We start from the raw sequence: 138,949 nt of genomic DNA, 5'->3' as shown, positions 1-138,949 counted from the left end.
GGTTAATTAGACTCACACCTTGCACTCAAGAAACTCATTCTTGGGTGAGGATTGAGACATCAGCCATCCTCACACATCTATTCAATCACTCAGTCATTTAATCACTCAACAAATGTTTATTAGAACTTAATTTCTGGCAAGCAGGCATTGTGGGTAGGGCTAGAGGTAGTTTGATTTTGCCCTTAAGAAAATCCTGGGCTGGGAATAGTGGCTCACGCATGTAAGCCCAGCATTTGGAAAGCCGAAGCAGGTGGATTGCCTGAGCTCAGGGGCTCGAGACCAGCCTGAGCCAGAGCGATACGGCGTCTCTAAAAATAGCTGGGCGTTGTGGTGGGTGCCTGTAGTCCCAGCTACTTGGGAGGCTGAGGCAAGAGAATTGCTTAAGCCCAAGGTTGCTGTTAGCTGTGACACCACAACACTCTACCAATGGCTACAAAGTAAGACTCTGTCTCAAAAAAAAAAAAAAGAGAAAAAGAAAGAAAGAAAGATAGAAGGAAAAGAAAATCCTAGTCCAGACCGGGCACTGTGGCTCATGCCTGTAATCCTAGCACTCTGGTGGCCAAGGCAGGTGGGTTGCTTGAACTCAGGAGTTCAAGACCAGCCTGAGCAAGACTGAGGCCCTATCTCTACTAAAATTAAGAAACACTAGATTGGCGTTGTGGCAGGCGCCTGTCATCCTAGCTACTTGGGACAATAAGGCAGGAAAATTGCTTGAATCCAGGAGTTTGAGGTTGCTGTGAGCTATGATGCCATAGGACTCTACCCAGGGTGACAGAGTGAGACTCCATCTCAAAAAAAAATAATAATGAAAAAGAAAAAGAAAAAGAAAACCCTAGGCCAATTGGAAGGCCTGTGGTTAGTCATCCTTACTTATTCATTCATTCATTGGTTCACTGAAGAGTCACCAACATGCAGCCTGTGCCAGGGTCTGCGAGAGAACCCGGAACACCTGTTGGATGACCCAACAGTGGGCTCTGGTGAGTGTCTCCAAGCAGCAAGTTCTCCCTCAGCAGGCCTGGCCTCCCCATTAGGATTCCATCTGCTGCTCTCACCATGTGAGCAAGTTGCCAAAGTTCATTGTACCATTTCCCCACAGCATGCTAGGGACTAACTCTGATTTTATCTTCCTACAGAAAACCATGAGCCCATGTATTCGAGTGACCACCATCACAGACATCTGCCCAGGCCCCATCTGATCTTTCTTGACACCTGCAGGTCCCAGACCCCAAGATGTGCCCACTCTGGAGGCTCCTCATCCTCCTTGGATTACTGGCCTTGCCCTCAACACTGAACAAGCAGCCACAGCCTGGCCTGGCCAAAGCCCACATAGACAGCAAACCTACCCTGGCCAGAAGTAAGCTAAGCCCCAAGCTCTGCCTGATGTCCACAGGGTGGGTGGGAAAGCATCATCTGGACCCTACCACTCACCTGCTGAGTGACTTCAGGCCAGTCATTTAGACTCTTCCTTTTTTTCTTAGACCTTAAGTACAGAAAATTGAGTTTGGATTGATTATATGCTAATTATATTAGATTATCATTAGGTGACCCCTCTTGTATTTGATTTTATGTTATTTTCCTCCTTTATCCCTTATCTTCATTTCCATGTCCTTGCTGCCTGGGCAGGCACAGCCGTGCATTTAATGTATGTATTTAAATATGCCTAGATCCTTGTGCATATGGTGTTGTGATTTATGTAATTGTATTGCCATATATATCTCACTCTGTTTTTTACTGTTTTCACTGGACACTATGCTGTGGACATCCATGTTGTTTCAGCTGGTGTAGAGAGGTCAACAGGATTCATCCACCTCAGTTTATTTGGCTTTTCCCCTAGGGAAAGACACTTAGGTTGTCACTAACTCCACTATTATATCAGCTACACTGAGATGAGCATCCTTGTATGTGTTCCTGTTAGAACCTGTGGGAGAATATATCTAGCATATACCCAGGAGGATATAAACTCAATTTAACTAAGGTTGCCAGAATTCTCTTTCAGAATGGCTGTGCTGGTTTATACTTACTCTAATAATAAATGAGTCTCCCCATGTTCCCCAACACTGGAAAATATTCATCTGTATCAGTCTGCCAGGGCTGTCATCACAAGATACCACAGATTGGGTGGCTTAAGTAACAGACACTTATTTCTCACAGTTGTGGAGGCTGGAAGTCCAAGATCAAGGCGCCAATAGGGTTGCTTTCTGGTGAGGTCTCTCTCGCTGGCTTGCAGATGGCCACCTTCTTGATTTATCTTCACATGGCCTTTTCTCTGTCCAGAGAAAGAGATCTCTGGTGTCTCTTCTTCTTATAAGGACATTAGTTCTATAAGAAGTCTCAGTTTAGGGCCCCACCCTCATTCAACCTTAATTACCTTCTAAAGGCCCTATCTCCAAATATGGGGAGGGAAGAACACACCTCTGTCTACAACACCATCTTTATGATTTTTTGCCAGTTTCATGTGTAGTTGAGTGATCTCTAATTGTTTTAACTTGTCTTTATCTGATTAGTGGGATGGTCGAACACCATAAATTTGTTAACCATTCTGACTTCTTTGAATTTCCTGATCTTTTGCCATTTTTCTATTTGCTTGCTTACCTGTTTTATCAATCCTCTTTGATTTGAGGAGCTATTGATGTATTCTTGTTAGATTTAAACATTGCTAATATTTCTCCCAAACTGTCTTCTATTAATTGTACATTCTTCATTGAATAGGAGTATTTTCAAAGTCATCAATATTTTATCTTATGCTTTGTGTTTGGAAAGTCTTAAGACATTGTCCCTATCCCAAATACATTATATATTGTTTTTATTCTAATAGTTTTATAGTTTTACCTTTCACGTAGAGAATTTTAACCCATCTGGAGGCCACATTTGTGTATGTCTATATGTGTAAGGAAGAGATTCAACTTCGCTTTTCTCCATATAATGAATCAGTTTCCCCAACACATCTACTAAATTGTCAAATTCCTAAACATGGTCAAATTCACTTCAGGGCTCTCTAGGATGTCTCTGTATATCTGTTTCTACATTGATAACATAATATTTTATTTTTTTTATTTAAATTTTTTTTTGAGACAGAGTTTCACTCTGTCACCCTGGGTAGAGTACCCTGGCATCATAGCTCACAGCAACCTCAAACTTTTGTGCTGAAGCAATCCTCTTGTCTCAGCCTCCCAAGTAGCTGAGACTATAGGCACCTATCACAACACCTGGCTAGTTTTTCTATTTTCAGAACAGACACGGTCTCACTTTGCTCAGGCTGGTCTTGAACTACTGAGCTTAGGTGATCCACCCATCTTGGCCTCCCAGAGTGCTAGGATTACAGCCGTGAACCACCTCGCCCAGCCAACATAGTATTTTAAATACTACATCTTTGCAGAATGGTATTTTATCTGACAGACCTTTATTCTTCTAAATGAATTTTAGAGTGTGCTGAGTTCCTTAAAAGTATTACCTGGAAATTTGATTTGAGTTACACTGAATTTGTTTAATTTAGAGAAAGATGATATTTTTGCAATGTTAGACTACCCAATTATAAACTTTTCTTTCAATTTATTCAGATTTTACTATATATCCCATAATAGAATTTTAAAGTCTTACCAGTAACCTGACCATAATTTGTTACGTTGATTCCTAGAGAATCTATAGTTTTGCAACAGTAAATGCTATCTAATTTTCTATTATTCTTTTCTTTCTTTTTTGTGACAGAGTCTCACTTTGTCACCCTTGGTAGAGTGCCATGGTGTCATAGTTCACAGCAACCTCTTACTCTTGGGCTCAAGCCATCCTCTTGCCTCAGCCTCCCAAGTAGTTGGGACTATAGGCGCCTGCCACAACACCTGGCTATTTTTAGAGACGAGGTCTCACTCTGGCTCAGGCTGGTCTCCAACCCATGAGCTCAGGCAATCTACCCGCCTTGGCCTCCCAAGTGCTGGAATTACAGGTGTGAGCCACCATGCCTGGCCTATTATTATTTTCTGTAAGATATTTTTTTAGTATAACCACACTTGGGAAAATTAATTTAACAGTCAAAAGTCTTTCAGACCTCTTACAGTTCTAATAGTTTGATTTATTCTGTAAGATTTTCCATCTAGAGGATTATATCATATGTAAATAGCAACAGCATTATTTTTTTCTCTTCTGAGCTTTATCCTTTCTGTGCCTTTTTCTTATGTTACATCATAGACAGGACCTTCTCCAGGAAGGGAATGTATCTAGAATTCTCCATTATGTATGATATTTTCTGTAGGTTTTGGGAATATAGCTTTTATCAGATTAAGGCAGATCCTTATGTTCCTAATTTCATGAATTTTTCTTTTTTTTTTTTTTTTGTAGAGATAGAGTCTCATTGTACCACCCTCGGTAGAGTGCCGTGGCGTCACACGGCTCACAGCAACCTCCAGCTCTTGGGCGTGATTCTCTTGCCTCAGCCTCCAGAGCAGCTGGGACTACAGGCGCCCGCCACAACGCCCGGCTATTTTTTTGTTGCAGTTTGGCCGGGGCTGGGTTTGAACCCGCCACCCTCGGTATATGGGGCCGGCGCCCTACTCACTGAGCCACAGGCGCCGCCCTCATGAATTTTTCTTAATTGCAACTTAGTATTGGCATCTAAGGGCTAATCCTTAGGTTTGTCCTCTAATCTATTAAATGATAAATTATAGTAATAGATTTTCTGCCGTTGAACCATCCTAGCACTTCTCAAACATATTTTATAATATACTATTATATTTTATTGGATAATTTATTTAGGATTTTTTTTTTTTTTTTTTTTTGCAGTTTTCACCGGGGCTGGGTTTGAATTCACCATCTCTGATATATGGGGCCGGCGCCCTACTCCTTTGAGCCACAGGCGCCGCCCTATTTAGGATTTTTATATTTAAAGAAAATGCTTAACTTTCTTTTCTTGTACTGTCCTTGAGACTGAGACAAGTTATACTAGCCTCATAGAATGAATTTGACATCTTTCTCTTTTTCTATTTTTGTTAACAGTTTCTTTTTTATATTAATAAAAGTTTAGTAAATTTTTTCCATAAAACAATCTAGGTCAGAAGCTTTTAGGAAATGAGATCTTCAATCAAAAAATTTCTTGGGCGGAGCCTATGGCTCAGTCGGTAAGGCGCCGGCCCCATATACCGAGGGTGGCGGATTCAAACCCAGCCCCGGCCAAACTGCAACCAAAAAGTAGCCGGGTGTTGTGGCGGGTGCCTGTAGTCCCAGCTACTCGGGAGGCTGAGGCAGGAAGATCGCTTAAGCCCAGGAGTTGGAGGTTGCTGTGAGCTGTGTGAGGCCACAGCACTCTACCGAGGGCCATAAAGTGAGACTCTGTCTCTACAAAAAAAAAAAAAAAAAGAAATTTCTTAGAATTTTAAAATTTCTTTGATTATGGAGGTTTTCCATTTTCTTTCATCAAAACTTGGCATTTTATGTGGTTTGCCATAAATATATCCATTTCGTTTAGGTCATCAAATATATTGGTGCATAGTTGTGGGCCAAGGTAGCCTTACCTGTACAGTGTGCGAGTTAGACTGTTAGTTCATGAAGCTGCTTTTGGGATTAACCGAGGAAGTATGTGCAAAGTGCTTCTTCCACGATGAATATGTTTAATGCTATGATCAGTAACCGCTCCTCTAGAGTAAGTAACCCAGAGTTCTCAGTGCGGGACCTGATCTCAGGGGAGGCCAAGTCATTGAAATTTAAGTATCAGAGTGCTTAGCTACAAGTAACAGAAAGCTCAACTCAACTTAACTTACACAATAAAAATGTTATTTCATGTAACTAAAAGTCATATAGGACAAACTCCAGGTTTAGCCATTCAAGTACATTGCTCATTTCTGATAGGAGAAAGGAGCCTTCCCCTCGAATGTGGAACATAAGATCTGTTTAGTCTGATAGAACCAACTTGCCGTCAAATGCCATCACATGCCAACTTTGAACCTTAAAGAGTCACTGAGGGTGAGCCATACAATGATGGTTCAGATTATCAACAGCCTCTTCTGGACCAGGAATTGGAGAGAGTGTCTAAATCCAATCAGGATTCAGAAGGGGTGGGGGAGGATAGGATGGATGAATGGATGGATGCATGGGTGGATGGACAGACAGATGGGAAGTTGAGTAGATGGATGGGTGGATGGATGAATGGGAGGACGGACGGGAGGATGAATAATTTACATTTATTTTTTCCATATTTCTGCCTATATTTCTCTGCAACCAACATTTACTGTGATCTACATTCTGGTTGTTAGCTCTTTACTCCAGACTCAGAGATACGGTGCTAAGTGAACTTGCAACCAGAATATCCCCCTTTGAGCAGCTATTACCCGCAAGACCCTTTTCAGGTGTTTTTCTTTATTTCTCACATCAATCTTACAAAGCATAATTTCACAGGTGAAGAATGTGGATCTCAGCAAGGGAAGTGGTTACATGTACCAATCACTCAGCAGGTAGAGTTGTACTACCTTGCAATCCAGGTTTCCTAACTCTAACCCCCCACCTTTTTTTTCCAAGACACTATGTAATGTCACTGATCCTTTATCCATTTCCAGTTATTGCCCAGGGCCTCATAAAGTACAATGTAGAAAGCCGAATCCAGAACATCCACCTTTTGGACAGTCTAAATGCCCCAGGGCCACCTGCCCCAGTGGTGGGTTGGCTAATTGGTAGCAGGAAACTCCAGCAGAAGCAAGACATCAGGTGAGACCCCAAACCCCATCCCTGGCACTGGGACTCTTTATAGAGCTCTGGGTCAGAGGACAGAGCTGGGAGGATGGAGGTGTGAGGCCTGTAAATAGGGAAGGAAGGAAGATTGAAAGAGAGATGGTGAAAGGCCCAGTATAAGGATGTGTGAGGGCCCAACTATATGAATCATAATTGTGTGCAACTTTAGGGGCACTTTGGGACAGCTCACAGCCCAGGGCTCCTGCACCTGACTCTTGCCCTCAGTGCATCTGAAAAAGGATCCCATTCTATATCCCATTACCAGGATTTCCTTATAGCTGGGCCAGTCTTGTTTGTTAGCATGAGGCCTTACCTGTTCTGAGGTCCCCTTGTCTTTGTGGGGCTCTGGTCTTTTCCTCATATAGCATCAACATCACCAACTTTCAGCTGGACTATGGTGGGATCCAGATGTCTTTCCATAAGGAACGGATCTCTGCAAACATCTCGCTTGAATTTGACATTGACTTGAGACCGTGAGTTATACAGAAGCAGCATTTGGGAGGTACTGGTCCTCCTCTCCCAGAGCCTGAGAGCTGGGGGGAAATTTGGCAGCCTCGGAAACCCAGATCTTTCTGATCCCAACCTGAATTCAAATCCTGGCTTCCATACTCACTCTCTGTGTGACCTTGGGCAAGTCACTTCACTTCTTTGAGCCTAGGTTTCTTCAGCTGAAATATGGATGATAATCATTAGTCAGTGGAAGCAAGATATTTGCTCATTTAAACCTATGTGAGTTCACTACATTTGGCTTGATTAAAGAAAGAAAAGGAGAATCAGTGTAACCTTCTCATCAGCCTCTGCTCACCAGACTCCTGTTCAAACTATCTTTTCCCATCCACTGTTCCTAAGAAAAGGGAGGTTGCCCTGCAGCTCAATTCGAAAGATTTTTCTCTTTTCTTTTTATGAGACAGAGTCTTGCTCTGTCACCTGGGCTAGAGTGCTGAATCACAGTTCACTGCAACCTCAAACCCCTGGGCTTGAGCAATCCTCCTGTCTCAGCCTCTCAAACAGTTGTGACTACAGGCATGTGCCACCACACCTGGATAATTTTTCTATTTCTGGTAGAGACAGGGTCTCTCACTCTTGCTTAGGCTGGTCTTGAACTCCTGAGCTCAACTGATTCTCCTGCCTTAGCCTCCCAGAGTGCTAGGATTATAGGCGAGAGCCACTGTGCTGGCAGACATTTTTAAAATAAGAGATTAATTCTCAACGTTTGAATATCCAAAGCCTCCTAATCTGGTCTATTTGAGGGATTTTCTAAAATCACTCTTGGTAACAGTAGTTTTTCCCTTAATCACTGACTTCAGGGTTCAACTGGGCTAGGTTTGTTGAAATGACTCAGAGTGCCAGAGGAAACTCTGATGGGGACAGAGCCCATCTTTGCCCACACGGACAGCCACTCTTTGTGTTGGTTGCTTCCATCTCCTTCTATTCTTTCTTTACATCCTCACTCTCATCTTCAGGGCTTTAAATAACATCATAAACATGCACGTACACATGTACCTCATCGTGGTGTTCTGGCTGGAGAAAGACGAGTTTGGCCGAGGAGATCTGGTGATAGGCAAATGCCACACAGAGCCCAGCAGTGTCTTCGTGACCATCGTCACTGAGTAAGACCTCAGCTGCCCCCTCCTGTCCCAGGGCTGGGGCCCCTTCCTGGCCATTCTAAATGTAGAATGTAAATGTCTTAGTTGCCTTACTTTCCCACCATTTCCTAGATGAATTCAAATCAGTTCTCATCCTTCACCCAGGATCTGCTCCTTCTCCCGTGCTCCTATCTAGAGATGGCCCTGCCACCTTTCCAGAAGCCATATTCCTCATCCTCACTTCCCATGGCCCGTCATCACCAGTTCCCATCAACAAACTCCTCGCCACCCTCAGTTGCTCCCTTTTGCTCATCCCTATGACCACAGTCTCAGCTCCTATTCCACTATCTAGACCATTTCAGGGCCTCCCTACCAGCTTTCCCTGGCTCTGACCTCACCTCCTGCCCTCTATTCCCCACCCTGCAGCAGGAGTAACTTTCTAACACAGAAAGTTAAACCCCTGATCCAAAACCTCCAGTGGTTTCCAATGCCCCCTAGATAAATAGCAAACTCTCAAATGTCACCCCTGGCCCTACTTGTCCTCATTTCCGCCCAACTCTGCATCCCTCTTCCCTCCAGCCTCTCTGAAGGACCCACCCCTGCAGAGAGTTATATATTTGCACACCATTGTGCTTTTGCACATGCTGATCCCTTTGCCTGAAATGCCCTTCTTGCCTTCTCTGAAGCTCCTCCTCCTCATCAGTCATTCATTCATGTATTTCCCAATAATCTATTATATACATTACAAGACATAAAATTGAACTTTCATGAAGCTCCATAGAGCGGCTGACTAAAAGTCCTTTTCTAACCGTTGAGTCCCTTGAAGGCAAGATTTGTGCCTGATTTATCTCTGTGATTCCAGAATGCTGAAAGCAATTAAGATCTCAATGGAAGTCTGTTCATTTATTCTTCACATAAACCTCTTGTATAGGGCTGGGTGAGGATTTAAAAGTTGTGTAAGGTGTATTCATCCCATACTACCTGGTATTAATAGTTCCTGGATTTATCTGTTTTGTTCTATCACATCCATCTCTCTTTCTAGCATTCCACCAAAGATGAGGCATATGCTCTTCAGCCTCAAAGAGAAACTGAGAAAAATTATCCCACACCTGGTAGAAGGTCAGGTAAGGCTCAGAAAAATATTTGCTCCTTGAGCATCCTTGAGTCTGAGGTTCAGGGCATACATATTGGGAATTTAGCAAAGTATTTCAAACCTTTGTCTTTAGATCCTAAAAAAATCTCAATTAAAAATTTTAGTTTTCTGGCTTGATGCCTGTAGCTCAAGTGGCTAAGGCACCAGCCATATACACCAGAGCTGGTGGGTTCAAATCCAGCCCGGGCCTGCCAAAGAACAATGACAACTACAACCAAATAATAGCTGGGCATTCTGGTGGGCATCTGTGGTCCTAGCTACTTGGGAGGCTGAGGCAAGAGAATCACTTAAGCCCAGGAATTGGAAGTTGCTGTGAGCTGTGATGCCACGGCACTCTACCCAGGGTGAAAGCTTGAGGCTCTGTCTCAAAAAAAAAAATTAGTTTTCCATCAGTTTTGTGAGTGTATCCCTTGGGTAAGAGACTTAGCCTCTGTGAGCCTCTGTTCCACATCTGTAGAGTGGGAACCATTACAGTCCCTATTTCATGGAGTTACCATGAAGATTCAGGATAAAAGTGCTATGGATGGCATTTAGCAGGAAATTGACACTCAGTACAAGGGAGTTAAAGCTTCTAGCCACAGGGTCTCCAGTTTTCTTCTTCCAGTTCCTGGCCTTACTCTTCTTTCTGTGCTTGTGGCTCAGGTATGTCCTCTGATTTGTGAAATCCTTGGGCAGTTGGATGTGAAACTGTTGAAAAGCCTCATGAGTGAGTGTCTGGTCCATTCAAGGAAGACTCTTCAGAATTGGAAAGTGGCTAAAAGAGGCCACCCTTGGATCCCCTGGTGAGGCCTGCTGGTGTCTGCACATGCCGTGAAAATGCTTAAAGGTGATGAAATAGTGATGATCATTACTGCCCCCCCAAGAGAGCTGGGACAGCAGAAGGGGCCACCTACCAAGCAGGCTGTGCCTACCAAATCACCCAAACCTTCATGTTACCAGAAATTCTAGCTTCTTCCAAGATCACCACCCAATCCAGTACCCGAGACCTGAGACCACCTTCACTCCATTTGCAAATAAAATGTTACAGTCGCTTCATGGGGCTCACAGTCTAGCAAATGGAAGCCAATAAGAAGTGAATAATTAAATACCATTTGGAGGGCAGCGCCTTTGGCTCAGTGAGTAGGGCGCCGGCCCCATATGCCGAGGGTGGCGGGTTCAAATCCAGCCCCGGCCAAACTGCAACAACAACAACAAAAAAATACCATTTGGAAAGAGTTTTCATGTGAATGCTCCCAGCACTAGCCCTTGGTGGGCATGGGTCAATGAGAGTTTCCCTTCCCTGTGGACCTGGAGTTGGAACGGGGGACACATTGGTGACTGATGCTGTCTCTTCTCCTTACAGAACATGTTGCTTCCCATTAATCTGCTAACCATAAATTCAGCCAGGCTTCTGTATACCAGGCTTGAGGGTCTTCCATCTGCCTGCTGTTGATCGAAAGGAGATTGATGATCTTGGGACCATCTTATGATCTTGGGACCATAAGCCTCCTTCAGAGTGGAGCTTCAGCTGCCCTAAAAACCTTTTCTCCTAGGCCCTGTGGACATTCTATCCTCACTCACAATAAACTCTAGATCTGAAAGGTACACAGATCTCCCCCGTCTGGGCCCTCAGGTTTAGGTCCAGAAGTTAGACTTTACCTAATGATAAATATCATCCTGAGAATGAATATCCCTAGGTTTGCTCCTCAGCACAGAAATACTAGAGAAACTTCTCTTGGCCTGTGTTTTGCAGGCAGAGACCCAGCCCCGGCTTTGCTCTCAGCACAGGGAGGGTCCTGGTAGGAAGCCCCTTCCCTCCACTGTGGGAAGCAAAGGGCACTGCCTGTTTTTTGAGATTCATATGGAAACAACATTGACATTCCTAGTGTGGGAAAACAATCTTAAAATGATGGCAGTGTGTCCTTCCACTTGTTTCCTGATGCCTTCTTTACATGCCCCTATCAGGGCATGGAGCATGCAGCCTATGGTCTCAAAGAAGGACAATTCAGCAGAAGCAAAAAAAAAAAAAAGGCTTCCTGGGTTTTGGATAAAATTGTAGTGACAGGGAAAAAATGGGTGGTTGTCAGTGGCTAGGGTGAGGGCATGACTATAAAGGGGCTGCCTGAGGGTGCTTTGGGGGAGGATGGACCTGTTTTGTGTCACATTATGGCAGCTATGAAAAACTGTATGTCTTAAAATTCATAGAACCAAAAGAAAAAGTTGATTTACTGTGGGTTTTTTTTCCTATTTTTAAAGTTGGCGTTGTTAAATTTTAAAACTCAGGGAATAGGCCAGGCACAGTGGCTCAGCTTGTAATCCTAACACTCTGGGAGGCTGAGGCACATGGATTGCTTGAGGTCAGAAGTTCAAGAGAAGCTTGATCAAGAGAAAGACCCTTTCTCCACCAAGAATAGAAAAACTGGTCAGGCATGGTGGCACGTGCCTGTAGTCCCAGCTACTCAGGAGGCTGAGGCAAGAGGATTGCTTGAACCCAGGAGTTTGAGGTTGCTGTGAGCTATGATGCCATAGCACTCTATCCAGGGTGACAGAGAGAGACTCTATCTCAAAAACAACAACAACAAAAAAAAACTTGGAATAGGAGACTTTGAGAACAGCACATATATAATGAGGCTTTCTGCTCCCAAGATTTGAAAATTCCCCATGTTGGTTTGGTGGAGTGTGAGAGTCCAAGAGAAATTGAAAAGAGCAGAGTTCTGCTGGGTTGTGATAGTGTCTAGGGCCTTGGCTACTCCCCAGACAAAACTGGGCATGGGAGAAAAAGCAACAGCAGCCCCAAGCAGGTGTGTGGGTTTCAAGAAAAGAGGGCAGCTGGCCAAGTGTGATGGCTCACGCCTGTAATCCTAGCACTCTGGGAAGCTGAGGTGGGGGCCTGAGCTCAGGAGTTGGAGACTAGCCTGAGCAAGAGCTAGAATTTGTGTCTACTAAAAATAGAAAAAATATTAAAAAAATATATATATATAGTAATTGTTAGCTGGGGCTGGGTTTGAACCCACCACCTCCAGTATATAGGGCCGGTGCCCTACTCCTTTGAGCCACAGGCACTGCCCTAACAAGGTGTTTTGATGATTGCTTCTTGGCCTTTTGGCTAAGATCAAGTGTTTTGATGGGTGCCTGTTGTTCCAGTTACTCATGAGGCTGAGGCAGGAGGATCACTGAGCCCAGGAGTTTGAGGTTGCTGTAAGCTAGAGTGATACCACTGTACTCTAGCCTGGGCAACAGAGTGAGGCCCTGTCTCAAAAATAATAATAATAATAATAATAAAAGTGGGGAGAACGAAAACTGAAAATATACAGTGACCAGTGAGCATGGGGATGGCATCATTTTCCTCTCTCACTTCAAGGACTAAGGGAAAGGACTGGTGTGTAGATGTCCTGCCCAAGCCAACAGGGCATCCCTGGACATGTCACCTCACATTCTTAGCCTCCGTTACCCCTTGTAAAATAGGAGGACCCATTCCCACTTCACATAGGGCTGAAAAGATTTGTGTGATATTGTATGTGAAAAGTAATGCTGGGCTTGGCACACAGCAGGGGCTGTACCAGCCATTGACACTGTTTCCTTTGTTATCATACCCACTGACTTGTGTTCTAACTCTGCTGCATCCTCACTGAGTCTTTGGGCACTTGTCCCAACTTGGCCTTAGTTTCATCCTCTGTAAAGGATGATCAGTAGCCTCTTATACCAGTAACTGCCTTAGTCCTGAGCATGTCCTGGGGCACCAGCATCATCTGCAATTCTGCCCACAGCCCTCTGAGGTCAATTTAATAATCTCCAGTTTACAAATGGGAAAACTGAGGCACAGAGAGGCGCCTATGCTCACACACAGCCAGAGTGATACAGAGTGAAGAATCTAACTTAAACTCATCTAAATCCAAAGCCAAGGCTTTTCCAACCGCACCACTGTCCTTTTGTTCTACCTACTTGTGGGATCCCTTATAACACGGATGGCCTTTTATGTAAGCAAAAGAGCATAAGCTGCCGTTCTCAGTTATATCATTAATGTCACCAAGAACAATGTGATGTGATGGAAAGATCTAGCATGAAGTTTCCCATGAGACACTGAGAGAAAGAAGCTATAATGGAAAACTTGATCCTTATTTGTTGGTAAAGCCTGGGTCCTTGATAGGGTTGGATCAAAGTCATTTTCTAAAATTCCTACCCATCTAGGCACTTGCTCCCTGACTTGGAGACAGACAAACACACTCCTTGAATTTGATTCCCAAATGTACTATGTACTTTCCAGATAACTTGGGACAAGAGACTGTCTCCTTGTGATGGTTTCTCCATCTATAAAATGGAGGTTATAGTACCCACAGAGAAAGACTATTGGGAGGATTGGAAAAGATGTAAATTCTCTTGGCACTGTGGCTGGCTCAGAGAAGAAACTGACTCCCACCCTTTCTGTCTTCTCCCTAACTCTTGCTCCTCCATCCCCATGATAAACATTGGTGATTGACCTGCCATGGCAGGTCATGGCAGGATGAGTGATTACTAACCACCAATGTTTGTGCAAGACTTTCTTCAGTTGCCCATACATAGTCCATCCATCCACTGACCAATCTATCCATTCATTTGCTCACACTTTCTTCCATCTAACCACTTACTCTTCTATTCATCCACCCACATATCCATCTACCCACCCTTCCATCAATCCACAAAGTTAACCAATACAGAATAGCCACTTTCTTTGTAAGGCAGTGAGTTGGCATACAGGATGCAAATATGATGCAGACATTGGTCTCCATTCCTCCCCTCACAGACTGGAGGGGAGGGAAGGGCCATGGGTGTGTGTCAGATTTGGTCCAGGGTGGAAGTTAGGAGAAACTGGAGTGTTATTCAGAATCCATGTGGCTTTGACTGCAAGACTCCACTCCTATCTTTCCCATCTCAGGTGAGGGGCTCTACCTCTGGGATGAGTAAGGTTAGGTTAAAGATGGTTTCTGTTTGGGGCTAGAGGAGCTAATGTTTCTCCCTCAGTGTTGCTCCTTGGGCAGTATAAAGATCACTGATCCTCAGCTGCTGAAATATGTCTTTGTGCAGAACCGTGATGGCCATCGTCTTCATATCACCATCCCTCTCAGCATGAACCTCCATGTGAGTACCTGAATGGGTCTTAAGGGGGGATTGGAGAATGACTCACCAGGGGAGACTTTGATGACCATGGGCAGCCAAACTGGGCCTCCAACTTTGGCTTATTTGCTGCTATGCTGAGTGATCTTGAGTAACTTGGGAAACTCACTTAACCTCCGCAAGACTTGGTTTCTGCTACTGAAAAATGAAATTAGTACAACTGTGGGAAAGATGGAGTGAGGTGAGGCTGGCATTCCTGGCAAGAGGGAAAATTGCATTTGCTTTGTAATGTTGTGGGGCCAGCCATCTCTTCTCCAGGCCTCTGGTTGGAAGTCTGTTGGAGCTAGCTGTGAAATTAAACATCACTGCAGAAATCTCAGCTGTGAAAGATAAGCAGGAACAGATCCACCTGGTTCTTGGTGACTGCACCCACACCCCTAGCAGCTTGCAAATCTTCCTGCTTGATGGGTGAGGCCAGAGGGGTGGATTCTTCCTGCCCAGAGAAAATAGCGTGTGATGATGGATGGATGATTGGAAATATGAGATAATGGGAGAATGGATGAATGAGAGGATGGAAGGGTGATAAGATGGATAGGAGGGAGGAAGGGGGTTGAATTGATGGATGGATGGACAGATGAATAAATGGATGGTTAGTTAGATGGTTAGGTGGATGGAGGGAAGGATGAACACATAGATGTATGGACAGATACGGATAGATAAATACATGGGTAAATAGTCACTTACCCCTTCTTAGGCCAGGATGACCAATTTTATACTGGATTTGGCAACAAGAAATCAAAGTTGAAGCCTCACCTGTTACAGGCGGATGGGGAGAGATGGAGGGCTTCCTGTGTGAACTTGGGTAGTGGTGCTCCAATTTGATTCTCAGCTTATTTATCTAGAATATGGAATTACATTGGGGTTATTAGTAGAATCCACCATGATAACAGGTAAGAAAGGGCTTTGTCTCAGTAAGGGACAAATAGATATGGAGCCTAATTAGGTTACTTATTTCAGTTACCTGTCACATGGGGATACCACATCGTGCCTATTATGCAAGACTTGTCCACATTATGGCTCACGTTCATTGAACACATACATTGTACTTCACATGAGTCATTTCATTGAACCCTCATGACAACTATCTTCTAAGCATTGTTCATTCATTTATAGACTGTAATGAGTCTGACACTTACTGTCTCTTGGAGCTGTTCTACACATCCCTGTGTGTGTGCTGCTGTGTAGGGAGTAAACTCCCTTTGGATAGGCCCTTCATTGTTTGCCTCCACACAAGTGTGGATGGCCATGGGGTGCACAGTTGCTCCTCTGAGGCCTTCTTCGCATCAACCCCCGGGATCTGCATCACCCCATGGCTTTTCTCTTTTATACTTGCCTCCCCCGCACGTTCAATGCCTTATTGACAGCCTCACAGGAATCTTGAATAAAGTCCTTCTAACAAAGGGCAAGGTGAGTGGGCAAAAGTGAGGGTCCACTGATCCTTAGGTCTTAGAGCTTCTTAGACTAAAACAGAGCCCTGGGTGAGCAGGTCTGAGCTTCTCAGTTAGATAAGTAAATTCCATTCATCAATCTATCTATCCATCAATCCGTCCATCCATATTCCTTCCTTCCCGCCTTCTAAATGCATTGATTGGTCTCTGCTGTGGCCAGGCCCTGTGCCTGTCCATCCTGGAGCGGAAGTGGCTTGGGTGCTGTCTTAAGAGGTTCCCCACCCAGCCTTTTATGGCCATAGTCTTCTAGCCTGTGCTTGGGTACCTCTTAGAACCAGAGCATGCCACGTTATTTAGAATCCGATGTGATGGCACACTGGGCTCTTCACGCCCCCTCATGCCTTTATATTTTCCTTCTGCCTAGCGTGCATGTGTATGTAGCCATTCAGGTGTGGGATTGCTTAAAATCTAACACTTACAGATACAGAAAAATAATAGAAAATCATCCTAGAAAATCTATCCTGGAGCTGCTGCTTTTCCCAAGGTCTCCTTATAGGTGCTACTTTGCCTGACTCCCCCTCTCTCTCTGGGTTGAGTGTTCTCTTTGGTCACTGGGTTCTCAGTCACTTGGGCATTACCCTGATGCATGACAGTGTCACTAAGTACTGACTTCCAAGCTCTCTTTCCCTCCCTGTGCAGGAGCAGTGGTTTCCCCCAAAGAGTCCTGTCCCTGTACACCATAGTACAGCTAGGTCCCTCTGGCCTCAACCCTCCCCATTTTGGGTTTCTTTCCCCTGCTCCAAATTATCTAGGTAATTTTGATATACTGGCCCTGTCTCCCCCTTTATCCCTGACACTGAAAATAGCTGGGCTGGTTGGTAGAAGGAGGCCTGGCCCCCTTGAAGGCCCCCCTAAGTATGGTTGGAACTCTGGAGCTCCCATTCCTCCATCCCCCACCTCTGGAAACATGGCATCTTTCTTCTTCTTCTTCTTCTTCTTTTTTTTTTTTTTGTAGAGAAAGTCTCACTTTATGGCCCTTGGTAGAGTGCCGTGGCGTCACAGCCCACAGCAACCTCCACCTCCTGGGCTTAGGCGATTCTCTTGCCTCAGCGTCCCAAGTAGCTGAGACTACAGGTGCCCACCACAATGTCTGGCTATTTTTTTATTGCAGTTTGGCCGGAGCCAGGTTTGAACCCGCCACCCTTGGTATACGGGGCTGGTGCCCTACCCACTGAGCCACAGGTGACGCCCATAAACATGGAATCTTTCTGAACTCCTTCACATTGAGATCGTGATTCCAGTCCTTAAAAAAACAAACAAACAAAAAAAAAACTTGATATGCTGATCCACGGACTAGAATTTGTCGTCAAGGTCTAAGCCTTCCAGGAAAGCACTCTGTTAGCTAGTGAGGGCTGCTCCTTGCTGTCCAGGATGTGGGGGGACTAGATGTTCTTCCCTTGGTAGGGGGCAGCAGGGGACTTAGAGCAATGACATCCAAAAGATAGATACAAACATCCACAGATACATACACAGGGACATACACAGGGATGTTGGGCCACACATGACAATTCCATGCCCAGTCACAGGGATTGTTGAAGGCTGTCGTCTCCCCACACGTTTGTGAGATCCAAGAGATCAAGAACCCTGCTGACCACTCTCCATGGGGTCCCCAGAGCCCACAATGCCTGGTACTTAGTGCACAGTGATTTCAGTGGCTCTATTTGTTGAATGAATGACAGCAAAGCCTATCAACTGGGCAGCCATATGCAAACTCCCTCCGGGATCATCACACCTCTGCTGCCATCTCAACTTCCCTGTTGAATAATAATTCCTGCCTGCAGGAGCTGCTGTTCTCATTTGTGAAAGAGCTCAATAGAGGTGGCTCCTTTATTCATCGTGCACCTCCTGTGTCCCAGGCACCATCTGGGGACTCTCATACTTTGTGTCACTTATTCCCTAGCTTTTTTGGTTTTGGATGTAGAAGCTGAGGCTCAGAGAGATGAAGATAAGGATGAGGGCCCTGGTAATATTATAATATGGGTCGTGAGCACTGGCTCAAGCATGGTTCCCTCTAGTCTTCACTATAGCTCTAAGGTCTGCACTATGCTCCTTTTATAGACCTGGGCAATGAGTCTGCAAGAAGCAGAGTCAGGAGTTTAACCCTGGTCTGTGTGACCCTGAAGCACATGCTCTTAACTGCGTAAGAATCTGCAGCAAGCTCCCTCCAAATCCAGTAACCACACCCTGAGCAGGGTGTACTTGTGCTGGTTCCTCTAGATCTGTGCCCCTTTGTCATGTATTAAACTCTGAAATTTGATATTCTCCACTGTCATTTTATTTGACTCTGTGACCCTGAGAACCATAGCCTGTGATGAGACATATTCCTATTAATGGGAATGTGGCTCAGTTTTTTGAATGAGGATCTAAAGCTGCCAATATTGCCATTAGGACTTTTATTTTCACCGATCACTCCTGGTCTGTACAGCCGGGCGAGGTCAGGAGATATGCAGCGTTGTGGGGTACCCAGTGCTGCACCAAGTGGCTTGGGCGGGGGCAGACCACATGGAGAAGGGATCCAGGACTTGCCTGAGAGCCGTTGGTCCTGTAAGACATGAAGATTATGGGAACTGGTGCCAAACCCCTTAGCTGGCATGTGGGAAACACTCACCCAGATTTCTCCCTGACTTTTCTAGGTTTTCAGAGACCTGACTGGTCCAAGTGCAGTGGTGTTTGTAAGTAATTGATCACAACCAGTTACAGATTCCTTTGTTTCTTCTCCACTCCCACTGTCTCACTTGATTAGCCTAAAAAAAAAAAAAAAAAAAAGTTTTCAGAAAACCCAGTTGGCAGGGGAAGGTGAAGAAAGAGGTAGAGATGGAGTCAGGGGTGGTAGCCCTGGCATATCTCAAACTTAGATGGCTGGAGGGCTTGGCCTTCTTAAATGAAGCTGACTGGCAGTGAGCACAGGTAGCATTAAGGACCCCATGACCTACCCAAGGGGGGGAGCCATACCAGCTCCATGCTACAATCGCTGCACAGATGGTCAGATCTTTCAATGTCTCAACAAAAGCCAGATACTGTAATTTAGTAGAAAATCTTTTACTTTTTAAAGGTTGACCACTAATTAAATACAGTATTTTAAAAAATCCTGTGTTGCCAATAGATGCATGGGCAAAAGATTTGAACAGGCACAGTACAGAATAGGCTTTCCAAATGTCCAATAAACATGCAAAAGATGTTCAACCTCATTACTCATCAAAGAAGGGAAAAGTAAAATCATATGGGAACATTGCATAATGTCAGATTGGTAAGTTTTAAAAAATGTGATTGTTTATACACCATTGATAGGAGGAGAGTAAAAGGATGCAACCACTTTGGAGAACCATTTGGAATTATTTAAGAAAGCTTAAAGATATGTATCCCCAGGCAGCACCTGTAGCTCAGTGGGTAGGGTGCTGGCCACAAACACTGAGGCTGGCAGGTTCAAACCTGGCCCAGGCCAGCTAAAACAACGACAACTGCAACAAAAAAAATAGCCAGGCTTTGTGGCAGGTGCCTGTAGTCCCAGAAACTTGGGAGACTGAGGTAAGAGAAGCTTAAGCCCAAGGGATTGAGGTTGCTGTGAGCTGTGACACCACAGCACTCTACCCAGGGAGACAGCTTGAGACTCTGTCTCAAAAAAAAAAAAAAAAGGAAAGAAAGAAATAAAAAAAGACATGTATTCCCAGTGACCCAGAAATTCCACTCTACAGATAAATTGTGGAATATCTATCCAATGGAATACTATGTTCTGATGAGTGCACAGATCACAGCTATACACAACAGCATGTATACATCTCATTGACATAATGTTGAGGCAAAATATGAAAAATACATCACATATGAATTCATTTATATACTGTTGAAAACAGGCAAAACTAAACTCTGTTGTACAGGTTCACAGATGTAGGAGGCAAGGCAAAGAAAAAGGAGAATGAGGAAATCATGACCAAAAAAGTCAGAAAGGTAGTTCTCTCTGGGGGCAGAGAGGGCGATATGCTTGAGAATGGGTCCACTCAGGGTTCTTTTGTCCTGGCAATATTGCTGTCTTTCAGGGACCAGCAAACTCCACAATGGGCCAAATCTAGTCTATTGCATGTTTCTGTATGGCCATGGTGCTAAGAATGGTTTTTACTTTCTTAAGTGAATAAAAAATAAAAATAGTATTTTGTGACATAAAAATGATAAAAATTTCAAAAAAAATGATAAAAAATTCAAATTTCAGTGTCCATGAATAAAGTTTTATTGGAACACAGTCACCCTCATTCATTTACCTATGGTCTATGGCTACTTTCACCACAATGATGGAGTTGACTAGTCATGATAGGGACCACACAATGACTTGCAAAGCCTAAAATATTTACTATCTGGCCTTTTGCTGACATTACCCTGTTCTAGTTCTTGACCTGGCAGGCAGGTTTTTTGGTGTTTGCTTTATATTGTAGTACATCAATTCTATGAGACACTTTTTATGCATGGTGTTTGGGTCCAAGGTAAGGTTACCAGGTATACTGTGTTGACTTTCAGGATGCCTCCAAAATCCTGTATATAACTTTTTAAAAAATAAATCACAAAAATTCAGCAGTTGGAGCTATTTTCCAATCACAGTGATTGGCTCTTAAATCACTTAAATGGCAACATTACTGAAAATCCTACTTCAGTGAATAAAGGTCTGGACAATTCCTCATGGCTTCTCTAACATATTTGGTTGAGGGAAGATAAAAGGATTGACTGTGGAGTAAAATTACTTATTTTTCATGTTGAAGAAAGGAAAAAAACTGTTTGTGGCCAAAGTCACAAGTCATTAACAAGTAGCCACTGTTAATTACAGGTAGTTTTGGGTCCACACACATGCTTTGAAAATCAGCCAATAAGTGATAGCTTCACTTCAGTGACTGTACTTCTTAGAGTTAGCAAATCAATGACAGCTTCAAGCTTCCAAAAGTCAATAATCATATGAGCAAAGATTTAAATATGCACATTAGAGAAGAAGATATCCAAATGTCCAATAAATGTGAAAGATGTTCAACCTCATTATTTATAGGGAAAAGCAAATTCAAACCATATATCTCAATAATGGTTAATTTTATGTATCATCTAGGCTGGGCTAAGGGATACCTAGACAGCAGGTATTGTTTCTAGAAAGGTCTATAAGGGTGTTTCCAGAAGAGATTATTAGCATTTGGATAAATAAAGTGAGTAAAGAAGAACCTCCTTCACCAATGTGGGCAGATATCATCCTATCCACTAGGGGCCCACTCAAAAAGAACAAAAAGGCTAAGAAGGGCATTTTTTTCTCTTTCTTCTGGAGCTGAGCCATCCATCTTCTATGGCTCTGGACATAGAAGCTCCTGGATCTTGGGCCTTGAGACTCCGAGACTTAGCATGAACCCTCCTCCCCCCCACTCTGGTTTTCAGGGCTTTGGCCTCTGACTACAAGTCACAACATTTGCTCCTTGGTTCTTAGGCCTTCAAACTGGGACTGAATCACACCATCAGTTCTCCTACCTGGTTTTCCAGTTTGCAGAAGGCAGGCATGGAGTTTCTCAGTTTCATGGGAAATTGGTGAGCCAATTTCCATAATAAATCTCCTTTAATCTGTCTATATCTCTATCTATCTTTTTGGTTTTGTTTCTCTTGAGAACTCTGATTAATGCAATGACAGAATATCAAATTGGTATTTAAAATATATAATTACTTATATATTGCTGATGGGAATGTGAAATGATGCAATCACTTTGGAAAACCATTTAGAATTATTAAGGAAAGTTTAAAGATATTCATCTTCTGTGATCCAGAAATTCTAGCCCTTTAGGCATACTAAGAGAAAAGATAAGTAAATTGGGGAATATGCTTAGTTATCACTGAATAATAAATGCCTAGTCTTGAAACTCAGCAAATCAACAACGGCCATCCCCTAAAACTCAAAGTCAGGCATGCCCACCAGTAGCTGTTGCCAATAATCCTAGCACTTTTAGAGGCCGAGCTGGGATAGTTGCTTGAAGTCAGGAGTTTGACATCAGCCTGAGGACCATAGCATGACCACAGTCTCTACAAAAAATACGCAAAGGAGAATTAACCGTGAGTGGTGCACCTGTAGTCCCAGCTACTCAGGAGGCTAAGACAGGAGATTCGCTGCAGCCGGGAGTTTGAGGTTGGTTGAGCTACGATGACGCCACTACGCTGTAGCTCCGGCAACACAGCAAAACGGGGGTGGGGTTAGGGGAAGTCAGCCAATCAGTGACAGCCCCATCCTTCTAGACAACGGCCAATCAGCGAGCATTCCCTCCAGCCAGTACAGTTTGAAAGTCGTGCCTTAGGCCAGAGCGCCCAGGAGTGTGCTGAAAGTTTGCCCTTTGACACTCCCGCTTTTTAATGCCTGCCAATCCTTGAAGGCCAGGCTTCCCCAAACCTTCAACCTTACTGGCTTTGTTCTGGAAGATCGTGTCTTACAAGTACGGATCTCTCTCACAAGTAAACATGAAGTTTGCCTTATTTACAGCGGATGTCCAGTACAATTATCGTTAGTTCACGAGCTCCTACTGTTAGATGATGCATTCCGGTAAGTAACTTACTGCTACCAGAAGTATCTTCTTTTAAAAAAATTAATCATTTATTTTTGAGACAGTCTCACTTTGTCACCCTCGGTAGAGTGCAGTGGCGTCACTGCTCACAGCAGTGGGCATAAGTGACCTCAAACACTTGGGCTTAAGTGATTCTCTTGCCTTAGCCTCCCAAGTAGCTGGGACTACAAGCGCCCGCCACAGTGCTGGCTATTTATTTATTTATTTTTATTTCCTTGCTTATTTTTTAATTAATTTTTTTTAGAGACTGAGTTTCACTTTATCGCCTTCGGTAGAGTGCGTGGCGTCACAGCTCACAGCAACTTTCAGCTCTTGGGCTTAGGCAATTCTCCTGCCTCAGCCTCCCGAGTAGCTGGGACTACACCCGCCACATCGCCCGACTATTTTTTGTTGCAGTTTGGCCAAGGCAGGGTTTGAACCCGCCACTCTCGTTTTATGGGGCCGGCACCCTACCCGCTGAGCCACAGGCACCGCCCCTCTTGCTTATTTTTTTATGTTTATTTCTTTCCTTTTTGTTGTTGTTGTTGTTGAGGCAGAGTCCCACCCTACGCCCTGAGCAGAGTGCAATGGCATCACAGGTCACATCTCACTGCAACCTCAGACTCGGGCTGTGGGCATCCCGCTGCCTCAGCCTCCAGAAGCTGCTGGGATTACAGGTCCTTGCCACTGGGCCCGGCTGGGTATTTCCATTTTTTTAGGAGTTAGGGGTCTCACTTTCGCTCAGGCAAGTCTCGAACTCCTGAACTCAAGCAGTTCTCCCTCCTCAGTCTCCCACAGTGTTGGGATTACAGGCGTGAGCCACCGCGCCTGGCACGGCTATTATTTTAGAGACGAGGTCTCGCTCTGGCTCAGGCTGGTCTTGAACTCCTGAGCTCAGGCAATCCATCCGCCTCGGCCTCCCAGAGTGCTAGGATTACAGGTGTGAGTCATTGCGCCCGGCCCAAAAGTATTTTCTTTTTCTTTTTCTTTTTTGTAGAGACAGAGTCTCACTTAACCACCCTCGGTAGAGTGCCATGATGTCACAGGACTCACAGCAACCTCCAGCTCTTGGGCTTTCGCGATTCTCCTGCCTCAGCCTCCCGAGCAGCTGGGACTACAGTCGCCTGTCACAACGCCCGGCTATTTTTTGGTTGCAGTTCAGCGGGGGCTGGGTTTGAACTCGCCGCCCTCGGTATATGGGGCCGGCGCCCTACTCACTGAGCCACAGGTGCCACCCCCAAAAGTATTTTCTGATTCCAAAACTGCAAGCTAATTTTCAGTGCCAGGATGAAATCTACTGCAATAATAAAAATGTAATACCTCCTGGGTGGCGCTTGTGGCTCAAGGAGTAGAGCGCCGGCCCCATGTACCCGAGGTGGTGGGTTCAAACCTGGCCCCAGCCAAAAACTGCAAAAAAGAATAAATAAATGAAAAAAGTTAAAAAAAAAAAGTAATACCTCCATTTACTATTATGGACATTATCAAAGATCTAAATGCCTCACTTTTTTTTTGAGACAGAGTTTCACTTTGTCGCCCTCGGTAGAGTGCTATGGCTTCATAGCTCACAGCAACCTGAAACTCTTGGGTTCTAGCGATTCTCTTGCCTCAGTCTCGCATGTATAGGACTACAGGTGCCCGCCACAACACCCGGCTATTTTTAGAGTCGGGGAGTCTCACTCTGGCTCAGGCTGGTCTCGAACCTGTAAGATCAGGCAGTCCACCCACCTTGGCCTCCCAGAGTGCCAGGATTACAGGTGTGAGCCACCGTGCCCGGTTGTCTCACTTTTTTTTGAGACAGAGCCTCCGTCAGTTGTCCCAGCTAAAGTGTAGGGGTATCATCATCAACCTCAGGCCTAGCCTTTAGAAATCCTCTTACCTCAGCCTCCCGAGTAGGCGGGACTACAGAGTAGCTGGGACTATAGGCGCCCTCTGTTGCCCCACGTAGAGCGCACTGGCGACGTCGTAGCTCTGCGGCAGCTAGTAACTTCTAGGCTCAAGCGATCTTCCTGCCTCAGCCTCCCGAGTAGCCCGGACTACCGGTGCATGGCACCACACTCCTTGAGACGTCTCGCTCTTATTAAAGCTGGCCTCAAATTCCTGATCTCAAACTATTCTCCGGCTCGGCTTCCTGAAGTATTGGATTACAAGGGGCAAGCCAGCGTGCCTGGCCTAAATGCCTCGCTTTTTAGATACAACCACACATGTAAGTAATAATGCAGAGGGGAAAAGTTCCCTTTGCTTGTGCAATATTTTTCTCGTGAAAGCGATTTTCTAATTAGGCTATTCGAGTAAAGTCCTTTTCAGTAGAGATTTCAGAAACAATAGAAAATTTTTTCAGAGACTGTGTTACTGAGAGAACTAATGAGTTTTTTGTGTTAGAGAGTTTGAATTTTATTGTTGTTTTCCAAGAACTGGCATTTGGTTCCACTGATTTACTCTGTTGTTTTTCTCTTTTCAATTTCATTGACTTCTGCTGTTATCTTTTTTTTTTTGAGACAGAGTCTTGTTATGTTGCCCTCGGTAGAGTACTTTAACATCACAGCTCACAGCAACCTCAAACTCGTGGGCTTAAGCTATTCTCTTGCCTCCTGAGTAGCTGGGACTACAGGCGCCCACCACAACGCCGGCTACTTTTGTTGTGGTGGTTGTCGTTGTGTAGCAGGCCCGGCCGGGTTTGAACCCGCCAACCCTGGTGTATGTGGCCAGCACCCTAATCACTGAGCTACGAGCGCAGAGTCTGTTATCTTTATTTTTCCTTTCTTCAGGAGTAATTTTTCTACTTTCCTAATATTTTTTTCATGTAAGCATTTTAATGCTATCGATTTTCTTCTCATCACTACTTTAAGTGCATCTCATACATTTTGACTTGTTGTCTTTGCATTTTTATTCAATTCATAATAGTTTGTAATTTCTTCTTTGGTTTGTGGGTTAGTTAGTGTGTTGGGCTTTTGTTTGGTTTTTTTTTTTTTTGAGATAGAGTTTGAATTTTATTGTTGCCCTGGCTGCAGTGCGGTGGCGTCATCACAGTTTATAGCAACCCCAAACTCCTGGGCTCAAGCGATCCTCCTGCCTCAGCCTCCATGTAGCTGGGACTACAGGCACACACTACCACTCCTGGTTAATATTTTCTATTTTTGGTAGAGATGGGGTCTCACTCTTGCTTAGTTTGTAGTCTGTAATTTCCTCTTTGGCTTGGGGATTAGTTAGAAGTGTGTTGAGCTTTTGTTTGTTTGTTTGTTTTTGAGACAGTCTCACTATGTCACCCTTGGTAGAGTGCTGTGACATCACAGCTCACAGCAACCTCCAACTCTTGGGCTTAAGAGATTCTCTTGCCTCAGCCTCTCAAGTAGCTGGGACTACAGGTGCCCACCACAACACCTGGCTATTTTTTGTTGCAGTTGTCATTATTCGTTTAGCTGGCCCAAGGCTGGGTTCGAACCTGCTATCCTCTGTGTATGTGGCTGGAGCCATAACTACTGTGCTATGAGACAGAGTTTGAATTCTCTGTTGCCCTGGCTAGAGTGTAGTGGTGTCATTACAGCTCACAGCAACTTCAAACTCCTGGGCTCAAGTGATTCTCCTGCCTCCATGTAGCTGGGACTACAGACACACACTACCACTCCTGGTTAATATTTTTGGTAGAGGTGAGGTCTCACTCTTGCTCAGGCTGGTCTCAAACTCCTCACCTTGAGTGATCCTCTGGTCTTCACCTCCCAGAGTGCTAGTATTACAGGTGTGAGCCACTGCTCCAGCCAGAAATGTGTTGTTTAATTTCCAAAATATTTGGGATTTTTCAGATATATTTCTGTTATTGATTTATAGTTTAATTCTATAATGTCAGAGAACATATTTCTGTGATTTAAATTATTTTCAAGTTGTCAAGGTTTCATGGCTTAGAGTATGGTCTATTTTGGTCAATGTTTAAGAGAAATTTGTATTCTGCTGTTGTTGGTTTGGGTACTCTTCTTGAGCCTGTTAATTTGTATCACCCAAGTTTGGGAGTTTTGGTCCATTATTTCTTCACTTTTTATTCTACACCAATTTCATTCTTCTCTCTTTCTGAGACTTTAATGGCATGAATATTAGACCTTTTGATATTTTCCCATAAGTCCCTGAGGTTTCTGCTCATATTTTTCTATATTTTTCTGCTTGTTCTTCAAATTAGATAATTTCTACTGATCTATCTTCAAGTTCATTGATCCCTTCCTCTGTCATTGTCTATTCATTTTGCTATTAATCCCAGTCAGATAAATTTTTAATTTCAAATGTTATATTTTTTAATTATAAAATGTATAATTTTTCCTTTTTATAGGTTTTATGTTCTCTATAGAGTATTTAAAACTCTATGTATTTTTATACAGTGGCCACAGAGTTTGTGTGCAATTTAATTTACATATGAACTTTATGGCCACTCTGTATATATCTCTGCTGAGAATGTCTCTCTTACCATTCATTTCAAGCATGTTTAGCTTTATTTCATGGTACATGGTTGGCATAGCTTTTTTAAAAGTCTCTGAAAATTCTAGCATTCGAGTTATTTCATATTGGTATCTGTTGTCTTTTCTCTTGAAAGTTGGTTGCATTTTCATGGTTCTTTGAATGTATAATAATAACTTTAGGTGAGATCTTGGACATTCTGAATATGTATTGTTTAGACTGTAGGTCTTGTTAAATCCTCTGAAAATAATGATTTCTTTGTTTTTATAAGCAATAACTTGCATAGGTTCAAAATCACAAGTTTTGTCTCAGCTTCTGTAGTTCCAGTGCCAGTTCTGTTTCTAAGCTGATGTTATGCTTTTTTGCATCTGTCCGTGCATGTGCAGCTCATGAGTGAGTTTGAGACTGTGTCAGTTCATGCGCAAAATTGGGATATCCCTTTCACCAGCTCTCCTATAGAATTCCCTTCTACATCCTACAGCCTTCAGGGTCCTGTTTTCCTGGTTCTCTGGCCGGAATGATGTTATTTCCCTTGGAAATTTAGCTAGCCATACTGCTGCCATACAGTTATGAACTGGGGCCACCATTATGTCAAATCCCGGAAAGAAAAAAGAATAAAATCCCTAAAGATCCTATCCCACACTGCCATTGCATGGCTTCACAACTGAGGCCCATCTTATTTAAGCCATGAGAGAAAAGAGAAAACAAAACAGGGAGACTCACCCCCATACAGGTTGCTTCCTTGAGTTTTAATACCTCTTCCTAAATCACCTATTTTTGTTAAATTTTCAGATTCCTCTGGTATTGCTTTTCTTAAAAAAAAAAATTAACTGTTTATTTTGCAACAACTTTTAGATCAACAGAAAAGTTACAGAGATAATACGGTGAGTTCCCAGAAGTAGTTGCTTTTATAATTTTTTCCCAGAGTTTTTAGTTGTAATGAGGATAGACAGGCTCAAGTGGGAGTACTCCACCTTGTCTGGCACTAGGGGGTATTTTGGTATTCTTTCCTTTGGTATTTTGGGCAGAGCATGGTGTGAATTCTTTACAATTTAGGGGCTTGTGCTCTTTGGAGTGAGTTCTCTGAGCTGATTTGGGAAGGATGCTGTGTATCTCATATTGTCATGTCTCCTGTTGTGTTGAGTATTATGGTTCTGGGTGGGAGATCCTTATGTTGTTTGAAGATCATTCCCAGAAAATGTGGTCTCTCAGTTTTGGGGGAGCTTTTTATCTGAATTAGGACTTCTTTTAGATATTTGGGTACGTGTGATAAAGAGTTTGAGAACTCTGAAATACAGAGGGTACCAAAAATGTAAAATTGTAATACTCAGTATGAATAGGAGTCACATTTGAGCACTTCTTGTAATTGCAGAAGTCAAATGTGACTTGAGTATTACAATTCTAATACATTTATTTTCTTTTCTTAAAATGTGTATAGACTTTTTGGCACTGTGTGCATGTATATGTTCAATGGGTGAAGTTTCTAAGAACCTTGTGTTTCTGTGTTGTCCTATGACATGAGGACCCTGGGTTGCTTGGGATGTATTTCCAGTGACGTCTCTGTTCCTTTTAGGGGGTCTCATCACCAGGGTGTGATGTCTCTAACTTACTAAAGCCCCAGTGACTGAAGTCTGTATGTAAAAGGAATGCAATCTCTAAGGCATTTGTTGTATGTGTACTTGGGTGTGAGGTCCCTGAGATGATTTTTGGTGTCTGAATCTTAGGATATAAATTCCCAGAACTCTTTTGGCATCTGTCTTGCAAAATGTGAGGTCCCTGAAGCATTTGGGGTATGTTTGCAGACATGATGTAGCTATTCTTTTTTCTTTCTTTTCCCTTTCCCTTTCTTTTTTTTTTGTAGAGACAGAGTCTCACTTTATCGCCCTCAGTAGAGTGCTATGGCATCACAGCTCACAGCAACCTCCAACTCCTGGGCTTAGGCGATTCTCTTGCCTCAGCCTCCTGAGTAGCTGGGACTACAGGTGCCTGCCCCAATGCCCAGCTGGCCAGGGCTGGGTTTGAACCTGCCACCTTTGGGGCTAGTGCCCTACCCACTGAGTCACAGGCGCCGCCCCCCCTTTTTTTGAGACAGATTCTCACTTTGTGGCTCTGGGTAGAATGCTGTGGCCTCATAGCTCATAGCAACCTCAAACTCTTGGCCTCAGACAATCCTCATGCCTCAGCCTCCGGAGTAGCTGGGACTACAGGTGCCTGCCACAACATCCAGATAGTTTTTCTATTTTTAGTAGAGATGAGGTCTTGCTCTTGCTTAGGCTGGTCTCGAACTTGTGAGCTCAGGAAATCCATCTGTCTTGGCCTCCCAGAGTTCTGAGTTCTAGGATTACAGGCGTGAGCCACTGAGACCAGCTGATGTCTCGGTTCTTTCTGGAAGATCTTAATTCCAGGGCTTATGTGTCTGTTTAATTAGGAGCTGTGTCCAGTGTATGAGTTACCTTGACTGTGTCATAGGATTTGAGGCCTCTGGACTATCTGGGGGTCCGTATCACGGTGTGAGGTCCCTGGGATATTAGTGGATCTGTGTGCCAGAGTGTAAGGTTTCTGAGCTCTTTGGGGATCTGTCTGTGGGGTGTGAAGTCTCTCAACGGTGGAAGTTGGGGACGAGGGCATGAAGTCTCTGAGATGCCTTATGGTTTCTGTCTCAATGAATGAGATCACAGAAGTGTTTGGATTCTGTTTCCCAGGGTTGGAGTCTCCAACATTTGAAGGAATGTGTGTACCAGGCTGTGAGGCCATAGAATTATTGGGTCTGCGCCTTAGTGGGTCTGTACTGGGTGTGTGGTGTCTGAGCTCTTTGGGGATGTATGTCCAGGGCATGTAATCTCTGGAATGTTTTGCATTGTTTTTCAAGAATTTGAGGTTTTTTTTCTGGGCTTGGTTGATGTCACGGCACTCTAGCCTGGGCAACAGAATGAGACTCTGTCTCACAAAAAGAGTTTGAGGGCTCAGTGCCCATAATTTAGTGGGTAGGGCACTGGCCACATACACTGGAGCTGGTGGGTTTGAACCCAGGCTGGGCCAGCTAAACAACAATGACAACTGCAACAAAAAAATAGCCTGGTGTTGTGGCAGGTGCTTGTCGTGCCAGCTACTTGGGAGGCTGAGGCAAGAGAATTGCTTAAGCCCAGAAGTTTGAGGTTGCTGTGAGCTGTGACGCTACGGCACTCTACTGAGGGCAACATAGTGAGACTCTGTCTCAAAAAAAGAGTTTGAAGTTTTTGAACCATATATGAGATTTTTGTCCCAGACAGTGAGGTCTCTGTTCAGTTTGGGGTATGCTTCAGAGTGTGATATTTCTGAGGTATCTGGAGGGGGAGGTGTCTCTGTGGCTAGGTGCAAGTTTTGTGAGCTGTTTGAATTATTATCCCTTGGGTGAAAGAACTCACAACACTCCTGGGGTCTGTGTTTTTCAGTGCAAATCTCTGAGGTGGTTCTGCACCTGTGTCCTAACATGTGCATCTCTGAGTTTTTCTGGGTTATGTTTGTTTCTGGTATGATGATTATTGTTTTTGAGTCTGTGTGCAGGCAATGAGGTTTCTTAGCTGTTTGGGAATCTGAGCTGTCTAAAGGGTATTAATTGTCTGAGTTCTCTCAGGATCTGTGTTCCATGCCATGAAATCCTTGTGTCATCTGTGTTCCAAGGTGTGAGGTCTATTTCTTCAATAGACCTCTTAGTGGTCTATTCCTAGGGTATCAGGTCTCAGAGTTTGTTTGGGTTTGTGTCTGAAATTGGAGTTTTCTTTGCTAATTTGTTTCTGTGAAATTTTTGAGCTATTTAGAAACCTTTTAGGAATCTGTTACCATGGTAGGAAGTTTCTGAATGGTTCTGTAGTCTGTGTCTAAGGTATGAGGTGTCTGAACTCTTTGGTTAACTGGCGACTGTCCAGGTTATGAGGACTCTGAGATTTTTGAGTAATTCTGGTACTGCTTCTAGGCATGAGGTTTCTTATTTTTTTAATCATCTCAGTTCCAGAGAGTGAAGTATCTCTATGAGGGATACATTTCCAGGCAGCAAGGTCAAGGAGCTGTATCAGTATCTCTTTACCAAGGTGTGAGGTGTCTACATTTTTGAATGTCTGTGTTCCTGAGTATGGAGTCTCATGGGCTATTTGGGGTTCATTTCTAGGGTCTGAAGTCTTTGATCTATTTATGGGTCTTTGTGCCAGCTTGTGAGGTCTCTGAAATGTTTTGAGGTCTCTGCCCAAGATATGTGGTCTCTATGTTGTCAAGAACACTGTCACAGGTTTTGGGGTGTCTGAGATGTTTGGGAGCCTTTGTTAACAGAGTGTTAAGTCTCTGAGCTGTTTTGAAACCTTTCTTCCAGGATGTAAGGTCTCTGAGTTTTCGAATGGCTGTGTTCCTGAGGGTGTTGTAGAAGTGTTTATGACTTGTGTCACAAAGTCTGGCCGCTCGGAGCTATCTGAGTGCAAGATCTCAATACTTCGCAGGGCTGGTCTGTTCTAATGCTATGAGTATTTTGAGCATTTTTTCCCCACTTGCTTTTCCTCCATTAACAGCATGTTCTTTACGTGGCCCTTCTAGCCAATATGGGTGTGTCACCTTCATTTTGTTTGTGTTTAGGCCTATTAACTGTTTTGTGGTCTCTGTCAAGTATATATGGTTTTTGCCCATACTATTTATCCACATCAGTGGTTCTCAATTTTTCTAATGCTGCGACCCTTTAATATGGTTCCTGTGGATCGCAACCCACGGGTTGAGAACCGCTGATCTACATGCTAGGTGGCAAGGTTTCTGAGCTGTTTTGGAGTCTGTGTCTAGGATGTGAGTTACATGAGCTGTTTGGGATTTGTATCTCAGTGTGGGAGGTCACTGAGGTGCACTGGACTCTTTGTCCCAGACTATAAGAGATCTCTGAAGATGTTAGTAGGAGTTTGTGACCAGAGGATGAGGTCTATGAAATGACTGGGAATCTATGTTCCATTATATGAATTCTCTGAGATTTTTGCCAGTCTTTAGCCAGAGTGTGAGGTATCTGGGATGTTTTGTGGTCTGTATTCACAGTGTGAGATTTCTGAACTATTTGGAGCTCTGTGTCCCGTGGTGTGAGATCTCTGAACTCTTTTTGCTATGTCCAATGATGTAAAGTCTCTGAGCCATCTGGGGTTTGTTTCCAGTAATGAGGTCTCACTCTGTTTTATAGCTAACTGGTACTCCATGGTATATCTTTATTCATTTGCCTTCCCTCCAGTTATTTGCTTCTCCCATTTTTGTGCACACAGACCCGCGGGTGCGCACGTGTGTGTGTATTTCCTTAGACAAATACTTAGAAGTGGAATTGTCAGACCTAAGGAGTCGTATTCAGCAAACCCCCTTTGAGCACCTACTGCCTGCCGGGCAGTTTTAGGCACTGAGGAGGCCCCAGGGAACCAGAAATCCACATATTGCTACCCTAGTGGTGCTGACATTCCAGTGTGTGTGTGTGTGTCTCTCCGTTCTTTATTTTGATAATTGTTGCAGGACAAATGCATACTTCCATCAGTGGCCTCAGGGCAATAAATGCCCGTTTATGGGCTGGGGCTCCACAGTAAGGGGTTACATGCTTGGGTCTTTGCTCTCAGCGAGATCATTTGGGTAAGGGCTGGGACGGTCCATTGCCAGACGTGTGGAGGATGGAAAAAGTGCTGGAACGTGGGGGGAAGGAAGACAATAAGAGTTTATCCAGTTGTGTTGGGATGAACGGAAGTTGATTTACGCGACGTTGTCCTGAAAGAGTCCTTCCTAGGTAGCACACAAAAGAAGAACATGAGGGGCAGGAATAAAGAGTTAAAGATGAGACAGTGTAGCTCCAGATAATTGCGTGACAAATATATGGAACAGTTCACTCGGTGAGGTACCACAGGGGAGGATCATGTGTTTTGGAGGATACCACTGTGTCTGTAGTGACAGGAAAGGTCTCATCCCGCGAGTGCATCGGCCTGTACCCTAGACAGAGAACAGAATGGCCCTGGTTTGACTAACTCCAGGCCCGGGCGGACCCCACTATCAGTCTAGAGTTCTCCACTTGTCTGAAAGCCGCCGCCGCCGCGGCCATTGCCATGAATTTATATCTGGTCCCGCCTGCTTTGACGCTATAGATTCGAATCAACTGCGGAGATAGGGTGGGGTGGAAAGCCGCGAAACGGTGATTGGGTCTAAGGATGAGTTGAGTAGGGCGGGATCAGGTCCCGATCTGAGCTATGATTAGTCACTGCAAGATTTCCTACACAAGCTCTTCCAGGGTATCGTTCTTTTCCGGAATTACTTTGTGGCGGCGAGCTGGGTCCTCCGGCTCTGTGCTCCCATTGGTTGCCCGTTCTGCGCAGGCGTTATAGCTCCTGGGTTGGCGTTCAGGGTTGCCGAGGCAGGGCTTCGGCTTCTGGAGACTGTAGGTTCGAATCCCCTTTAGGAACTTCAACTTGAGCACCTGTAAAAGAAGCTGGCATTATTGGCTTGTACTCAAGGGCTAGCACAGAGTGTGTCGGGTAATCATTTCCATTCTCTTCTACTTACTCTTTTTTTTCTTTAAGCAATGCTTATTGCATCCCATTATTTTGATTTCAGGACCCACTCACTGTTCACAACAGCACTAAGAAAAACTCTCCAGGGTCCCTGGCAACTGGCTTTAAGCTACCAGTAGGTCTGTGTATAGCAGATAAGGTTCAAGGCAATCTCTTGATCCTCCTCCTGCCCCCCCCGCCCCCCCCGCCCCCCCCCCTCCGCCCATGACTTGGAGGCTTCCTGCCCCTTCTGGACCAGGCCTGACCAGGAGGTAGGGAGGGAGAGAGAGAGAAGTAGGGCGAGGGAGAGGGCCATAAAGGACTAACAAGAAGCATGGTTTCATGCTCTGGGATGGTGAGGGGCCTGTGGAAATTAAAAGAATTTTGGAGAAGGGCAAGACAATTCAAAAGAGTACACTTTTAATGGTGGGATTTTAAGCATCAGGCAGGGGAGCTGTTTACCTGAGTGAAGGTAAATAGAAAGTGGTTCTCAAGTCAGATCATTTCATCATAATGTAGTTGTTACACTCTGTGTGCAATTTGAAGGACTGTGTTCAGCTTGTGAAATCTCTGACTTGTTTAGAATCTCAGTTCAGATTATAACATCTCTAAACAGGGTGCGAAGTCTCTCTGCCATTTGGAAATCTGTCTTAGGAGTTTGGATCTTAAAGATGTTTGTAGGTCTTTGTCCCAGGATATGAAGTTGGGTATTTGTCTTTGGATGTGCAGGGTTTTTCTTCTCTTAAAATCAAATTCCATTTTTTTTCCACTGGCATTTCTCTGACTGCTGGGGGGCTTAACATTGTTTATGTATTTGGTGGCAGGATGTATTTAAGTTTTATAAACTCTCTTTTATGTTACTTGGTCATTTTTCTTTTTAAAAAATTTTAAAATCATTTTAGACTTACAAAAAGATAACATAAAAGGCACAGAGAGTTATTATCTACCCTTCACCCAGCTTCCCCTAATGAGAACAACTTACATGACCATAGCATAGTTTTTAAAACCAGGAAACGAATGATGCTGTTGTTCATGAGCTGCTGTCCAAGTACTAGGTATCTTTGTTCAAGGTGCGAAATATCTGAGCTCTTCAGACTCAGAACTCTCTTGGGTTTTGTGTCCCATGATGTGATGTCTCTGATTGTTTGGTCTATGTTTTTAGATTCTAGATTTTCTTGGTGATCTTTGTCTCCCAGAATATGATGTCTTTGCTCTACTATTTTAGAGGTCTTTTCAAGGCTTATCTTTTCTGGCCTATGTGGGCTTCTGTGTTGAGGGTGTGAGGTCTCTGAGCACTTTGAGAGGATTGTGTTTAAATCTGGGTGCACTTTCAGCTGGTGTTTATTGGCCTCTATTAGAGATTTTGAGGTCAGTAAATACATTAATGTTCTGTATCTAGGGCAGAGTTACTAAACCTCAAGATTATTAACATTTTGGACTGGAAAATTCTTTGTCATCGTGGGCTGTTACATGCATTGCAGGGTATTGCATTAGTTTACTAGAGTTGCTGTCATAACAAGTACCACAATCTGGGTAAACAACAGAAATGTATTGTCTCATAGTTCTGGAGGTTGGAAGTCTGACAGGTGTTGACTTGGTTGGTTCCTTCAGGTTGAAATCTCTGCCTTCATCTTTATCTGGCATTTCCTTGTGTGTGTTTCCATCCAAATTGGATTAGGGGCCCACCCTACTACAGCAAGACCTCATTCTAACTTAATTAATTACATCTTCAACAACCCTATTTCCAAGTATGGTCATATTCTGAGGTACTGGAGGTTAGAACTTCAACATATGAATTTGGGGGGAGGACACAATTATACCTATAAGATATGTTTAGCATGAGAGGAAAAAGAAGGTGGAGGTCAGGGGAGAAGAGAGTAGCTCCTGACATCCAGAAGTGGGCCTGGCACCCACAGATAGGCTGTGTTTTTCTCCTGTCAGACAAAATCTCACAGAATACCAGCCACAGATAAGGTTGGTCTGAGGCCATGATAAAATGAGATAAAGCAAAGCTACTTTATTTTTTAAATTTTAAAACATTTTTATGTCATACGGATAATGTGCCAATGTTGTAACCAGATTTGAATGAAGCACATCTCGCACATGAACATGAAAATTGTGCTTGTGAGCTACAGAAGGATCCCAATAATTGTGCTTGTGAACTACAGAAGGATCTCAAAGTTACTTTATAATGTTGTTTAAACATAGCCAAAAGTAAGGGTGCTGTGTCATCCATAAGATACCAAACATCCCCCTCTCTTGGTTAAAATGAGTGACTGCTGCTTTTTTACCAATTACAGTGTCAGACTCACTTTAGTCAGCCCTCCCTATAGATTAAGATTTATTGAGATACCCAGTCATAAAATTTCCCTCATTTTCTGATAGCATCCAATCTAGAATGAGCCCCCACTTCCTTAGATCCTCCCCCAAACTACTCAACTAAAGCCCTGATACTGTAATTGGTTATTTCTAGACTCTTACTGAGATGTCTCATGGCGAACCATGGAGTATATTCTCCTGCAATGAGTAATGATCCCAACTTGTTTAACCACAGGTATGTTCCTGGTAGGGGGGTCTGTGGCCAAAGGGCACGCACAAATAGCATCCCTGGCTTTGACCCACTGGGTGCCAGGGATGCTGTTTGTCAGTCGTGACAGCCAGAATGTCCGCAAATATTGCCAGATGTTCCTTGGAGGGCAAAATTGCCTCTGATTCAGAACTACTGGAAGCATATGATATGTTTAGCAACGTGGGGAGTTTCTGCCTGAGATTTGTGTTCTCTGAGAGGTGTTTGTTTCTCAGAGTCTCTGGGCTATCTTAGGGTTTCTGCTTTAAGCTCTGAGCCCTTTGGGGGTTCTGTGTTAGGAAGGAGTAGCCTCATCATGAACCAAAATATAGATTGAGGTACATGTGGACATATCCCCTGCCGTGCCTCACACTACCTGGGACATAGGCCAGTTCAGAAAGACAGTGAGAAGCAGGAGTCACAAGATTGGTTGTGAATGCCTCCTCCATAGGGTTGGAGTTCATAGCATTCCTGGAATCTTTGTCTAGATCATGAAGTACAAGTGACCTGCTTCCTTCAGAACCTCTGTCTTACCCTCTGTTCTGAAGGTCAGAGTCTCCTTTGACAATGTTTCTGCAGCTTGTGTTGTAGAGAGATGTTTATTTTGTGTCTTCTGATACTAGCCATGGCATGGGGACTCCTGTCTCTCAGGATGGACATTGCTCAGATGGATGTTGGAGTCTGTCTTCTCTCACTCAGGTTTACAATAACCCAGTACAAATGAGTTTTGGAGCCTGGAACCCCGGAGTCTTGGTTGGATGGCAGGAGAGTTTAGCTTTTTGGATTTTCTTTTTGAACCTTAATTTGGTATGCTAGGGTTTTTATAAGACTGGTCGGAGTCAGGACAGTACACAGTCTACTCATCTATGATCCCCTGATTTCGACTTCTTCCCCCTAGGCACACATTTTTTCTAAAAGCAGAATGAAGGGCTGGGGAAGGTGAAGAAAGCAAACTAAGTAAATGGGGCCAGTGATTGTCTCATTGGAATGTAGTATTAGGATCTGCACCTGAAGAGTGGTTACGGTGCCAGCCACATACACCAAGGCTGGCAGGTTCCCTGGCAGGTTCGAAACCGGCCTGGATCAGCTGAACAACAATGACAACTGCAACAAAAAAATAGTCGGGTGTTGTGGCAGGCGACTGTAGTCTCAGTTACTCAGGAGGCGAGACAAGAGAATCACTTAAGCCAAGGAGTCTGAGGTTGCTGTGAGCTGTAACGCCACGGCACTCTACCGAGGGCGACATAGTGAGACTCTGTCTCAAGAAAAAAAAAAAAAAAGAATATAGTAGTAATCTACAAGCGTTGTTTAATATAAATGAATATTGTGTTCAAGAAATAGAAAATACTCCACAGAATTATGTATCCATCTCTAGGAAACCCAATTTTCCTTTGGCTGTTCTCTTGAGAACACACGTAACATGAGGCAAGGCTGCACAGTGAGGAAAAAAAAAAACGTGTTCCTCTTCTGAAAATGATAAACCTTGTTAAAGAGAGACAGGTTTATACATTTATGTGAAAGGCATGGTATGAGCTCCAGAGGAAAGATTTGGTGGAGGGTGCAAGGCCTCAGTGGCTTGACCAAGAAGTCTCCAGAGAAATAAAAAAAATTGGACTAAATAAAAATGAAAATAAACCTTAAAAATCTGTGGAATGCAGCAAAGCAGTGCTTATTTATATAAATTTAAAAGGCACTCTGGCTTCTGTTGTGCTCATTCTTCGATCATTTACTCTAGTGGAAGCCAGCCACCATGTTTTGAAGATACTCAGGCAGTCTCATGGAGAGATCCACATACTACAGAACTGAGGCACTCAGCCAAAAGCCAGCACTACCTTAGCAATCACAGGAGTGGTCCAACTTGGAAGTGGAGCATCTGGCCCCAGTCAAGCCTTCAGATGACAGCAGCCTAAGAAACCAAAGCCAGAACCACTCAAGTTGCTCTTGGATTTCTGATTCCCAGAAACTGTGCGAGATAATTATGTTTACTATTGTTTTAAGCCAATAAATTTGGTAGATAATTTGTCATGCAGCAATAGTTAATTCATAAATGGTTATTCTGAGCTCTTGGAGGGCCTGTCCAGGGTTCGAGACTTCTGAGCTTTGTCATGGCTTGTCCATGCTATGATTTCTGGATTTGGGGGACATTCTGTGTTTCACATTTTTAGGTCTCTGATCTTTCTGGTTTCTCTCTTTGGGTGTTTAGATCTCTGAACTATTTGGAAATCTATGTTCCAAGATATGGGGATTCTGGGCCGTCTTTCTGTGTATGTCCAGAATGTGATTGTAACTATTTGGGATCCTTAATCCCAGGGTGTGATGTCTCTAACATGCTTTCTACTTGGCTCCAGGATTAGAATTCTCTGAGCTCTCTGGCAGTCTGTGTTCTAGATGTGAGGTCATTGGGGTGTTTGGGAGCCTGTATCTCAGGTTTCATATCCATGAACTCTTTGGAGGATTGTATACTGGTTTTGTTTATTTTTTGAGATGTATAGATTTTTTTTTTTTTTTTGGTAGAGACAGAGTCTCACTTTATGGCCCTTGGTAGAGTGCCATGGCATCACACAGCTCACAGCAACCTCCAACTCCTGGGCTTAAGCTATTCTCTTGCCTCAGCCTCCCAAGTAGCTGGGACTACAGGCGCCCGCCACAACGCCCAGCTATTAGATGTATAGATTTTTAAATCCCAAGAGAAGACATTACCAAGGTGACTGGGGTCTGCATCCAAGACAGTAGGTGTCAGAGCTGTTTGAGTCATTAAATCCCTGGATATGAAGTCTCTAATCTGTTTGAGAGTCTGTGTCCAGACATTGATATTTCTGAACTTAAGGACAGAGGGAATTAGTTCTCTGAACTGTTTATGAGTATATGTCTCAGGGTGTAAGTCTCCTGAGCTATTTCTCGGTATGCCTTGCATGTTTGTAGTTGTATGTCACAGTGTATGAGGTCTCTGTTCATTGTATATGTGCCAAGGTGTAAGGTATCTGAGCTCTTTGCATGTGTATGCCCAAGAATGTGAGGTCTCTTATCTATTTGCATCTGTAATTCCCAGAATAAAAGCTTTCTTATTTCTTTGTAGGTATATATTCCAAGATGTGAGTTCTATGATCTATTTGGATATGTATGTGAGGTTTCTGTTGTGCTTTGGGGCATGCATCCAATGTTGTAAGTTTTCTGATCTGCTTGCAAAAAATATGTATGAGGTCTCTGATCTGTTTTTGGTTTTACATCCCTGGATGTTATTAGATCTCTGATCTTTTTGTGGGTATAGTGCCAAGATAAGAAAGAGGTTTCTGAACTCTTTGAGGGTATATTTCCCTGGCTGTTGTATTTCTTTTTTAGTTGTACTGACTAAGGATGTGAGTACTCTGATGTGTTTGTTGCAGAATACAAGGACTATTCTTTTGGAGGGCTCGTGTCCCAAGGTGTGAGGTCTCTGCCATGGCTGTGGGTGTATGTCCCAGAATATGGAATCTATGTGAGTATATGTCCCAGAATACGAGGTCTCAGATCTGCCCTATTCCTATGTATGTTCCAATATGTGAGATGTCTCTTCATGGGCATATCTCAAGGGTATGAGTTTCTGATATTTTTGTGGTTATATGTCCCAGGATATGAGGTCTCTGATCTCTTTGGGGTGAATATCTCAGAGTGAGTTCTCAAGCCTGTTTGTGGCTACATGAGCTAGGATGTAGGTCTTCGATCTCTTTGGGGGTGTGTGTCCCATGGTATGAAGCCTCTGAGCTCTTTGTTGGTATGTATCCAGAAGTGTGAGGTGTCTGATCTGTTTGGTAGTATTGGTATATTTCCCATGATGTGAAGTACTGGTACGTTTGTTGCTATATATTAGTATGAGTCTATCTTCACGGGTGTATGTCAAAGTCAATTTGTGGGTGTATTTCCTAGGGTGTGAGGTCTTTGATCCCTTTCTAGGTATATGTCCCCATGTAAGAAGTCTCTGATCTGTTTGTCCACATATGTCTCTGTATGTAAGATCTCTAATCTGTTCATGAATATACTGAGAGTTTGAGGTCTTTCCTTTCTTTATGGTTATAATCCCCAAATGTGATGACTGTGTTGTGTTTGTGGTTGTATGTCCTAGAATTTTAGGTATCCGTGTGTTTCTGCAAGTTCGTCCCAGGATGTGAGATCTCTGATCTGTTTATGGGTATATGTCCCAGGATTTAAGTGAGGTTGAGGTCTCTGACATGTTTGTGGATGTGTGTCCTGCAGTGTGAGGTCACTGATATGTCTGTGTAGGGCTGGGCATGGTGGCTCATGCCTGCAATCCCAGCACTCTGGAAGGCCGAGGCTGGTGGCTCGCTTGAGCTCAGGAGTTCAAGACCAGCCTGAGCAAAAGTGAGACCCCATGTCTAAAAAATAGCTGGACATTGTGGCAGGTGCCTATAATCCCAGCTACTTGGGAGGCTGAGGATCACTTGTGTCTAAGAGTTTGAGGTTGCTGTGAACTATGATACCATGGCACTCTACCGAGGATGACCAAGTGAGACTCTGTCTCCAAACAAAACAAAACAAACCTGATATGTCTGTGCATATGTGTCCCAGGATTTGAGGTTTATAATGTGCTTGTCATTTTGTAATTACCACCATGTAAGGTGTCTTTCATGGGTATATGCCAAGAGTAGAAGTCCTCTGATAGGTTTGTGATTGTATGAACCTGGGTGTGAAGTCTCTTATCTGTTTTGGGGTGTATGTCTCCATGTGTGAGATCTATGAGGTCTTTTTGGGCACGTGTCCCACAGTGTGAGGTCCCTGATCTATTTGGGGGTCTGTTTACCAGGATATGAGGTTTATGATCTTTTTCTCATTGTGTGCCCGAGGATGTGAGGTCTGTGGCTGTCATTGTGTGTCCTGTTATGTGAGGTCTTTTTCATGGGCACATGTGAAATATGTAAGGTCTCTGAGCTATCTGTGGTTATATGTCTCTGGGTATGAGGTCTCTGATCAGTTTGTGGATTTAATCCTAGAGTTTGACATCATCAATCTGTTTGCAGGTTTATGTCCTATGATATGATGTCTCTAATCTTTCTTTTCAAGGGTATATGCCCCATGACATGGGACATCTCATCTATTCCTCTGTGTTTCCAATTGTGATGGCTGTCATCTGTGCGAGGGTGTGTATTCCATGATGTGAGGCCCCTATGTTTTTGCAGTTGTATTCCAAAGGATATGAGCTCTCTCATCTCTTTTGGATGTATCACAATTTGAGAGGACTCTGCTTCACTTCTGAGTTTATTTCTCAGTATGTAAGGTCTCTGATCAGTTTGTGGTATGTACTTCAGGATTTGAGGGTTTTATTTTATTTTTTTTTAATATTTTTATTTTTTTGAGACAGAGTCTCAAGCTGTCACCCTGGGAAGAGTGCCGTGACATCACAGCTCATAGCAACCTCCAACTCCTGGGATTAAGTGATTCTCTTGCCTCAGCCTCCCAAGCAGCTGGGACCACAGGCACCCGCCACAACGCCCGGCCATTTTTTGGCCACAGTTGTCATTATCGTTTGGCAGGCCCGGGCCAAATTCGAACCTCTGGTGTATGTGGCTGGCACCTTAGCCGCTTGAGCTGCAGGTGCTGAGCCTAGGATTTGAGTTCTTTCTGAATATACATACTAGGCTCTGAGGGCTCTCACATGTTTAGATATATGCACCACGGGTATATAACCTAATCTGTTTAGTTATGAATGTCCAGGGTCTGTGGTTTCAAAGAGTTTGTTGTGAGTGTATATCCCTTGGTCTAAATCCTCTAATCTCTTTGTGGGTACATGTCCCTAGATATGAGCTCTATTATCTCTTTGTGGGTGTATGTCACAAGATATTAGTTCTATGATCTGTTTATGGTTCCTTTTCTTCACATGTCTGGTTTCTCATGTGCTTGTGCATGTATGTTACAGCAAACATATGAGATCTCTGATTGTAGATGGTTTCTGATGTGTTCTGGAGTACGTCCTATGATGGGAACTCTCTGACCTGTTTGTTGGTGTGTGTCTTAGAGTATAAGGTCTCTAATCTCTTTGTGGGTAGATATTGCAGGTTTTGAGGTCAGTGGTCTCTTTGTGGCTACATGTCTAGATTGCGAGGTCTCTAATCTGTTGAGTTGTATCCCAACATGAGAACTCCCTGATCTTTTTTGTGGGTATATGCCTAATGATGTGAAGATTTTGATCAGTTTTCTAGTGAATGAACCAGGTTGTGAGGACACTGACGTGTTGGAGGGGATTTTTTCAGGATGTGAGTTCTATGGTCTGTTTCTGAATATGCATCCTAGGATGTGATGTCTCAGAGCTATTTGTGGATGTACATCCTAGGCATGAGTTTTCTCAGCAGTTTTCCCAGCTGTTTATGGGTATATGTCCCAGGTTGTTAGATCTATGATGCTTTTGTTATTACTTGCAAGAATATAAGATTTCCTATTTGTATGCATGCATATATATATATATATCAGGTTGCAGGGTTTATTATTATTTTTTAAAGTCATTGATATAGTTTTTGTTGGGTTTTGCTTTTTTTTTTTGAGACAATCTCACTTTGTCACCCTCTGTAGGGTGCTGTGGCGTCAGAGCTCACAGCAACCTCAAACTCTTGGGCTCAAGAGAGCCTCTTGCCTCAGCCTCCTGAGTAGCTGGGACTACAGGCACCCACCACAATGACCAGCTATTTTTAGAGATGTGGGTTTCCCTCTGGCTCAAGCCTGTCTTGAACTCGTGAACCCAGGCAGTCCACCTGCCTCGGCCTCCCAGAGTGCTAGGATTATAGGTGTGAGCTACCACACCTGGCCAGGGTTTTGCTTTTTTGTTGAGTGAAGAGATAAACCAGCGGAGAAAGAGGTTGAGGGTAGGTAAGGCTTGTGGAATACAACCTTGTTTAGCCATTCCATAAAGTAAACCACCATTTCCAAGGTGTGTAGAGTGATAAGAAACATTCGATTTATAATTCCCTCTTCAAGGAGCTACCAGCTTAGGGAACAAAGACCACAACTCATGCTGTCTCTGTTCCTGTAACAATATGCAGGTGGGTCTCCTGCAAGTCCGAGGGATGGTTCAGGTCTCTCAGAACATCTATCTATCCGGTTCACCTACAGGTGATCTCCCCTGATTCAGAAATACCAGGCAGTATCACTTCTTTCCCTGGTTCTCCCTTTTTTTTTTTTTCCTTGAGACAGAGTCTCACTATGTCATCCTGGGTAGAGTACTATAGCGTCATAGTTCACAGCAACCTCAAACTCTTGGGCTTAAATGATTCTCTTGCCTCAGCCTCTCAAGTAGCTGGGACTAAAGGTGCCCGCCACAACGCCCGGCTATTTTTTTTGTTGCAGTTGTCATTGTTGTTTAGCAGGCCTGGACCAGGTTTGAACCTTCCAGCCCCAGCGTATGTGGCTGGCGCTCTAACCACTGAGTTATGGGCACTGAGCCTTTTTTTTGAGACAAGAGTCTCAAGCTGTTGCCCTGGGTACAATGCCATGGCATCATAGCTCACAGCAACCTCCAATTCTTGGGTTCAAGTGATCCTCTTGCCTCAATTTTTCTATTTTTTTAGTAGAGACGGGGGTCTTGCTTTTGCTCAGGCTGGTCTTAAACTTGTGAGCTCAGGCAATCCACCAGCCTTGGCCTCCCAAAGTGAGCCACCACGCCCGGCCTGGTTCTCCTTTTTCAAGTCAGAACTGCTCTTGAATGGGGGAGAAGTCCACAAACCTAAAATGATGTGAAACTTTAAAGACATGATTTCTGCAATACTACTTGAGATGGTTGAAGTTAAAATGTCTGTTAGAACCTTATACAATATTTAAAATCAGATCACACCAATGATTTCAACCTTCAATGGCATTTTATTTTAGATATTTCTATGTATTACATAGGTATTAATTTCCTTCCTTTTACCCCTGCTCCTCTCCTGAGAATCCAAAAAAAAAAAAAAAAAATTAAAAAACTGAATGTACAAAAATCTGTTATCTAATTTCTCTAAAGTCTTAGGTTAAAAAAACTTATGTGGTGTTTCTCCTTAATGAGAATACTGCTTTTCTTGTCTTTCTTTTCTTTCTTTTTTTTTTTTTTTTTTAGACAGAGTCTCACTTTATTGCCCTCGGTAGAGTGCTGTGGTGTCACAGCCCACAGCATCCTCACTCCTGGGCTCAGGCAATTATCTTGCCTCAGCTTCCTGAGTAGCTGGGACTATAAGCACCTGCCACAAAACCCGGCTATTTTTTGTTGCAGTTTGGCCAGGGCTGGGTTCGAACCTGCCACTTTCAGTATATGGAGCCCGTGCCCTATCCACTGACCCACAGATGCTGCCCATCCTTTCTTTGCCTTTTCCTTTCCTTTTTTTCTTTTTCCTTTCCTTTCCTTTCCTTTTTTTGAGATAGAGTCTAACTCTGTCACCCAAGCTAGAGTGCTATGGCATCACAGCTCACAGCAACCTCAAACTCTTGGGCTGAAGAGCCCTTAGCCTCCCATGTAGCTGGGACCACAGATGTGTACCATAACACCTGGCTAGTTTTTCTATTTTAATAGAGACAGAGTCTGACTCTTGCTTAGGCTGGTCTTGAACCCCTAAGCTCAAAAAGTCCCCTGCCTGGGCCTCCCAGATTGCTAGGATTACCCGACTGAGCCACCACATCTGGCCAATACAATGAGTGCTGCACAGTTTTAAAATTGATAACTAACATAGATTCCTAATCCATGTTTCCTGGAGAAATGGATTTCCTTTTTGTGTATGTGGCTTAGGGGTTTCTTTCTTTCCTTTTTGTGTATGTGGCTTAGGGGTTTCTTTCTTTCCTTCTTTTAATTTTAGATTAATATGAGGGTAAAAATGATGAGGAGCACAATGGAATGATATACAGAACAATCTCCAACCCTCTGGGGGAAGGGCTCAGCTACAGATTGAACTTTGGCTCTTATTTTAGTTAGTTCATTCATTCATTCATTCATTTGACGGACTCTCAGTCTGTCACCCTGGGTAGAGTACTGTGACATCATAGTTTACAGCAAGCTCAAGCTTTTGGGCTCAAGAGATCCTCTTGCCTCAGCTTCCCAAGTTGCTGGGACTGTTCGTGCCTGCCGCAACCCCTGGCTATTTTTTTAGAGACAGGGGTCTCACTCACTCTTGCTGGTCTCAAACTCCTGAGTTCAAGCAATCCACCGACCTTGGCCTCCCTGAGCTCTAGGATTACAGGTGTGAGCCCCCACGCCCGCCACCGCTTTTTAAGGACAATGCATAGTCTATCCTTGCGTTCATGACATATTTCTACTTTTCCCTGAGAAAAAGATAGTTAGTGCTTCTGCTTCCTTTTAATAGACTCATTTTGTGATTATTACACATTATCATTCCCTGCTTGACACTTTTGTAGAGACTGATTTTTGGATGTGTTTTTCATTTGGCAAAAATTCAATGTGGCTTTACGTGGGATGTCTAAGTGTCATACACAGCAGTATTGATGTTCTGGTTTTGAGTGGGAAGTATATAGGGATATGCATACATTCCCTAGAACAGTGGTTCTCAAACTGTGGGTCGTGATCCCCAGGAACTGTCTTAAAGAGTCACAGCATTAGGAAGGTTGAGAACCACTGCTCTAGAAGAACAAAAGTAGGAGACTGAAAAGGGGTGTGCACAGGGTTAAAAGAGCCGATAGACACTATCTGGTTTTGAATTCTGTGCTGTCAGCTACCAAAGACTGCAGTGTAGGCCGGAATATAGATGTCTTCAGGAAGAAGTTTGGTTAGGTACCGTGAAATGACAGAGTCTGCTTCATTTTGTTCCAGACACAGGAGGCACATTATGGGTCATTTGCAGTCAACAATAACTTGTGGACAAACATGTATGGGCATTTCTGCAAATGCTCTGTCAATCTAGGTGCTGGAGAAAGAGAAAAGAAGTATTCTATTAAAAAATATACTTCCGGGCCAAGCGCAGTGGCTCATACCTGTAATCCCAACGCTTGGGGAGGCCCAGGCGGGTGGATTGCCTGAGCTCACAGGTTCGAGACCAGCCCTAGCCAAGTGAGACCTGGTCTCTAAACATGGCCGGGCATTGTGGCAGGTGGCTTTAGTCCCAGCTACTTGGGAGGCTGAGGTAAGAGAATTGCTTCAGCCAAGAAGTTTGAGGTTGCTGTGAGCTATGACGCCATGGCACTCTACCAAGGGTGAGAAAGTAAGACTCTGTCTCAAAACAAACAAACAAACAAAAAATATATGTATATATACACACACACACCCATACATACACACATACTTCCATTTCTAACTCACCCAAGACCCCAGGCTTCATTACCTCTATTTTGCAAGGCCAAAATTAAGTTTAGTATTACATATCATTCTAAGTCATCTGGAAGCTGGTTCACTGGGGCCATCTCAGAAGGCCTGGATGTGCCCAAGAGGGGTGGCAAATCTACCCAGAAAGATATGCCTTAATGATCTTCACATCGTCCACAGGGCAGTCCTGGAAGTTTGTTTCCAACATTCCCATTCAATTCACTATTCCTACACCCTGGCACACCAAAAACAGTGTGTTTGCCATTAAACCACTGGGTGGGGGTGAAGGTCACAAAGAACTGGCTGCTGCTGGTATCTGGCCTTGTGTTGGCCATTGTGAGAATTCCAGCTCCCATGAATTTCTTTTTTTTTTAATTTAATTTAAATTTTTTTTTATTGTTGGGGATTCATTGAGGGTACAATAAGCCAGGTTATACTGATTGCAATTGTTAGGTAAAGTCCCTCTTGCAATCATGTCTTGCCCCCATAAAGTGTGACACACACCAAGGCCCCACCTCCCTCCCTCCATCCCTCTTTCTCTTTCCCCCCCATAACCTTAATTGTCATTAATTGTCCTCATATCAACATTGAGTACATAGGATTCATGCTTCTCCATTCTTGTGATGCTTTACTAAGAATAATGTCTTCCACTTCCATCCAGGTTAATACGAAGGATGCAAAGTCTCCATTTTTTTTAATAGCTGAATAGTATTCCATAGTGTACATATACCACAGCTTGTTAATCCATTCCTGGGTTGGTGGGCATTTAGGCTGTTTCTTTTTTTTGGCTTTTGGCCAGGGCTAGGTTTGAACCTGCCACCTCTGGCATATGGGACCAGCGCCCTACTCCTTGAGCCACAGGCGCCGCCGCATTTAGGCTGTTTCCACACTTTGGCGATTGTAAATTGAGCTACGATAAATAGTCTAGTATAAGTGTTCTTATGATAAAAGGATTTTCTTCCTTCTGGGTAGATGCCCAGTAATGGGATTGCAGGATCAAATGGGAGGTCTAGCTTGAGTGCTTTGAGGTTTCTCCATATTTCCTTCCAGAAAGGTTGTACTAGTTTGCAGTCCCACCAGCAGTGTAAAAGTGTTCCCTTCTCTCCACATCCACGCCAGCATCTGCAGTTTTGAGATTTTGTGATGTGGGCCATTCTCACTGGGGTTAGATGATACCTCAGGGTTGTTTTGATTTGCATTTCTCTAATATTTAGAGATGATGAACATTTTTTCATGTGTTTGTTAGCCATTCGACTGTCATCTTTAGAGAAAGTTCTATTCATGTCTCTTGCCCATTGATATATGGGATTGTTGGCTTTTTTTCATGTGGATTAATTTGAGATCTCTATAGATCCTAGTTATCAAGCTTTTGTCTGATTGAAAATATGCAAATATCCTTTCCCATTGTGTAGGTTGTCTCTTTGCTTTGGTTATTGTCTCCTTAGCTGTACAGAAGCTTTTCAGTTTAATGAAGTCCCATTTGTTTATTTTTGTTGTTGCAATTGCCATGGCAGTCTTCTTCATGAAGTCTTTCCCCAGGCCAATATTTTCCAGTGTTTTTCCTATGCTTTCTTTGAGGATTTTTATTGTTTCATGCCTTAAATTTAAGTCCTTTATCCATCTTGAATCAATTTTTGTGAGTGGGGAAAGGTGTGGGTCCAGTTTCAGTCTTTTACATGTAGACATCCAGTTCTCCCAACACCATTTATTGAATATGGAGTCTTTCCCCCAAGGTATGTTCTTGTTTGGTTTATCGAAGATTAGGTGGTTGTAAGATGTTAGTTTCATTTCTTGGTTTTCAATTCGATTCCAAGTGTCTATGTCTCTGTTTTTGTGCCAGTACCATGCTGTCTTGACCACTATGGCTTTGTAGTACAAACTAAAATCTGGTATGCTGATGCCCCCAGCTTTATTTTTATTACTAAGAACTGCCTTAGCTATGTCTCTTCAGTGGGGAATTCAAGCCATTAACATTTATGGAGATAATTGATAAGTGTGGTAGTATTCTATTTGTCTTATTTTGTGAGAGTCCATTGCTTAGTTTTATCTTTTGCATCAGTGTGGAGGTTAGGTTCTGTCCTTTAATTTCTGAGTGTCCTTTAATTACTTTGCTGCTGATCCATTGTGGTGGTCATTGTGCAGAACAGGTTGAAGTATTTCCTGTAGAGCTGGCCTTGTTGTGGCGAATTTCCTCAATGTTTGTATATCCATAAATGATTTGATTTCTCCATCAATTTTTAAGCTTAGCTTAGCAGGGTACAGCATTCTGGGCTGGAAATTGTTCTGTTTAAGTAGATTAAAGGTAGATGACCATTGTCTTCTTGCTTGGAAAGTTTCATTAGAGAAGTCTGCGGTCACTCTGATGGATTTGCCCCTGTAGGTCAACTGGCGCTTACTCCTGGCAGCTTGCAGAATCTTTTCTTTTGTCTTGACTTTGGACAGATTCATCACAATGTGTCTTGGAGAAGCTCGGTTAGAGTTGAGGCGACCTGGGGTCCGATATCCCTCTGAAAGCAGTGTGTCAGAATCTTTGGTGATATTTGGGAAATTTTCTTTTATAATATTCTCTAGTATGGCTTCCATTCCTCTGGGGCATTCTTCTTCCCCTTCTGGGATTCCTATAACTCGTATGTTTGAATGCTTCATAAAGTCCCATAATTCTGACAGTGAATGTTCTTTCTCTCTCTTCTTTTCTGCCTCTTTCACTATGTGAGTTATCTCAAGAACTTTGTCTTCTACCTCTGAAATTCTTTCTTCTGTATGGTCTAACCTGTTGCTGATACTGTCCATTGCATCTTTAAGTTCCCTGATTGACTGTTTCATTTCCTTCAGCTCTGCTATATCCTTTCTATATTCTTCATATCGTTCATCTCTTATTTGATTCTGTTTTTGGATTTCCTTTTGGTTATTTTCCACTTTATTAGCAGTTTCCTTCATTGTTTCCATCATTTCTTTCATTGTTTTCATCATGTGTATTCTAAATTCCCTTTCTGTCATTCCTAACATTTCTTTATAGGTGGAATCCTCTGCAGTAGCTACCTCATGGTCCCTTGGCGGGGTTCTTCTGGACTGGTTCTTCACGTTGCCTGGAGTTTTCTTCTGATTCTTCCTCATGAGTGATTTCTTTTATCTGTTTCCTTGCCCTAATTTTCCTTTCACTTCCTCTTCCTCTTTAAGTTCTCATGCCTGTGGACTAAGGGTTAGATTAGTCCTTTTGGTACAGGACCAGAAGGGTGAGAAGGTTGAAGAGCAAGAAAGGGATGAAAGAAAGGAGGACCGAGTGAAAAGAAAAAAAAAAAAATAGAGAAAGGAGAGGGGGTGGGTAAAAGGAATATTGACAAAAAGAAGAGAGGCACAGAAAGAGGGAGACAGAGCAATATAGGTGTACAGTAGGGTACTTTGACACAACCTTTAAAAAAAACACCTTCTGGGGGTGCCCAGTTGGGTGGTTCCCTTGAGGTCAGCAGCTCTTTGCTAACCTGATCAGACACAGTACCCCACCTCCACCAAGTAGAGAGGAAAGACAAAAGTGCTATAAATCAAACCAAAACAAGCAAACAGAACAATTTATGGGATAAAATTGGGTGAAAAACCAAATAATAGTGGTAGAAACACTAGCAAAAATGAAGTTCTAGTTATTAAAAAATGCAGCAATGGGAAATTATAATTAAACTAGAAAAATTGAGAAAGAAAAAAGATCTGTACGCAAAAGGTTGAAATTCAAAAACAAAACAACAGGGAGGCGGAGCAAGATGGCGGCCGAGTAACAGCTTCCTTGCATCTGGGCACTGTGAGTCCGCGTAGATAGGACTCCAGGTATCTCTGGCTGGTGGGATCTGCCTATCATCGTCCCTGTGAGGATACAGGGAGTCAGCAAGAGAATTCTGGACCCCAAGGGAGGACTAAAACAGTGGAAAAACGGCAAGTGGTCGCGTGTGTTCAATCGGTCTAAACCCACCCGCAACTGTAAGTTCAGTAGCAGCGAGACTGCAAACCAGAAAGGCCTTACCTGTGAACTGTTTTGTTGTCTTTGGACTTGGCACTCAGTTGAACTGCCTTGGGGAGAGCCTGAGCGGGAGTGTGGAGAACTTTGGCCATTGTCTACAGCCCCAGTCTGAGCCGCTGAGCCAGATGGAGCTAATAGTGTTTGGCTGTGGGTCACAGGGAGCCATTGTGAGCGATCTGCCCCGGCAAGCTTCGCCCTCAGGGTCCCAGAGCTTGAATCGGGTGGGAGCTGGTAACCCAGCGACCAAGTAGCCTAAGGGTGGGGTCTGAGCCGCCTTGAAGCCCTACCCCTCAGGGGCAGAGTGAGACCAGTTTTCGCACATTGGGTAAGTGGATAGCAACTTCAGCAGTGATTCCAGTGACAAGCACTTTCCTGAGAAAGCTTCTGCTCAGCAAGTTTACAAGTTCAAAGTGCCTTTTAAGTGGGCTGAAGAGAGATTTAGGGTGTCTACCTGCTGGGGTTTGAGAAACTAGCAGCCTCCAGTCGTATCAGAACTGTGATTAACATCTCATACCCCAGAAGACCACGTGTTGCCCAGACAATATTCAACAACATATACATACTGCTTGGTTTTTGGTTGTGTTTTTTTTTTGTTTGTTTTCTTTTTGTTTCGTTGCTTTTTATGTTTATTTTGATGTTGTTGATGTTTTGTTTTTAATTTCAACCTTTTCCATACAGATCTTTTTCTTTCTCAATTTTTCTAGTTTAATTATAATTACCCATTGCTGCCTTTTTCAATAACTAGAACTTCATTTTTGCTAGTGTTTCTACCGCTATTTGGTTTTTCACACAATTTTATCCCTTAAAGTTTTCTGTTTGCTTGTTTTGGATTAATTTATAGCATTTTTATCTTTCCTCTCTACTTGGTGGAGGTGGGGTACTGTGTCTGATCAGGTTAGCAAAAGAACTGCTGACCTCAAGGGACCCACCCAACTGGGCACCCCAAGAAGGTAGTTTTTTTTTAAGCTTGTGTCAAAGTACCCTACTGTACACCTATATTGCTCTGTCTCCCTCTTTCTGTGCCTCTCTTCTTTTTGTCAACATTCGTTTTCCCCACCCCCTCTCCTTACTCTATTTTTCTTTTCACTCGGTCCTACTTTCTTTCATCCCTTTCTTGCTCTTCAACCTTCTCACCCTTCTGGCCCTGTAACCCTTAGTCCACAGGCACGAGAACTTAAAGAGCAAGAGGAAGTGAAAGGAAAATTAGGGCAAGGAAACAGATAAAAGAAATCACTCATGAGGAAGAATCAGCAGAAAACTCCAGGCAACATGAAGAACCAGTCCAGAAGAACCCCGCCAAGGGACCGTTAGATAGCTACTGCAGAGGATTCCACCTATAAAGAAACGTTAGGAATGATAGAAAGGGAATTTAGAATACACATGATGAAAACAATGAAAGAAATGATGGAAACAATGAAGGAAACTGCTAATAAAGTGGAAAATAACCAAAGGAATCCAAAAACAGAATCAAATAAGAGATGAACGATATGAAGAATATAGAAAGGGTATAGCAGAGCTGAAGGAACTGAAACAGTCAATTAGGGAACTTAAAGATGCAATGGACAGTATCAGCAACAGGTTAGACCATGCAGAGGAAAGAATTTCAGAGGTAGAAGACAAAGTTCTTGAGATAACTCACATAGTAAAAGAGGCAGAAAAGAAGAGAGAGAAAGCAGAACGTTCACTGTCAGAATTATGGGACTTTCTGAAGCGTTCCAACATACGAGTTACAGGAATTCCAGAAGGGGAAGAAGAATGCCCCAGAGGAATGGAAACCGTACTAGAGAATATTATAAAAGAAAATTTCCCAAATATCACCAAAGATTCTGACACACTGCTTTCAGAGGGATATCGGACCCCAGGTCGCCTCAACTCTAACCGAGCTTCTTCAAGACACATTGTGATGAACCTGTCCAAAGTCAAGACAAAAGAAAAGATTCTGCAAGCTGCCAGGAGTAAGCACCAGTTGACCTACAGGGGCAAATCCATCAGAGCGACCGCAGACTTCTCTAATGAAACTTTCCAAGCAAGAAGACAATGGTCATCTACCTTTAATCTACTTAAACAGAACAATTTCCAGCCCAGAATTCTGTACCCTGCTAAGCTAAGCTTAAAAATTGATGGAGAAATCAAATCATTTATGGATATACAAACATTGAGGAAATTCGCCACAACAAGGCCAGCTCTACAGGAAATACTTCAACCTGTTCTGCACAATGACCACCGCAATGGATCAGCAGGAAAGTAAGAACTCAGAAATTAAAGGACAGAACCTAACCTCCACACTGATGCAAAAGATAAAACTAAGCAATGGACTCTCACAAAATAAGACAAATAGAATACTACCACACTTATCAATTATCTCAATACATGTTAATGGCTTGAATTCCCCACTGAGGAGACATAGACTGGCTGACTGGATTAAAAAACACAACCCATCCATTTGCTGTCTGCAAGAAACACACCTGGCTTCAAAAGACAAATTAAAGCTCCGAGTCAAGGGTTGGAAGACAAATTTTCAGGCAAATGGAATTCAGAAGAAAAGAGGAGTTGCAATCTTATTTTCAGAAACATGTGGATTTAAAGCAACTGAAGTCAAAAAAGACAAAGATGGTCACTTTATATTGGTCGAGGGAAAAATACAACAAGAAGATGTTTCAATTCTAAATATTTATGCACCCAATTTAAATGCTCCCAGATTCTTGAAACAGACCTTACTCAGTCTGAGCAATATGATATCTGATAATGCCATAATAACAGGGGACTTTAACACTCCTCTTACAGAGCTGGACAGATCCTCTAAACAGAAATTAAACAAAGATACAAGAGATTTAAATGAGACCCTAGAACAACTGTGCTTGATAGACACATATAGAACACTCCACCCCAAAGATAAAGAATATACATTCCTCTCATCACCCCATGGAACATTCTCCAAAATTGATCATATCCTGGGACACAAAACAAATATCAACAGAATCAAAAGAATTGAAATTTTACCTTGTATCTTCTCAGACCATAAGGCACTAAAGGTGGAACTCAACTCTAACAAAAACACTCCACCCCACACAAAGGCATGGAAATTAATCTTCTGTTGAATAACAGATGGGTGCAGAACGAAATAAAACAGGAAATCATTAACTTCCTTGAGCATAACAACAGTGAAGACACAAGCTACCAAAACCTGTGGGATACTGCAAAAGCAGTTTTGAGAGGAAAATTCATCGCTTTAGATGCCTACATGGGAAAAACAGAAAGAGAGTGCATCAACAATCTCACAAGAGATCTTATGGAATTGGAAAAAGAAGAACAGTCTAAGCCTAAACTCAGTAGAAGAAAAGAAATATCCAAAATCAAATGAGAGATCAATGAAATTGAAAACAAAAGAATCATTCAGAAAATTAATGAAACAAGGAGTTGGTTTTTTGAAAAAATAAATAAAATAGATAAACCATTGGCCAGACTAATAGAAAAGTAAAATCTCTAGTAACCTCAATCAGAAATGATAAAGGGGAAATAACAACTGATCCCACAGAGATACAAGAGATCATCTCTGAATACTACCAGAAACTCTATGCCCAGATATTTGACAATGTGAAGGAAATGGATCAATATTTGCAATCACACCCTCTCCCTAGACTCAGCCAGGAGGAAATAGAGCTTCTGAACAGACCAATTTCAAGCACTGAGATCAAAGAAACAATAAAAAAATCTTCCAACCAAAAAATGCCCTGGTCCAGATGGCTTCACTCCAGAATTCTATCAAACCTTCAAGGAAGAGCTTATTCCTGTACTGCAGAAATTATTCCAAAAAACTGAGGAAGAAGGAATCTTCCCCAACACATTCTATGAAGCAAACATCACCCTGATACCAAAACCTGGAAAAGACCCAAACAAAAAGGAGAATTTCAGACCAATCTCACTCATGAATATAGATGGAAAAATTCTCAACAAAATCCTAGCCAATAGATTACAGCTTATCATCAAAAAAGTCATTCATCATGATCAAGTAGGCTTCATCCCAGGGATGCAAGGCTGGTTTAACATATGCAAGTCCATAAACGTTATCCACCATATTAACAGAGGCAAAAATAAAGATCACATGATCCTCTCAATAGATGCAGAAAAAGCATTTGGTAAAATCCAGCATCCTTTTCTAATTAGAACACCGAAGAGTATAGGCATAGGTGGCACATTTTTTTTTTTTTTTTTTTTTTTTTAATTTTGGCCAGGGCTAGGTTTGAACCCGCCACCTCCGGCATATGGGACCGGCGCCCTACTCCTTGAGCCACAGGCGCCGCCAGGTGGCACATTTCTAAAACTGATTGAAGCTATCTATGACAAACCCACAGCCAATATTTTACTGAATGGAGTAAAACTGAAAGCTTTTCCTCTTAGAACTGGAACCAGACATGTTGTCCTTTGTCACCTTTACTATTCAACATAGTGCTGGAAGTTCTAGCCAATACAATTAGGCAAGACAAGGAAATAAAGGGAATCCAAATGGGAGCAGAGGAGGTCAAACTCTCCCTCTTTGCTGACGATATGATCTTATACTTAGAGAACCCCAAAGACTCAACCACAAGACTCCTAGAAGTCATCAAAAAATACAGTAATGTTCCAGGATATAAAATCAATGTCCACAAGTCAGTAGCCTTTGTATACACCAATAACAGTCAAGATGAGAAGGTAATTAAGGACACAACTCCCTTCACCATAGTTTCAAAGAAAATGAAATACCTAGGAATATACCTAACGAAGGAGGTGAAGGACCTCTATAAAGAAAACTATGAAATCCTCAGAAAGGAAATAGCAGAGGATATTAACAAATGGAAGAACATACCATGCTCATGGATGGGAAGAATCAACATTGTTAAAATGTCTATACTTCCCAAAGCAATCTACGTATTCAATGCCATTCCTATCAAAATACCAACATCGTACTTTCAAGATTTGGAGAAAGTGATTCTGCGTTTTGTATGGAACCGGAAAAAGCCCCATATAGCTAAGGCAGTTCTTAGTAATAAAAATAAAGCTGGGGGCATCAGCATACCAGATTTTAGTTTGTACTACAAAGCCATAGTGGTCAAGACAGCATGGTACTGGCACAAAAACAGAGACATAGACACTTGGGATCGAATTGAAAACCAAGAAATGAAACTAACATCTTACAACCACCTAATCTTCGATAAACCAAACAAGAACATACCTTGGGGGAAAGACTCCATATTCAATAAATGGTGTTGGGAGAACTGGATGTCTACATGTAAAAGACTGAAACTGGACCCACACCTTTCCCCACTCACAAAAATTGATTCAAGATGGATAAAGGACTTAAATTTAAGGCATGAAACAATAAAAATCCTCAAAGCATAGGAAAAACACTGGAAGATATTGGCCTGGGGAAAGACTTCATGAAGAAGACTGCCGTGGCAATTGCAACAACAAAAATAAACAAATGGGACTTCATTAAACTGAAAAGCTTCTCTACAGCTAAGGAGACAATAACCAAAGCAAAGAGACAACCTACACAATGGGAAAGGATATTTGCATATTTTCAATCAGACAAAAGCTTGATAACTAGGATCTATAGAGAACTCAAATTAATCCACATGAAAAAAGCCAACAATCCCATATATCAATGGGCAAGACACATGAATAGAACTTTCTCTAAAGATGACAGACGAATGGCTAACAAACACATGAAAAAATGTTCATCATCTCTAAATATTAGAGAAATGCAAATCAAAACAACCCTGAGATATCACCTAACCCCAGTGAGAATGGCCCACATCACAAAATCTCAAAACTGCAGATGCTGGCGTGGATGTGGAGAGAAGGGAACACTTTTACACTGCTGGTGGGACTGCAAACTAGTACAACCTTTCTGGAAGGAAATATGGAGAAACCTCAAAGCACTCAAGCTAGACCTCCCATTTGATCCTGCAATCCCATTACTGGGCATCTACCCAGAAGGCAAAAAATCCTTTTATCATAAGGACACTTGTACTAGACTGTTTTTTGCAGCTCAATTTACAATCGCCAGAATGTGGAAACAGCCTAAATGCCCACCAACCCAGGAATGGATTAACAAGCTGTGGTATATGTATACCATGGAATACTATTCAGCCATTAAAAAAATTGGAAACTTTACATCCTTCATATTAACCTGGATGGAAGTGGAAGACATTATTCTTAGTAAAGTATCACAAGAATGGAGAAGCATGAATCCTATGTACTCAATTTTGATATGAGGACAATTAATGACAATTAAGGTTATGGGGGGGAGGAATAGCAGAAAGAGGGATGGAGGGAGGTGGGTGGGGCCTTGGTGTGTGTCACACTTAATGGGGGCAAGACATGATTGCAAGAGGGACTTTGCCTAACAATTGCAATCAGTGTAACCTGGCTTATTGTACCCTCAGTGAATCCCCAACAATAAAAAAATAAGTAAATAAAATAAAACAAAAAACAAAAAACATCAACAACATCAAAATAAACAAAAAAACAACCAAACCAAAACCAAAACGAAAACAAAAAACTGAAAAAACAAAACACAACCAAAAACAAAGCAGTATGTATATGTTGTTGAATATTGTGTGGGCAACACGTGGTCTTCTGGGGTATGAGATGTTAATCACAGTTCTGATACAACTGGAGGCTGCTGATTTCTCAAACCCCAGCAGGTAGACACCCTAAATCTCTCTTCAGCCCACTTAAAAGGCACTTTGAACTTGTAAAGTTGCCGAGCAGAAGCTTTCCCAGGAAAGTGCTCGTGGCTGGAATCACTGCTGAAGTGGCTATCTACTTACGCAGTGTGCCAAAACCCGTCTCACTCTGCCCCTGAGGGTTAGGGGTGCAAGGTGGCTCAGACCCCACCCTTAGGCTACTCGGTTGGTGGGTTGCCAGTTCCTACCAGATTGTAGCTCTGCGACCCTGAGGGCCGAGCTTGCCGGGGCGATCGCTCACAATGGCTCCCTGTGGCGCACAGCCAAACACTATTAGCTCCGTCTGGCTCAGCGGCTCAGACTGGGGCCCTAGACAACGGCCAAAGTTCTCCGCATTCCCTCTCAAGCTCTCCCCAAGGCAGTTCAACTGAGTGCCAGGTGCAAAGACACCAAAACAGTTCACAGGTAAGGCCTTTCTGGTTTGCAGTCTCGCTGCTACTGAACTTACAGTTGCGGGCGGGTTTAGACCGATTGAACACACGCAACCACTTGCCGGTTTTCCACTGTTTTAGTCCTCCTCTTGGGGTCCAGAAGTCTCTCGCTGACTCTCTGTATCCTCACAGGGGTGATGATAGGCAGATCCCACCAGCCAGAGATGCCTGGAGTCCTATCTGCGCGGACTCACAGTGCCCAGATGCAAGGAAGCTGTTACTCAGCCGCCATCTTGCTCTCCTCAGTTGCCTTGATTTCTTTCTGGCTTTATCACCCCGTACCACTTGCGTATAATGCTAATTCTGGTTACCTTCCCATCAGCTTTTTCTCGCTCCCATGAATTTCAAGTCTGGATGAAGTACATCTTCGAACTGTTTGTCATAGATAGACGCACCACCTTGACTTGTCCCTGTTGGGTCACCTCCTTGGATCACAAAATCTTTGATGATTCTGTGGAATTTAGTACCATTGTGGTAACTTCACTGAGCCAACTCAGCAAAGTTCTTATAGGTCTTTGGAGCATGCTTCCAGTATAGCTCCAGCACAATGATTCCCATGCTGGCCTCCAAACGAACATTAGGAAGCTGCCAGGAGTCTGCGGGAATTGGCACTATAATGAAACCAGTCAGTGTACTATTTGTTAAGGTATATATATCCAGGGTATGAAGGCTCCTGAACTCTGTGTATCACATTTCAGGGTTGAGACCTTTTATCTGTTTGCAGGTATATGTCCCACAATCTCTCTCAATTCGTTATGGGTGTGTACCCTAAGATGTCAAGTATCTTTAATTATTCTGAGTGTACTCCCCAGGATGTAACATTGCTAATATGTTGTGGGTTCTTGTTGCAGGGTTGAAAGTTCCTGATCCATTTTGGTCATATTTTTCAGATGATGTCTCCGATCCGCTTGTGTACGTATATCACAGTAGGTTTTAAGAACATTTCTTTTGCTTTTTTGTCAAGGGTGTGAGGTCTGTTCTGTCTGTGGGATCTCCTAATATGTGAGATCCCAGACCTATTTGTGGGTGTATGTTCCTGGGAAGTCTCTGATCACTTTCTAGATGCATAACTCAGAATGAGGTATGTGAGCTAGTATGTGTTATGTTAGGACTTTAGGTCTCCAAGCTTTCTGGAGGTGTGTGTTGTGTGATATGAAGTCTCTGATTGTTTGTGCATGTACAATGTCTCTGTTTTGCTGACTTAAGGCTCCTTAATATTCCCATGTCCTAATCTTTGGATATGGACTTTATGATATGACCTTATATGTTAAAAGATTCTTTACATATGTGATCTTGAGATGGGTAGATTTTCCTGGATTTTCTAGGTAGGTCTAAGGTAATCACAATTAAATGAGAAGGACAGGATGGTTATTGCCACTGACTATGATGTAATGACACAGGCTGAGTCAGAGACAGCAGTATGATGCTAGAAGTGTTTGTGGGTGTGTATCTCAGATTTTGAAGTCCTGGCACTGTTCCTAGAAGTATATTCCAAGGTGTGAAATCTCTAATTGTGCACATTTATCTGTGGCCAGCTGAATAAAACATCCCCCAGAGATGTCCATCCAAAGAGATGTGACAAGGGAGCACTGACTGAGGGCAGGAGATCTGATGATGGAAGCAGAGTCAGAGAAGGAGATGTGATGACAGAGGCAAAACTCAGAGATTTGAAGATGAAACAGTATCTGCTGCGAAGATAGAGGAAGGGGTAAGGGATGAAGGGGTGCAGGCAGCTCTAGAACCTGGCAAAGGCAAGGAAACACATTCTTTCCCTAGGGTCTCCAGAAGGAAGTAGCTCCCTTTTGAAGCCTGACTTTAGTACTGTAAGACCTTCATTTTCAAGTTTCCACCCTACACAAACATAATATGATAAATAAATGCGTGTTTATCACAGCACTAAGATTGTGCTGATTTGTTACAACAATGATAAGAAATGAACCTGGTGTCCCAGGTGATGACTTCCCTATCTGGTTAGTGGTGAACATACCAGTATGTGAACTCCTGATATGTTTGTGAATGTGTGTCTAATGTGAGAAGTCTCTGATCTGTATGTGGGTGTATGAACTAGGGTGGGAGGTCTCTGACCTGTTTGAGAGTGTGTGTCCCTAAATTTGTGATCTCTCAGTTCTTTTTGGGTGTACATCTCAGGATATGATCTGTTTGTGTGTGCATATCCTAGGATGTGAGGTCTCTTGGCTTATTTGTGGTATGTGAAGTCTCTGAGGTATTTGTGGGTTATGTGTAGGTTGTTCGGTCTCTGATGTTTCACGGGTATTTCTGAAATATGACATCTATGATTCATCTGGGAATTCATCTATACGTTGAACATCCAATATCTGAAATGCTTCAAAATCCAAAACTTTTTGAGCACCAACACAATGCTCAAAGGAAATGTTCATTGGAGCATTTCAGATTCAGATTTGGGGTGCTCAACCAGAATGCAAATATTTAAAACCCCCCTCAAATTCAAAGCACTTCTGATGCCAACCATTTTAGAGAAGGGGTACCTAACCTTATACCAGGAGAAGATGCCTCTGATCTGTTTAGGTGTGTATATCCAAGTGTGAGGTTTGTGGCTCATTGTGGATATATTATGCATAGTGTGGGGTCTCTGACATATATATTATATATATATATATTTTTTTATTAAATCATAGCTGTGTACATTAATGCAATCATGGGGTACAATGTGCTGGGGGGTCTCTGATATTTTTGCGGGTCTGTATCCCAGGATATGAACTCTCTGAACTCTTTGAGGGTATATTCCAAATATATCATTCTCTAACTGTGTTTCCTGGAATGTGAGATCTCTTATTTCAGCGGTTCTCAACCTGTGGGTTGCGACCCACAGGAACTGTATTAAAGGGCTGCAGCATTAGGAAGGTTGAGAACCACCATCTTATTTGGTTGTGGGTGTAGGTTGCAGCACTTGAGATGTCTCATCTGTTTGTGAGTGTCTCAGTGTGAGGTCTCTGATCTGTTTGTATGTGTTGCAGGAATTGCAGTCTCTCATCTATTTGTGGGGGAATTTCTTAGGTGAGTTCTCCATTCTGCTTTTGTCTTTATTTTTCATAGTATTTAAGTTTTAATCTCTTCATATGTGTTTGTCAAGAATGTGAGTTATATGTTGCAGTGCATGAGGTCTGTGCCGTATTTGTGAGTATTTGACACAGAATGTGTGCCTCATTCCTGTTTTGAATGTATGAGTATGTCAGAGGGTGGGAAGCCTTTGATCTGTCTAGAATTGTATGACACAGGATGTGGAGTCTTCGAGCTTCTTATATATGGATACCTCAAGAAGTGATGTTTTTAATTACTTAGTGGATGTATAACTTGGGTTGGTAGAATGAAGGTCTCTAAAAGACACATGTGTCCTAATCCCTGGAACATGTGAATATGTGACCTTACATGTTAAAAAGTCCTTTGCATATGTGATTAAACAATCTTCTCTCTCTCTTTTTTTTTTTTTTTTTGCCTGCCTCAGCCAAGCTGGGGCTCCTTTATTCTCAGGTGTGGGAACCACAGAACAGGGTTTATTTACAAACAATCCTCTTTTTTTAATGATGATTAGGGGAGATGCTTCTGGATTCCCCGGGCAAGCTGATGTAATCACAGGGGTCCTTAGAGGAGAGAGGCAGGACAGTCCAAGTCAGAGAAGTAGATGTGAGCCAGAAGCAGACATCGAAGAGATGGGGATTTGAAGATGAAATGCTCTTAGGTTTGAAGATGGAGGAAGGGACCACAAGCCAAGGAATACAAGCAACTCTAGAATCTGGAAAAAGCAAGGGAATGAATTCTCCCTTACAGCCTCCAGGAGCAATGTAGCTCTGCAGATACCTTGATTTTAGCCTTTTAAAACCCATTTTTTGGTTTCTGAACTGAAGAGAGGTAAGCTATTGCATTTCTGCTGTCTATGACACTAAGATTATAATTTGTTACAGCAGCAATCTTTGTTTGTTGGTGCACATTCAAGGATGTGAACTCCATATCTATGAGTGTACATCCAGTGGTGGAAGTCTTTGATCTGTGTGCAGGTATGTGAACCATATTGAGAGGTCACTGAATGTTTGAGGGTGTGTGTCCCAGAATCTGTGGTCCCTGAGCTGTTTGTGTGTGCATGTCTTAGGATGTGACATCTCTGAGTTGACTTGGGGAGTACATTCCAGTATGTGAGGTCCTTTTTTTTTTTTTTTTTTTTTGAGACAGAGTCTCAAGCTGTGGCCCTGGGTAGAGTGCGATGGCATCACAGCTCACGGAAACCTCTAACTCTTGGGCTTAAGTGATTCTCTTGCTTCAGCCTCCCAAGTAGCTGGGACTACAGGCACCCATCACAACACCTGGCTATTTTTGTTGTTGTTGTTGTTGTTGTACTTGTCCTTGTTGTTTGGCAGGCCCGGGCTGGATTCGAACCCGCCAGCTCTGGTGTATGTGGCCAGTGTCCTAGCCACTAGAGCTACAGGCACCGAGCCATATGTGAGATCTTTGAAATATTCCTAGATATGTTCCAGATTGTTAGGTCTCTCATCTGTTTGGGGGTTATTTCCTATGATATGAGGCTTCTGATTTGTTTGGTTACAAATGTACTGGGATGTTAGATGTCTATTTAGGTTTGTGTCTCCAGGGTGTAAGGTTTCTGAGCTGTTTGTGGGGGGTTTTCTCAGGGTTGAAGCCTCTAGTCTGTTTGCTGGTAAACATCCCACTATATGAGCTCTCTGCTCTGTTTGTGTGCTTGTGCTTGTATGTCAAGTCTCTTATCTGTTTCTGGTGTTTTCCTAGCCTGTGAGGTCTCTAACTTGACTGTGGCTGTACATTGTGGGATTTGAGATCTCTGATCTGTTTAGGGGTATATGTCTCAGGTATTTGTGGTCTCTGCAGTGTTTGTGGAATATATCCCAGGATATGAACTTTCTGATCAGTTTCTTATGTATAACTCAGGGCTTGAGGTTTCTGATCTGTTTGTGGATGTGTGTTGCAGAGTCTGAAGTCTGTGGTCTCTTTATGTATTCATGTGCAGGTTGTGAGGCCTCTAATCTGTTTGTGGGTACATACCCCCCTGATTTCAGCTCCCTCATCTGTTTAATGTTTCATGGCACATAGTACTTCATATGAAGTATCTGATCTCTTTGTGGCTACACGTCCAGGTTGTGAAGTCTGTTATCTTTTTCTTGGTATATAGCTCAGGATCTGAACTCTCTGATAAACTTGTTGGAGTATGTCTGATGTTGTGAATTCTCTGATCTGTTTCTGGGTTCATGCCCTAGAATATGTGGTCTCTGATCTAGATGGGTATGTACGTCCAGGGTGGGAAGTTCATGATCTCTTTGTGGTTTTAGGTCCCATGGCCTAAAGCCTCTGATGTTAGTGAGTACATGTCCAGGTTGTAATGGATACGCAAGTCCTTTATATAAAATGGTGTAGTATTTACATATAACCTACACACATCCTCCTGTATGCTTGAAATCACCTCTGAGTTACTTATAATCCCTGCTACAATATAAATGTTATGTAAATAGTTATTATTCTGTACTGTTTTTATTTGTATTTGTATTTTTTCTTTTTGAGACACAGTCTCACTTTTTTGCTCTCGGTAGAATGCTGTGGTGGCATAGCTCACAGCAACCTCAAACTCTTGGGCTTAAGTGATTCTCTTGCCTCAGCCTCCCAAAGTAGCTGGGACTACAGGCACCTGCCCCGGCCCGCGGGGAATTCAACGGGGACCTGGGAAACAAAGGGGTCAGTCGAATGAGGGTACAAGAGACACGAAAGAATGAGAGCAAGTCAAGAGTCTGATCAAGCTCCGTCGAGTTTATTTTTCAGCTGGACTTATAAGCACACAAACGAGGAAGTAACTAAGGGCTATTCCTAACAGGGTGGGGAGGGGGCTAGTTTCTGGAAAATTACTAGAAGAACCCTAAGGCGGGGGGTGCATTTTTGAGGAGATATGCAAGGGGAAAGTACCGTTGTTGTTTATGGTTGAATTCCTGAGAATAGTTTGCTCGTAAAATCAAGATAGCAAGGGGCATTTTTGTGATATGTTTTGGCTCCCGGCAGGCACCTGCCACAAAGCCTGGCTATTTTTTTGGTTGTAATTGTCGTTGTTTAGCAGGCCCGGGCTGGGTTCGAACCTGCCAGCTCCGGTGTATGTGGCTGGCGCCCTAGCCGCTGAGCTACAGGCGCTGAGTCAGTTTGTCTTTTTATTGACCTTTTTTGTGGTTTTTTTTTTTTTTTTTTTTGGCTGGGGCTAGGTTTGAACCCGCCGCCTCTGGCATATGGAACCGGCACCCTACTCCTTGAGCCACAGGCGCCGCCCTATTGACCTTTTTTGAATGTTTTTTGATCCATGGTTGGTTGAATCCAAAGACTGAATGTATTTGTTTATGTGTGTGTGTATAACAGATAGATAATATGTGCATGTGTTCAGCCTGTAGTTATTGAGTTCTTTGTGGGTTATTTCCCATGGTTTGAAAATCTCTGACCTGTTTGGGAGTATGTCTCAGAATACATACAAGCTCTCTGAATCTCTTTATGGGAGTATGTTGCAAGATCTCAGGTCTATCATCTGTTTCTTTTTCCTAGCATGGGAGGTCTCTAGCTTGATTGTGGGTATATTCTGCATGATTTGAAATCTATAATTTGTTTGTGGGTAGTTATTTTAGGTTGTGAGGTCTCTGGTCTCCTTGTGAGTGTATGTCTCAAAATATCAGGTCTCTGTACTTATTGTGGGTGTATATCTTTGCACATAAGGTTGCTAGCCTGCTTGTAGTTTCATGTTGCAGGAGTCAAGGTTTCTGATCTCTTTTTAGTTGTATTTCTTACATAAGGTCTGTGATCTCTTTGCTAGTGTATAACACATTATGTGAGTATGTGATCTCTTTGTGTGTAAAGGGTGTGAGGTCTGTTCTGTTTGTTGTCCATGTCCCAGTTTGTAAGGTACCCAACCTGTTTGTGGGCTTATGTCTAAGAATGCATTTCTCTCTGCAGTTTGTTTTGTTTATATCCTAGGTTTGGAGGTTTGATGTGTTTGGGGGCAGATTTCATGGGATGTAGGGCTCCTGTTCTCTTCGTGGGTATATGTCCTATCATGTCAGGTCCCTGTTCTCTTTGAGTGTGTGTGTCCCAGATGTTGAGTTTGCTTATGTGTTTGTGAGTTTAATTGCAAGTGATTGAGGACTCTGAGAATTTTCTTTTTTTTTGAGACAGAGTCTCACTTTGTCACCCTGGGTAGAGTGCTGTGGCATCATACCTTGCAGCAACCTCAAGCTCTTGGGCTCAAGTGATCCTCTTGCCTCAGCCTCCTGAGTATTTGGGACTATAGGCGCCTGCCACAATGCCTGGCTAATTTTTTCTATTTGTTTTTAGTAGAGATGGGATCTTGCTCTTGCTTAGACTGGTCTCAAACTCATGATCTCAAGTAATACACACTTGCTTTAGCCTCCCAGAGTTGCTAGGATTACAGGCATGAGCCACTGCGCCCAGCCTGACTCTGAGAATTTTTTGGTAAATGTCCCAGTATGTGTATCTTATCTCTCTGCTCTTTTTTGATGTATGTTATAGAGATCTGAGCTGTTCGGAAGTGTGTGACTCAGGATGCAATGTCTGAGTTGTTTGTGTGTGCATGTCTCTCATGGCTGGATAATGGCATTCCAGAGATGTTCACTTCCTAATCCCTGGAACCTATGACTATGTTGGTTTACATGGAAAGGGGGATTTTGCAGATATGATTAAGTATCCTGAGATGGGAAAATTATCCTAGATTATCTGGGTAGGCCATTGTATACAAGCATCTTTCTAAGAGAGGCATGAAAGCAAGGGTTAGAAAAGGTGGCATAGGCCAGGCGTGGCGGCCTATAATCCCGGCATGCATATAATCCTAGCACTCTGGGAGGCTGAGGCGCGTGGATTGCTTGAGCTCACGAGTTCAAGACCAGCCTGAGCAAGAGCAAGATCCCACCTCTAAAACTAGCAGGCATTGTGGTGGGTGCCTGTAGTCCCAGCTACTTGGGATCACTTGAGCCCAAGAGTTTGAGGTTGCTGTGAGCTTTGATGCCACAGCACTCTACTGAGGGCAACAAAGTGAGACTGTGTCTCAAAAAAAGAAAAAAAAAGAAAGAAAAGAAAAGGTGGTATAGTGATGGAAGCAGATTGACAAAAAGAGATGCAAAAACATAAGCAGGGATAGAGAAAAATAGAGAGATAGAGATAGCAGAGATAGAGAAGGATATATGTAGAGAGATGGATCCAAAGACGGAGACAGAGAGGGAGGAGGAAGAAAAGCAGAGAGAGAAAGAGATTTGAAGATGAAATGCTGCTGGCCTGCAAGACAGAGGAGGGAGCAGTGAGCTCAGGAATGCAGGCAGCCTACAGGAATTGGATTCTCCCCCAAGGAGGTCCAGAAGGAAGTCAGCTAGGCCAACACCTTCACTTTTTCCCTGTAAGACTCCTTGTCAGTCTTCTCATCTGCAGAAATGGAAGATCATAAATTTACGTTGTTTTACAGCAAAAAGCTTGTAGTGATTGGTTTCAGCAGCAATAGAAAACCAGTAGAGTCCTGTGTTGTGGTGTCTCTATCTGGTTGTCGGTGCATATCCCAGGATGTGAATTCCGTGACTTGGTGTGAGTGTGTATCTGATAGCAGAGGTCTCTGATCTCTGTTCGGATGTATGAACTAGGGTACTATGTCTCTGATCTGTTGATCTATTTAGTGGTGTGATTCCCAGGATTTGTCTTCTCAGCTGTTTGGGTGTGTGTGTCTGTCCTAGGATGGGTGGTCTCCAGTCTGATTTGTGTAAATGTCCCAACATGTGGGTTCTTCTAGTCTGTTGAGGTGAGTAAGTGTAAGGATTCTGAGTTCTTGTTGGTGGGTATATTTCCTTTGCTTGAAACCCCTGATCTATTTCTGTTTCTGTCCAGGATGGGAGACTCCCTGATCAATTTGTTCATCTCTGTCTCATGGTTATGAAGCTTCTGGTGTGTTTGCTGCTGAATGAAGTTGAGAGTGGGGTCTCTCACCTCTTTGAGGGGGTTCTCTGACGAAGTGTGTTCTCTGATCTGATTCTGAGTGTGTGTCCAGAGTCTGAGATCTGTGGATATACATCCCTGGAGTGAGTTTTCTCAGCTATGTGCAGGTATAAGTTTTAAGTTGTCAGATCTCTGATATTTTGGGGGTAATTATAAGCATATGAGATTTCTGATTTGTATGCTTTTATTTCTAGGAGATGTCAGATTTCTTTTCCATTGTGGCATATATATCTACAGTGTGAGGTTGCTGAACATTCTGTGTATTTATGCATGAGAGCCCTGCTCTCCTTGGAGGTGTATTCCCAAAGACAGTAGGTCCCTGAGCTTTTTCACGAAGTATTTTCTGCATGAGAGGTCTGTGACCTGTTTGGTGGTTCATGTTGCTGGATCCAGGGTCTCTGGTGTGTTTTATAGGTGTGTTTTTCAAGTTAGGTCTCTGATCTGTTTGTGTGTGTGTGTGTGTCATAGTGTGTGAGTATATCATCTCCTCAGCGTATTTACAAAGGGTGTGAGGCCAATGGGTTATATGTCTAGTTGTGAGGTCCCTAACCTGTTTGTGGGCATGTGTCAGTGAACATGGCTTTTTCTGTGTGTGTGTGTGTGTGTGTGTGTGTGTGTGTGTATGTGTGTGTGTGTCCCAGAGTCAGAAGTCTGATGTGTTTGGGGGCGTTTGTCCCAGAATGTGGGGTACCTGACCTCTCTGCTGGTGTAATCCTAGAATGTCAAGTCTCTCTTCTCTTTGAATTTATACCTTCCAGAGAAAGTGATTTCTCTTATATATCTGTGAGTTTAATTTCCAGGGTGTGAAAAAGGTAAGCTTTGTTTGATGTATATCCATAGTGTATAACTGTCTGATACTATTGCATATGTTTCTCAGAGTGGGAGTTCTCTGATCCCTTCAGAAGTAAATATAGAATTCCAGATGTGAATTAGCAGTTCATAGGTAAAAGTCCCAGGATGTGATATTTCTCTTTGTGCATATATGTTCTGTTTGGTCAAATAATGGATTCCCAAATATGTCCTCATCTTGTTCCTGGAACATGTTAATATGTTGTCTTATCTGCAAAAGGGACTTAGCAGATGTATTATTAAGTAAGCATCCTGAGATTGGGGTGGTTATTCTGGACAATCTAGTAGACCCACTCTAATCATAAGACTCTTTATAGGAGGAAGGTAGGACCTTCAGGGTCAGAGAAGACTAAGTGACTATGTATGTTGGTCAGAGAGGGCCTTGTGATGATGAAAATAGAGTCACAAAAAGTGAAATAATGGGGCGGCACCTGTGGCTCAAAGGAGTAGGACCCCGGCCCCATATACTGGAGGTGGCGGGCTCAAACTCAGCCCTGGCCAAAACTGCAAAAACAAAAACAAAAACAAAAAAAAAACCCAAAAAAGTGAAGTAATAATGGAAGCAGAGGTCAGAGAAATAGATTTTTTTGTTTGTTTGTTTGTAGAGACAGAGTCTCACTTTATGGCCCTCGGTCGAGTGCCGTGGCCTCACACAGCTCACAGCAACCTCCAACTCCTGGGCTTAAGCGATTCTCTTGCCTCAGCCTCCCGAGTAGCTGGGACTATAGGCGCCCGCCACAACGCCCAGTTATTTTTTGGTTGCAGTTCGGCCGGGGCTGGGTTTGAACCCATCACCCTCGGTATGTGGGGCCAGTGCCTTACCGACTGAGCCACAGGTGCCGCCCAGAAATAGAGAGATTTGAAGCCACAATGTTTGAATCATTTGGTCTCTTTGGCAGTTATGCTGCAAGGTGTCATGTCTACCAAATGTTTCTGGGTGTTATTTTTCAGTGCGACTTGATTATGGCTGCATACTGCAGGTTTTGAAGTCTCTGATCTGTTTGTTTTTGTGTGCTCCAGAATGTGAGGTTTCTGAGCTGTTTGCCTGCAGGTTGCTGGAGGTCTCTGAATTGTGCGTAGGTGCACGTCCAGGTTATGAGGTCTTTAATCTTTTTTTTTTTTTGGAAAACAAATCTCACTTTGTCGCCCTGGCATCATAGCTCACAGCAACTTCAAACTCTTGGGCTCAAGCGATTCTCTTGCCTCAGCTTCCCAAGAAGCTGGGACTACAGCCACAACACCTGGCTATTTTTTGTTTTTTTTTTTTTAGAGATAAGTTCTTGCTTTTGTTCGGGCTGGTCTCAAACTCCTGAGTTCAGGTGATCCACTCACCTGGGCCTCTCAGAATGCTGGGATTACAGACGTGAGCCAGCGTGCTTGGCCTCTTTAATCTTTTTGTTGGTTTATATCCCAGGATGTTCACAGCTGTATTCCTAGGATTTCAGTCACTGATATGTTTCTGGCCGTGTGTCTCAGGCTCTGTTACCTGTATTCTCTTTGTAGGTATAGTCCTCGGATGGAGGTCTCTGTGATCTGTTTATCATTGTACACATATGTTCCAAGATGGAAGGTTTGTGAATGTTTTTTGGGCATGTTTTTTAGGATTTTAGGTCTATGATCTATTTGAGGTTGTGTGTCCTAGGATGTGAGGTTTCTGATCTATTTCTGGGCATATTTCCTAGCACGTGAAGTCTGTGAGCATTTTGTCAGTGTCCCAGGCTACGGTATTATGGATCTCTTCATGTGTACTGTCAAGCATTTAAGGTCTCTGATTTTTTTCTTGCTGTTTGTTCCAGGATGTGAGATCTCAAACTATTTGTGGGTATATGTCTTAATGTGTATGTCTTTGCTCTGCTTGTGGGATCATATATTCCAGTGTCTGATTGTCTTTATTCTCTTTGTGGATTTATTTCCCAAAATTATTAAGTGTATTTTGTAGGATGTGCATTTCCCTGGTCTTTGTCTATGTATGTCCCAGGATGGACAGTATCTAATCTCTTTATTGGTATATGTCACTAGTGTATGATGTCTGATCCACTGTGGGTCACATCTTAGGATGTGTCAGGATGTTCTTTTTGGGTGTGCTTCCTAGAATTTGAATTTTCTGAGGTATTTGTTTGTGTGTGAGAGTGACAGAATGTGATGACCTGATCTGTTGTGACTTGAGTGTGAATTCATTGTAAAACATGAGTTGTCTGGTTTCTTTTTGGGTTTATGTCCCAGGATGAAAGGTCTTTCGTCTAGTTCTGTATTTCTAGCTTGCAAAGTCTGTCACCTATTTGTGGGTATATGTCCAAGGGTGTGAAGTCTGGGGTCTCTTTGAGGGTCTGTGTCCCAGGATGTCAGTTCTCTGAGCTTGTTGTGGTTTTGTGTGTCAAGATGTGCAGGTTCTTGTCAGTTCTCGTGTGATTGTTAGCATTGAGTGGTCTCTGATCTATTTGTGGCTCTGTGACCCAGTTTGTGAGGTTTTGACCTGTCTTTGTCCCTGCATGTGAGATCTCTAATGTGTTTGTGGTTTATGCCCCAGGATTTGAGTCTCTGGTCTCTTTGTTGTTTTATTTTTATTTTTATTTATTTATTTTTTATTAAATCATAGCTGTGTACATTAATGTGATCATGGGGCACCATACACTGGTTTCATAGACCGTTTGACACATTTTCATCACACTGGTTAACATAGCCTTCCTGGCATTTTCTTAGTTATTGTGCTAAGACATTTACATTCCACATTTACTAAGTTTCACATGGTCTCTTTGTTGATGTGTATCCTGATATGTGAGTTCTCTGATCTAGTCTTTGGTTTATTTCCCAGGATGTGAGTGCTCTGATGTTTGTGGGTATTTGTCCTGGTATGTGAAGTATCTGGAATTTTTATGAGCATATGTTTCAGGGATTGAGGTCTATGATCTGTTTGTGGGCATATGGCCATGATGTTATTTCTCTGAAATATTTCTTTTTCTTTTCTTTCTTTCTTTTTTTTTTTTTTTTTTGAGACAGAGTCTCACTTTGTTGCCATTGGTAGAGTGCCGTGGTATCATAGCTTACAGCAACCACAAACTCTTGAGTTCAAGTGATTCTCTTGCCTCAGCCTCCTGAGTAACTGGGACTACAAGCATGCACTACCACTCCTGGCTAATATTTTCTATTTTTGGTAGAGATGGGTCTCACTCTTGCTCAGGCTGGTCTCAAACCTGTGAGCTCAGGCAATCCACCTGCCTCAGCCTCCCAGAGTGCTAGGATTACAAGTGTGAGCCATCTTGATATTTTTGTGTGTATATCTCAGTTTGTGTGGTTTTTAATCTTTTTGAGAGTTTGTCACAGGATGTGAAGTCTCTGTTATTTTTTGGGTGTATTTCCTAGAATTTGGATTTTCTGAGCTCTGTGTGTGTGTGTGTGTGTCAGTGACAGAGTGTGGTCCCTGATCTGTGCATTTCCATGGTGGACATACATGGCCTGTATGTACAGGATGTGAAGTCTCTGATTGGTTTGAGTGTGTATGTCTCACCTGAGGATTTGATGTTCTGCATCCAGCATGTTAATTCTCTGAATTGTATTTTGGGGTATGTACCCTAAATTTCAGAAGGATTTCTGAATCCTGAATTTGAGGGTTCCGCACATTTTCTGGTCTGCATTCCAGGGGATTGAGTTCCCTGGGCTGTTTGGGTAACTGTGTTTATACTGTGAGGTCACTGAGCTGTTTAGCTGCTTGTGTCCTGGGATATGTGATCCCTGAGCTCTTTTGGTTTCAAAGTTCCTTGACCTGTTTAGGATATATTTTCAGGTGTAAAGTCTCTGTTCTTTTTCGAGGTCTCAGCTTTAGAGTGTGATATACCTGACTCATTAGGGGTTTGTTCCAGGGTCAAGGCCTCAGCTTTTAATGGGTGTATGTGAACCAGTGAGTGATTTTTCCAAGCTATATTGAGGTCTCTGTGTGTGAAATCTATTAACTCTATGGTGGTCTCTGAGCAGAATATTATGTCTCAGAGCTACTTAGAAGTCTGTCTTTTCAGGTGTGAGGTGTCTGTGACCCTTGTGTGAGAATTATGATGTTTTTGTGTGTCACCCCTCCAAACTGTTTTGAGCTAATATCCCCAAAAATGAGTTCACTATGATGTTGTGCAGTTTGTCTTAGGGTTGTTTTTCTGAGTGATTTCGTAATCTATGTCCAGAGTCTGATATCTTTCTACTTATTTCTTGTGACTGTTTCAAGCCTTGGAGGTGCATCACCTCCTATGTCCCAAAGTGTGAATCTCTGATCTGTGTATTCCTTGGTGGTGAGGTCCCTCAACTACTGGGTTATGTTCCCAAGGGCAAGGTAGTTCCTGTTGCAGAAGTCTCAGTTCCAATATATCGGGTCTCTGACTTATTAGGGAATCTATTTCCTGTGTTTGAGGTCTCTGAGCAGTTTGAGGTTCTGTTCAGTTTCTGATGTTTCTCAGGTGTTTAGGGGTTTGTGCCCAGGTTGTATGTCATTGAGCTGTTTGGGGGTCTGTGTCCTATAGGGTAAAGTTTGTTAACTCTGAGCATGTTGGCATTTCATGTCTGCTATGTGAGGTCTCTGGCCTGTTTGGGGGTCTTTTTTCCAGGTTGTGAGGTTAACTCTCTGAGGGTTTATGTCCCATAATTGGAGGTGCTTGTGCCGTGTGGGCCTATGTAACCAGGATGTGATACCTCTCAACTGTCTCCCAGGTTAGATGTTCTCTGAGCTGTTTGGGAGCCTGTGTAAACAATGTGAATTCCCTAAGCTGTTTTGGGTCTGAGTCACAGTTGTGAGGTCTCTCCACTATTCATGGTCAACTTTGCACAGAAAGTAGAGTTGTTTGGTGATCTGTGTCCATGACTTCCAGGTATCTGAAATCTTTCTAGTTATAAGTTCAAAGTATGAGTTCTAAGAATGATTTTGAGGTCTGAGTCCAGGGTGTGATATTTCTGACATGTTTATAGGTCTGCGTTTATTTTTATTTATTTATTTATATAGTTATTTGAGACAGAGTCGCACTTTGTTACCCTTGGTAGAGTGCTGTAGCATCATAGCTCACAGCAACCTCAAACCTCAAACTCCTGGGCTTTAGCAACTCTCTTGCCTCAGCCTCCTGAGCGGGCACCTGACTACAGGCGCTCACCACAATGCCTGGGTATTTTTAGAGAAGAGGTCTTGCTCTGGTTCAGGCTGGTCTTGAACCTGTGAGCTCAGGCAATTCATCCACCTCAGCCTCCCAAGTACTGGGATTACAGACATGAGCCACCGCGCCCGGCTTATTTATTTTTTTGAGACAGGGTCTCACTCTGTCACCCTGGGTCTCACTCTTGCTTGGGTTAGTCTTGAACTCCTGAGCTCAAGTTGGCCTCCCAGAGTGCCAGGATTATAGGCCTGAGCCACCATGCCAGGCCTAGAGGTCTGTGTTTAGAGTGTGAAGTTTCTGAACTGTTCGGGGTTTGAGCCTAAGATATGAGGTTGCTAAGCTATTTGAGGTCTATGTCCAGGATATATGTCAGGGTCTGTATCCCAGAGTGAGGTCTCTTAAGCTATGTAGAGGGTTTGTGTCCAGATTTTCAGGTCTGTGAGGCCTCTGAGCTATTTGAGGACCTGTCTCAGTATATAATAGCTGTGAGCTATTTTGGGGAAATCTGTGTACAGTGACATCTCCAAGCAGGAATTGTGTGAGCTCTCTGTTTTAAGGACTGTGTTACAGCATATGTGATTTTGGAGCTCTCTTGTGTTGTGTTCAGGGTGTGATGTCTCTCAACTGTTTGTCCATTTTTGTTCTAGTTTGTGAATTCTGATAAATTGGTCCGTCTTATTCCTCACTTGTGAATGAAATCTCTGAGCTTTAGGGAGTGTGGGTTACAAAGTGTGAGGTCTCTGAAGTGTTTGGTAGTCTATTGTAGGGTGTCCTGACTCTGAACGGTTTAGGGGTCTGTGTCAGAGGTGTGAGGTCCCTACGCTATCTATATATAGATTTGTTTCCCAGGTCTGAATTCTCTTGAGTGTAGCTTGTTTCCAGCCTGTGAGATCGCTAAGCTCTTGGGTTCTGTGTCTGAGACTTGAGTCTCAGAGTTATTTGTGGCACTATGTTCACATGGAAGTGAGGTCTCTGAATATTTAATGGTCTGCTTTTTACGGTATCTTTGAGCGATTTGGGGGGTCTGTGCCCAAGGGTAAGTTTCAGAACCACTTAAGGATCTGTGGTTGGGTGTGGTGGTTCACAGCACATTTGGAGGCTGAAGCAGAAGGATCACTTGAGGCCAGGAGTCCAGAGTGTGAGGTCTCTCAGGTGTTTGGGAGGTCTGTATCCAGGGTGTGGTATCTCAGTTGTTTAGTGGTTCTAGGATATGAAATCTCTGAGCAGTGGAAGTCAGTGATCAGGATGTAAAGGCTCCAGATAGTTTGGGTTGGTCTTTGAGATGTTTGTGCAGGTCCATCACAGAAGGAAAGTTCTCTGTGTGTTTGGAACCTGAATCCCAGTGTATGCGGCAGCATATAGTCTCAGAGCTGTTTAGGAGTCTGTGCCCTATAGTTTTGATGAAGCCTGTAGTTATGTGGTGTCCAAGTATGTGAGCTCTGAGCTTTTGTAGATAATTCCAGGGTGTGAGGTTCCTGAGGTTTGGGGGTCAGTATTCAGCGTATAAGGTCTATGAGCTATTTGGAAGCCTGTGTCCTAGGTGTCCTGGGCTTGGGAATCTTTGACACAGGGTATTAGTAGGCTGTTTGGGATCCTGTCCACCTGTGTGTAAGGTTTTTGAAATATGTGGGTATCTGTGCCATAGCATATGAGATCTCAGAGCAAGAACAAAGAACACTAGCTCACATCCAGACGTAGGGATGACAAAAACAAGTATATTTGAAACATTGTTTTTGTTCTCTGCTTTATACCCTGGTGCAAACAGGTAATCAATGAATATTTGCAGAAAAAGCTTCCCCAGCACACACAAACTTTTCCTTTTGAGTGCAGGAGGCAGGCTTTGCAAGGAGGTTCCTGCTAGAATTTTATTACATTTTATTACATATCTGTATTTATTTCTATGGTTATTTTGTTTGACAGATGTTAATGGTTTGTCCATTTAGACAGCAATGGATTTAGTTTGCTTTTCAAGTGCATTTTAAAATTTAAGTATAAAGCAAGCTTATTTTAGGTCAAGATGTTACATAGATGATGGTGCAAGTGGTATGCTCTAGGGGCTGAAATTGAAAAGATTAATCAGATGGCTGAGGTTTGAGGAACACGCTTCTGGACAGCCCCACCCCCAAAACAACACAAGGTCTTCAATCCCCCACACCTTGGTTTGTTCAGTCAATAATTCATTTATTGATGCCCACTCCAGGCTGGGTGGTGCTGAGGGGTGTACAAGAGAACCAGATTCAGTCCATGCCTGAAGGTGAGTTTGGGGAAGAGGGCAGGATAGACACATAGACAGACATATAGATCTGGCATCTGGTAGCAGAACACACAGTCTTCACATAGGGGTACTCTGGGCACAGGTAGTCAGGAAAGGCTTCCTAGAGAAGGCCTCATAGGAGGAGGGAGCAAGGGGTGAGGCAGCCATCAGAACCTTTGCCTTTTGTATGTACATTTGCAGATAGGTAACTTTTGAGACCAGTAGACCCAGGGTAAGCACAAAGGGCTGGGGCTGGCAGGCAGCAGAGGCTTTGCTGCCATTTCCCCCATCCTCTAATGGGGAACTCCTCCCCCATTCTTGGCCTGTACTTCACCTTTTGCCATATGGGCCCTTTCTTGGTACCCACTTCCATGGATTTCAAGGCTTCCCTGAGACAATCCAAGTGTACCAGGTGCTTCATCCAGTGCCTGGCACCTCATCAATGCACATTTTTGTATTAAGTGCTATCTATGGACTATCTAGATCTTGGTTCCAGCTCGGAGTAGTCCCAGCAGTCATCACATCCCAGGTTAGGGCTCCCAGCATCCCCAGAGCTCCCAAGAGCCCTAGGTATCTTCTCTGTATTCCTTGAAAGCAGAGCTTTGGGCTCAGCCCACATCCAGGTCCAGCCAAGTCTAACTGTCTTCCTTTCACTGGCCAGTATGCCATAGGCATCTACTCCCCTTCCAGTGGTATGTGGGTGTGCAGCCAACACTAGCCAGCACTCTAAGCATGAGCAGAAACCAGCCTTAGCCCCCAGCCCTGGAGACCCCATTTCCTTCACTAGTACAAAGTCCCTGTGGTCAGGGAACTGGGTTGAGGTCCCACTGGGAACTCTTGGCTCTGATGTCTGCCTTCCCTGGGGTTGCTTCCCCATACCTTTGGGGGCAGTAGTGAGCAGGCCTGCAGCAGACCCCTCAAGCTCCAGACAGAAGCAGGTGCAAAACCAAACATCTTTCTGTTCTGAGGGTGGGCTAGGGCTCACCCCCTGGACCTCCTTGATGGGCCAAGAATCCCAACTGCATGTTGGATGTTGAAAAATCACTTCTGAAGGTTGGTGAGGGTTTGTAAGTGCAACCCACAGATGGGCTGGGACAGGGAAAGGTGACTCCTGGAGTCGGTCCTGGCCACAGCCCTGAGCATGGAGCAGGTGGGGTAGGTGGAAGCAGGCAAGGCCCTGGCTGTCATTCCTTGACAGGAGGGCAGCAGTTGGGGGAGGGGTGGGCAGCTTCAGGCCCCCTCAGTCAGTCTGGCCACACACTTCTAAAGGCTAGAAGAGGTATTTGCGGCAGGATTCAGTCCCACACTTGCATTCAATACGGACCCGCTTCTTGGGGGAGCCGGGGAGCCCAGCCAGGCCAAAGTTGGAGTCCATGCGGGTGCTCTCCATGTCCACGGGGTCCACTGTGGAGTCACAGCCAGGGAGGGTGAGAGGGAGGTGGGGAGGGAAGGAGGAAGGGAGGGAGGGGACTTGTTAGAAGGCCTGGATGCAGCATCCTGCTACCCTGTTTACCATGAGAGGGGGATCTTGGCGGCAGGGTGCAGCTCTGGGATTTGAGTTAGGAGGGGATCTTAGGGTTGCTGGTTTGGGGCTAGGGCCAGGGGTCAGAAGATGGGGTGTTTAGGCCAGGCATTGAAAGGTATTAGGTGAAGCAGGGGGTGATGAGGGAACCAGGAGGATCGTTCAGGCAGGGGTCAGGAAAGGAGAGCCACCTGGGTGTCCAGAGGGGTGTCTGAATTCTCCTTCCAAAGATCTGCCCTTAAGTGTCTCAGAGGTGGTTATTTTGTCAAGGAGGGGACTGGCTGAACCACAGCGTTGTCCAGAGGCTTGGAATGAGGAAGGCCAAGGGAGATTAGAAGTGGGTAGGAGTTCAGTCATTCAGTCAAGACTGGAATCAGGAGTGTCTTAATTCTCCAGCCAAACATCTCCCCCTAGAAGTCTTGGGAGAAGCTGGTATGAATTTCTCAGGGTTGGGGTTCAGGGGTTGGGCATGAGGGGACCCAAAGTTGGGCAGGGGTCTAGGAGTCCAGATAGGAGACTGAGAATCAGGAATAGCATTGTAAAACTCCAGCTAAAGAATTTCCTTTGCTTCTCTGAGTGATGGGTGTGCCTTGGGGAGGGGTCCTCATGTCCCACATCACTATGTGCCCCTGCCCCCCAGTCCCTTGCCACCCCCACCTTGCATGTTGTAATCAAAGGTGAGCTCCTCGCCTGCCCGGATGGTTCTTGTGGCAAAGAAAGCGATGCGGGGCAGCCGCTCATCAAGGTTGTCTATGAAGACATTGTACACCTGCAGGTTGGGGTCACACTGGGCGAGAAAGAACAGTGGGAGAGTGAGGAGAGCCCCAGCCTGCCCCTCCTCACCCCCTCCCGCCTGCCGGGGTTACCCACACTGTGGTTGACGAAGTGGGAGATGTTGCCATAGTAGGCGGCATCCACGGTATACACATCCTCCACGTAGTCCAAGTCAAAAAGGTAGGTGGCACCCTGGCGGTCATAGATCTGGCCCCGCCGCTCTGCCTCCTCTGAGGTAATGATCTGGGAAAAGGGCAGTGGGCAAGGGGAGACTGGCCTGAAGGGTCAGTAAAGGCAGCACAGCTCCTGAGCCCTGGAGGACAGTGAGCAGGTCCCTCCTGCTTACTGTCCTTCAGTGAAGGGACTTCTTAGGGGGCTGGGCTACAACTGCCCACTGCCTACCCCTCCTCAGGCCTCTGGATGGCCTGGTGAGTCTCAGGGAAGAGGGAAGGCTGGCCACAAAGTCCAGTTAGAGTAAAAGAAAGCATCTAGTGGTTTGGTGCCCATAGCACAGTGGTTGCGGTGCCAGCCACATACACCGAAGTTGGTGGGTTCAAACCCATCCTGGGCCAGCTAAAACAACAATGACAACTGCAACAAAAAATAGGGCATTATGGTGGGTGCCTGTAGTCCTAGCTAGTTGGGAGGCTGGGGCAAGAGAATCGCTTAAGCCCAAGAGTTTGAGGTTGCGATGAGCTGTGACGCCACGGCACTCTACTAAGGGTGACATACTGGGATTCTATCTCAAAAAAAAAAAAAAAAAGAAAGCATCTAGTAAACTTCTGCCACTGCTCAGCAATAACTGCCAGAGAATTCCCGAGTCTCCTGTGACCTGGGGACAGAGAAAGAAGGGGCTTGTGCAGTGGCTCATACCTGTAATCCCAGCACAAGGCTGGAGGACTACTACTACTAGTCAGGAGTTCAAGACAAGCCTGGGTCACATAGGGAGACCCTGTCTCTACAAAGAATTAATTAAAAAAAAAAAAAGGCAGGACATGGTGGCACAAGCCTGTAGTCCAAGCTACTCAGGAGGCTGATGTAGCAGGATCACTTGAACCCAGGAGTTCAAGACCAGCTTGGGCAATAGCAGACTTCGTCTCTACAGAAATATAGAGAAAAATTAGCCAGGCGTGGTGGTGGGTGCCTGTAGTCCCAGCTACTCAGGAGGCTGAGGCAGGAGGATTGCTTGAGATCAGGAGTTTGAGGCAGCAGTCACTCCAGCCCCAGCAACAGAAAATAATTACAATAACAGTAATAAATTATATATACATATATAGAGATAGAGACAGAGAAAAAGAGAAGATTCCCCCCTCCCCCCCACAAGACCCAAAGCAATGGCAAGGAAGAATGAGACCCAGGTCACCACTGAGAGACACTGACCCAGGGCAAGGGAACCTGAGACAGCATAGGACCCAGCACAAGAGAGCGAGATCTGGCTTGGGCTTTGCAAGACCTTAGAGGCCACAGAGAGCAGGGAGAAGGGACCTATAGAGACAGAGTTAGAAACACAGACATTGTATGAAAGACTCGGGTCCAGAAAGAAGACCAAGACCCCTGAGAGTCTGAGATGGTAAGAAAGAGGCTTGAGGTCCAAATCTTCAGAGACAGAATGACTGAGGTAAGGAAAAATGAAAAGAGACAGGAATAGGGACAGCAGTATCCCTCAGCCTGATACTGCTTCCCAGTGGGACAACTGGTACTCAAGACTACAACAGGTATCTCCTCCCAAGTCTTCTCCTCTACAGCTGGATCCTCATGTGTCCTAGTAAACCTGAGGCTGCACTACCCTAGCCCCAGCCTGTCCTTACTTCCCAAATAGTATCACTAGATCTTCTAACCCTACTCGACCCCAACAAGATTCCCCTCTCTGGTCCCACCCATGTCTCCTCTTCCTTCACAGGCCAGTAACTACAGCCTTCTAGCAATCCCCAAGTATAGTTGTCATGCCCTTCCTTGGGGGAGGGACTCCCTATACCCATAACTGCCCCCTCCTCAGCTAAGGGGGACCCTAGACCAGGGATGGCCTTGCTCTCCATGCCTGGGTTTCTTTCCACCTCTCTGCCCTGCCCTCAGAGGCCAGTGCCAGAACAGTGCACAGCATACAAGAGACACACAGGAACTGCTATTTATTTTTTATTTCCCTTTCTGGCTCAGCGACCTGTCCTCTGTCCAAGTGGTGGTCCTCCAGGAAGCTCAAACACTCCCATCCCCCATACCTCTTCTTCCTACCTTCTGTCTCCTTTTGCTAGAGACCTGCCCAGACCTCCTTCCTAGCTTCTCCTCATGTGGGCCAATGACCATGGTCTTCTGACTTGAAAATCTGTCCCCTTAGCAGGATGACCACGCTGGTATCCTCACTGTTTCCTCCCTGCCTCTTACACCATCACTTCCAGCCTGTGCTCTGTGCCAACGATGCCTTGAGCAAACCAAGATTTAGTGCTCTCAGCCACACTCATTGTCAATGCCCCAGCTCCACTCCTTGAGGAACCTGGCTCCCCATACCCAGTTTTTGTTTGTTGACTTGTTTATTCAGTTTATTTTTTATTTTTTATTTTTTTTTATTGATGCCTGCCCTATGCCTAGACTCAGCTCTCAGGCTCACAGTCTAATGGGAGAGACACGGGGACCAGGCTTGGTCCACACCCTCAGCAGTCACTGGTGACAGAGACAGATTAAGACACCCACTATGCAAGATGCTGATCAGGAAATACAGTGTTTAAGGTTCGAGGTGGAAAAGAAAAGAGATACATCCTTTAAAGCAAGTGCAGATCATAAAAAGGGCTTTGACACCAGGTTGAAGAACAGGGACTCTTTCTTGAGGGATACAGCAGGAGCCACAGAAGCATTTTGAGGTGGAATATGTGAAAAGTCAGTCTCCCTCTACCTCCAGGAGAATTCCTTTTGGCAGCCTTCCAAGCCTCCTAGTTCCCATCCCACCTCAGAAGCTAGCTGCCTCTCTAATTAATCCCTGGGATCAAAGGACAGTATCTCCTAGGTTCACAGGCTTTCTGGGTGGTGTCAGCCATCTTTTTGTAGCTTCTCCGTCCTCCCTGGTCTCTGTCTTCCCGCCTGTCCTGCTCTTCCAGTCTTACCAGGAGTGAGTCATACTACAAGCCCTCCAGGGCACAAACGGTTTCTGGTTCCTTTGTCTTCTTTTTAGTCTCACTGTATAATGGCTGGTTTTCTTGGAAAATTCAGGAAAAGATCAGGCCATCTCCCTTTTCCCTAGCCATTTTCCAGAATGATTGAGAAGGAAGACATAGGCTGTAAGCTGGCAGCTTGCAAAGGATGCTGACATGAACAGCAACTAGAACACTTGCAGTCAGCTATTGCTCTGCCCCCTCCTGGATATGCAATCCTGAATGTTCTCTCTCTGCACCTATTTTCTCAGCCAAATAAAAATAAATAAATAAAAGCTACCAGGTCTGGCAGAACACCAGTTTCAGGCACTTGGGCCTTTTTAACCCACTTTACTACCTTTGTAACTTAGAGCAAATTACTACACCTCTCTGGGCAGGCCTCAGTTTTCTTATCTATAGAATGGGAATGACAGTGACAAAATCTTGTAAAGATCCAACAAGATCATGGTTGTGAAAGGTGTCTTTGTTTTTGATAGGACACTAAGCATATGTTAGGAGTGGTTATGAGGACTGGATCTTGTTGAAGTCTACAATGCACCCTTATTTTATGTGCCCTTTATTAAGACAGGGGAAATTACCATAAAGATGATATACCATCATTTAATTAAGACTCATCTGCATTTCAGAGATGTTAAAATAGGAATAAAATGCATGTTTTGAATGTGCAAAGTAGACTGACACAGTCTGCTAGGTAAGGGTGGGAATACTCCGCAGGAATGTGAAAGTTCTGACCAGATGTGGAAGGGTGCAAAGGAGTGGAGGGCAGATTGTTGGTGTCTTGACTGTCTCAAGTGGCATACAGGCAGGGATGTATGCCTTTGATTACATAACACCCTGTTCTAGTGGATGGGACACCACCACATAATCAAGGAAATTAGTATTTCTCTAATAAAATTTATGAATATTCACCCCAAGTAGGATAAATAAAGACTGTAAATAGGCCAAATTGGGTCTCAGAGCTAGATGGGTTATAAAAAACCTTTGGTTTTCTGAGCATTTTGGATTTTCTGAATTTTAGATGGTACTGGCTAACATTTATATAAAACTTAGTATATACTGAACACTGCTCAAATGCTTTTTCCAAGTGCTTCACACATAAAAACTCATTTAATTCTTACTATAGCCAGAAATTGCTTTAGTACAGCAGCAAAAAAAATAAATTCTTATAACAAGTGTAGGAGGTAGATGCTATTATGGTTTCCATTTTACAGATTAGGAAACTGAGACACAGAGGTTAAATAATTGATAAGTGTAGCAGTTGGGATTCACTCAGGCAAGCTCCCTCTGGACCACTTTGTGGTCCTGCCTCTTGGGGAGGGGTGTGGAAAGATGAATTGGCTCCGGCAATGTTCAGGGGCCTATGGCACCATCAGGAGGACCCATGAGTATAAGGGTAGTGAAGGGGCCTGAAGTCACTGAACATGGCAAGAGGAAGGCCAAGAATAGTACAGAGAGAATGTGTGGAGAGTGGGAATGGTGGGACAGGGGTTAGAAGTCCCTGAAATGTTTCCAGCATGGAAGAGTAAGGACACTGAGGAAGAGCAGCCAAAAAAGTATCAGGCCCAAGGGACTCTTTGAGACTGCCTGTGGGGTATACGTTGACGGCCTTTCCTCTAGATGTCAGAACTGTGAGGCTGAGCCACTTCCTGCTGTGTGTGGTCTCTAGAACTGTCGGGGGCTCTCCTCTAGACCATCAGGGGTCTCCAGGGTAAGGAAACGTCCTCCTCTAGAGGTTAGGGTCCCTCTGAGGTCTGGACACCTCCAGAATGTGAGGACACCGAGGATATGGACATTTCCTTGAGTCTGTCAGGGTGATCTTAGATGTGGACCCACTCTCCTCCAGACTGTCCAGATCCCTCTGGGATAAGGACTTTTTCCTTACTGTAAGGACAGAGTGGGTGTGGACACTTTCCAAGTCAGACTGCCAGGCTCTTCCTCCAAGTCATCAGGGTTATTCTGGGGCATGGACACCTCCTTCTTCCTTCAGACTGTTAGGTCCTCTGGCATGTGGCCACTTCCTCCAGCAGATCATCAGGGTTATCTGGGGTGTGGTTATCCCCTCCATACTGTCAGAGTCCTCTGTGATGTAGATTGCTCTGCCTCAGGGATATCTCTGTCCCTCTGTAGTCTGACCCTCTCTACTTTACAGCTCCTCAGAGCAGGAACCTCTCCTTGTAACAAATATGACACCTTCTATTTCAGACATTTATTATTCATCCAGACTCCTGTGTCTTCCACCTGGGCACATGGCTAAAGCACACCTCCCACCCGCCTTGCACTGAGGTAAGGCCAATTGAGCGTGGGTACAGTGATGTACATTGTGTCCATGCCTGGCCTGTTAGAAATCTCCCCTTCTACCTTCCACTCAGGCCCCCCAACTCTGCTCAGCCCACCTGCCAGGCAATGTTGAGAATCTAGTGGCAACTCCAAACTCCAAGCAAGGCTCTAAGGTACAGCAAAAGCACAACAGTGAAGGAGCCTAGGTGTCCCAGTTGCCGTGTGAAAGGATACCCACCCAAACACCCACAGTGGACTGTTCTATGAACAAAAAACCTTCCCATATGTTTACTATGGTTGCTGGCCTGCCCAATACATTCAGCCTTTCCCCCGTGTCCTGAACGTCTACAGGAGGGGTAAACCAACCTCTGCCCAAGGCATGTCTGCATCCTATTCTAAACTGATCATCAAAACTTATGTGCAAACTGGTAGAAGATTCCTTCCGGGCAGACATTGCTTGCTGGTTAAGACCCTTGTGAAAGGAGAAGAGGAAGTACCTTTTCAGGTGATGCAACACTGTGCCACACCACATAGCCTCTAAGAGGAATGCTGCCTGCATCTCAGTTCCCACTTTTCTTCTTGGCTAGGTACCCTTATGAGGTTAACCCAGTCTGGATATATTTCAGTATTCTTTTAACTACCAGCTTGGAATCCTAGCCCCTGCTCAATGTCCCTATGACACTCAGATCAACCTCCCTCCCCTGGGCCTTTCCCACAGGGAAAGCAGGGAATTTTAGGCACATGGTGAGGAGAGCTGGGTGCACACACTGCAAACACATAGCAGGAAGAGCTGCACACACACGCCCAGTCTCGTCTCCCTACCTCTCCCACGTACTCCATGACGAAGCTGTTTTTGCGGATCTTTTCCAGTGTGCGTACGCCCCAGCCACGCCCATCATCTGTGCGGAAGATGCAGAGGTCATAGCAGATGCCCTTCTGTACCACACGATTAGGACAGTCATAGCCACAGTGGCAGCGGGAGTTGCACTCGTAGATGGGCAGCCCAGCTCGTAGCCGTACCTGGCCTTGGTCATTGTAGGCAAACTTGTGCATTGATGCTCCTGGGCAGCAGCCCCCAGTGGGTGCCCACAGACAGTCCTGGCACTCACAGCCCACAGCTACCTGGTTGAGGGTGATGCCTTCACCAACACGGTACTCATTGATGTACACAAAGGCCTTTGGGGGGCCGTCCAGGTCCACCTCATTCTCCACAGTGATACGTCCCAGATGGCTACGCTTGGCATTGAGCTCTTGCTCCCAGCGCTGGAGTGCCCGCCTTTGCTTGGCTTTCTGTACCAGGTAGTTGGCCAAACTTGGGTCCAGGTGCCGGGGAGTCTTTGACCGGCGGTGGCGCCGGAGCAGCTCCCTTTCTAAGTCCTTATGGAACTGCTTGAGAATACGTACACACTTGAGATTCTGCCGTGGCTCCCAAGTGCTCTCTGAGTCTGGGTATCCACGCCACTTCACCAGGTAATATTCCTGTTCCTGTTGGGGGATACGAAGGGATCCGAGGCACCATAAATGGCAAGATCCTTGGGCCAGCCTTCATGGGACTTCCATCTCAAAGCCAATGGGTAACTCCTACCTCACCCCTTTTCCAGAATGACTTCATGCAGTGGTTAAAAAGCATAGGCTCTGGAGTGAGGATTACTAGATTCAAATTCTGTTCTCCCCCTTATCTATTCAAATTTCAACTTTTAATTTAATCTCAAATCCATTCTCTCCTCTGTCTTCTCCATCATGAGTTCCCTCCTAGCTGTCCAGGCTCAAACTCCAAGAGTCATCCTTGACTCCTCTTCTCCTCACTCCCTACATCTACCCTCCATACATCCCATCAGCCCTACTTTTAAAATATATTCAGAATCTGACCCCTTTAGACTTTCATGACTCTCTGGATCCTGACAGGAGCCTCCTCACAGGCCCTGGGGACCTATAGGCTGTCCTTCACACAGCAGCCAGAAGGAGCTTTAATTGCTGAGCACAGACTCTACACTTAAGACATCCTGGGTACAAATTCTGAATTCATTGCTTCCTACATGTGCGGCATTAGGCAAGTTATTTAACTTCAGTGGTCCTTAATTTCCTCATCTAAAAATAAGTAAAAAAACTAACATTTTCTAGTATTCATTATGTAGTAGGTACTTAAGTATCTTAGAAATATCATTATTTAGTCCTCACAACTTTCTACTTGTGCCCATTGTACAGATGAGGAAAATGAAGTACTGAGAGTTTAGGTAAGTAGTCTGGGTTTACATTCAGGATTTGAACCTAAGTATGCTGGCACTAGTGTGTTCTCTTAACTCTCCTGCCAGTACCTCTTCTGGCAATGATAACTGTCCCCACTCCACAGTGTCATTAGGGTGATTAAATAAGTTTCTGGCAGGAAGTGCTTGTACAGCAAAATTGCTCAATAAATGGTCAGCTATCAGTATCTCCACTGCTGGGCTCAGCAATTGGTTTGTATTCCTAAGGAGGTGGGAAAAGAGATTTATTTGGGATTCATTTTGGCTCCTGTTACTCTCAGAAAACTTAGTTTCTCCATCTATAAAATGGGGATAAGCGGGTCTATTCATCCTATTTTTTTCAGGATCAGAGAAGAAAATTCCCCTTAGAAACAGACGTGGGCAGTGGGGGGCAAGAAGGCAGAAAACCAATTTCTTTCTTTTTTGCAGTTTTTGGCCGGGGCTGGGTTTGAACCCACCACCTCTGGTATATGGGGCTGGCACCCCACTCCTTTGAGCCACAGGTGCCACCTGGAAACCAATTTCTGTGAGACCTGCTCCCTCCCAGGACTTGGTCACCCCAGACTCACGCGGATCTTTTTGTAATCACACAGGTACTCGACTTCAAAGTCATAGAGGTTCCTCTTAGAGATACCGAGGCCAGGGCAGGAGACCTTGGCCAGGCGGCACAGGTCCTGCAGCTGATTCCAAGAAGACTTGCAACACACACTGCAGCCTGGAATAAGGGGGCCAAGAAGAACTGTTAGTGGGCAGTCTGACCATGCCCGGGGTCCAAAGGGACTCCAAATCTTCCCCAGAACATCTCAAAGACTGCCTGAGAGTCAGGGAAATTTAATTTGCAGGACTTCCCCAATGCTGAGACTCTTCTGCAACAGAAATGTGCCATTTCCTTACACCTCAATGCTCACTGCCCAACAGTACCCCTGAAGCAGTGGACCTCAAAGTAGGGTTTGCTACATGGACTGTTCTAAGGGAATCTATTCCCAGAGCTCAAACTCCCTCTACACCAGCAGTTCTCAACCTGTGGGTCTGTATTAAAGGGCCGCAGCATTAGGAAGGTTGAGAACCACTGTTCTACACTATTTCTAAAACTGCCTGCAAACCTACCTAGAATTCAGGTCTTGATTACCCTCCTCTCATTTTGCAAAAGAAAGAGAACAACCCCCCATCTCGGTAGGGTGTATTGCCCTGGAGGGGGGATGGGGTAAGGGAGATTAAAACCTCCAGGGCACCACACGAAAGTGTAACTGGAAAGACTGGTCCTTAATCCTTTATCTGAAACTCCTGGGCCAGATGTGTTTTGGAATTCAAATTTTTTTTAGATTTTATAAGTATAGTACTAGGATATCACATACATCACTCCCAGCATGGTCAGGGGCATCAAGCTATAATCAAACAGGCAAAAGTATGAATTTCCCACATCAAATAGGAGAAGTAAAGATGTAAAATAGGCTCGATAAATAGTCCCATTTTATAATCTGCTTTCACCCTGAATGGTGCTAAATTTAAGAAAAAGATAACTTTCAGTACTTTATAAATTTGGGAATTATGACTAAGAGATTGTCGAATGACAATACATTACAGAAAGGTTCCTTGAATGATCGATTTGGGTGCCTTAAAACCACAAAGTATATATTTTTTCATACTGCATTTTGACTTTATGTCTCATCCACATTTCTTTGAAGGATAAAGCTTGTCCAAAGGGTATGATCTGAAGTCAGGAACAAGTAGAACAGTATAGGTGAGTGACATTGATTCTTTTAAATAATTATAATACTGGAGCTACCAAAATATTTCAAGGTACACACAAAAATACATATTTCTTTGGTTCAAGGCACCTTCTTAGCGTGGTTTAAAAGCCATTTTACCATGTCCTAAAACATTCCAAGTGTAGCCAGTATTCATCCTATTTCATGTTTTTAAATGCTATTTTCTACTTCCTATTACAAAAATCTTTAAAGTCATGATGAAATACTATAGATGTCAACCTAAAAGTGAGAGCTTTCCAAAATTATTTCACTCCCGCGGTTTAGGCAAGGCCTAGTGGAAACTGAGCCTGTCTGTGCCCACGCTTTCCTCTCCCTTTCAAATCCCTTAACTTGCATTTGAAACCCCACTGAAGTGGTCCCAACTAACATCTTCAGCTGCTCTGCCCTCTCCGCACTGATGACGACTGGATTTTCCTACCCCTGGGAGGTCACCCTCACACTTGTGGAACCCATCCTCCCGGCTTTCCTCATGCAGAAGAACCCCCCCACCACATTCTGAGTCACCCCTCTTTCCCTGCCCACAGGGGAGACCAGCTCTATCAGGGAGGCCCCATTTCCCTCTACTTCACACCCTTCTCCATCACGCTCAGAGGAGATATCCACCCCGCGAAGAGTCGCCTGTCCCCCTACTCTGAGTGGGAAGCCTGTCCCCCTTCTCGTCCATCCCCTTCCGGCGTCTTGCGTGGACACCGATCCGGTAACGGTCACCAGTGGCCGATTTTCCCGCGCGCGGGCGCGGCCTCCCGGACAAACCCCTGTGCGTGCGTGCGCGCGCAGGTCCGGTCGCGATCTGTGGTGCGCGCCCCCCCTCAAGCATCCCCACTTAGCCCCGCGCCTGCCGCGCTCCCAGGCGCGCGCCCCCTCCCCTCAGCCCAGCCCCGCCCAGCCTCGCACGCCAGGCCTGCGCTCCCCGAGCCCTATCTTTTCCGTGCCGAGCTTCCGGCTCCCCGCTCCGTGGCCTCAGACGCTGAGATCCCGAGCTCGCGACGCCATCCCTCCAGCCCACTCGGCCCGGCCGGCGGGCCCGCGCCTCTACCGCCACAGCTTCACCTTTTAAATTTTCCGCCATCTTTCCCCACGGCTAACGACATTCGGGCCTAGCCGGCCTCGCGAGAAGAGAGCTCGCGCGGGCGTGGCCGGGAACGCGCAGCCTATTGGCCGCGGCTCGCCGCGAGCAGCACCCGCGCGAGCCAACCGGCAAGCCGTGACCGGACCCCTCCCTGCCGCCCGGTCCTGTCCCGGAGGCGGGTGCTCGCCGCGCTTTCCCAGAGTGCGTCTGGGCGGTCGCAGAGGCAACGGCAGCTGAGATTGCCTGAGGCCCTGCCCGTATGCCGGTTTGTCTGTCACGCTGGTGGCCAATCACGTCGTCAGCCAGTCAGACGGGGGATTCTCCTTTCCGTCAGACCCCCAATTACCACCGTCAGTCAGTCGGTCGTGACCTATTAACCCCAAGCAGGCCGTGACTCGCAGGTGGACTAGCTCTACATCCGGCTGTTTAGACTGTCACCCTATTCAAATCAGACAATGGCTCGCTCACCCCAGGCAGGTGCCTAGTCAGACCCACCCCCCATTCACACTGTAGATCAATGGCAGCCCTCAAGCCCCCTATTTGTGCCCTCAAGGCAGCTGTGATTCCTTGGAGACAGAGAGACCGTTCTGTTAGTCGGCCTGTCATTTCCTCAGACCATCCTGTCTTCACATTGTCTGCCGAGATCAGCCCTCCTCTCCTACTCTTGCCCTGGACCAGCTGCAATTCTCCCTGGGATAATCCTCTCTTAAGTTACAGATCCAGCCACGCCCTCGAGCAAGCTGTGATTAGGTTAGGACAAGATGTCATTGTCAGTATCTAATACAACTCTGTCCAGCAGTCACACTGTGAGCAGGTCCTTGTAGTTCTCTCAGATTACTCCTAGTCCACACCACTATCAGTCACAACACCTAGCTAGGCCCTCACAGCAAATACGGCACAGTAAGTTTAAGCTTACACTCCACTGTCAGTGGGGCAGCCAGTTTGTCATTTCTAAAGCAAGTCATCCTCACCATCAGTCAGTCTGTCCTCTGGCGCATTGGGCCACTCAGGGAGACTGGGATTCTATCAGGGCAGACAGTAACTGCATAGAGCTGGGGAGTCAGGCAGCTGGCTGATCTTGCTGTCGATCAGCTGGCCTGTGATTTGTTCAATCTGGCCCTCATATTGTTGGTCAGTGAGATAGTCATTCTCAGCATTGACCCACCACACTGTCAGTGGGAGCAGCCAGTATGCTGGGATTCAGTCAAGGATGGCATTCAGTCACAAGACACAGCTGCCTAAGAAGTAGCCACAAATCTGTTGATCAGTCTGGAATTCCCTCAGGTAGCCCTCCTTCACATTGAGCCAGACAGTACAACAACCAGACATTCCCTCAGGCCAGCTGTGATTTCTGACAATAGCCAGCCATTTGCAACATGCAGCCACCTGGCAGGCAGTAACACAAGTCGTCAGCCAGCCTACAAGGGCACTCAGGAGGCTGCCCGTTGTCTCCCGTCAAGTTCCCAGCTCCAGCCAGTCCTAGGAGGGCTGTCATTCAGTTAGAGTTTCAGGAAACCATGCTGTCAGTTTCTCAGATTGCCCCTCTCCCTACGACTTCATAAATTCTATAGTCAACAAAATGGTTATACAATTAACAGATACTCTGTCTGCTTGCCAGTCTAGCTGTGAGGGGTTGGAGAAGTGGCAGGTTGGTCTGAGGTTCCACCAGCTCCTTCTTGCCCTGAGTTGAACAGTCAACAGTGTAAATCCCACAGGGCATCCCCCTTCCCTCCCTTATCCCTTCTAGGACAGTCAGATGCTGGTCCTCATATACCTCTCAGTGTCCTCAGGAGGCAGGGTCCTCCCACTCCCAGGAGTTGGGAAACCTGTCTAACCCATGAGAGTGGTTTTAAACATAACTTCTGCCTGTCTGGATCTGGGAGGAGAAAGAAGGGTCTGTGGGCAGCAAGGAGCATCTCTCAACCCTCCCCAAATTGTATGATGTGGTGGGGAAAGGCCTGAAGCCTGGAGCCTATCTTGGCTAATATCCAGTCTCCACCGTCACCACTATTTACTAAATTGTGTGACTTTCAGCAGTTTCTTCATCTGTAAGACCTCACACAAGTGGCCTTGGGGTGTGTGTCTCCTACTCATCTGGAAAATGAACCTTTCTGGACTAGCAGCATTTCATAAGACCTCAAAATTAAGAGGCCATCCTATTAGTTCTGTATGCTACTCCCAGCCATTTGTCTGTCCATTCAGCATTAATTTAATACCTGTTGTATATACTGCCTTGCTCAATGTAGGAGCCAATACAAGGTTTTTCAGGTTTGACCTTTTTTTTTTTTTTAAACAAGAAGTTTATTTAAACAACAAGACACTTGACTTAAAGGGAAAACTATCTAGGATTCATTTTTTTTAGAGTAATTTATCCCTACTTAAAGACAGATTGCTCTACATGTAACAGCTACGTACAAAAAAGTTATAAAATTGTCCTTAGTTTTACAATGATAAATAAAAACATTAAAATTCTCCAATTGAACAAGGTATGCAAGGTTTTTCATGTTGTTTTGTTAAAACAGTGAGAGCAAAATAACTTACTGGAATATAAAGATAAGAGCAGATGAGCATGCCACTAATGGAGAAAAGTGGGTATTTTCACAGAACCATATTTTTCCCCAACCCATCTCCACCTGATGTCAATCAAAACATATCATTGGCCATTTAATTTTTAAAAAATGCAATATGCTTGTGCACATACACCAGTTACTTTATGTACAATAAAGGAATAGGGAAGGGGAAAATGAAAAGAATAGAGAAAACTATACTGTAGTAGTCAGGATGTATTCGAACCAAATTGCAGTTTTCTAATTGAGAATGTCATCTTGGTCTATAATAACAGAGTTTTGGAGTAAAGTAGGTTCCCTTTTTAGTAGACACCTCCTGTCTGCTGTTGGAACACATCAATTGTATCTTCATCCTCCATTTCCAACTGTGCAGGCGTGTCTGTTTCATTGATTGCCCATCAGATTGGAATCTGATCTGCCTCATTGACAAACTGTCGTTCACAATAGGCTTTCATTAGTTTACTAAGTGGTGTATGCCTCTTAATCTTAAAATGCACCGCAGAACCATCCTGTCCCACCACCTTTAAATTTATGTGATCATTGTTTTCAGTCTTGACTCCTTCCTTAGGTTTTTCATCTGCCATGGCGAGCGCCCGAGTCTCTTCAGCTGCCGCTTCACAAAAGAGGTACCAGGTCCACCCGGAACAAGACACAGGCACCACCAGGTTTGACCTTTTTTAATGTAAACCTCATTTTGGAATGTAACATACACAAAAAGAGTGCACATACCAGGGGTGAATGAGTTTTCGTGAATGAACATACATGTGAACCAGAACACAGTTAAAAAACAACATTGCCAGGGTGGCACCTGTGGCTCAGTGAGTAGGGCACTGGCCTCATATACTGAGGATAGTGGGTTCAAACCCGGCCTGGCCAAACTGCAACAAAAAAATAGCCGGGCGTTCTGGCGGGTGCCTGTAGTCCCAGCTACTCCGGAGGCTGAGGCAAGAGAATCACCTAAGCCCAAGAGCTGGAGGTTGCTGTGAGCTGTGACGCCACAGCACTCTACCGAGGGTGACAAAGTAAGACTCTGTCTCTAAAAAAAAAAAAAAAAGAAAGAAAGAAACAACATTGCCAGTGGGAGCTCCAGAAGCATTTAGGTTTTTATTATCACCTCTGAAACCAGCCTATGTCTTACAAGTACTGGTGAGTCATAATTTAAATGGCATCAGTTTTTTGTCTTCTTTGTGATACATAAAATAATGGCACATTTTATAATCAGTGGTGACTCAGGCTTAGTGAAATCCAGTCATAACAACAACAATGATAATAGCAGGTAACGTTTATAGAAACCTAGGAGGAGCCAGGCACTTTGCAGACGTCATCTGCTTTAATTCTCACCACATTCCTGGGAGGTAAGGATTTTAAGCCTCATTTTAAAGACTGACCAGAGAGGTGGAGCAACTGCTCACAGTCAGTTATTTTACCCCAAGTCTGTACCTCAGATCTGTGCCATTGCTCACGGGGATTCAGGGCTGCTGAATGGGCCCTAGAACACTGGTTTTCTAGGGTTTCTGTGGGGGACTGGGTGCGAGGCTAAGTGATACCAAAAGGCCCTTTCTAAACTCAGTTCCTACCTGGGAACCTGGCTGGGGTGGGGTGGGGAGTGGAGTTGAGGGTGAAGAAAAATGAATTTAAGTAAACCAGAGGCTTGGTGCCTGTAGCTCAGCAGCTAGGGCACCAGCCGCATACACTGGAGCAGGCGGGTTCAAACCCAGCGTGGGCCTGCCAAACAACAATGACAACTACAACCAAAAAATAGCCGGAAGTTGTGGTGGGTGCCTATAGTCCCAGCTACTTGGGAGGCTGAGGCAAGAGAATCACTAGAGCCCAAGAGTTTGAGGTTGCTGTGAGCTGTGACGCCACGGCTCTCTACTGAGGACAACATGGTGAGACTCTGTCTCGGAAAATAAATAAATAAATAAATGAAAAAAATAAAACAAATGTTTTCCTTTAAAAAGAGAGAGAGAGAGAACCAGAGACTCCCTCCTTCTCTAGCTGGTAGGGGTGGAGTGGAATTCTCCCTTCCACAGGGGATTTTTTTTTTTTTTGAGACGGAGTCTCACTCTGTTGCCCTGGCTAAAGTGCATAGATAGCATCATCATAGGTCACTGCAACCTCAAACTCTTGAGCTTGAGCAACTGTCTTGCCTCAGCCTCCTGAGTAGATGGGACTATAGGTGCCTACCACATACCTGGCTAATTTTTCTATTTTTTCTTTTGGTAGAGAGAGAGTCTCACTCTTGCTCAGGCTGGTCTCCAGCTCCTGAACTCAAGGGACCCTCCTGCCTCAGCCTCCCAGAGTGCTAGGATTACAGGTGAGAACCACTGTGCCCAGCCTTCACAGGGGATTCTTAAGGGGCAAAGCCAGATCCCACCTCCACACCTCCTCCCTCACTACTGCTCCTACTGGCTTACTCATTTCTCCCCCAAACATACCCCATCCCCACCCACGCCTCCACAGTTCAGAAATTCTTCACTGGTCTTGCAAAAGGAAGAAGCCAGGCCTCTCTGGATTCACCCTTACTTTTATCTTCCTCCCCTCTCCCCTTCTCCTCTAATGGTAAGATATCTGAGATCTTGATCCCTCAGATTTCAGAAATGGGAAGGGGCAGGGTACCTCAATTCTAGGTTTTGATGTGCTGGAGTTTCTAATTACTCCATTGGAAAGAGCTTTAAATACCAGGGACAGTTTTGAGTTACTCCTTTGTTTCTGGGAAAGCAAGATCTGGAGGAAGAGAGGTAACCCAGTGGGATCCCAGTTGGGCATCAGTTACTCCTATTGTACACATGAGGAAACCAAGGCTCAGAGGTGAGGCATCTTGCCTGGGTTCTAGAGCAGGCCTGTCTGTCTGATTACTAACTCTTTGCCTTTTTCCATTGCAATTGTCTGGTTCTTGGTTTACACTGGGAACAGGGCAGAGCTAAATTTTAAAATCAAGAGGGGCACCCTGCCCATCAGAATCCTTGTGTGTGAGTTGTGCGCATGGAGAGTGGGGAGTCTAGTAATTGGGTATGTTCTTGATCTAGTATTGTGTTGAGTGAACAATTAAAAACAATAACTAAATACATAAATGACTAAATGCCTCTTCCACTCATTTGCCAGACCCAGCCTTATGCCAAGCCTGTTCTTACCTCAGGGCCTTTGTACTGGCTGTTCCCTCTGTCTGGAATGCCTTTCCCACAAGTATTCACCTGGTAGACCCTTCTCTCTTTTTAGGTACATACAGCACAATCATCACCTCCTCCAAGTGGCCTTCCCTGACCACTCCATCTGAATCTTGTTTCTTCTGTATCTCTGAATCAGCACTCCATAGCATTTATGATCTGTAACCATCTTTTATTTCTATTTGATTTCTTGTTTCTTGTCTGTCTGCTCCCCTAGCATGTCGATTCCACCCAATAAGGGCAGGGATTTTTGTCTGTTTTTCTTCCTCACTGCTTGATCCCTAGCCTCTAAAATAGTACCTGGTAATAAATGTTTATGAAAAGACAGAAGCATGGGCAGAAGGAAACAAAGAAACACAGGCTAAATGACGGATGTATGTAGTGAATGACTATGTAATGCTATGTAAGTAAAATGGATAAATAAGCAAACTGAGATACAGAGAGACAAAAAGACAATTCTTTTATTTCTGTTTCAAAATCCTTGAGTGATAAAAATAGAAATTTTGTATAAAAAGGACCCTGGGTATTGCTAGGGTGAGTGTGGGGGCCAGGCAGGGATAACAGCATTGGAGAGGTTGATGGGAAAGAAGCAGGTTGCAGGCCTGGAAGCAGAGAGTAAAGGGTGTGCAGAGGGTGGAGTGGGAGCTGCGGTCTGCTCTGTAGGCAGGAGCACAGGGTGGCAGTTCAGTCATCCCATTCGTCATCCTCATCCTCATCGCCAGCCTGGTCCTCCCCTTCATCTGGAGGAGGAGAAAGATGTTGGGGGGGAATCATTCTGGGTGGGGTAGGGAGGTTCGTAGGGCCTACAAGGTGAGGACTTGGCCCTGGGGGATGAAGTCTCCTCCTAGAGGAGGGGGAACTAAGATTTCCATTTAGGACAGTGGTTCTCACCCTTCCTAATGTTGTGACCCTTTAGTACAGTTCCTCATGTTGTGGTGATCCCCAACCATAAAATTATTTTCATTGCTACAGTTGTGGGGTCATCACAACATGAGGAACTGTATTAAAGGGTCGTGGCATTAAGAAGGTTGAGAACCACTGATTTAGGACAAGAGAGAGATTATAGTCAAGGTCTGGGTTCTAGTTGGAGTTGAGGTTAATATTGTCAAAAATCTGGTTATTTGGGATATTGTTATACAAAGGTTTAACATTAATCCGTTTGTCACTTAGTGGGGTGAATTTAAGCATTATTGGCAAAGGAAGGATAATTTGTTGTTTCATGGTGGGCTAATGTTATTATTGACATATGGGGTTAATGGTAATATTATCAAAAGATGAGGTTCATATAATATTGTCATACAGTGGATTCATGTTAATCTTGTGAACATACTTTGTGATTATGTTTTTTTTGTTTTTGTTTTTGTTTGTTTGCAGTTTTTGGCCGGGGCTGGGTTTGAACTTGCCACCTCCAGCATATAGGGCCAGTGCCCTACTCCTTTGAGCCACAGGTGCCGCCCTTTTTTTTTTTTTTTTTTGAGACAATCTTACTTTGTTGCCCTCAGCAGAGTGCCATGGCATCACAGCTCACAGCAACCTCAAACTCTTGGGCTCAAGTGATTCTCTTTCCTCAGCCTCCCAAGTAGCTGGGACTACAGGCGCCTGCCACACCTGTAGAGATGGGGTCTCACTCTGCCTCAGACTGGTCATGAACTGGTTATGTTAATATTATTGTCAAAGCTGGAGTTAATTATATTACTGTCACATAATAGGCTGAGATTAATATTATCCTCCTATAATGGGTTAATGACAATATTTTTGACACATTAGGAAATTAATATTAACATAACTATAAAAAGATTGGGTTATTTATAATATTATCACATAACGAGGTATAGTTAATATTATTATTAACTATAATGAGTTATAGTTAATATTATTGTCAAAGTTGGGATTCTTTTTCTTAAGGTCACAGTCATTCATTTATTTCATGTTTTGTTCTTATTATATTGGGCTGGGAGAGGAAAGAGCCATGTATAGATTGTGCTATTTTGTCGTCTTTCAGACAGAATCAGAATCCAGGATCTAATTGTCTCAAAGTTGAAGATCTGGATCAGAATCAGAAGAGAATAGATCACTGGGGGGATGGGGACTGTCAGAAGAAAGGGAGGGAACAGGCATAGAACTAAGCATGGAAGGTTCGTGTTCTAGGTTGTCATCCGGGTACCCAAGGATCCTGCATATAGCTCATAGGTAGAAGAGACCACAGTGAGTGACTGGGGATAGCACAGCTGGTACTTGGGAGGCAGGATAGCAGCCACATCTGCACAGGGAGGACTGAATAGATGCTGGCCTTCCATCTGTATCCCAAAATAGCGTGCAGGGCCTCCTAATGAGGAGAGGGCCACATGTGGTTGGTTCTTTGGCTTCTGGTTGGCCTCTTGTGTAACGTAGTATAAATTCTGCAAACTTGCCACCAGATGGAGACATTCCTGCCAGCGCCTCTTTATGCCCCTATGCTCTAGTCACTGGGCAATGGCTTTAGACTATTCAAGATTTTTCTTTCTCAACTCTTCAGAGTCAAGAGATTTCCATTCTTGCAGGAAACTCTTGATTTCCTGGTCACTCCATGGTTTAATTAACTGTTCTGATGTTTTTTTCTGGTTTCTTTTACCTTTTGGGGTGCTAGTAACTTTAGTCTGATGTCTCTCTCCAGTTTTACCCCTAAGTTTTATCCTGGGATTCCTTTTGTTGTTGTTGTTGTTGTTGTTGTTAAGCAGGCTGGGGCCAGGTTTGAACCTGCCACCCTGGTGCACAGGGCTGGTGCTCTAACCACTGAGCTACAGGTGCCCAGAAGTTCTCCTGGGATTCTTCTTGTTGTTAAGCAGGCCAGGGCCAACCCCTAATCCTGGGTGGACAGAGAACTAGCACTAACTCTCTCCTAATGGAATCCAGGAGTTGGGAGATACCCAAGCGTGGAAATGGGTTTGCTCCTCTCTGCTTCTGGGATATCTAGGAGTTCTTTATGATATTGTCATCACAGTGGGCTAATGTTAATAGTACTGAACATGTGGGATGAATGCTAATATTGTGAATCAGCCTGGCATTCATGTTAATATTACTGTCAAAGATAGAGTTAATAATATTGCCACATGATGACAATGCCAACATTGTCAAAAAGAAGAATGATACAAGATTCATGTTAATATTGTCATCAACAGATGGTACTAATGTCACTGTTGATAGTGACTGATGGTTGTTTTAGGCCAGTGCTAACACTAGGAACTAGGTTTGCAGTCCTAGTGGGATCAACTCACCTGAAGAGTGGATGACTCTGCTTCTCTTCTGCATCACATGCATCAGGGCCCCCACTAGCCCCTCTGAGCTCTGAGGTGGTAGCTGCAGCGTGGAGCTTTCTAGAGACCCAGAGGTCTGCATAAGCAGGGTTCAGGGAGATCAGGGCCTGGGAAAGGAGCATTTCTCCCCACCCCATCTCCATTATTTCTCTTCCCACACATTCCAATTGCCTTCAAGGTTCACCACCAACCTCCCAACCCTATCACTGAACCCCCAAATCCTGGTACCCCTATCAGTCCCAGTCTTGGCCCCCCAATATCCTGACTTGCACAGGATATCCCAGAGTCACAGACCCTCAGTCCTCCATCCTGCCTATCCTCACCTTGTTCAGCTGAATTCCTTGCCGGATTTGATCCAAAAGTGCTCCCCGACTCCCACCAGGGGCCAGGCTCCCCCCAGGCACCAAGGCAGGAGGGGGTGGAGGAAGGGCTGGCCCATCCCCTATGCTGGGGGGTGGCAATGGTGGTGGCGGAGGGGGTGGTGGCAGAGGGGGCCCGCCAGCCCCAGGAGGTGGAGGGGGAGGTGGTCCAGAACGTCCAGTAGCTGGAGGGGGTGGAGGAGGAGGGGCCCCTCGGCCTGGGGGTGGGGGTCCCCGGGTTGTGGGTGGGGGTGGAGCACCCCCCAAAGGTACAGGGGGCAGTGGACCAGAACGACCCTTGTTACCCCCCACAACAGGGGGCTTTGGGGACTGGTTTCCTCCTCGGGATGGTGGTGGGGGTGGTGGAAGTGGCTCTGTGGGGGGAAAATAACACATAGCTGCAATTATTATTTTCTTCTGAGCCTCAGGTTTGCTCATTTGTTAGACAAGTACCCCAGCAGACCAACTCTTGATTCAGGCAGTACAGGCACCCTCATGAGGACTGAGTGACTTCAGTGTATCTATCTCTGAGACATCAGCTGCCAGGGCCGGAGAAGAAGGGCATATATGGAACAGGGGCTCACCCTGGCGCCTCATCTCCTGTCGCACAGCCTCCAGCCCACCCTGGTCCTCAATAAAATCATAGATAAGTTTGGAAGTTTCAGCATCAGTGAGCTGGGCCTCGCTGATTCCTGCCCTGGAGAACAGACTCCGCAGATCTGGGTCAAGGTTGTTCACCTGCACAGGAGGAAAAAGGCCGGGGCAGGGGTAAAAGAACAAAGTGAGGAGAGAAGGGACGTGGATTATTATTGGGTCCATCCTGGTGAGGGATCTGAGAAGGAAATGGGAAGGAGGGAATCTGAGTGGTGATCTCTGGTGGGGTGGGTAGAAGTTGAGTAGGGTTCAGAGGACTTTGGGGTTACTCACATCAAATCCATTCTGGGGGTCCCACCCCACGTGGCTGACATGTCTAGGGGAGATGAAGAGACTACAGTGAATCCCCATTGCCCTTTTCCCTCCTTTTCTAGTGACCCCCTCTTGCCCTCTCCTGCCCAGAGAAACTCCAAGGGGCCAGAATTAATGAGTGAGTCCGAATGAGTGAATAAGTGTGATCAAGAGTTAAAGAATTAGGAGTACACAGTTCGTGGTGCTGATCTGTCCACCAGTCCCTTTTTCTACCATCCATCTACCCACCCACCCATTCATTCGTCTACCTATCCATTCACATTCATCTGTTGGACTGTCTGCTCGTACTTATCTGTCTACCCATTTGCCCATCAATCTGTCCTTTCACACACACTTATCTATCCACCCCTCCATCTACCCATGTGCCCACCTTTTCCATCCACTCATTTTTTCTACCCATTTAACCACACACTTCTGTTCACTTATCCATTGAACTGTCCTTCCATCAACCTATCTATCTTCCTATTCTTCCCCATCCACCTTGTCTGCAAACCAAACAGCCTGCCTATCAGTCTGTCTATATACTTCTCCACTCATCCATACATCTACCCACTCACTTCCCATAGATCCATCCACCTGTCCATCCAACCACTTAGCCATTCATTCCTCAACCCATTCCCTCATTCATTCATTCATCCATTCATCATCCATCCCTCACCCACTCCCCAACCAGCCCAGTTAGGGCGGGACTAGGGTGAGGCAAGTGAAGTGCCTAGGGTACAAAATTTAAGGAGACAATCACTCTCAGAATCATGAATTACAGTTGCATGATCCTGAGAGTAACTGCCTCCTTAAATTTTGCACCCTACGTGCCTTATTTACCTCTCCCTAGTCCCAGCCCTGCACCCACCTATCCATCTGCCCACCCTTCTGTCCACTCAGCTGTCCACCATTCATATGCACCTCCACCCCCCAGGGATCTGTCCATCCAATGGGAAAAGATTATTACTTGAATCCACTGGGTGCACCAATATCTGCTTTGCTGATCTTCTTCTTCCCTGAACGTTTCTTATCAGCTGGGCCAGGTCCAGGTGCTGGGAGTCCTCGATATCGTGAACTTGTGATGTCAGGGTTCTGGATGTCCACTGTCACCAGCCCTAGGGACAGTGGGCCAGCTGATGGGCCTGTGAGGAAAACAGGATGGCTGGACCACTGACCCACTTACCTGCCAGCCAAAGCATTGGAACAAGAAAAGGGACGACTGTTTGGTCTGATATGTTTGTGTATGTGTGTGATGATCATGGAAGGGGTGGGTGAGGGGTCCAAGTAGGGTCTATGGAGAAGTAGGAGGATCCCACAAACCATTCACACATTTACTGATTCATCTATTTATTCATTCACTTATACTTACTACTTAAGTTTTTAAGAAAAATTTTTGAGACAGGATTTTGCTCTGTTATCTGGGGTAGAGTGTACAGGGGTATCATCATAGCTCACAGCAACCTTAAACTCCTGGGCTTAAGTGATCCCCCTGCCTCAGCCTCCTGAGTAGCTGGGACTACAAGCACCCATCACCATGCCCAGCTAATTAATTTTTATATTTTTTGTAGAGATAGGGTCTTGCTCTTGTTCAGGCTGGTCTGGAACTCCTGGGCTCAATCCATCCTCCCATCGCAGCCTCCTAAAGTGCTAGGATCCACTGTGCCCACCCCCACTTAAGCATTAACTCAGTCATTCACTGACTCATTAACTAATTAACTTGTTAAATTATTCATTTACTCAATTATTCATTTAGTCATTGCTTTCTTCACTGAAATTTATGTCATTTATTAATTTATTCACTATTCACTCATTAATTCACTCAATCATCTCTCTATTCATCCATTCATCCATTCACTTGTATACCTATATGCCATCTATATATCATACATTTATTTATATCCTCCCATCAAGTCAACCCCCATCCAGCCATCTGTCTACTACCAGTCCATCCACATACCCATTCCTCTATCCATCCATTAAACTGCTTATCCATCCATAAATTCATCCATCTGCCCCTCTATCCACTCATGCACCCATCTATCCCTTAACCTGGCCATCCATTCACCTGCTTCCCCACCCATCCATTCAGTCAGAGACACAGGAAGGAATCAACACTCACCCCCTTGGTCTCCACCTGGGTGTGGGGGAAGGGGTGGGAGCCCTCCTCTTCTCTCTGGGAAAGTGCAATGTGTAAAGAACTATCACAACCCTGCCACAGGTTCCTGGGATAACCCCTTATTACTCAGTACTTGCACCAAAGGACTCACCTTCATTGGCTGGTGCTGGTGGGGGTGGTAGCTGGCGTCTGTCTGTGGATAGACAGGTAGATTGGGAGCTAGAACCATAAGAGGGGGATTTTCTAGTGTCCACCCTTGAACTCACTTCTGCCCAACTTCCTTTCCTTCTCTAAGCCTCCTCACCTCCACTTTGCCTCTGATTCCTTTTTTGTATCTTCTCCTGCACCAGGGCCCGGAAGGCCTGAGCCTCGCCCTCGTCTGCAAAGTTCAGCCCTGCTTGGCAGTCCTGCATATGCCTTGGGGTCAGCAGCCTTCCAGGACCCCATGCTTTCCCATCTCCTCCCTACACCCCAACTAAAACCCAGGGGTTGGTTGACCACTTACATCTCCAGCGAAGGTGTGGAAGAAGGGGGTGGGAGTAGAATAGACCAGCTGTGAGTACAGCTCCTGTTCCCAGAGCAGCCGGCCAGCCTGGAGAGGTGCAGGGTGGGGAACATGCTGGCACTGAGGTGTGCCCTGGGTGGCAGGCTTTGGTTATCTGGGCAGGGAGCATAGTGTCCAGATTTGGGGCCTCAGGGTCTGATTTGGAGGTTTGTAGCTCAGCATCAGAGTTGGGGTTTAGTCTGGGAGTGACATTTTTGTGAAAAGTTTGGATTTGGGGTTCAGGGATCTAGATATGGGACTTGAGGGCTTGAATTTGAGAATTTAGGACTCCAGTCCTAGGAAACTGAGGTTCATTCATAGACTTAATCCTGTGCCCACTCCCCCTTCATTGTAGGTTGGGTTCTAGTATGTAGGAATTGAGGTTCAGACATAGATACCTGGGAGTTTGGAGGAGTCCAGTTAAGGTATGCATACTTTGGGGTCTATAGAGCATAGTTATAGTTTTAGGAGTATGTTTAATAATTGATGGCCGTGGGATATTGAAGTTATGCTAGGTCCACCTTTATGAGTTTAGAAGGATGAATTTGGGGTTTAAGCCTGGAAAATTCAGTTTGGGGGGTTATGGAACAGATTTTTTGCCTAAGAACTACATCACTATTTGAGTGTTCAAGAGTTTTAATGGGAATTCTTGGGTCCATGCTGTGGGTTTAAAAGGACAGATTTGGAGTTCAAGACTCAATGGAATATTCAGGTTTGGGAACAGATTTATGACTTAAGAGCTAGACAAACATCTAGGTTCAGGAGTTTCGATCAGGGATTCCTGGGATGAAAAATATTGAGTTTAGAACAGGTTTAAGCATAAACATAACGCTCATTTTTTTGAATTTGTGGAATAGATTAGGCTTAGGAGGTGTCCTAATACTGGGGGGATTAGAGACTTTGATCCAGAGACTCTTGGGTCAGCATTGCAGACCAGACTTAGAGTAGCAAACCAGAACTTGGGATCTGGATGGGTCTTTAGTTCTGGCCCTCAGGGATTCACTGATTTGGTCCGAGGGCTCAGGGCTACAGACACAGGTCTGGTTTTTGAGTTGAAAACTGGCTTGCATGTTTGGGGTGGGGTGGTCACCTGAAGACCATAAAGGCGGATGAAGTAGGACTTCTGGGGGTTATCCTTCACAAAGCACACAGCCCCACAATGCTCCTTGGTCCAGTGCTTGGCTCCTGGGGGCAGTGCCTTGTACAGCTGAACAACTGCAGTGGCCAGCGTCTGAGAGAGGAGAGCAAGGATCAGTGGAGTCTGGTTGGGGTAGCCAGAGGGTCTTGGAGCCAGACCTGTCCTTTGCTCACGGCTGTCATGGGCGTGAAGGAAGAGCTATACCCAGAAGGAAGGCAAGTGAGCACTGAGATCTTCCTGGGATGGTGGCTGATGGTAAGTGGATTCTAGGAGAGAAGATCATGGGAGAGGGAAAGAAGGAGGGGGAGGAAAGAGGCAGAAGGATGGGGAAGATGAGGAGGGAGGAGGAGGAGGAAGTAGAGGAAAGGAAGGGAGACAGGGAGGGCCAGGAGATCCCCAGCTCACCCAGCATTTTCGTCCGAGCATCTCAAAGAGTCGCTGGTTCTCGTGGTCCTGGAGGAGGGTGGAGGGTATGTTCTGAGCTGCTGAACCTCCTCGGCCCCCAGGCCTACCTCCCACAGGGCCCCCACTCATGGTGCTTTCTGCCCTTGTCCTCTCCAGCTAGGCTCTGGGTGCGGGGGTAAGAAGAGGAACTTCCGCAATGAGCAAGGGAACAGGAAGTGCAAAAAACCCACAAGGGAAACAAGTCCTCCAGGGGCCCCTCAGTGGGCCTGACCTCCTCCCCTCAGGACAGGCTTTGGCCTCCTCCATTAGGTTGGGATCCTCTTCCATTTAAATGGTTAGACCTGTCTTTTTAACTAGCTCAGGTCCTCTTGCTCCTTTCTTTCTTTCTTTTTTGAGACAGAGTCTCACTATGTCACCCTGGGTAGAGTGCTGTGGAGTCACAGCTCACAGCAACCTCAAACTCTTGGGCTTAAGCGATTCTCTTGCCTCACCCTCCCAAGTAGCCGAGACTACAGGCACCCGCCACAACACCTGACTATTTTTTGGTTGTAGTTGTCATTGTTTGGTGGGCCCAGGCTGGGTTCAAACCTGCCAGCTCCAGTGTATGTGGCTGGTGCCCTAGCCGCTAAGCTACAGGCACCGAGCCAACTCCTGCTCCTTTTTTTTAATTCTCTGGGGGGCTCATCTTGTTCTGGTTGGCAGTGAGAGCTAAGCCATCTGTACACTGCCTTCCAGTGTCCTGTGGCAGGGGCAGGGAGGAGCCATGGGTCAAAGCAGACTCCTTCCTACCCAAAGTAAGCAGTTAGCCTGGGGCCAAGGTCCAAGGCCCCTAGTCCTGAAGGGTTATTGAATTAAAATTTTTCGTTACATAGCTGCATAATTCCACCCCTATCCCAAGCACCCAGACATTGCCAAGAATGCATACACCCCAGCTGACTTCCCCATCCCTTACCCTTTCCCCCCTGCAGTGCCCAAATTACTTTCTACTTGTCATCTTCTTTTTTTTTTTTTAAACATTGGGTTATTTCTTTTCTTTTTTAAGCTTATTTTTATTTTTTTGCAGGTTTTTTTTTTTGGGGGGGGGGCCGGGGCTGGGTTTGAACCCGCCACCTCTGGCATATGGGGCCAGTGCCCTACCCCTTTGAGCCACAGGCGCCGCCCTTGTCATCCTCTTTTAATTTTTTTTTTGCAGTTTTTGGCCGGGGCTGGGTTTGAACCCGCCACCTCCTGCATATGGAGCCAGCGCCCTACTCTTTTGAGCCACAGGCACCGCCCTGTCATCTTCTTTTTTTTTTTTTTTTTTTTTTTTGTAGAGACAGAGTCTTGCTTTATGGCTCTCGGTAGAGTGCCGTGGCCTCACACAGCTCACAGCAACCTCCAACTCCTGGGCTTAAGCGATTCTCTTGGCTCAGCCTCCCGAGTAGCTGGGACTACAGGCGCCCGCCACAACGCCCGGCTATTTTTTGGTTGCAGTTTGGCCGGGACCGGGTTTGAACCCGCCACCCTCGGTATATGGGGCCGGCGCCCTACCGACTGAGCCACAGGCGCCGCCCTGTCATCTTCTTTTTTAAAATAAAGAAACCTTAGGCTGGTCTGAGTGCAGTGATGTTTAAAACTAATTGATCCCCATCAGTTACAGATTCTTTTGTTCCTTCTCCACTCCCACTGCTTCACTTGAATAGCCTAAGGGAAAAAAAAAGAAAGGAACTTTATAGCATATAAAAATGGCTAAATAGGGGAGAGGGGAGGACATCTGGCAGAAAGAGGGAGGACATGAGGGGGATCTCACCCAATGTGCACATTGTGAGGGTGCACACGCCCCCTGAGGGGCTCTTCTACAAATGGAACCTTACACTGGAAGTGCGAACAATGTAACCTAAAAATTGTACCCTCATTTTAATTTGAATAAAGTTTGAAAAAATAAAAATAAAGAAAAAAGTGATTAACAACAGCTAAAAAAAAAAAAGAAAAGAAAAGAAAAGAATGCCGGCCGAAACAAATTCTCCTTTAGTTTTCATTGCTTTTGAACTTTTTAAAGGTGCATAATTGGCCTGGTGAGGTGGCTCATGCTCACCTTATGCTCTTGGGAGGCGGAGGCAGGTGGATTGCTTGAGTTCAGAAATTCAAGACTAGCCTGAGGAAGAGTGAGACCAGTCTCTTAAAATAACCGGGCGTTGTGGCGGACCCCTATAGTCCCAGCTACTCGGGAGGCTGAGGCAAGAGGGTCAGCTTGAGAGCCCAGGTTTGAGGTTGCTGTGAGCTATGATGCCACGGCACTCCACCCAGGGTGACAGTGAGACTCTGTCTGAAACAAAAAATGTACACAATCTTTGGAGACTTGCTTTTTCCTCCACTGGACATTCTACTTTAATCTTAACACTCATGCAGCACTTAGTGCTTGTGCCAGGCACTGCTCTGTCCCCTACACATTTAAATCCTTAAAATTTTTCAATCCTCACAACAGCCTGTGGGATAGACATTTTACATATGGGGAAACTGAGGCACAGAGTGGTTAAATGATTTGACCAGTAGTCACAGCTAGCAAGGGGACTACAAGCCAGGCAGGCTGGGCCTGTTTGTCCCTCTGCTCCAGGCCTCAATCTCTACAATGTGTATTTGCCTAGAGCAGTGGTGGTTTGTTCCCACTCTGTGCAGCACTCTGTGGTTTGCAGGTGCGGTCCCGGTACCCACATTCTCCTGCTGACAGACTTTTGGGCTCTTTCAGGCTCTTGCTGTTGGGAGCAAAGCTGAGGTGTTCACCTGTACACATCTCCTGGTCCACATGGGTATGCAGAGAATCAGTGACTTCATGAATCTCTAATTTTTCCAGATAATGCCAGATTATTTCCACAAAGGAATGCTATCTCAGTCCCCAGGTCTCAGTTTCCCCATCCATGAGGTAGGCTGTTTGGGAAGATGAAGCTCTCAGGCACAGGGAAGCAGTTTTAGGGAGCTGAGTGGGTATGTGAAAGGGGGAAGCACACTCTAGGTGGAACCAGTCCTGCCCAGAAACCTCTGTGGCTCCCCACACCTGCAGGTCCAAAGCCTCCTTCCTGAACTTGAACCTCAAAGCCCCTTCCTTTGTGGCAGTTCCAACCTCTCCCCTGCCAGGGACAACTAAGCTTATGGTGCCCCCAACTCACTGGGCCCCTCGAACCTCCAGGCTGAGAGCTCCTCCAATATGTGGATTAGGGCAAGCCCCAGCTTGGCCTTAAAAAGCCACTGCATTGGCTGGGCCAGTGGCTCACGCCTGTAATCCTAGTACTCTGGTAGGCCAAGACAGGTATATTGCTTGAGCTCAGGGGTTTAAACCAGCCTGAGCAAGAGGAGACTCTGTCTCTAAAAACTAGGTAGGCATTATGGCAGGAGCCTGTAGTCTCAGCTACTCAGGAGGCTGAGACAAGAGGATCACTTGAAACCAAGAGCTTGAGGTTGCTGTGAGCTAAGATGACATGACACTCTACCAAGGGTGACCAAGTGAGACTATCTCAAAAAAAAAAAAACCCCAAAAAACTAAAAAAAACCCACTGCTCATTAAGCACTCATTGCGCATCAAGCAGCTCTCTGGTTTCTGGTACAAACTAGACAATAAATGTGTATTGAAGGAATGAAAAAGAGATTAATAATGATATCCAATTTGATTTAGTGTCTTCTGAGATTTTTGCTAAGCACCTTAGATTTCTTTCTTTTTTTATTATAGGGGATTCATTAAGGGTACAAAGACTCAGGTTACACTGATTGCATTTGTCAGGCAAAGTCCCTGTTATAAATATGTTCCTCCCCCAAGAGGTGTGCCAAATGCTGTGGCCCCCACTCCCATTACCTCCCAATGTACTAGGTCATCAATTGTCCGCATATCAAAATTGAGTACATTGGATTCTTGCTTCTCGATTCTCGTGATGTTTTACTAAGAAGAATGTGTTCCACCTCCATCCACGTTAGTACAAAAGATATAGTCTCCATCTTTTTTAGTGGCTGAATAATATTCCATGGTATACATATACCACAGCTTGTTAATCCATTCCTGGATTGGTGGGCATTTAGGTTGTTTCCACATTTTGGCGATAAATGGTCTAGTGCAAATGTCCTTTTGCACTAGACGATAAAAGGATTTTTTTCTTCTGGGTACATGCCCAGTAATGGGATTGCAGCATCAAATGGGAGGTCTAGATTGAGTTCTTTGAGGACACTTCCTTCCAAAAAGGTTGTATAAGTTTGTAGTCTCACCAGCAATGTAAAAGTGTTCCCTTCTTTCCACATCCACGCCAGAATCTGCAGTTTTAAGATTTTGTGATGTGGGACATTCTCAGTGGGGTTAAGTAATATCTCAGGGTGTTTTTTTTTTCTGTAGGATGACATTTTATTATAATTCTCAGCTGTAGTCCTTCCATTCAGAAATTAGAGGCCATCTTTTCAATAAGCTGTTATTCCTTTCTCTTTCCCCAGCTTAGGGATATGTTGAAACAGTTTGATTTGTATTACTTTTTCATTCATGATATTCATTTGCATTGTGCTCATAAAACACTCAAAATTATAGCTTACACGTATATGAATTCTGAAAATAAAATAACACTTTTAACATAATCTTTATATTCTGTAAAAATATTCTACATACATGCACATGATCAAAACAATCTTCTCCTATTTGGGACATTTTTTATGCACAGAAAAAAAAAGCCGTACTTAAGTATTTCCAAAGTTGAGATAACTGGGTGCCACCTAGTGTTCAATCTCTGCAACTTTTTTTTTTTTTTTGTAGAGACAGAGTCTCACTGTACCGCCCTCGGGTAGAGTGCCGTGGCGTCACGCGGCTCACAGCAACCTCTAACTCTTGGGCTTACGCGATTCTCTTGCCTCAGCCTCCCGAGCAGCTGGGACTACAGGCGCCCGCCACAACGCCTGGCTATTTTTTGGTTGCAGTTTGGCCGGGGCTGGGTTTGAACCCGCCACCCTCGGCATATGGGGCTGGCGCCCTACTCACTGAGCCACAGGCGCCGCCCCAATCTCTGCAACTCTTAAGCTTACAAGTTCAAAATTGCTATTAAAGCCCAGGTTTTAAAAATTTTATTTTAGAAATGCTTTTTTTGCATATGTTTACAGTGGCAAAATAAGATCATGAAAAGAATGTACATGATATCAAAATTAGTATAAAAATAGCCACATGTTACTTAAATATGAAAAACAGACTTATAGTTTTTGACTTCAAATGCAGATTTCTGGTTCCCTCAAGTGCCATTAAAATCTCAAGGGAACATCTAGGTAACTGGAATATACACATAGACTCTGTATAGTCAACAGGCTGGTCAAATCTAAGACTTAATAATCCATAATGTGAACAAGACAAATGATTTATTCAAAACATCCATTTACTTACTAAAGTGGTCAAAATATGAAAGGCAGCAAATCGCTTTTGTCTTGTTTAAAATAGATGTGGTCTGCTACCCATAAGCTCCATTACAGCAAGAGAACAAAGTAGGCTTAACATCTTGCTTAACCCAATTCAGTATTAATCGATTTTTTTTTTTTTGAGACAGAGCCTCAAGCTGTCACCCTGGGTAGAGTGTTGTGGTGTCACAGCTCACAGCAACCCCCAACTCCTGGGCTCAAGCGAGTCTCCTGCCTCCGCCTCCCAAGTAGCTGGGACTACAGGCGCCCACCACAACACCCAGCTATTTTTTGGTTGCAGCCGTCATTGTTGTTTGGCGGGCCCAGGCTGGATTCGAACCTGCCAGCTCAGGTGTACGTGGCTGGCGCCTTAGCTGCTTGAGCCACAGGTGCTGAGTCACTATTAATCAATTTATTTTTATTTTTATTTTTATTTTATTTTTATTTTTTCCAGTTTTTAGCCGGGGCTGGGTTTGAACCCACCACCTCCGGCATATGGGGCCGGCGCCCTATGCCTTTGAGCCACAGGCACCACCCATATTAATCAATTTTTAAAGAAACACAAATCAGTCTGCTTTAACACATTGTATTCATGCTAATGAGATTTTAATCTCCTTTTTGATGGCCAAAATCCACATTGCAGGACAATCTTCAGAAAGGCTGGAATGTACAATGTCCAGGTTTTTTAGATATCATCAATGTCTTCATCATCATCTCCAATGTCATCAAACTGAATTTCATCATGATCTCCAGGACCAAATGTATCAGTTTCATTGATTTTATTGTGTTCTGGAAGCTCCCCATATGCCTTCAGACTTCTAGCTTCATCTGCATTGTATTTTAAAATCACATCAGCTTTGTTATCCTGGTAGTCTCTGAGACCAACCAATATGATGTCTAAAGTATTTATCCAAACCTTTTTCCTCAATTTCCCTCTGATGTGACATAACCTCTTTACTCCATCCAAACACATTGCCTCTAATCTTCCATTTCCTAACATTTTGATTACTTGGGCATACTCTTGTCCATCTTCTTTGAACACCAGCTCTCTTTTCTCAGATTCATTCTCATTCTTACCTCTGCGTCTGTTTTTACCTCCCTTACCTTTATTTTTGGGCATGGTGGAGAAGGTGGCCTCTCGGTGTCTGTGATTTTTTTCCGGGGGGAGGCAGTGGTGGCGGTGACTGCTCTGAGGGACTACGACACGAAGGACTGCGTGGGACGAAGCCTAAGCTGGAGGTCGGGTAGCGCGCGCGGAAGAGTCCGGCCACCAAGCTCTTCTGAGATCAGCCTGCGTCCAGCTCATCGTGGCAAATGGCGTCCCGGCTCCTCAGGGTGGTTTTGATTTGCATTTCTCTGATGATTAGAGACAATGAGCATTTTTTCATGTTTGTTAGCCATTCATCTGTCTTCTTTAGAGAAGGTTCTATTCATCTCTCTTGCCCATTGACATAAGTGATTGTTGGCTCTTTTTATGTTGCTTAATTTGAGTTCTCTGTAGACCCTAGTTACCAATCCTTTGTTTGATTCATAATATGCAAATATCCTTTTCCATTCTGATGACTGTTTGCTTTGGTTGTTGTCTCCTTAGCTGTACAGAAGCTATTCAGTTTAATTAAGTTCTGTTTGTTTATTTTTGCTGCTGTTGCAATTGCCACTGAAGTCTTCTTCATAAAGTCTTTTCCCAGGCTGATACCCAAGTGTTTTTCCCCCACTTTCTTCAAGGATTTTTATTGTTTCATGTCTTAGATTTAGATCTTTTATCCATCTTGAATTGATTTTAGTGAGTGGCGAATGGTGTGGGTCGAGTTTCAGTCTTTCACGTGTGGTTATATAGTTCTCCCAGCACCATTTACTGAATAGGGATTCTTTGGTTTATCAAAGATTAGGTGGCTGTAAGATGTTAGCTTCATCTCATGGTTTTCTATTCAGTACCAAGTGTCTATGTCTCTATTTTTGTGCTAATACCATGCTGTTTTTTGATCACGATGGCCTTGTAGTATAGCCTAAATTCTGGTAGGCTGATGCCCTGGGCTTTGTTTTTATTACTAAGAATTGCCTTAGCTATACAGGGTTTTTTTCTGGTTCCATACAAATGAAGAATTATTTTTTCCAAGTCTTGAAATGGAGATTGCATTCAATCCTTAGATTGCTTTGGGAAGCATAGACATTTTAACAATGTTGATTCTTCCCAGCCATGAGCATGGTATGTTCTTCCATTTGTTTTGTTTTGTTTTGTTTTTTGCAGTTTTTGGCCAGGGCTGGGTTTGAACCCGCCACCTCCGGTATATGGGGCTGGCGCCCTACTCCTTTGAGCCACAGGCACCACCCTGTTCTTCCATTTGTTAATGTCTTCTGCTATTTCTTTTCTTAGGGTTTCATAATTTTCTTTATAGACGTCCTTCAGCTCTCTTGTTAGATATATTCCTAGGTATTTCATTTTCTTTGAAGCTACCGTGAAGGGAATTGTGTCCTTGATTAGCTTCTCATCTTGGCTGTTATTGGCACATACAAAAACTACTGATTTTTGGACATTCATTTTATATCCTGAGACTTTACTGTATTTTTTTTATTACTTCCAGGAGTCTTGTGGTTTAGTCTTTGGGGTTCTCTAAGTATAAGATCATATCATCAGCTTGGCACCCATAGTAGAGTGGTTACGGTGCCAGCCACATGCACAGAGGGTGGTGGGTTTGAGCCCAGCCCAGGCCAGCTAAACGACAATGACAACTGCAACAAAAAATAGCTGGGTGTTGTGGCAGGTGCCTGTAGTCCAAGCTACTTGGGAGGCTGAGGCAAGAGAATCTCTTAAGCCCAAGAGTTGGAGGTTGTTGGGAGCTGTGACGCCATAACACTCTACTGAGGGTGACACAGTGAGACTCTGTTTCAAAAAAAAAAAAATCATGCTCTCTTCGGCAGCACATATACTAAAATTGGAACAATAAAGAGAAGATTAGCATGGCCCTTGCACAAGGATGACAGGCAAATTCACGAAGTGTTCCATATTTTGTAAAAAATCAACAAAGAGGGAGAGTTTGACCTCTGCCCCCATTTGGATGCCCTTTATTTCCTTCTCTTGCCTGATTGTATTAGCTAGAACTTCCAACACTATGTTGAATAGTAGTGGTGATAGAGGACGACCTTGCCTGGTTCTAGTTCTAAGTGGAAAAGCTTTCGCTTTTACTCCCTTGAATATAATATTAGCTGTGGGTTTGTCATAGATGGCTTCAACCATTTTAAGAAATGTGTAGCACTTAAATTTCTTAATTCATCTCTTATTCCCAGACAACTCCATGGGGTGAGAGCTACTGCTACCTCCATTGCTCTGATGGGGAAACTGAGGCCCAGTGAAGCCAGGGTAACTTCCCCAAGGTCATACAGCTTGAGTGGTGGGAACTAGGCCAATTACATGAGAAAAGGCTCCTAACCTGTGGGGTAACACATGAGGGCCAAGAAACAAATTATTTTTCTCCTTCTCCGTGTCTCTTGGTCACAATCTTGCTACCACTTTCTCTACTTTCAGAGCTGAACCTTTAATTCTATATCAAGGGGATACTAAGCTTCTCACACATTTGCTGGTTGCAATTTAAATTAACATTAAAAGTTGTATATTTCTGACCAGCATTACTTAAAATCAGTTAGATTGGCATTTCTAGCAAAGTCCCAGGAGATACTGTCGCTGAGTCACCAGGATGGCACAATGAGCACCTCTGCCTTCCTATCTGTTGTAGAGGAGAGCCAACAAGCCCAGCAGGCCAGGGAGGTGGAGACGCTTCGCCAGGAACACGGGAAGGAGATGCAGGCCATGGTGGCAGATTTCAGCAGTGCCCAGGCCCAGCTCCAGGCCCGGCTGGCTGCCCTGGAAGCTGAACTCAAAGATTCCGGAGAGAAGCCCGGGAAGGGAGAATCCTGGCCCAAGGACCTTCAGCTCATAGGCTGTCTGCAGAGCCTCCTGGAAGAGAGGATATCATCAAGCAGCTCACAGAAGAGAGAAGATTGCACTGTGCAGCATTCCCTGGCTCGATGTTCCATCAGAACTGGTCTTTTTCTTTCAATCCTCATGTGGGTTACTTGACCCCTTCCATGAAAAACAGAAGATAGAGGAAGTTCCCAGCCAAGTGATCAGCGTGCCAAACCTCGCCTCCTATGCAAATAACTTCCTGAGCAGTGATCTGAGCTCCAGGATCAATACTCCTCCAATAACCAAGTCACCAAGCCTGGACCCAAGCCCCAGCGGTGGCCAGCCTTACAAACCCACACAGTCTCTAGATGCAAAAACTGCCAAAGGACATCAGATGGTGAAACAGCCCAACCCAAAGAAGCCCAGCAAAAACAGGGCTCTGCACACCAGGAATGGTTTACTGAGTACTTTTCTTTCTAAGCTGATGTCTGGGATACATTACAAAGATGATACTTGAAAAACATTTCTTTTGCATCATCTGGTTGAAGTAATGAACTAAAACCAATCAACCAAATAACTTGCTTATAGTATAATTTATATATGATATCTAAAACAAATTTTGGCATTAATATTTCATACAGTTTCATTGTGACAACAGTTCATTAAAAAAGACTTGACATTAAACAAAACAGTGTTATTAAAAAGCAATCTTAGGGTAATATTATTAATGCCCTATATATATTGTATTTCTAGTATCCATATCATCATACTCCACTTTGTGGAATATCAGACTTTGTGATTTCCATGGTCTACTTTGAAAGTTTTATTTGATCTTAGGATTCTGGTCACCTCCATTTGAAAAGTTGTTTCTAGGTAAAATGATACAAATCTAAAACACACATGTAACCTAAATAGGAAAAGGAATAAAAAAAAGTTGAAACAAAGTTCAAAATAAACAGGAAAGCCAATTATAAAGCAAACAAACCAAACCTACTAGAACAGGATGGGAGCATGTTTGGATTGAATGTTCCGACTTCCTCCATCTAGGACCAGCAGCAAATTGTAGAGACAGTAACATCTACCTCTAAAGAGGCTTTGCAAGGATTAAACAAGAGAAAATGGGTAAAGACACCAATCCTGAATTGAAGTTAAGCACAAGGTTTTTTGTGAATAGCCAGTCCTTGGCTGGTCATACATCTCAGTTTCAATGATTGTAGTGTTAGCCTGTTCATTCATTTGTGAAGTTTCTAGACTGTTCTGTTCTTTGAAGTCACAGGTCACCTGACCCTCTGGCCTTTGGGTTTGGCCCTGTGCCTCATGGCACATTACTTCCTCATTGCATGGACTCTGTCTGGACTGGCTGCTCACGATGCTGACCTAGCTCTCAGTCCACACCGAACTGTCTTACCCTCCACTGCTGGAGCAATACAATTTAACAAGACTCAATGCAACTTTCAGTGGCCAAATTATCTTCTCAATCATTTGGTGCTGGCCCCACAGGTGGCCCACAAACAGAGGTCAATTCTATGCACTGTCAAATCTTTGCTCTTTGAATAAAATTTTAAACAACTGGGCAATAAACAAAAGTTGTATATTTCCTATTCTTATTTCTAAGTAGCAGACAGGACTAAAATGTATGTTTTTCTCTAAATAAAAAACCTAATACAGATTTTTTTTTCAATCCCTAATAGAATGAGTTTTCCCACTATGGAATATAGTGATTTATTAAGCAATTTTTTTTGAAATGGAGTCTCACTGCACAGGCTGGAGTCAAAAGCCTAGATTTCACCCAGAGCTCAGTGGTTAGGGCACTGGCCACATACAAAAGGGAGGTGGGTTTCAACCTGGCCCAGCCTGCTAAACAACAATGACAACCACCACCACCACCACAACAAAAATAGCCAGGTGTTGTGGTGGGCACCTGTAGTCCTACCTATTTGGGAGCCTGAGGCAAGTGGATTGCTTGAACCTAGGAGTTAGAGGTTGCTATGAGCTATGATGCCATGGCACTCTACCAGGGTGACAGAGTTAAACTCTGTCTCAAAAAAGCAAAAGACATTTGCACCAGATTGTTCATTGCAGCTCAATTCATAATTGCCAAGTCATGGAAGAAGCCCAAGTGTCCATCGACCCATGAATGGATTAATAAATTGTGGTATATGTATACCATGGAATACTATGCAGCATTAAAAAGATGGAGACTTTACCTCTTTTATGTTTACATGGATGGAGCTAGAAAATATTCTTCTTAGTAAAGTATCTCAGGAATGGAAAAAAAATCCAATGTACTCAGTACTACTGTGAAACCAATTTATAATCACTCACGCTTGCATATGAAAAATGAAACACAACTATAGCCTAGGATGAAGGAGGGAAGAGGAGGGAGAGGGGAGGGGTAGCAGAGGAATCACATCTATGGAGCACATTGCAAGTACAAGTTGGATCTATCAGGTGTAGAACACAAATGTCTTAATGCGTAATTGGGTAAATGAGGTGAAAGCGATGATTAGTTGGATGTAAGCACTCCAATTTGTACAAATAATCAACACACCGATTCCCATAATGGCATAAATGTATTTATGATCTATGTACAAATGACTTAAAAAAAAAGCAAAACAAAAAACTGAAGCCAAGATATCAAAATCTACATGGCTACACCATTCTTATGCCCTCACCTTTCTGCCCCTCGTGGCCCTATGTATCCGTGCTGAAGTGTGCTTCCTGGGGCAGGCCTGACCTAAAGAAGCATCATTTCACAATCTCGGACCTAATGCTCCCTTTTCCTCCTTCTTTTTTTGATTTCAGAGTAATATAAGGGTATGTACAATTAAGTTACATTGCTAGCTTTTCTTAAGTAAAATCCAGCTTTCAGTGAGCCCTTCACTCAGAAGGTGTGCCCTCTACCACTATATTGTACCTTATAGGTGATCCTCCAGTGGCCCCTTTTATTTTATTTTATTTGAGATAGTCTCATTATGTCACCCTCAGTAGAGTGCTGTGGTGTCACCGCTTACAGCAACCTCAAATTCTTGGACTTAAGCGATTCTCTTGCTTCAGCCTCCCAAGTAGCTGGTACTACAGGCATCCGCCACAACACCCAGCTATTTTTTGGTTGCAGTTGTTTAGCAGGCCCTGGCTGGGCTCGAACCGGCCAGCCTCGCTGTGTGTGGCTGGCGCCCTACTCACTGAGCTACGGGCACCGCCTCAGTGGTTCCTTTTAATAAGAAAAGAATTTTGGGGAGGCCTCCTTGTACCACCTTGAAATGACATTCATGCATATTACAAGTCTTGGTGGTATGGGGCTGTGACAGCCAAAATCTGCCTTACAGGAATTCCCAAAATGCACCCCCAGGGCAGGCAGAAACAGGAACCTTGTCTGTCTTGGACAGTGCAGATTCTCCACCACTAGCGCAAGACCCTGCATACAATAAGCAAATAAATGCACAGTACAGACATTTGTGCTGTGGTTAATTGTCCTCTTCCTACAAAGCTTCCTGGCCTCTCTTCACTGCCCCAGCCTGCGGAATGGTAGAAGAAAAACACATCTCCCTCCCACAGAGGGATGTACACTTGTGAAGGCTAAAGCAACTCTGTCTTGGATGCTAATTTGCCACGTTGACTTTTTTTTTTTTGAGACAGACTCTCACTGTGTTGCCCAGGCTAGGGTGCCATGCCATCAGTCTAGATCACAGCAACCTTAGACTCTAGGGTTCAAGCCATCCTCCTACCTCATCCTCCCAAGGTCTCATACTTCTGAGCTCAAGCAATCCTTCCACCTCAGCCTCCTAGAGTGCTAGGATTACAGACATGACCCACTGTGCTGGGCCTACGTGTTTTCTTCAGATTAACCCCTGTTCCAGGAATGCCTCTAGATTTCTACTTTACCTACTGTTACCCATAAATCCTGCCCTTAGGCATATTCACCCAGTATTCTTGCCTTTCCCTATGGGGTTAACTTCAATTGCCCCACACCTGCCAATTCGTTCTCTATGGGTCCAGGCATAGGGGATAATGATAGGATGCTCCACCATCTTATCTCTCTTGTGACCACCTGGGATAGGGCTTCTGTTCATAAGTCCCTATTAAATGTTCATTTGTTTGTTTTTCTGAGAAATTGGATTGGCAGGCTCTTTCTTTGGCCTCTGAGCTTTCTTGTCATTTGGGGTTAGATTTGTATAGACCTGCCCACCATGGAACAACTGTTCACTGATGCTTTGGGAAAATGGATACTTTAAGGGTCCTCAGTCCTGGCATGGTGAGGACAGGGTGAGCACAGAAAGCAGAAACATCTGTACCCATATGGATGGTGCAGTGGCCAGGCCAGAGTCTGGAGCTACACAGCCTGGCTCTAGTGCTGGCCCTGGTATTTCTCAGCTGGGTACCTCTGGGTAACCTGTAACCTCTCAGGGCCTCAGTTCTCTCATCCATAGAGGGACGATAACAATAGCAGTTAAGGTTGTTGCAAGGACTTGGGTAATACATGGAAAGTGATTAGGACAAAGCTGGACACATGTTATAACTATGTATTATTGCTGTTTTTATGAAATAGCTAATCAACGATTGCCCCTTTGGCCTTGCAGTCCCCCTTCTGTTCATCAGACTTTCAGGTCCCACCACCAGTGGTGGATGGTCAGAGACCCAGAACAATGCCCCTTCTTTCCTATACCCTGCTACAAAGCCCCTCTTAGGTCCATTGTGGGGGCTCAGCCAGACTCCTCCAGGGCTGTGTCTCACCCACTGCATTTCTCGCCCTACTCCCCTGCCTGCCCAAGGAAACACTGCCCAGCCAGGCCCAAACTCAGACCACCCAGGGAACCAGAGGTCCTCTTCTAGTTCCTACATTGCCACCATCAACTCTCCCCAGTGGGCACTCTCTACCTCCCAACACCTCAGTCTGCGTGACCCCAAGAATGTCCACTCCCCAATGTGTGTGCCCTTATGGGTGTCCACACGCCTGTGTGTATGATCCCAGGGTGACTACAACCCTGTTACGGTCCTAGAAGTGTCTTTTCCGGTCTGGGAAACCTCATAATTGACAAGGGCACAGCCTGGAAGAGACCACCACAGAGTGGGGAGGAACACACAAATGAGACAGTCTATGAAGAGGTGTACCACTGGGAAGGAGCGGCCATCTTGCAATGTACTATTTTGTTCGCGGGGGAGGACTAACCGGCAGAGCCTCATTCCCACACGGCCTGTTTGTCCCTGTCTGGTCTTCCAGACTCCCACCTGCCCCGGATAGCACTCACGCTCTGGCGGGCCCTCGGCCTCTCTCAGGTCCACTATGTTAACCTCTCTCACCCCCTCGATTTCTAAATTTTGAACTAGCTCTGCTGCACCCGAGCAGGCAATTGGTTCCAGACTAGCCGGTGAGGGCTCCGATTGGTCGATGACCGAATACTGGTACAAGCTAGTCCCAGACGCCTCTGGGGCCTCAAGAACGATGTAGCCCCGCCTCCGCTCCAGCGCGCAGGGCTTCCATTGGTCGCTGCTATGGAGCATGCACAGTGTGTGTCAATCCCGTGCCGCCGCTGAACGGAAGCTGGGAGGTGGGAGTTTTGGGTGGTGTGTTTCGACAGTGCGTCATTGTGTCAGAGTGTTCACCTGGGAGAGGTAGAAGAGGGGGCTAGCTGGTGAGGGCTAGTGAGGTCACACACCAGGGCGTGGCGCCTGGTGAGCTCGGCTTTTCCACTGTAACCTTTGTAGCAAACTCAGCACCGTTTTCCTGCCTGAGCCCAGTCAGTCGTTCTTGCATACGTTAGTTCTCTACCTTCTCAAGCTGAAAAATGTTGCTTTGAATTTGGGTCAGCTAGAGTAGGACAGGCACGGTGGGTGTCTGGTCTTTCCAGTACAGTGCATCACAGAGTGAACGTCCTGTGGTCTCTTGATACAATATACTAAAGTTATATTAATTTCACGTCTTCTGATTAACAGGTCCAAAGTCTTAACAGCAGTTAAAAAAGCCCTAAGTGGCTGGGCCTTTGATGAAGCACGTGTAAGGGAATAAACACTTTCTACAGTTTTCAGTGATGGTTTTGGAGCAGCATTGGAGACCAACTTCATGGAAAACATTTTTTCCATGGGGAGGTGGTTTCAGGTTAGTTTGAGCACATTACATTTATTGTGTACTTCATTTCTTTTATTACTGTAATGTATAATGAATATATTTACTGTAATATAATTAATTATACAGAAATAATTACATTTCTGTAATATATAACGAAATATTTATACAACTCACAATAATGCAGAATCAGTGGGGGCTGTGAGCTTGTTTTCCTGCAACTAGATGGTCCCAACTGGGTGTAATGGGAGACAGTGACACCATAAATGTGTTGCTTATGTCCAGTCTACTCGGTGATCATACTGGTTGTTGTCACTGCAGAAATTCTGCTTCACAAAGATAGGTATTAGAAATAGAAGTAGGCTTTTCACTGCTTTTGAGGCAATCTCAGGGTATTCTGCCTTGACTTCAATCCAGAACATATGGAGATTTGAAGTTGTCTCAAATATACTTTTAAGGCCATAGTCATTTGCCATGTCAAGCAGTTGATCCTCTTTGATCATGGACAAAGTCGATTCACCTGGCTTATTCCCTGATGGGTCACAGATCCATTCCTTCCCGGTTCAGGGACTTTTAGTGGTTAAGAATTAATGCTTAATCTCTTTTCAGAAAGGTGATCATACACCATCTGGGAGAGAGAAGGCTCTGGCTCAGTCTCTTTCAAAATCTCTGCTAATGTTTGAAACATGTCAAAAATCCCCATGTTCACTCTTTGCCCCCATAACTCCAGTTTGGCTTTGAATGCAGCCACTTTCTCTACTGACTTGAACACAGTTGTCATTTTCCCCTAAAGTGACAGATTGTGTTTGTTGAGCAGGTCAAATATGTCACACAAGTAAGCAAGTTTCACGAAACATTCTGTGTCACTGAAATGTGCTTCCAGTGGTGACTATTTTTCTAAAAGAAATCTTTGGAGTGGCTCTTATGACTCAAAAACTCTGGCCAGTGATCTACCTTGAGATAGCCATCTCACTTCTGTGTATAAAAGATGATGTGTGTTCTCTGCATCCATCTTCTCATTTAGCTGCACTAACAGATTTGAATTAAGGACATGCACTTTAATGTGGTTGACAGTTTGTTTATTTGTTTTTGCAGTTTTTGGCCAGGGGTGGGTTTGAATCCACCACCTCTGGCATATGGGGCCAGCGCCCTACTCCTTTGAGCCACAGGCGCCGCCCAATGTGGTTGACAATTTTAATAACATCCTGCAAAATGTTGTTTAGTTCAGGTGACATTTTTTGACTAGCCAGCATTTCTCTCTTGATGACACAGTGCATAGACTCACATTCCAAAGTGACCTCCTTGACCCGAGTAGTGAAACTCGGAAGCCGTTCAGTCATGGCAGTGCATATACTAACACAAAATGACCAGTGTAATTTTCCTGACATATAATCATTCAAAGACTTGAATAGTTCTGCAGCTGTGATGTTGGTTGGCAACAAAAGGGCACATAACATAGCCTCCTGCACATCCTCCTGAAATATATATCACACAAAAAATGAGCATTGTTGTTACCTTGTCAACATGGGTGGACTCATTAATCCTCTCTAACAATTGTGCCTCAGTAGCCCCTGGCTGTTTCATCAATTCGTCTAGCTATGGTACTTGCCAAAAGAGGAACATGTGCCACCTTTTGATCCTCTCCTAAAAGTTCATGACAAGTGTCTTTAGCACCAAGTAGGATCAACTGTTCACTGATCGTAAAGGGCTTCTTAGCTTTAGCAATGTGTCCAGCTGCTAAGAATGATACTTTCAGTGCAAACACATTTGATGAAGTGATGGCCCTCAATAACTGCTTCTGTTCTTTGTGTTCACATTCATTTTCCTTTTGAAAAACTCCAAAGGCTTGTCCTTTAATACAGGGTGATTGGTCTCCATGTGGTGAAATAGTTAAGGTTTCATGGCTTCCTTGGATATCCAGTTGCCATGTAATATAAAAAGTGGGCTTGGAGAATGTGAAGCACCTGTTGCAATGAATTTAAGTAGGACTGTAATTTAAGTAGGACTCTTAGTATTTTGTTTTAAATGCAGCTTCCATTTTGTTGTTGGTGGTCTTAGAATATTTTGCTGTCTTATCATAGGGTCTTTCTCTCCTTTTCCAAGAAGCTCTCTGGCACTGCTTGTTTCTTACTCATTTTTGCTAGGGTTAGCTCATGGGCTTACCAAAATCGTGACTGAGACAAGGGTGCAGTGCAGGAAAGAGGTGTGGACAGAAGTTGTAAATAAAATAATGGGCCAGCCACATGCAGACTAAAATAAGTGTCAGATTCTGACTCAAAGCCCGCTGTACAGATGTAGCTGTACAATTGAAGTACATCAACTTACTTACCACTGTAAAGCCTGTCACCAAATGCAGCTTTATAACTGAAGTAAGATACTCACTTGCCACTAGAAAGCCTGCCACCAGATGTGGCTTAATGGTCACTTTCCACTCACTGATTGGATTTTGATGTGAGTCTGTAAGAAATTGATTTATTATGGTCTCTGTGAAGTCAAACCTCTCTGCTAATGATAATCTGTATTTACAGCCACTCCCCAGTATTAACGTCACTGCCTCAGCTCCAACTCAGATCATCAGGCAATAGATATTCATAAGGAGCACACAACCCCACAACCTAGATCCTCTGCATGTGCAGTTTAAAGTAGAGTTCACACTCCTATGAGAATCTGATGCTGCCCCTGATTTTACAGGTGGCAAGGCTTATGTGGTGATGCAAGTGACAGAGAGTGGCTGTAAATGCAGGTAAAGCTTCATTCACCCACCCACCCACCAATCACCTCCTGCTCTGCAGCTCGATTCCTGTTCCTATAGACTATGGACCAGTACTAGGCTGAGGTGTGAGGAAACCTGAGCCCTGAGGTCCCTGCCTTCAATAGGCAGTGCAAATTTCCCTTAATTAGCCTGGAAACTTCAAGTGTATGCTGAGTGCTGACTCTGCTGCTGAAAACACAAGCCATCCTTTGTATTAGCTCTGGTCCTGAGGAAGATTGTTATTGTGTGTGTGTATGGGGGATAATAAGAGTGTAGGGTAGGGCAGCGCCTGTGGCTCAGTGAGTAGGGTGCCGGCCCCATATGCCGAGGGTGGCGGGTTCAAACCCAGCCCCGGCCAAACTGCAACAACAACAAAAAAAAAATAGCTGGGCGTTGTGGCGGGCGCCTGTAGTCCCAGCTGCTCGGGAGGCTGAGGCAAGAGAATCGCGTAAGCCCAAGAGCTGGAGGTTGCTGTGAGCCGTGTGACGCCACGGCACTCTACCCGAGGGCGGTACAGTGAGACTCTGTCTCTACAAAAAAAAAAAGAGTGTAGGGTAGAGCACATCAAAGGTTCATATACAGCGTGGGCACTGTGTCATCCTTGAATGTTTCTGAGGGTGCTGTTGGTGATTTGTAACATACCTCTACTTAGGGGCCATAATAGGTGAAAGGTCCATTGTTTTTGTCTGGGATCTTGCCCTAATGGTAATAGTTTGGTATAACCAAACATACAATAAACTATGTAATCTCTTTTAGAGAAGCACACCAAAAGTAAAACAATTAAGACAGGAGGGAATAGAGAAAATCTTAGGCTTATGAATAAAATAATAAAATAATAAAAAATCCCACCCTCCAATAAATACAGCTTTAAATTATAGCAGTTTCATCACCATCAGCAACCCAATTTTAGACCTTATGACAGGCAACTTGAAGAGAAAATGAGTTTATTTTTTGGTGGCGGAAGAAAGAAAGTATGTTTGGCAACTTATGGGAAAACACAATGTGTGTGTTTATAATCCTATGATAAATACAGTTTTCAGAAAATTAGGTGGGCTGGGCATGGTGGCCCATATCTGTAATCCTAGCACTCTGGGAGGCCGAGGTGGGTGCATTGCCTGAGCTAACAGGTTCAAGATCAGCCTGAGCCAGAGCGAGACCTTGTCTCTAAAAATAGCTGGGCATTGGGGCAGGCGCCTGTAGTCCCACCTACTCGGGAGGCTGAGGCAAGAGAATCGCTTGAGCCCAAGAGTCTGAGGTTGCTGTGAGGTATGACTCTACTGAGGGTGACAAAGTGAGACTCTGTCTCAAAAAAAGAAAGAGAGAGAGAGAGAGAAAGGAAGGAAGGAAGGAGGGAAGGAAGGAAAGAAAAAAGGGAAGGAAGGAAAGAAAGACAATTAAGTGATAAATACATGCATATGCATAATGTTAGGATAGCATGTATGAGAGCTATAAATTGCTCAAGGAAGCCTTAAAAATATATTTACTGCCAATGATGGTGTTCTTTTAAAAATCAAGGCAAAGTATTTCTCACTCTGTCTGTCAGCCTTCAGAGTGCTAGGATTACAGGCGTGAGCCACCGAATCCAGCCAAAGCAAAATCTTTTAAAGATATTTCACACTTTTAAAATTTTCCTTGATTTATGACTGAAAATATTTTTTCAATGTTTGAAAATATTCATTCTTTCAAAACTTTTCCTGATGTATTAGTGATAGTCTTGTCAAAGATAGAAGAACTTGGGCGGTGCCTGTGGCTCAGTGGGTAGGGCACTGGCCACATACACTGAGGCTGGCGGGTTCAAACCTGGCCCAGGCCAGCTAAAGCAATGACGATAGTTGTAACAACAACAAAAAAATAGCCAGGTGTTGTGGTGGGTGTCTGTAGTGCCAGCTACCTGGGAGGCTGAGGCAAGAGAATTGCTTAAGCCCAGGAGTTTGAGGTTGCTGTGAGCTGTGATGGTACAGAACTCTACCCAGGGCAACACAGTGAGACTCCGTCTCAAAAAGAAAAAAAAAAAAGATAGCAGAACTTTCTGTGTAAAATTTGAATTACAAAAGGATTACAGTGCGGGTGCCTGTAGTCCCAGCTATTCTGGAGGCTGAGGCAAGAGAATCGCCTAAGCCCAAGAGCTGGAGTTGCTGTGAGCTGTGATGCCACAGCACTCTATCCAGGGTGACAAAGTCAGACTCTGTCTCTTAAAAAAAAAAAAAAAAAAAAAAACAGTGTAAGAGGATTACAGAAATTCTGGGTATTTGGCATGAGAGAGTCTGGGTACCAAACAGAATTTCTCCTCCCTCCGTGACACTGAATATCTGTTTGTGATATCCCTGAACAGCCTAGTGATTTGGGTTTCTCAAAGAATAAGAATAGATACCAGCCCATAGTTCAGTTAGTGGCCAAAGAGGTCTAATCAGCTTCTGAATCACTTTCCTCATCCCTAGATTTAATTTTCCCAGAAGAAATAAATTATGCATTGAAATAAAAGCAAATAAATGAAGTAAAACATTTAGATTTACTCTAAATGTAGATTGTTTGCAAAGATGATGGTGCTATGGGCTGAATTTTGTACCCCCTTCCCAAAATTCATATGTGGAAGCCCTAACCCCAAATGTCACTGAATTTAAGATAGGGCCTTTTCTAATAAGAATAGATAATATCGTGCCTTTTAATTAGGGAAAATTGGGCTCAGTGTCCGTAGCACAGTGGTTATGGCGCCAGCCACATACACCAAGGGTGGCAGGTTCAAATCTGGCCTGGGCCAGCTATGCAACAATGACAACTGCAACAACAACAAAAATAGCTGGACATTGTGGCGGGCACCTGTGGTCCCAGCTACTTGGGAGGCTGAGGCAAGAGAATCACTTGAGCCCAAGAGTTTGACATTGCTGTGAGCTGTGGTGCCACAGCACTCTACTGAGGGTGACATAGTAGGACTCTGTCTCAAAAAAAAAAAATAGGGAAAATTAAAGCAATTTTGGCATATTGCTTCAACAATGCAACTTGAGATCCAAATTACAAGGAAAAGGGAGAGAATCCCCTTTTTTTTTATCAGTTGTTATAAAATTCTTAGGGTATGTAGATACAAGTATAGATTGATATATATTTACTCTCCATAATTATTCTAAATGCCCAGGTTAGTATGTATAGGCCGGAGACCATTATGTGTGAGAAATGTAAGAAAATGGGGTGGCACCTGTGGCTCAGTGGGTAGGGCACCGGCTCCATATTCCGAGGGTGGTGGGTTTGAACCCGGCCCCAGCCAGCTAAAAAAAAAACAGCAGTGGCAACTGCAACAAAAAGTAGCCTGGTGTTGAGGCGGGCACCTGTAGTCCCAGCTACCTGGAAGGCTGAGGCAAGAGAATCACTTAAGCCCAAGAGTTTGAGGTTGCTGTGAGCTGTGACACCATGGCACTCTACCGAGGGTGACATAATGAGACTCTGTCTCCAAAAAAAAAAAAAAAAGAAAAGAAAAAAGAAATAAAATGTGTGTGTATATATATAATGTAAAAATGTAATTAACATATGAAAATATGTGATTTAGAAGGTAATCTAAGACTGTAATACTTTTTGTGTTCATTTTATCATTTCTGTGTGAAAGGTTTGTCTGTGGAAGTCTGTATGTGTGCATAAAGATGCTATTTTTGAATGCAGCTTTCATGACCAGGCACAAAATTCCAGAAAGATTTACTAAAAGGAACAGCTAGACTTGAGTAATGCATTTGTGAGGATCTAGTAACGTAGACGTTCCCACAATATCCTGTCCTCTCAGATGTGGGCCGCTGCTCTTCAGAGAGAATTTCATGCAAGGTTGATTTACATAGCAACCACAAGTGTTCTTAGATTTTTTTTTCTTATTTAAAGAAAAAGATTTTCAGCATGATTCAATGTTGAATGATAAGTCATTGCTTACAGCTTCCAGGCCTAATTCACCATCCCCTGTACCATGGTGAAATTAGAGTCTATGTATAGCATTGACTTTGAGAATGGGAGAGATTCCTTTCAGAGGTAATACTTTTCATGTGATTATGCATACTGTCACACAGTGAACTGAGTGAAATTGTTGTGATAAAGCAAAGTTTTAGTGCTGGGGGAATTTTGTATTTCTTTCTTTTTTTTTTTTTTTTTGTAGAGACAGAGTTTCACTTTATTGCCCTTGGTAGAGTGCCGTGGCGTCACACAGCTCACAGCAACCTCCAACTCCTGGGCTTAGGCGATTCTCCTGCCTCAGCCTCCCGAGTAGCTGGGACTACAGGCGCCTGCCACAACGCCCGGTTATTTTTTATTTTTGTTGCAGTTTGGCCGGGGCTGGGCTTGAACCCGCCACCCTCGGTATATGGTGCCCGGCGCCCTGCTCACTGAGCCACAGGCGCCGCCCAAGGGAATTTTGTATTTCAGAATCAAACCTATAAGAATGAAAGTCATAAAGATAACGAACAACTGTGTGTCATGCCTTTACACACAAATATCTTTTTTTTTTTTTTTCTTTTAAAAGACATGATCTTGCTCTATAACCCAGGCTGGAGTGCAGTGGTGTGATCCTAGCTTACTGCAACCTCTAAGTCCCAGACTGGTGAAGAATCCTCTTCCAAGCTCACCCACCTGGTTATTATTAGGTCTCAATTCCTTCAGGGTTGTTAGACTGAGGGCACATCCTTGCCACAAGTGCCTCTCTGTGTGGCAGCTCACATCATGGCAGCTGCCTTCATCAGAGCAATCAATAGGGAAAGAGAGAGTGGTAGCTTACCTACCTTTGGTGGTGGGCTGAAAAAAATAAAACATGAGAGAGAGTGAGAGGGAGCGAGCAAACCAGCATGTGAGAAAATGCAGTCTCTTGGAACTTAATTGTGGCAGTGACAAACCATCACATTTTTTTGTATTGTGTTCATGAGAAGCAGTCCTTAGGTTCAGCCCACACTCAAGTAGAGGGAAATTCCACATTGTATAAGTAGCAGAAGGCAGGGGTTATCAGGAGCCATGTCAGAAGCTGCCTTCTGCAGGCTTTTCTTTGACTCGATTGTTAAATAACTGAACTCATTGTGTCTTTTTCTTATGAAAGAGTAGGAAAAGAATGCTTATACTGAGTAACTTGAGACTTTATATATTTAAAAAAAAAATTCATTTTCGGGCGGCTCCTGTGGCTCAAGGAGTAGGGCGCTGGTCCCATATGCCGGAGGTGGTGGGTTCAAACCTAGCCCTGGGCAAAAATAAAAAAAAATAAAATAAAATAAATTTTATTTTCTTTTTAGAAACAGGGTCTTGCTCTGTTGCCCAGGCTGAGGTGGTATCATCATAGCTCACTGTAACCTTGAATTCCTGGGCTCATGTGATCCTCCCACCTCAGAGTCCTGAGTAGCTGGAACTATAGGTTTGTGCCACCACACCCAGATTATTACATTTTAAAAAATTATATTTATAACACATCTTTTTATTTATTTATTTATTTATTTTTTTATTGTTGGGGATTCATTGAGGGTACAATAAGACAGGTTACAATAAGACAGATTACAGTGATTGCATTTGTTAGGTAAAGTCCCTCTTGCAATCATGTTATAACACATCTTTTATTTTTATTTTATTTTTATTTTTGTAGAGACAGAGTTTCACTTTACGGCCCTAGGTAGAGTGCCATGGCATCACACAGCTCACAGCAACCTCCAACTCCTGGGCTTAAGCGATTCTCTTGCCTCAGCCTCCCAAATAGCTGGGACTACAGGCGCCCGCCACAACACCCAGCTATTTTTTTGTTGCAGTTTGGCTGGGGCCGGGTTTGAACCCACCACCCTCCGTATATGGGGTCGGCACCTTACCGACTGAGCCACAGGTGTCACCCTATAACACATCTTTTAAAATGAATGGGCTACCTGACATATATAGGCCTCTGCTATAGAGACAATATCCAGTCCTAGTGTCTAAGTGATATCCAAGGCCCAGCTAAAGGACAAAGTTTTTTTGTTGTTTTGTTTTGCTTTTTTCTGAGACAATTTCTGTCACCCTGGGTAGAGTGCTGTGTCATCATAGATCACAGCAACCTCTAACTCTTGGTCTCAAGAGATCCTCTTGCCTCAGCCTCCCAAGTAGCTGGGACTATAACCTCCTGTAAAACATCCGGCTAGTTTTTCTATTTTTAGTAGAGATGGGATCTTGCTCTTGCTCAGGCTGGTCTAAAAGTCCTGAGCTCAGGCGATCCACCTGCCTCAGCCTCCTAGAGTGCTAGGATTACAGGTGTGAGTCGCCGCTCCAGGCCAAAGACCAAGTTTTTGAAGACATGGGGTAACACACCAAAGTATGCAGTCATTTTCCATTCCACCTTCATTGGCCAAGCAGTTGCCAAAAACAAAGGCCACATCTCCCCATACCTGGCAAACAAATGCACTGCTTCTCTATGTGTCCACGAGTATATTTGAGAAGAACTTTTGAGAACAAGTTGAGGAGCATCTATCCTTCTATGAGACTGGAGAGATTCCACGAAAGAATCTGGATGTCATGAAGGAAACAATGGTTCAGGCAGACAAAGAGACAGTTGAGATTACTAGGAAACTGGAGAAACCAGAGAAGAAACACTTGAAAGAAAAGGAACCACTGGCTGCACTTTCCATTGCTTCTTCAGAAAACAGTAGTCTCTGCCGGGCACGGTGTCTCATGCCTGTAATCCCAGCATTCTGGGAGGCTGAGACGGTGGATTGTCTGAGCTCACAGGTTTGAGAACAGCCTGAGCAAGAGCAAGACCCCATTTCTAAAAACAGCTGAGCATTGTGGTGGGTGCCTGTAGTCCCAGCTACTTGAGAAGCTGAGGCAAGAAGATTGCTTAAGCCCAAGAGCTTGAGGTTGCTGTGAGCTATGATGCCATAACACTCTACTAAGGGTGACAAAGTGAGACTCTGTCTCAAAAAACAAAAACAAAGAAACAACAACAACAAAAAAAAACAGCTGTTGCTCTCAGGAGTGTGAGGAAGTAGACAGATGATGAGAAAACTTGCTTAGGAGCCCAGAGAGCTGGTTGTAGCACATACCCATTCCCTGGGCAAGTGTCCTTGGCTGCCTGTCAGGATCCCTCAACCCAAGGAGGTGGTTAAAAAACCCAAAAAGAAGCAAAAGTAAAAGCCCCAGGAGGTTCCTCAGGAGAATGGAATGGAATTCAACCCATCTATTTCTGTCTCCAAATGCAAGAAAAAGAAATCCTTGTTGAAGGAGTCCACTAACAGTGCAAGTTTTCCCAAGAAGTAGAAATCTTCACCCAAGGAGGAAACAGTAGTTAGTGATCCGAAAGAGACAGGCAATAAGAGTGTCTCTAGGGCGGTGCCTGTGGCTCAGCGGGTAGGGCGCCGGCCCCATATACCGAGGGTGGCGGGTTCAAACCCAGCCCCGGCCAAACTGCAACAAAAAAATAGCCGGGCGTTGTGGCGGGCGCCTGTAGTCCCAGCTACTTGGGAGGCTGAGGCAAGAGAATTGCCTAAGCCCTGGAGTTGGAGGTTGCTGTGAGCTGTGTGACACCATAGCACTCTACCAAGGGTGATAAGGTGAGACTCCGTCTCTACAAAAAAAAAAAAAAGAGTGTCTCTAAGAAAAAGAAGAAATTCTCTTCCAAGTGTTGTGTCAGGAGTTCCACAAAGACCACACTGCCAAAAAAGCCAAATTTACAGCAGAGTCCTTTTATTGAAGAGCCAGCTGGTGACTGACTCAATGTCCCAACGTGGGGTTTCTGAGAGCAGCCCTGAGTGCTTAAGGAGTCAGGTTTTTTTTTTTTTTTTTTTGTTCAATAAAGTTTTATTTTTCCAAATATATGGTTGGTTGGACCCTGTTCATGCATCTTCACCAGCAGCTGGGGCATCTCCACCCTTGGTATTTCTGGTGTAAATTACTTGAGCTCTGTGCTTTGAAACCAGTTTGATAAGGCCTTTACTAAGGAGCTCCTGAAGGGCTTCCCTGGCCAGGGAACCTCGAATCTTCAGTCTCTCAGAGACCACAGCTGGAGTGATAAGCTTATAGTTGGGAACTTCCTTACAGAGTTTGTCATACGTAGCTTTGTCAAACAAGACTAGGTTGTTGAGCTTGTCCTGAACTTTGCCTTTGGACCACTTCTTCTTTTTGGCCTTGCCTCCAGATTTGTTCACTGGGTCTTTGTCTTTCTTGGCCGACTTTCCGGCATCTTTCTTCTTCTTGTCGTCCTTGGGCGGCATTGCAAGCTAGGAGAGGAGCTGCCACTACCGCAACCTGGCTAAGATGTCGGACAAAAAGGCAGGAGTCAGGTTTTTAAGACTTAGTCTGCATCCTGGTTGGCATGCAGGCTGTCCAGGTGCACTCAGGTGGGGGTAGCGTGCAAGCATTGTACAGAAGTAGAATTTTGCAGTTAGTTAGCCATACATCATACATCTTTGTTTTAGTATTTTCCCATACATCTTAGTTCTAGTACTTTTCCTCCATACATCTTTGTCTCAGTATTCTCTCCACCTGGCATTATTTAAAGGTCAGTCTAGGGATAGTCAGTTCATTTCCCAGGCGCAGGAGTTAGTCAAGCAAGAAGTTAGTGAGTACTTCCCCATCTATCTTGGGAGTGAACCAGACTTACTCCATTTTGTTGAGAGTTTGCAGCTCAGGAATTTGTCAGGAGTTAACTGGTATTTTTCTACTTTAGCCTAGACCTAACACAAGGAGGAGACAGTAGAGGGCCTGAAGAGGATGCAGGCAGAAAGAGCAGCTCCAAGAAGAAGAAAAAGTTCCATAATCACTCCAGGGAGATTAGGAGTATTCCACACTCCACAGTGACATTTCCACCCATGTCCCATTCCTCAATAAAACAAATACACACAAAAAATTAAATTAAATTAATGGAAACTACTAAATGAAGAGAAATATAAGGTCTGACAATTAAGTTTACAAACTTGTCACCATGTGCTTATGTTGGCAGCACTGTACAAACAACTTGGTAAGGTTTTCTAACCTTGGCATATCACTATCTCATAACTGTGTTCGTGTCATGTGGTGATATCTTGCTGATTGTCGTTTACTATTGTTGTTGCATATTTTTGTGTGCCCCAATGTGATAGTATTAGGAGGTGGGGCCTCATGATTATGTCATGAGGGTGGAGCCCTCATACATGAAACTAGGGTTCTTCATAAAAGGGACCCCAGATAGCACTCTCACTCCCTTTCTTCCATGTGAGTATACAATGAGAATTCAGCTGTTTGTAACCCTAAATAGGGCCCTCACTAGAATTTCATCAGAACCTGATCTCAGACTTCTAGCTGGGACTGTGGGAAATAAATTTGTGTTGTTCATAATCCACCCAGTCTACAGTACTTTGTTATACTAGCCCAAACTAACTAAGACAGAAAATGATATTGAGAAGTAGGGGTGTTACTGTAACAAACACATAAAACTGTGGAAGTGGCTGTGAACTGGGTAATAACTAGGGGCTAAAAGAATGCTTTGGCTTTAGTGTCTCTCCAAAACTCATGTTGAAATTTAATTTCCATTGTAACAGTGTTGAGAGGAGAGGAGATGATTATTAAACTTAGTCCAAAGCCACCTCAACATCTTTATTTTCTAAGCTTTGTTGGAATACATTATACCAGAATTAATTTGCAACATGTTGTCTGTTTTAACCGTGGACCTATATAATACTTTTTATTCATGTTAAAAAAGAAGGAATTTGATCGAAGGCAAACGGTCTAATTAACCAAGGAAAAAGCTTTCAGGACTTTTCAAATGTTAACTGTTTTACCTTCTTCTGTCTAGGAAATGCTATAAAGCTCAAATTAGTTAGGAATGACTTAAACATTTTGTTTTGAACACCTAAGGGATGCTTTTTGGATATTTATATTGCCATATTCTTACTTGAATGCTTTGAATGACTATATCCAATTCTGCATCTATACTCTCTGGTATTGCTTTTTAACCTTCCTGAAATCCATTTTCTTTTTTTTTTTTTTTTTTGGCCGGGGCTGGGTTTGAACCCGCCACCTCCGGCATATGGGACCGGCGCCCTACCTGCTGAGCCACAGGCGCCGCCCCTGAAATCCATTTTCTAAAAAAAATAAAGACATTTTCAGATCTGACAGCTAAAAAAAAAAAGTGATTAGATCATAGGGTCTCCACCCTCATGAATGGATTAATGCTACTATCTTGGGAGTGGTTAAGTTATACAAGTGAGCTTTCTCCTGCAGATGCTCCTTTGCTCTTCCCCCATCCACCAAGGGTTACTGAAGCATGAAGCTCTCACCAGATGCCTGCACCTTCCTCTTAGAATTGCCAGCCTCCAGAACCATGAGCCAAATAAGCTTCTTTTCTTTACAAATTATCCAGGTTGGGCAGGCCAGACATGATGGCACACACCTGTAATCATGGCACTTTGAGAAGCTGAGGTGGGAGGATTGTTTGAGCCCAGGATTTCAAGGCTGCAGTGAGTTATGATTATAACACTGTACTCCAGCTTGAATGACAGAGTGAGATCTTGTTATGAAAGAAAGAAAAGAAGAAAGGAAGGAAGGAAGGGAGAGAGGGAGGGAAAGATCCATCCAACCAACTCAGTCTGTGGTATTCTATTATATCAACAGAAAATGGACTAAGACAAAGAGTTGAGAGATATGAGCTAGAAAAATTGTATATTGCCACGAGTGAATCTTTTTTTTTTCAGTTAAGCTGGGGCTGGGTTTGAACCCGCCACCCTTGGTATATGGGGCCAGCACCCTACTGACTGAGCTACAGGCGCCACCCAACCATGAATTGATCTTTAAAGGTGAATCTGGTGAGGGATTAGAAAAAAATTTAAAAGGAGAGCTGTAGAGAGTAATCACGAACAGACTATTGGATGGTTAAAGGTATTCTGATGAGGTCTCAGAGATGAGGACCATGTTATTGGTAATGGAGAAAAAGTGATTCTTGCTATAAGTGGCAAAGAACTTGGCTGAACTATGTTTGTGTGTTAGTGTTTTATAGATAGTAGAATTTGTGGGCAAAGAAATAGATATTTAGCTGAGGAGGCTTTAAGAAAACTGTAGATGGGGCAGTGGCTGTGGCTCAGTGAGTAGGAGGCTGGCACCATATACAGAGGGTGGCGGGTTCAAACCTGGCCCTGGCCAAACTGCAACAAAAAATAGCTGGGCATTGTGGTGGGCGCCTATAGTCCCAGCTACTCGGGAGGCTGAGGCAAGAGAATCGCCTAAGCCCAAGCAAGAGCTAGAGGTTGCTGTGAGCTGTGATGCCATAGAACTCTACTGAGGGCGACAAAGTCAGACTCTGTCTCTAAAAAAAAAAAAGAAAGAAAAAAAACTGTAGAAAGGAACAGCTTGGTTCCTCCTGAATGCTCATAGTTAAATTTGAGAATAAAGATATTAATTGAAAATAGAATTATCGGGGTGGTGCCTATGGTTCAAGGAGTAGGGCACCGGCCCCATATACCAGAGGTGGCAGGTTCAAACCCGACCCTGGCAAAAACTGGAAAAAAAAAAAAAAGTAAATAGAATTGTCAAGCAAAAAGGAACCAAAACTTAAAGATTTGGAAAATTCTCAGCCTATCTGTATTACAAAAAATGAGAAAGCTTCTTGGGAAGAGAACAGAAAGAGTGTGTTGAACTATTTGACAAAGAAACTAGTGTGGGTGTGAACCACAGATGTAGTTGACCATCTCAACAAAATCCAGGAATAGAGATGGTATTATATGAATAGAAACACTGGAGCTTGGACTACAGGAAACAGAGAAAATGGGACAAAATGAAGGAAGATGGTTGAACTTCTTAGCTCCTGTAGGACCTAACTTCAACTGTGAACATACATTATTCTTCAAGATAGAAGGACCCCCCCAAAAATAATTCAGGGATTAGTAGGGCTACCACTCCAACCACAGGCCCAGGGTGCATGGGGCTCAGGGCTCAGACTACCTCCACCTCAGTTTCAAAGGGTGGATGGGACTAATGTCCAGTGGAGCTGTGGGGAAGGTGACTTCAGCACAGCCCTAAAGTCACAATTCCTGCCCTGAGAGAGAACCATGACATGAGTGGGGCTACCAAAGAACTACAACATGGGCAGTGGATGTGACATTGCCCCCTCAGGGGGTCTGGAAGGGACTGACACCCCACCAGGTCTGGAGACAGAGCATCAAGCCAAAAAGGATTACCTGAGTCTTAAGATCTTAAGGAGCTTTCCTTGCTAGATTTTGGACTTGTTTAGGATTGATTACCCCTTCCTTCTTTCCTCCCTCCTTTTTGGAATAGGAATGTCTATCCTATGTGTGTCCCACCATTGTATTTTGGAAGCTCATAACTTGTTTGAATTCACAGATTCACAACTGAACAGAAACCTTGCCCCAGGATGTCTCACCTCTATCTGATTAAATGACATTTAGATGATAATTTGGACTTTAGAATTCATGATGGAATGAATTAAGACTTTGATGGTTGTTTGGATGGAATGAATGTATTTTGCATGTAAGAAGGACGTGAATTTGTGTAGGGCAGTGAACTGAATGTTTGTGTCTCTCTGTCTTAGTCTATTCTCTGTTGCTTATAATAGAATATCGAAACTAGGCAATATGTACAGAAAATGAATTTATTTCTTTTAGTTTTCTAGGCCGAGAAGTCCAAGGTCAAGAGGCCACATCTGATAAGCACCTCCTTGCTGGTGGAGACCCTGCAGCATCCTGAGGCAGCACAGGACATCACATTTTGAGAGGACTGAGTGTGCTGCTCCCTCTTCTTATAAGGCCACCTAAAGCATTCATCCATTAACTTATTAATTCATTGATCCGTGCATGAGAGCAGAGCCAAATCACCTCTTTTAAAGGCCCCACTTTTCAATACTGCCACATTTGGGATTAAGTTTCAACATGAGTTTTGGGGGGGACAAATATTCCAATCATAGGAGTCCCTAAATTCATATGTTGAAATCCTAACTTCTGATGTGATGTTATTAAGAAATGAAGTCTTTGGGAGGTAATTAGGTCATGAGGGTAGAGCCCTCATGAATGAGATTAGTGTCCTTATACAAGGGACTCTGGAGAGCTCTCTAACCCTCTTTTTTTTTTTTTTTTTGTAGAGACAGCGTCTCACTTTATGGCCCTCGGTAGAATGCCGTGGCCTCACACAGCACACAGCAACCTCCAACTCCTGGGCTTAAGCGATTCTCTTGCCTCAGCCTCCTGAGTAGCTGGGACTACAGGCACCCGCCACAATGCCCAGCTATTTTTTGGTTGCAGTTTGGCCGGGGCCAGGCTTGAAACCGCCACCCTCGGCATATGGGGCCGGCGCCCTACCGACTGAGCCACAGGCGCCGCCCCTCTCTAACCCTCTTTCTGCTATGTGAAGATCCAATGAGAAGACAATAGCCTACAACCTGGAAAAGTGCCTTCACCCAAACCCTACCATGTTGGCACACGGATCTCAGACTTCCCACTTCCAGAACTGTGAGAAATGTCTGCTACTTATAAGCCACCCAGTCTCTGGTACTTTGTTATAGCAGCTGGAATTGACTAAGAAGGGCTAATAGGAATGAAAGAGAGAGGGGAGATAATTGAGAGATAAAGTCTCTGAGGAGGCAGGAGGCAAGGGCTGTCCGAGCCTAGGGGAGGGGTTGGATGGAAGAGGAGAAGTCATTTCTAGCTCCCTGATTTCAGGCCAAAAGATTAGACTGTAGTATTTATAGCCAAACTTGGAACATAGTATGGGGTGGTAAGAACCAGAAGTTAAGAGAATTCGAATCTGTTAAGTTTCATCTTCTCTGAGAAGCAGAAGCTGGAGGTACTTCACCGGAAAAAAGGAGATAAATATGGAGTAGTAAGACTTCAAAGGGGGAGAGAAGGTTTGGAGTAGTCCTCCTAGCACATACAAAGGGAGGCTGCCAGAGATTGGGGGGTGTCTGCCTGAAAGGCCCAGGGGAAGTCAGAGGCGATGTTTCCTAGCCACTTCTTTGTCTTTGTATCTAGCATGGAGTCAGCCACAGAAGAAGCCTCATCTATAACTGAAACTTGAGTATTCTCAAATCATTATTTTCAAATACCTGCATAAAAATGATGATGGAAGTTCTACCAGAAAAAGTGACTAGTTTAAAGTACTTTCTAAAATCCTTAAATGTTAGAGCTAGAAGGACCTTTCAAGAGCATCCATGTTAGGAAGGGTAGATCCTTTCATGCATATTTCTATTCTTCTTTTTTTTTAGACAGTCTCACTTTGTTGCCCTTGGTAGGGTGCTGTGGTGTCACAGCTCACAGCAACCTCCAGCTCTTGGGCTTAGGCGATTCTCTTGCCTCAGCCTCCCGAGTAGCTGGGACTACAGACGCCTGCCACAACACCCGGCTATTTTTTGTTGCAGTTTGGCTGGGGCCGGGTTTGAACCCGCCATCCTCAGTATATGGGGCTGGCGCCCTACTCACTGTGCCACAGGCACCACCATATCTCTATTCTTCACACCCATGCTCAGGGCACACCTTGACACTTCAACTCAATCTGAGAATGTTTCTCATCCCTGCACTCTAAACAGCTATTATCATCAAGGAAGGACTGGGCACATGACTCACACCTGTAATCTTAACACTCTGGGACACCCAAGAGGATGTATTGCTTGAGCTCTGGAGTTTGAGACCAGCCTGAGCAAGAACAAGACCCCGTCTCTACTGAAAAAATAGAAAAATTAGCCGGGCATTGTGGTTGGCACCTGTAGTCCCAGCTACTCAGGGAGCTGAGGCATGAGGATCACTTAAGCCCAAGTGTTTGAGGTTGCTGTGAGCTGTGATAACACCATTGCACTCAACCTCAGGGTGACAGAGGGAGACTCTAATAAAAAAAAAAAAAGCCATCAAAATTAGTACCTAGGATTAAATTGTTTTAAAATGTACCTGGGATTTTGTTTTTATTCAAGTATGGTAAGGCCAAGAGATCAGGGGCAATTGACTTGCCTCCTGACAGTTTGTTACTCACAGTTCCCAAGAGGAGGAGATTTGTCAAGCCAAGGCCATGCGGGGCCACACAGGGAAAGCACCAGGGTCAATCAGGAGGCAGGAGTGAGGGGAGGATGTCACGGGCCAGAGCTGTTATTGTAGGTTTTGTGGGAAGAAATGGACGAGACAGGGTAGGCGAGCTGAGCAAGGTTTGGATTGAATAATTTGAATGATTTTGGGTCATTGTTGTTCAGTACCTCTGGTGATTTAGGGCAGGAGAAATATTGGCTGGTGTATGAGTTAGATAAAGGAGGTGGTTTGGCTATAGACTCACAACTGGTTGGTTTGCATATGAAAGGCGTGCTCAAAGTCAGTTTATTTGTTATCTCTAGAAATTAGTTCACTCCGGGAGGGGAAGTCCCTCCAGGATTAGCAAGACCCTAAGATATCAATCAAAGCATAATAAAATACAAAACATAAGAAAACCTGATTAATACATGCATCCAATCCGCAGCTTGGATAACTGTAACCCCTTCATAACAGAAGTGGAAACCTGAGGCACAGAATAAAGTGATCTGTGCAGAGTGAAGCAGCTAGTTAGTGGCAAAGACAGCTATGTGTCTCTGTCCACCTCTTTGTCACTTTCCCCTAGCAAGTTAGTATATCATTCTATCTATTAATTGTGAATAGATCCAATTCTCCACGAGTGTTATGGCATTCTGTGTATAATGGATAGAAATTGCTTTGCAAAAGCCAAAGTAGCTTTGATGAGACTTCCAAAACAGAACTGATGCTGTTCAGTGGAGAATGATCTTAAATAGCTGCCAAGGCATGCCATTCATGTCAAAAATGTACCCATTGCTTTTCATGCATGTCTCTGCAACTGTGCAAACTATATCTTTTGTTCTTTTTTTTTTTTTTTTGTAGAGACAGAATCTCACTTTACCGCCCTTGGTAGAGTGCCATGACGTCACAGGCTCACAGCAACCTCTAGCTCTTGGGCTTACGCGATTCTCCTGCCTCAGCCTCCCGAGCAGCTGGGACTACAGGCGCCCGCCACAGTGCCCGGCTATTTTTTGGTTGCAGTTTGGCTGAGGCTGGGTTTGAACCCGCCACCCTCGGTATATGGGGCTGGCACCCTACTCACTGAGCCACAGGCACTGCCCTATATCTTTTGTTCTAATCAAGTAATGTAATAACAAACAAATGTTGCAGAACATGCTTTAAATTTCTTGTTTTTTTTTTTTTTTTTTTTTTTTTTGTAGAGACAGAGTCTCACTTTATGGCCCTCGGTAGAGCGCCGTGGCCTCACACAGCTCACAGCAACCTCCAACTCCTGAGCTTAAGTGATTCTCTTGCCTCAGCCTCCCGAGTAGCTGGGACTACAGGCGCCTGCCACAACGGCCGGCTATTTTTTGGTTGCAGTTTGGCCGGGGCCGGGTTTGAACCCGCCACCCTCAGTATATGGGGCCGGTGCCCTACCGACTGAGCCACAGGTGCCGCCCTAAATTTCTTATATTTATTATATTAACTGATTTAATTTCCACAGCCACCCTATGTGGTAGGCACTGTTATTATCCCTATTTTAAAGACGTGGAATGTGTGCCAGGGAGACATTAAGTAACTTGAATAGCTCGCAAGTGGCAGAACCAGAATTCAACTCCAAATTCAATTCAAAGACACCCACTCTTTGCCACCACACATTGCCTTTGTAGAAATTTTGTTCTGATTGCAAAAAATAGTTTAAAAATTGCTAATTTGGGGCCGGGCGTGGTGGCTCACGCCTGTAGTCCCAGCGCTGTAGGAGGCCGAGGCGGGTGGATTGCCTGAGATCAGAGGTTCGAGACCAGTATGAACAGCAGTGAGCCAGAGTAAGACCCTGTCTCTACTAACATCAAGAACATCGCCAGAGGAAGAAGAAAATGAACAACAAAAAAGAGTACTTCAAACGAAGAAGAATGAACAAGGAAGTTGAAATTAAAAAAAATTTAAATAAAAAAGTTGCTAATCTGGGATAAAAACCAGATGATCAAGAGAATGAGAAAATAAGACACAGACTGGGGGGAAATATTTTCAAAAGACATCTGGTAAATTGACTGTTGTCCAAAATCACAACTCGTAAAAGTCAACAATAAGGCCAGGCTCACTGGCTTTCACCTGTAATCTTAGCACTCTGGGAGGTTGAGGCTCTGGATTATTAAAGCTCAGGAGTTCGAGACCAGCTGGCATTGTGGTAGGCACCTGTAGTCCCAGCTACTGGAAGGCTGAGGCAGGAGGATCACTTGATCCTAGGAATTTGAGGTTGCTGTGAGCTCTGAAGACACCGCAGCACTCTATCTAGGGTGACAGAGTGAGACTCTGCCTCAAAAAACCAAACAACAAAAAAGCTCAACAATAAGAAAATGAACAACCCACTTTAAAAATGAATAAAATACCTGATCAGACACCTCATCAAAGATGTACAGATGGCAAACAAGCATATGAGAAGATGCTCAATGTTGTATGTCATTAGGGAATTGCAAAGTAAAACAACAATGAGATACCACTACACACCTCTTAGAATAGTAAAAACAACACATTGACAACAAATGCTGGCGAAGATGTGAAGCAACAGGAACTCTCATTCATTGCTGATGGGAATGCAAAAATGGCACAGCCACTTTGGAAAACAGTTTGGTGATTTCTTTCTAAACTAAGCATGCTCTTACCATACTATTCAGCAGTTATATTCCTCGGTAATTAATGAAATGACTCAAAAACATGTCCACACAGCTCAGCACCTATAGCACAGTGGTTACGGTGCCAGCCACATACACTGAGGCTGGTGTATTTGAATCCAGGCTGGGCCAGCTAAGCGACAATCATAACTGCAACAGAAAAATAGCCGGGCATTGTGGCGGGTGCCTGTAGTCTCAGCTACTTGGGAGGCTGAGGCAAGAGAATCGCTTAAGCCCAAGAGTTTGTGGTTGCTGTGAGCTGTGATACTATGGCACTCTACCAAGGGCAACGTAGTGAGACTCTCTCAAAAACAAAACAAAACAAACAAACAAAAAAACATGTCCACAGCTGGGCACAGTGGCTCACACCTGTAATCGTAGTACTCTGGGAAGTCGAGGCGAGTGGATTGCTTGAGTTCAGGAATTTGAGACAAGCCTGAGCAAGAGTGAGACCCCAACTCTAAAACTAGCTGGGCGTTGTGGTGGGCATCTGAAGTCCTAGCTATTTGGGAGACTGAGGAAAGAGGATCGCTTGACTCTAAGAGATTGAGTTTACTGTGAGCTATGAGGCCCTGGTACTTTACTGAGGGTGACAAAGTAAGACTTTGTCTCAAAAAAAAAAAAAAAATATATATATATATATATCTCCACACTAAAATCTTCATGAGGGATATTTACAAAGCTTTATTTATAATTGCCAAAACTTGGAAGCAACCAAGTTGTCCTTCAGTAGGTGAGTGGATAAACTGTGAGACATCAAAACAATGGAATATTATTGCTGAAAAGAAATGAGCTATCAAGTCATGAAAAGACATGGTGGAGAGTTAAATGCATATAACTAAGTAAAAGAAGCCAATTTGAAAAGGCTACATGCTGTATGATTCTAACTATATGACATTCTGGGATAGATAAAACTATGGGAACAGAGAAAAGACCAGTGGTTGCCAGGGACTGAGGGGAAAGGGGGATGAACAGGTGGGGCACAGAGGAATTTTAGGGCGGTGGAACTACTCTGCATGATAGTACAATGGTGGATACATGTCATTATATATTTGTCCAAACCCATACAATGTAGGACACCAAGAAGGCATCCTAATGTGAATGCAGGACTTTGGGTGATAATCGTGTATGTTCATCAATTGCAACAAATGTATTGCTCTGGTGCAGGATAGTGATAATG

At 44.3% G+C, this 138,949-nt stretch overlaps 5 protein-coding genes, 2 non-coding genes and 4 pseudogenes across 10 annotated transcripts; 4 read left to right on the top strand and 7 right to left on the bottom strand.

Annotated features, from left to right (window-relative positions):
- Positions 1-1,230: 1,230 nt before the first annotated feature.
- Positions 1,231-14,556, top strand: BPIFA3 (BPI fold containing family A member 3). Its single transcript, XM_053579011.1, has 7 exons — positions 1,231-1,354; positions 6,540-6,687; positions 7,077-7,184; positions 8,175-8,321; positions 9,340-9,421; positions 10,093-10,232; positions 14,445-14,556. Exons 1-7 carry the CDS (start codon positions 1,231-1,233, stop codon positions 14,554-14,556), a joined length of 861 nt encoding a protein of 286 aa, XP_053434986.1.
- Positions 14,557-35,567: 21,011 nt separating this feature from the next.
- LOC128578903 (uncharacterized) lies at positions 35,568-35,696 on the bottom strand (annotated as a pseudogene).
- A 10,786-nt stretch (positions 35,697-46,482) lies between these two features.
- On the bottom strand, positions 46,483-66,605 carry LOC128576811 (peptidyl-prolyl cis-trans isomerase-like 1; annotated as a pseudogene).
- An 8,060-nt stretch (positions 66,606-74,665) lies between these two features.
- On the bottom strand, positions 74,666-87,607 carry SUV39H1 (SUV39H1 histone lysine methyltransferase). Of its 3 annotated transcripts, none has more exons than XM_053580161.1 (6): positions 87,531-87,607; positions 85,281-85,426; positions 83,291-83,953; positions 77,148-77,294; positions 76,935-77,064; positions 74,666-76,159 (listed from the first exon to the last, which is right to left on the bottom strand). In XM_053580161.1, the coding sequence occupies exons 1-6, from the start codon at positions 87,547-87,549 to the stop codon at positions 76,026-76,028; spliced, it is 1,239 nt and encodes a 412-aa protein (XP_053436136.1). In that variant the 5' UTR covers positions 87,550-87,607; the 3' UTR covers positions 74,666-76,025. The 3 variants fall into 3 exon arrangements, with proteins under 3 accessions (XP_053436136.1, XP_053436133.1, XP_053436135.1); XM_053580158.1 differs by lacking the exon at positions 87,531-87,607 and adding an exon at positions 87,111-87,257; XM_053580160.1 differs by lacking the exon at positions 74,666-76,159 and adding an exon at positions 76,168-76,582.
- Positions 87,608-90,417: 2,810 nt separating this feature from the next.
- LOC128577246 (small ubiquitin-related modifier 2-like) lies at positions 90,418-90,747 on the bottom strand (annotated as a pseudogene).
- A 2,974-nt stretch (positions 90,748-93,721) lies between these two features.
- On the bottom strand, positions 93,722-102,271 carry WAS (WASP actin nucleation promoting factor). 2 transcript variants are annotated; one of them, XM_053579390.1, is made up of 12 exons: positions 102,087-102,271; positions 101,634-101,774; positions 100,505-100,591; positions 100,304-100,406; positions 100,151-100,192; positions 100,003-100,056; positions 98,851-99,025; positions 97,863-97,905; positions 97,520-97,673; positions 96,900-97,309; positions 96,538-96,652; positions 93,722-94,023 (listed from the first exon to the last, which is right to left on the bottom strand). In XM_053579390.1, exons 1-12 carry the CDS (start codon positions 102,213-102,215, stop codon positions 93,968-93,970), a joined length of 1,509 nt encoding a protein of 502 aa, XP_053435365.1. In that variant the 5' UTR covers positions 102,216-102,271; the 3' UTR covers positions 93,722-93,967. The 2 variants fall into 2 exon arrangements, with proteins under 2 accessions (XP_053435365.1, XP_053435366.1); XM_053579391.1 differs by lacking the exon at positions 102,087-102,271 and having other exon boundaries at positions 100,151-100,218; positions 100,304-101,768.
- Positions 102,272-108,055: 5,784 nt separating this feature from the next.
- Positions 108,056-108,785, bottom strand: LOC128577244 (eukaryotic translation initiation factor 1A, X-chromosomal-like). The gene has a single exon (XM_053579392.1). The coding sequence runs from the start codon at positions 108,589-108,591 to the stop codon at positions 108,157-108,159; it is 435 nt and encodes a 144-aa protein (XP_053435367.1). The 5' UTR covers positions 108,592-108,785; the 3' UTR covers positions 108,056-108,156.
- A 1,589-nt stretch (positions 108,786-110,374) lies between these two features.
- Positions 110,375-110,481, top strand: LOC128578697 (U6 spliceosomal RNA). The gene has a single exon (XR_008377837.1). It is a non-coding gene; the product is annotated as a U6 spliceosomal RNA (small nuclear RNA).
- A 15,545-nt stretch (positions 110,482-126,026) lies between these two features.
- LOC128578865 (small nucleolar RNA SNORD86) lies at positions 126,027-126,104 on the top strand. Its single transcript, XR_008377964.1, has one exon. It is a non-coding gene; the product is annotated as a small nucleolar RNA SNORD86 (small nucleolar RNA).
- A 564-nt stretch (positions 126,105-126,668) lies between these two features.
- On the top strand, positions 126,669-130,453 carry LOC128576810 (nucleolar protein 56-like; annotated as a pseudogene).
- Positions 127,910-128,414, bottom strand: LOC128577245 (40S ribosomal protein S25-like). Its single transcript, XM_053579393.1, has one exon. The coding sequence runs from the start codon at positions 128,360-128,362 to the stop codon at positions 127,985-127,987; it is 378 nt and encodes a 125-aa protein (XP_053435368.1). The 5' UTR covers positions 128,363-128,414; the 3' UTR covers positions 127,910-127,984.
- Positions 130,454-138,949: the final 8,496 nt, after the last annotated feature.

The sequence above is a fragment of the Nycticebus coucang genome, chromosome X (genome assembly GCF_027406575.1).
Source record: "Nycticebus coucang isolate mNycCou1 chromosome X, mNycCou1.pri, whole genome shotgun sequence".
NCBI classification, from domain to species: Eukaryota; Metazoa; Chordata; class Mammalia; order Primates; family Lorisidae; genus Nycticebus; species Nycticebus coucang.
The sequence above is the reverse complement of the archived record's forward strand: the minus strand, read 5'-3'. Positions and strand labels throughout refer to the sequence as shown.

Coding starts and splice junctions, on each gene's coding strand:
- BPIFA3 (XM_053579011.1), top strand. CDS start 1,231: ATGTGCCCACTCTGGAGGCTCCTCATCCTCCTTGGATTACTGGCCTTG. Junction 1,355..6,539: donor CAAACCTACCCTGGCCAGAA/GTAAGCTAAGCC, acceptor ATCCATTTCCAG/TTATTGCCCAGGGCCTCATA. Junction 8,322..9,339: donor TTCGTGACCATCGTCACTGA/GTAAGACCTCAG, acceptor CTCTCTTTCTAG/CATTCCACCAAAGATGAGGC.
- SUV39H1 (XM_053580158.1), bottom strand. CDS start 87,144: ATGGACGAGAAGGGGGACAGGCTTCCCACTCAGA. Junction 77,295..83,290: donor TCATGGAGTACGTGGGAGAG/GTAGGGAGACGA, acceptor CCCTTTTCCCAG/ATCATTACCTCAGAGGAGGC. Junction 76,160..76,934: donor CTTTGATTACAACATGCAAG/GTGGGGGTGGCA, acceptor GTGACTCCACAG/TGGACCCCGTGGACATGGAG.
- WAS (XM_053579390.1), bottom strand. CDS start 102,215: ATGAGTGGGGGCCCTGTGGGAGGTAGGCCTGGGGGCCGAGGAGGTTCA. Junction 100,592..101,633: donor TCCGCCTTTATGGTCTTCAG/GTGACCACCCCA, acceptor GCACCTCTCCAG/GCTGGCCGGCTGCTCTGGGA. Junction 94,024..96,537: donor CAGAGTCATCCACTCTTCAG/GTGAGTTGATCC, acceptor CTCCTCCTCCAG/ATGAAGGGGAGGACCAGGCT.
- LOC128577244 (XM_053579392.1), bottom strand. CDS start 108,591: ATGCCCAAAAATAAAGGTAAGGGAGGTAAAAACAGACGCAGAGGTAAG.
- LOC128577245 (XM_053579393.1), bottom strand. CDS start 128,362: ATGCCGCCCAAGGACGACAAGAAGAAGAAAGATGCCGGAAAGTCGGCC.